Source organism: Heteronotia binoei, chromosome 21, assembly GCF_032191835.1.
Source record: "Heteronotia binoei isolate CCM8104 ecotype False Entrance Well chromosome 21, APGP_CSIRO_Hbin_v1, whole genome shotgun sequence".
Lineage (NCBI taxonomy): Eukaryota > Metazoa > Chordata > Lepidosauria > Squamata > Gekkonidae > Heteronotia > Heteronotia binoei.
Window position 1 is genome coordinate 77620089 of NC_083243.1, and position 144179 is coordinate 77764267.

At 43.5% G+C, this 144179-nt stretch overlaps 1 protein-coding gene across 1 annotated transcript; it reads left to right on the forward strand.

Annotated features, from left to right (window-relative positions):
• The first annotated feature begins 9650 nt into the window (after window positions 1–9650).
• Window positions 9651–108191, forward strand: BAHD1 (bromo adjacent homology domain containing 1). Its single transcript, XM_060263138.1, has 7 exons — window positions 9651–9980; window positions 71016–72662; window positions 93209–93570; window positions 98116–98275; window positions 100701–100777; window positions 103297–103388; window positions 104864–108191. The coding sequence occupies exons 2-7, from the start codon at window positions 71033–71035 to the stop codon at window positions 105051–105053; spliced, it is 2511 nt and encodes an 836-aa protein (XP_060119121.1). The 5' UTR covers window positions 9651–9980; window positions 71016–71032; the 3' UTR covers window positions 105054–108191.
• The last annotated feature ends 35988 nt before the right edge of the window (window positions 108192–144179 follow it).

Below are 144179 nucleotides of genomic sequence, written 5' to 3' on the forward strand. Positions count from 1 at the left end.
GTGATGAACTTTTCCTGTAAGTTAAATGGTCAAGCTGCCCCTGCAGGTTGCTTAGTCTAGTCCCTTCATAACCTAACAAAAATACTTCAAGGTTTCCCCAGGTCCCTCCTTCTGCATATGTCATCAAAATTATTTGATATGAGCATTTGCATGGGTGAAGTATTCACTGCCATTTTATATATATATAAAAAAAAGCGCAATGCAACAATCTGGAGAGAGGAAAGTCCATAATTCGCTCTGCCAGGATTTCCCAACCACATTTGATGCAGTAATGGAAGACCCCTGCCGTCTTCTAGTCCTTGTTTGGACCAATTCAGCCAGCTCTCCTGGGAAGATTTTAACTGTGAGGCCCACCACCTGCCTTTTTGACCCATGCCTGTCTTGGCTGGTCAAGGCCTGTGGGGATGGGGTTTGAGGCTCCCAGAAGAGATTGTCAACTTATCCCTTGTCAGGGGCTTTTCCAGTGGGACTGAAAGAGGCAGTGGTATGGCCGCTCATGAAGAAACCATCATTGAACCCTATGGTTCCATCCAACTACCGCCCAGTATTGAACTTACCATTCCTGGGTAAGGTAGTTGAGAGAGCAGTTGCCAAAGGTTTTCCTGAATGCAGCATCTGTCCTGGACCCATTCCAGTCCAGTTTCCAACCTGGCCATGGGAAGGAGATGGCATTGGCGCCCTCACAGATGACCTCCAGAAACTTATTTATTTATTTATTACTTTAAATTTCTATCCCGCCCTCTCCACAAGCGGACTCAGATCAAGGCAGATCAGTGTTGCTGTTATTAGATCTGAGAGCAGCATTCAATACAGTTGATTATGATCTTTTGACCTCCTGCCTCACTGACATAAGAGTGAAGGGGACTTCCTTGCAATGGTTTTTGTCCTCCCTCTGGGGTTGGAGACAGAGTGGCATTTGGTGACACTGTCTCCCAGTGATACCCATTAGAATGTGGAGTGCCACAGGGAGTGATTTCTTCACCAATGTTGTTTAACATCTATATGCATCCCCTCACCCAGTTAGTATGGAGATATAGGTTGGGTTGCCATCAATATGCTGATGACACCCAGCTCTATCTGTTGATGGACAGCCATCCAGACTCTGCCCTGGAAAATCTGGACTGTGCACTGGAGGCCATGGTGGAGTGGTTGCAACAGAGCTGGCTGAAACTAAATCCATCAAAAACAGAGGTCCTTTGTCTGGTCCAAGGTGGGATAGGTACAGAAATGAGTCTCCCAACCATTGGCGGGGCACCATTGTTGCTGGTGTCAAAGGTCCAGAGCCTTGGGGTGATCCTGGATGCTTCACTTTCCATGGAGATCCAAGTCACCACAATAGGCAGGTCTGCCTTTTAATATCTACAGCAGGCAAGACAGCTGGCTCCCTGTCTTTCCACCAGAGATCTGGCCACAGTGATCCATGCAATGGTCACTTCCAGACTGAATTACTGCAATTCGCTGTATACAGGCTTACCCTTGAATTTGACCCAGAAACTCCAGCTGGTGCAGAACATGGCAGCGTGCCTGCTTGCTGCAGTGCCTCTACAGGCATGCATGCAGCTGGTGCTCTGCCAGCTGCACTGGCTACCGAGTACTGGATCTGGGTCAAGGTTTTGACTTTTAAAGCCCTGAATGGCCTGGGACCGGCATATCTACGGGACCGCCTTTTCCCATGTACCACCCCCCCAAAGAACTTTATATTCCATGGATCAACATCTACTGGTGATCCTTGGCCCAAAAGAAGTCCACTTAGCCTCAACCCAGGCCAGGGCATTTTCTGTTCTGGCCCCTACCTGATGGAACAAAATCCCGTTGAAGATTAGGGCCTTGTGGGGACTATTGCAGATCTGCAGAGCGTGTAAGACAGAGCTGTTCCACTAGGCCTTCAACTGAGGAGGTGGACATTTGTCATTCTGTGTCCTCCCTGCTGCAGCAGCCTGCTGAAATCATTCTGTTGCATTGATCCACTAAAAACATAAGAACATAAGAGAAGCCATGTTGGATCAGGCCAATGGTCCATCCAGTCCAACACTCTGTGTCACACAGTGGCCAAATTTTTTTTTTTATACACACACACACATATATATACATATATATACACACTGTGGCTAATAGCCACTGATGGACCTCTGCTCCATATTTTTATCTAACCCCCTCTTGAAGCTGGCTATGCTTGTAGCCGCCACCACCTCCTGTGGCAGTGAATTCCACATGTTAATCACCCTTTGGGTGAAGAAGTACCTCCTTTTATCCGTTCTAACCCGACTGCTCAGCAACTTCATCGAATGCCCACGAGTTCTTGGATTGTGAGAAAGGGGGAAAAGTAATTCTTTCACTACATTAAGGCTATGTCATCTGTCTTATACCAGCTGGGGGATGTGTGGGAGGAGTGGATGCAATCTGATATTGCCATCTGCAGAATTTGACCTGCTTTAAAGATTGTCATATTGTTTTATTGTATGAATTAATTTAAACTCTGTATATTTATTAATTGTTGTTCCTCGCCCACAGCCTGTTGAGGGAAGGTGGGTTTTAAATCAAAAATATTAAAATAAAAATAATAAAATATTTATTATTAAACATTTCTTATCCCACCCTTCCCAAATAGACTCAGGGCGGGCCACATCAAGGATAAAACAGTTGCATACATTCTAAAACAACTATCTAAAACATAAAACCAGATGTTATCAATTTACTCAACTAAAGGCCTGACAGAACAGCTTTATAGCAGACTCTGCAGGGCCCGGATCTCCAGTGGGAGCTTGTTCCACCAGGCAAAGGCCAGCACAGAAAAAGCCCTAGCCTTAGTTGAGGCTACACTGACATCCTTTGGGCCAGGGACAACCAGAAGATGGCAAACACAAGAATCAATACTAGAATAATGAGGGATAAAAAGAAAGCAAGAAATAAAAGGGGGGGCAGTTATTCAGAACTATACAGAGAATGCAGATCCTTCCTTCACATCAAACACACCCCCCATGGCAGACAGGTTTGCTAACCAGACACAACAGGTGAAAAAGAGACCCATTCAACTGCAATGCCAATACACAATGCTAAGTTTATCACTATATACAATAGACACTGAGGTGGCCTATTTCTCTGTCTGTGATTGGAGCAACGGCTATTTCCTATGCTAATCTGCATACTTGGGAACCAATTGAAGCATACATGCAAACAGCATTATTTATGAATGGCAGACACTTGTATAAATTGCATCATTAAGGACTGTGCTGCTGCTGGCACGTTTTCCGGCAGCAAATGCTGCATTTTAAAACATGCATGTTAGCTACACATTATGTAATTTGTATGCATTGTGTAAGAATAGTATTTTTAAAGCTGCTAGAAGTAGTCCTGAAGTGAATGGAAAATGGTTAAAGCTGATAGATACAAGTAACATAAACGGGTGTACAGAGGAAGAATGAGATCCGCATCATCGATTCAGACAGTGGGAAAAGGGATCACTGCCTGACTCTCAGTGGAAGTGGAGCACTATGGGGGAAACTGCCATTGTTTGTTTCTCAATTTCAGCCTGCAAATCTGCTTCTTATCTGGCTCTCACTTCAGTTTCCTGGGAAAGCAATAGCCACTTTTCCAAGTATGGAATACCCTCTTATTTGCATACAATGAATGAGGGAAATAGTAAATTGCATATTAAAGGTAGCACTATTGTAATGCCCTGTTTCAGGTTCTATTTAAATTTTGGATAGAATGCATGGGTTTTCTGGCCTTGGACCCTGTACAGCCTCCTGGAAGTACAAAGATGTTATTTTGAACAAGAACCCATTCCTCCTCAGCCGGACTTCAGGAAGTAGTTTGAGGCTGCCCATCTTCACTACTTGAAAACAGTAATGTTACTACCACAATTTCTGTTCAAAGAGTTTGAGCCAATGGAGTCAATGTCATTTTTTCATTAATGTTCTGCTTTCTAGCCACAGCAACAAAAGCAAGAGCCTGATATTAGAGCAGAATCATAGACTGAATCACCCAATGTTTTCAGTAAGCCCCATACTGGTAAAGACCTGAGAATGCATGATTAGAGTAATCATGCAATCACCATTCGATATGTGAAAGCTCAATCCCATGTTCAACCCATCTTAAATTATATGATGTCAGCTGAACCACAGTGCTTCTGCAATCCCTTGTGTGGTATGGACTCTGCCAATGCAGTTTAGAGCAGGCAGGTGGTCACACACAGGTTCTTCTCTCTCACTCCCTTCTCTCCAGTGTGAAAATCTTATGACTGGAAGAGTTTTCAGACTTAGTCTACAATCAAGGAAGTTGATCTGGATTTGCATGGTAGGAATCCCTGGCTTCTGTGAACAACCCCTCAATGATATAGTGTTCCATACATACTTCTATCTAAAACATTTGAACACATAGCAATTTTGCAATGCTATTTTGGGAGACTGAGGGAGAGTGGGATGATATATCCATAAGAATACTGAAGCAAAGGATGCCCTCAGTTCACAAAATTATTCTTAAAGAATCCAACAGTGAAAGCTGCTTCATTCTAAGATGAGTCAGAGGCTGTACTATGATTTAAAAGCACTTTTTAAAAATGAAACAAAATCGTAAGAACATAAGAGAAGCCATGTTGGATCAGGCCAATGGCCCCTCCAGTCCAACACTCTGTGTCACACAGTGGCCAATATATGCGTGTGTGTATGCGTGTATATACATATATATACACACACACATATATATACTGTGGCTAATAGCCACTGATGGACCTCTGCTCCATTTTTATCTAACCCCCTCTTGAAGTTGTCTATGCTTGTAGCCGCCACCACCTCCTGTGGCAGTGAATTCCACATGTTAATCACCCTTTGGGTGAAGAAGTACTTCCTTTTATCTGTTTTAACCTGACTGCTCAGCAATTTCATCGAATGCCCACGAGTTCTTGTATTGTGAGAAAGGGAGAAAAGTACTTCTTCCTCTACTTTCTCCATCCCATGCATAATCTTGTAAACCTCTATCATGTCACCCCGCAGTCGACGTTTCTCCAAGCTAAAGAGTCCCAAGCGTTTCAACCTTTCTTCATAGGGAAAGTGTTCCAGCCCTTTAATCATTCTAGTTGCCCTTTTCTGGACTTTTTCCAGTGCTATAATATCCTTTTTGAGGTGCGGTGACCAGAATTGCACACAGTATTCCAAATGAGACCGCACCATTGATTTGTACAGGGGCATTATGATACTGGCTGATTTGTTTTCATGACCCCAGAGACTCTTGGTCAGTCTCTGCCAGTTCACAACCCATCAACCTGTATTTGTAGCTTGGATTGTTGGCCCCAATGTGCATTACTTTGCACGTGGCCACATTGAAACTCATCTGCCACGTTGATGCCCACTCACCCAGCCTCAACAGATCCCTTTGGAGTGCCTCAGAAACTTGGCCACTTCACTGCTTATTCCCAACTCCAAATCATTAATGAACAAGTTTAAAAGCATTGGACCCAGTACTGAGCCCTGCGGCACCCCACTGCTTACCAACCTCCACTGCGAAGACTGCCCATTTATACTCACTCTCTGCTTCCTATTAATTAGCCAGTTTTTGATCCACAAGAGGATCTGTCCTTTTATTCCATGACTCTCGAGCTTTGTAAGGAGCCTTTGATGAGGAACTTTATCAAAAGCTTTCTGGAGGTCAAGGTAAACAACATCTATTGGGTCCCTTTGTCCACATGTTTGTTCACCCCCTCAAAGAACTGTAACAGGTTAGTGAGGCAAGATCTTCCTTTACAGAACCCATGCTGAGTCTTCCTCAATAACTTGTGTTCATCAATGTGTCTACTCATTCTGTCCTTGATAATGGTTTCTACCAACTTTCTCGGTATTGAAGTCAGACTGACCGGCCTGTAATTTCCCGGATCTCCTCTGGAACCCTTTTTAATGATGGGGGTGACATTTGCTACCTTCCAGTCCTCAGGAACAGAGGCAGATTTCAATGAAAGATTACATATTTTTGTCAGGAGATCCACAAGTTCAACTTTGAGTTCTTTCAGAACTCTTGGATGTATGCCATCCGAACCTGGTGACTTAGCAAATCCAAACCACAAAGGAAAAAAAACTAGCATTAATGCTCCTCTAGACAACTGGAGCATTTGCCATATGAAGAGCTCTATTTTTATACACAGATCTCTGCCTAACAGGTGTTGCAAGGAAATGCTCTTTTCCCACTTTTGAGGATTGTAGCTTCAGGTGTTTTCCATACAGGGGCATGCTTGTGTGTTTTCCATGTTGTTGCTGCAGCTGCTGATGGCTTCACATGGCAGATTTCCCTGCTCCAGTCCCCTGGCAGCAGATATCCGCCCCACACACAAACCAAAGCTTTTTCATTTTTGGGGGGGGGAAGGAAAGACAATGAAACATCATCATAACTTTAGAAACATTTGTGTATAAAATTCTCTGAATTCCCAGCTTTTAAAAAGTAAATCTTTATCTCCATTCTTGCAGATATACGCTTTTCCAACCACCTTATTCAGGTGCATGCTCAAGATTAGTTACCTCTTAACACTCAGGGCTGTTCAGGCCTGTAGCCACAGGGGGTTTGTGGGGGCATTACCCCCTGACTTCCAGGGGGCCCTCCAGGGTGCAGCTTGCTTTTTTCCTTTTGCCATGGCTCAGCCAGCAAAGCAGCAGCAGCCAGAGCTGGGAGAGCTCAGCAGGGCACAGTACACTGCAGCAGCAAAAGCAGCAGGTGGAGAGGAGGGAGGCGGAACGTGAGGCAGAGGAAGCTGTGTGGGACAGGCCAGGGAGGAAGGGAGGGATGGAGCTGCTGGCTGCAAAATGCTGGGATGGGGGATAGAAAGGTGGAAGGAACCCCCCCTCCCCGATTGCACACACGAGGCAGTCCCTTCTTGACTCCAAAGTTTTATGGTTGGCTGCCTCAACTTGGCCACTTTAAGAGCCTCCAGCTTTTGCCCCTACTTCAGAAAGCTTCTGAGAAGTGGCAAGCCCCACAGTGGATAGGAAAGGGTGCCCCCTGACTTTTTTAAAAGCCCCCCCCCCCCAATTTTTAAAATCCTGGCTATGGCCCTGGGGCAGTTTAAGCATGGCAAATGTTTCCTAATTTTATATGGTATATTTTCAAGGACTTTTAAAGACAAGGGACTTGTTTCCAAAATAGTTGAAACACAGACCAAAATATGTGATCTTCCTAGGCTAATTCCATTAAACTACTGACTTTGATTTTCTTTTTTCATTATGTTGCACTTAAGAAATTAATCGACAGAATTTCCAAGCAACTAAAATTGTATGGACCTTGAATACTTCTGTATAAGGGAAGAAGTACATGTGGGCAGTCTACATAAAATACTTCTTGTATACTTACTGACAATTTTGTGCAGTGCATGTTTAGCTGGAAGTGAGTCTTACTGAGTATAATGGGGCATATCCCCAAGGATATATGTTCACAGGATCACACCCTTACAGGTAAGTTTTGTTAAAGTCTATTGGACCTTTGAGTAAATAAACTTGTGTAGTCTCAGTAAAACACCATGTGGCAATTTGCGGTCCACAAATCATTTCGAGAGAACTCCACAACTTTCAAGAGATCATTCTGCATTCAAGGTTCAGATAGGCTTGGCACCTCTATAGCACAGCCCAACCCCCCAGATGAATGTGTCTTAACCAGGTCAGATTAAAATTGCCTGCTAGATTTGGTTCTCAATCAGCAAAACTGAAAAAGTTTTTAAAAACTGGATACTTACGAAAAGGCAAAAATTAAGAATCTTGTCAGTGATGTCCACTGAATGTTGACTTAAGCTTTCTGGAAGACGAGAGAGATGTAAATGTCATAGTTAACTATTGCTCAGTTGTAATGTTGCAGCATCAAGTCTGCATTAAATAGGTGTCAGTCCTTGGTTCAGTAGTAATGCAATCAGGACTTGTATTTGCCCTGAGTTTGATGCTGTTGGGAAGCAGGTTCCCTCCCCTCCTCTCCCCGCCTGTTTCTCTACAGCACTGTGGTACATTTGTGCACCTCCTGGGCCACCCCCCCCCCCCATTTTATCTGAACTTACCCAAAGCTGTGTTGCTGCAATATCTAGAGAAATTGCAGGGAAGCCTGGATGGCCATGGGTGGAAAGTACAGAATCTCATAGTTGTGTCCACACAACTGCCATTTTTCCTGCCCCTGTAGCTGTCATTCTCTCCTCCCCCACGCACAGGGCTTTTATGGGTTTCTATCAGCAACTGAATATAAAGTTGTAGAAATATGTTTAAAGGTTCTCTGTGTTTCCAGCTTTTATTTTTAAGGAAAGTCTCTGGCTCATTTCATTGCAGGAGATCTGGCTTTCCCCCTTCTATCTCAGTGAAAGCGGATAGAGACTTCTTTTAAAAACGAAAGTTGGCAATTCAGTGAACCTGATCCACAGATTGTGAGGCTGTTAAGATGATACTCAGTTGCCTGTAAAAAGGCTGGGGAGTGCAGAAGGATGCTTGCTGCCACCATGCAACTGGGGCAAGAAAACTGCAAGTCCCCTTTGCCCCACTGGCAGCCACAGCAGCAACTGAGGAACCCAACAAGCCTGTCCCTGTGTGGCAAACACCTTTGTCCAGCATAAGCTATATAATGTATATTTGCCCTCGAGCTGGAGGTGAGGGACAGCAACTGTGGCCTCCCTCACAGGCTGGAGACTGCTAGCTTACCCCTCTCTGCCCGCCCCCCACGGGCACTTGAATGTACATTTTTAAATATTTGAATACGCTGCTCCGAGCCGCCGAGTGGGTTATCAATCAAACAGAAGGTGCTGCAAGTTTGACGGGATGATCTTGGTGTGACAACTCCCCACCCCCCTTTCTCCCCGGCTGAAGCCTCGATTGCGAAAGCCGGGCGTTTTCCAGGGGCGAGGTCCGGTGAGAGCCGAAGGGGGCCTCGTCTGTTGTGGGCAGGAACTGCTGGAGGGTGACTGACAAGTGGAGTCGGTGACCTGAATCTGGAAGCTCCAGCGGGAGCGGATACAACAAAGAAGACGACCCGACCGAGGCCGGCGAGAGCCGCCGCGGGACCATGCCGTCCCCTCCTCCCCCGGAGCCAGAGCTTCGACGACAGCAGCAGGCGCGAGAGAGCGGCTCGCGTGTGCGGCGGCTTCAAACTTCGCCGAGGTCTTTCTCCCGCCGCGATGGGAACGGAGAGGAGGATGCCGCCGCCAGGGGTGAGAGCCGGCGGGCGAGGAGGAAGGCGGGGGGGGGGCGGCTGAAGAACCCTCCTCCTCTTGCAAGGGAGAAGCAGGCGGCTGAGGCAGGTTGCGCTGAGGGGGGGCGGAGGAGGATGCTCGCGTGGGGCTGCCCCTCCCCCCCGCGCTGGGCGGCAGTGGCCATGCCGTGTCCGCTGGGAGCCGCCTGCCTGCCTTGCCTCTGCCTGCGCTGGGACTCGGCTGGGGCGGGTGGCTGGTTGCGGAGATTGGTTAGCGGGGGCGGGCTAGGGGCCGCACGATTGGCGGGCGCCGCGGAGCGGACGGAGCTGGAGAGGGCCCTGATTGGCTGCCGACGAGGAAGCAGGAAGGGAGGACGGACGGAGCGGAGCAGGGACTCGATGCTGCCTCTGTTGCCGCCGCCGCCGTCACCGCTTTTGGGGACTTAGAGCGCATCGGCGGCGGCGAAGCGGCGGAGGCGCAACCGGGAGCCCTTCCTTCTCCTCCCCCCCTTCCCTCCCCCTCCTCCTCGGCGGGAGCAGCAGCGCAGCGGCGGCAGCCACGACCGCCCCCCTCCGGCCTGTGCACGCGGGCCCCAGAAGGGGGCGCGCCTCCAGTCCCCATCCCGCAGCCGGGCGGCTACGCGGCGGGAGGCGGCAGCGGAGGAGGAGGAGGAGGCGGTGCTGACGCAGCAGCGTGGAGCCCGGGACTCGGGCGCCCCGGGGCGTTCCAGCCGCCGGATTCCAGCCCGGCCGGGGCCTCCGCCTGCTCCGGGTGGGCCCCGCCGAGCAGAGTGGCGACGACGGCTGCGGCGGAGCAAGAGGAGCAACGGCCCGCGAGCGCCCCGGTGAGCAAGCAGGCAAGCGCGGGAGGGAGCCCGTCCGTCGGTCTGCGCCGGCCGGCAGCGCGGTGGGGCTCCGCCCGCCCTGGAGCCCGCAAGGTGGTGGTGCTGCTGCTGCTGCTGCTGCAGGGGCGTCACGGGAGCTGGCGAGCTGGTCGGGGGCAGGCGGGTGATGGGAACAGGTGCCGTCGTCGCTGTTGCCGCCGAGGAGCCCAAGGGGTGGGGGGCGAAGGGGGCGCGGCTCTTGCCGGACGCCCCGGGAGGGAGTCCGCGCTCAGGCAGCCGGGGTGGGGGGGGGGGTCGTCAGGAACTTTCCTCCTGGATCCGGCTCAGGCTTGCGGGGAAGGGGGGGACTGGGCTTCCCGGGTGTAGCGTCCCCGGTGGCGGCGCCGCCTTCCTCGAATGTCTCGCTTGTCCGCCTTCCCTCGTGTCATGGTGGGTGGGTGGCTTGCCTGGCTGGCTGACTTGCGAGCTGCGGTTCCAGCTGCAGCCGCTTCCCTGCTCCCTCCACACCCGCACCCTCCGACGTCGGTTCCTGTGGGGCCCTGGCCTGGCTGCCGCGGGGTTGTGGTCGTTTTTTCCCGAAGGGCACCGTGGCCCTGGCGGGTCTTCCGTCCAAGCTGAAGGACACTCCGGGCTGCTCCCATCTCACCCCGCCCATCACCCGGCCGTCTGCGAGCCGGGAGAGGAAATGGCCTCTAGTGGCAGGTGGGCTGAGCCCGGGCTGCACGACTCCCCAGTGGCCCACTTGGATCCTGGCTGGGGGCTTGAGCTGCTCCTGCTCGGCTTCCTGGGATTAGCTTGAGGTCTGAAGTTACGTAATAAAACCATTAACTTTTATAACAACAGCAACAAAAAAGCCCTCATCCCAAACCTCCCTGGGAGACCACGTGAATGGCAGCGTTTGTAAGCCTTTGGTTGTCCTCTACCCCCCCCTCCTAATTTGCCCCCGCCTCTGAAATAGACGATGTCACGGAGCCCCATTTCCTAGTGCAGAGGGGGCTGCTCTGTCTGTACCAAACAGCCCTGGAGACAGATGTCCTGATTAAAACGGGCCGTAAAGGACAAAGGCACACAGAACACTCTCTATTCCTAGTTCAGTGGGCTGTTCTTGGAACCAGGCACCATATTAGAAGGGACCCACCCTTAAGGAAAGGGGGTTGAGACAGATGCTGGGAAATGAATAGTAAGAGATTTTCACTGGAAAAACCAAGGCATGTAAGAACTTCACACTGACTCAAGAGAAATGTTTAATGAAATAAGCTAAAGTTATACAATAGTTTTACTATTTGAAAGCATTTATAAAAGCAGAGAAGGCAGCATGTGGGGAGGTGATGGGTCTCCTAACAGGATAACCCCGCCCCCTGGTTCCCAAAGTAAACAGAAGCACCAGGCTCACACACACCCCTCTGATTTTGTAGGCATACAGTTAATGGGAGTTAGAAAATTCTGTCTAGTCTGGCTCTTTGTCACACTTGGCTTGCAGAGAAGTTATGGACATCCGCTTAAACAAAAATTATGTAGTCTTTTAAAAGCACTTCAATGATTTTCCAGGAATTTTCTCCCATTTCAGTTAGCGTGACTTAGCATTGTTATGCTTTTCCACTTGAAATGTCAATGCACTGCTTCCAAATGATTAAGGTGAAGATGCTTCCCTGCCTTTCCCGCATGCTAGTCCAGTCTGCTTTATGGCTAGACATGGATGTAGCACCACACAGATCCTTCTAGTCTGCCCTGCTACTTTCCCCTCCCCCAGCTCTGTTCTCCAGTGAAACTGTCAAAGTTGAGTGAACATCTTAGTAGCTTTTAAAAAATATTACTTTGCATGTTTGCATTGGTCCACCTGCATACATTTCTGAAGGGAGAGGGAGACTGAGACTGTCTTAGTCAGATTCACCAGAGTGCAAAGAAAGAGCAATCTGAAAGACATCTATGTCAGGAGCATTACCAGAAGGTAGGAGAGCTTAATATGTGCAAAAAGCTATTTGTAAATATGTGGAATTTACAAATGTGGTTCAAGGACTGAAGATGCAGTGTAGACAGAATGCATAAAAGATATAGGAAGGCTGAAATACAGATGAAAATTCACCTGCCTGTATTCAATTAAAAAAGCCTAACAGATATGCAGTTTAAACTGCAGTTCTTTCATGCCTGTATCTAGCTGGAGAAAGGAAACGGAAAACGTTGCAAGTCACGTGTGAAATTTGTTTTAGGGTCTTTATTAATATGTCACACATTTTCTAAAAGTATGAATATTTACATTACCAAATGGAAGTAAAATGCATGTTGAAGAGCTGCTATTTGAAAAGGATATGCAATAAGTTTCATTTCTCTAAAGTGTGTCACTCCTGTGTGGGATGATCCAGAAATGTAACTACTTTGTGGAACATCAGATGTTCTGTTTCATTGTATAGCCCACATGTTAACAGAACCCATCTCTGATGTGAGCTGGTATAATCTGAAAGTTGTTCGTGTAGCAATATTTTTCTAGGAAAGTACCTGTTGTATTTTAATTTGTATTTTTGCAGTGGAACAAAGCTAGGAGTCAATAAAGGTATGAATCTTGACCATCTATGTTATCTGCTTCCAGATTTTTATGTTTTCTTCAAATAGATTGCATTGTAGAGAGCAGCTGCTTGTGTTGCTTTCTGCAGTATGGAAGTAACTCCTAAAAAACTGGCTGCTTTTGTTTCTTCCTAGCTGTTGTTTGAAAGGAATGGATGCCACTAACTGTAAAATTCTAGCTGGATTGTTACTTTTTATACATGTAGATTGGACGCCTGACTATCCTTGGAGTGTAATGTTTCCTTATGTATATGATTTTGTGACAATTTGGTGAGAAGAGTCCCCATTCTGTTTTGTAACCTTTGGAACAAAGGCACACTATGGCTTGCCAGTGGTTGTTTGGTGAGGCCATGCCTTGTTATAGTTGCTGCTCACTTTCCCACCATCTGCACTTAATGCGTTTGTCTCCAGGCCATTGCAACAGTGCTAGAAGGTGTTCTGTGGCTGGATTGAGGGGACCAGGGTTCTGGTGAAAGTAGAGGGTACAGTGCCCACATTTCCTTGTGGTATTCCAAAAGCATCTGTTGAATTAAAGCTTCTGGAAGAATCTTTGGCATTGTAATCTAAATATATGTTGGTCTAGAACTGTATGGATTGTAACATAGTCTGATAGAAAGTATGCTTTGAGGATACAGGTAAACATTTGCTTAAGATGACTTCTGAATTTCAACCATCCAATTCTTGTGACAATTAGAATGTGAAATCTGTTGCCATACTTCTAACACATCAATCTTTTGTATGCAAGCCCTGTAATACTGAGTTAGCTTCTTGTTGAAAAGTGGCTAGCACATTTGTGATTTAATTGGAAAGAGATCTGGTTGCTTATTGAAGTAACTTTCTAATGCTGATAGTTGTTTTAGTATTAGAAGTTAATCGCTTCTGTTTGGAGTACTGAAGTGTCATTATTCGTACACTCTTACTGTTGACTAGATGAACAGGATGAGGCAAAGGAGAGAGGATGGGGGTTGGCAAGCAGTACTAAAAGAAGTTTAACTGTTGATCCTCAGAATGAAGAAAGTTTAATTGCTATCGGTACTGCCCCCGAGAATGGCCAAAAATGCAGGCTGGCTATGATGTTTGAATTCTTGATATTAAGTTTAATCAAGACATGTCATTGTTTGTATCAGGCAAGCAAGCAATGCTATACTTGTGATAATTATGCATCCATATTAGCTGTATTGTTTTAGGGTAGTTTTATTTTGTGTGAAACCAGGATAAGCATCCTTGATTCATATTTGGGAAGTACTTAACCCACTATTTATTTTATGAGACCCCCCCCCCCTTTATGTTTATCAAATTTCTGTCCTGTTAAGTAGGATGGAAGTGAACTTATGTATCTGTGGCACAGAGTGCTAAAGCTGCAGTATTGTAGTCCAAACTCTGCTCACGACCTGAGTTTGATCCCAGTGGAAGCTGGGTTTAGGTAGCCAGCTCAAGATTGACTCAGCCTTCCATCCTTACGAGGTCAGTAAAATGAGTACCCAGCTTGCTGGAGATAAAGTGTAGATGACTGGGGAATTCAATGGCAAACCACCCCGTAAAAAGTTTGCCATGAAAACATGGTGATGTGACATCACCCCAGAGTCGGAAACGACTGGTGCTTGCACCTTTACCTTTTTTATACTCTATATTCAAGACTCAGAACAGGGTACACAAACACAGGCAATCCAGAGTTCTCGCTAAAGATAGGTTACTTATACATATTGTGGGGGTTCATTAAAAGGATGCTGTTAATAATATCGTAGACACAACTAGTACAGATGTGGCTACGTGCCTGTGCAATAATCCCTTATATATTAAAAGCAATTATTCTTTGTGGTTGTATACCAGACTTTGAATGTTCAAGGTCCTTTGCATAATTATTGTGAAGGCAGTACAGTATTATTATTATTATACACAGTGGATGAGGCAGTTGATATAAGGGAATAGAGGCTTGCAGAAGTTCACCTTACTGAGTTTGTGTCTTGAGTAGAGCTTTGAATTGTGCTGTTCCCAGCTCACTCTCCTAAATGCTGCAACAGACAGTTGTCAGAGCAAAATTATAATATGCCACAAACAGATGGAGTGACATCTTGGGGGAGGGACAGTTTCAGAGACCTCATTGAATTCTAGGATGTTTTTGGATATGGTTTACCAACCTGACTCTTGCAAAATAGGAAACAGTGTTTTTTTTCCCTTGAGGATATGATTGCTGCATTTTGACTTCCATAAGAAACAGTAATGGGCATCTTACCAGTTCTCTTAATACTATAATCCAGGAACAGCCAAATTTAAGAACATAAGAACATAAGAGAAGCCATGTTGGATCAGGCCAACGGCCCATCAAGTCCAACACTCTGTGTCACACAGTGGCAAAAAATGTTATATACACACATACACTGTGGCTAATAGCCACTGATGGACCTGTGCTCCATATTTTTATCTAAACCCCTCTTGAAGGTGGCTATACTTGTGGCCGCCACCACCTCCTGTGGCAGTGAATTCCACATGTTAATCACCCTTTGGGTGAAGAAGTACTTCCTTTTATCCGTCTTAACCTGTCTGCTCAGCAATTTCATCGAATGCCCACGAGTTCTTGTATTGTGAAAAAGGGAGAAAAGTACTTCTTTCTCTACTTTCTCCATTCCATGCATTATCTTGTAAACCTCTATCATGTCACCCCGCAGTCGACGTTTCTCCAAGCTAAAGAGTCCCAAGCGTTTCAACCTTTCTTCATAGGGAAAGTGCTCCAGCCCTTTAATCATTCTAGTTGCCCTTCTCTGCACCTTCTCTAAAGCTATAATATCCTTTTTGAGGTGCGGCGACCAGAACTGCGCACAGTACTCCAAATGAGACTGCACCATCGATTTATACAGGGGCATTATGATACTGGCTGATTTGTTTTCAATTCCCTTCCTAATAATTCCCAGCATGGCATTGGCCTTTTTTATTGCAAACGCACACTGTCTTGACACTTTCAGTGAGTTATCTATCATGACCCCAAGATCTCTCTCTTGATCAGTCTCTGCCAGTTCACACCCCATCAACTTGTATTTGTAGCTGGGATTCTTAGCCCCAATGTGCATTACTTTGCACTTGGCCACATTGAACCGCATCTGCCACGTTGACGCCCACTCACCCAGCCTCAACAGATCCCTTTGGAGTTCCTCACAATCCTCTCTGGTTCTCACCACCCTGAACAATTTAGTGTCATCCGCAAACTTGGCCACTTCACTGCTCACTCCCAACTCTAAATCATTTATGAACAAGTTAAAGAGCATGGGACCCAGTACCGAGCCCTGCGGCACCCCACTGCTTACCGTCCTCCACTGCGAAGACTGCCCATTTATACTCACTCTCTGCTTCCTATTACTCAGCCAGTTTTTGATCCACAAGAGGACCTGTCCTTTTACTCCATGATTCTCAAGCTTTCTAAGGAGCCTTTGATGAGGAACTTTATCAAAAGCTTTATTTAATTTATTTATTAAATTTATTTAATGCAAGAGCCACATAGAATAAAAGTCAGATGTTGGAGAGCTGCAAAACAGGAACATCAGATGTTTGAGAGCCACAGGGGCGTGAGGAATGGAAAGAAAGCAACTTTCACTTTAAATGCATTCTCCATGCTGCTGGCTGGCTTGGCTTACAGAAGTGATTCAAGGAGACAGATGCCTTCTCCAAGCTGGCCTACAGGGTGGTGGGAGCTTCGAGAGCCACATAATAAATGAAAGAGCCACATGTGGCTCCCGAGCAATGTTCCCTCTAAACTGCAGTGTCTTGTGAGCAAAAATTCTACTTTGTGAGCTACTGGCATTAAAGTTGTGAGCTACTGCATAAATTAGTGTGCTCTGGGGTTATCCTTCCTGAGCTAAGTCAAAAATGTGTGAGCTGGAGGCTAAAAATCTATGAACTAAGTCACGCTAACTCAGCTTAAAGGGAACACTGCTCCCGAGCCACAGTTTGGCCATCCCTGCTATAATCCATTAGCAACATCCAAATTAATTTCCTTCTGTGAATTTCACCAAATCATTTGTGATTTTTCAAAGGAAGATGAAGTGTGATATCTTTAGGAACAAAACTTTGCTGTCTGAGGAGAGCTTCCCTTAGCTAGAACCTCTCACACATTTCTGTTGTGTGAGAGGCACTAATCTGCATGAACAATGTCTGCAATAATATTTCTTTTTGCCCTTTAAAAGATGCATTCTGTTGAGGTGATATATATATATTTTTTTTTGGCTTTGAGAGATCTAAAGAAAATTTCAGATGTTGATCTTACCTGTGCTTGCAAGCCATCAATGCTGTTTTAAAATCATAGTTAAAGTCTCTTGTAGTAAGGATTCTGTCTTGGTATAATAGTAAGCTTCATTGAATAATTTTTTCATAATACCTTATCTCATTCGTCATATTGACTTGACCAGGACTGTTGTGGCTTTTCATGCTCTTAAGACTTAAAATATGTTAGCTTTTATTTTCTCTTTCATATTTTACGTGGGGAAACTGTGACTCCATTGGATATTATCTGTGCTGCTTCTAGATGTTGTATGTGTAGAACGATCCCATCAAGACTTGTTTAGCCATTATTAGAAGAAACTGCTCCTTTTCTCATTTTCCTGCTTTTAGGTTTTCAAAGTGTTCTTGTGTTTATACCAACTTTATATTGTGTCTGATTTCTTTCTTGAAGTTTTGGAATGTTGAACATTAGTGATGCAAGTGCTTGCTAGGGAAGTATTTCCAGGTAGTGTGTGTTATTTATAAATGAGAAAGATCATCTGCAGTATCAGTTGAAGCAGTGACTACGTATAAAGTATTTTTCACATCAAGTGTGAGGGTCCCTGAAGAAGAAGCATACACATTTTCTCAATAAATAATAAACAGAACTGTGAAAAAAAGCTGTAGCTACTGGTTAAAATGGTGCAAACTGTGACATGGAGGGCATGTTAAAAAGGCCTTTCAACATGACATTTTATGGACGGTCCCTAATTTTCTCTTTGTTTCCCCAACATTTGTCCTTCTAGGAAACTCCGTACTATACATAACATCGATTCTATTTATAGCTCCTCACTCAGCTGATTTGAGGTTTTGGGGCTCAAATCTTTATTTAAATAAAGTTTTAACTTCTGTATGGTATCTCCCCTCTAACTAGAACTCATGAAGAAATGTATGTGTTCAGTAAAGAAGGTGGGACATAGATCTTTTACAACATTTTGTAATTCAGTATAAACCATGCTAATATAAGAGGTGTACTGTGCACCACACACAAAAAGTCAAACATAACCAGTTGCCAGTTTTTAAAGCTTTTTGCTACCTCTCTAAAAAGCAATTAATTGGAATAAAAAGTATTAAGAAGCCAATTTCAAAATGTAAATGCTCCTTCTAGACTTACCTATTCAGTAGCTGCTTAAGTATTTGAATTGTTTGGGTATTTCTGACATCCCTGTGCCTCCTGCATTCTTTTTGTGGTCACCCTGCTGTTGCAGTGAAGTTAGTTAATATGAGTTATGGATGAAACGAGGCGTGTTGATGTGGCCCATCCCAGCCTTGGGGTCCTTGATAATCTCTTTCACTCTTCATGTACAGACTTTGAAGTTTGTACTGAGACAGGAATAAATGACTAGGAATATTCAGTGTTGAAACATCGATCAAAAAGAACTAATGCATTACTGAAAGTCTGTCCTTAGCAATAAATATATGCTAAACAAATAGCTCAAGTAATTGGTGAGCCTAGATAGTCAAACACATACGTAATTAAGCTTTATCAGTGGTCCACAAGTTACATAGCTGCCTCAGTTAGTATCTGTTAATTAAAACCCCAAATGCTTGATTGTCAGACTCAGCACATGTGGATGCCTGTTTAGTTCTGTGCTATGTTACAGAGATTTTTTTCTTCCCTTACAAACTACAGAAGCATTGATAAAGGTTCAAAGAAATATAGTACAAAGATACTACCATGGGAGCAAATTCTAGTTTGTTGGTTGAACTAATTGGTAGAAATATTTGAAAGTCACAACCATATTCTTGTAATTCAGATACTCTGACTTGAACAGAATGCTATCCTACTTGTTTATGCTAAACATATCTTTATTAATGGGTTTCATCCTGCTCCAGTCGCCGTGAGTGTATGACGAATTGTTATTGTACTACACAGAACGGAAACTGTTTGCAACACTGGTTGTTTTCTGAAGTAGTTGGTTGAAGGAATTTGGGGAGCAGGTTGCTGCATTGTCTGCTCATAAAGGAGCAAGAGGGCATCATAGGGCAAAAGGATGACAGTAATATTCAGCCATACTCAAGGAAGATGTCAAAGTATGAAAAATTCCATTTAAAGATTTGGGTGACAGATTATTAAAATTAGCCTTTAAAATTCATGATTCCTTGGATCACGTCAAATGGCTGGAGCAGAGTAAACTAAGATAGCTAGTAAATTGCTTACCTTCCTACTTCTAGTTGCAGAGAGCCAAAATGAGTCAGTGACGGGAAGGGTGAAAGGCTTGTTTGTTTTGCTGTGAAGCATCTCCTGGAATAGCAAATGCATTACCACAGCATGTGCCGTGGAGGGCTTTGCTTACCTGAGCAAGTGCTTTTGTTTCTAAACTAGTTTAGCAGCAAGTAAGTAGATGCTGATTCCACTTTACGCTAAGTCAGAGAAACCAGAGATGTAAATGAATGGTCTCTGTGCATTTAATCCTTGGGGCAGGAAATGCCCTTTATATGTCAGCTGGCTTCAGAAGAGTAAGTTCAAATACCTACTGGAGAGCTGTCACTTGGTTTCATCAAACAAAGTCAAGGAAACAGGCTTAAGGTTTCACTTTTACTCGACATAGTGTCTAGATAATTTCACTTGCTCTGTAAAAGCTCTCTCCTTTATTGTGGTTAAAATACATACAACTTATACATTGCTGATTCTACAAATTGTGAGGCATATTGTAACATGGCAACATAAGAAAGATATTGTAGATGGGCCCTTCTATGTTACACTGGTATGGTATGAGTTTTTAAGGTTTCTAGAACCTTAAGAACATAAGAAAGCATAAGAGAAGCTATGTTGGATCAGACCAATGGCCCATCCAGTCCAACACTCTGTGTCACATAATGGCCAAAAAAACTCAAGTGCCATCAGGAGGTCCATCAGTGGGGCCAGGACACTAGAAACCCTCCCACTGTGCCCCCCTCCCCCCCAGGGAACCTTGCTTGGTGATAATTTTATTGTGCAGTTGGAACTGACTTAGGTTTCAGACATTGCTTTTCAAAGTAGTGCTTTTTCTGCCCCAGGAGAAGGGATGCTTCCCCACCACTCAAAAAGTAATGATTAACTACTGGGAATATGTGATACTTCCCATGAATGTCATGTGTGCAGTAGCATACATTTTGGTGGTGAATCTATAGACTCTGCCTTGTGCCTAAGATATTATTCAGGGCAAGGCAGTCTCTTCCTCCTCCCTCATGCCCAGCCCCCTTTCTGATGGTAAGACCACCTGCAGACAAGGTGTTCATACTTTGGCAACTTCTTTGGGTATGTAGAAAACTATAACTTTGTAAATTAATCTAAACAGGAGACATAGATGGTTGACCTTAGTGGCAAGTAATGAAAGAGGAAAACAGTGACAGGGAAGGGGGGAATGGCCTGCTTGAGCCTCTGAGGGCTTATAGAGTCTTGGAGATGAGATTTCCAAATTACCTCCCTCACACATACCTTCATGCGCACAATTGTTTGCATCAGTCTGTGTAATTCTAGTGCCTTGTAAAATAAATTGTATCACTTTTTACTGATTTAGAAGCTGAGTGTTCTCTTGCTGTATTCACAATGCCGTGGAAGGGGGAACATGCTCTGAGTCTTGGGTTTTAAATGTAGTTGCTGCCCCAGCTTTCCATGTGGAGATGAGCAAAAATGCCTCTAATGCACCTAGCAGATGGGGTGATGGTTTTGCTAACACTAGTCGTGCCCAGCCAATTTCTGTTTGTGCTGAATTTTAAAACAATCTGAATTGTGGTTCCACTTTCATAATTCTCAAGCAGTTGTCATAAGAAGGAAAAGAAATCAGGAAATGTTTCAGGGGCTGACTTAGTGGAAGAAGATACAAACAGAACCGGTTTTCCTCTGTGTTTTCCTCTAATTTTTTTCCTAGTGTATAAGGATAAAATTACATCTACTAGAAACTATTGACAAAATGCTGTATTGTTGCACTAGGAATGGACAAGAGTGTAAGTTTGGAACCTTTTCTTTGTAAAGAGCCAGTGTGGTGTAGTGGCTAAGAACAGTGGACTCTCATCTGGAGAACCAGATTTGATTTCCCAGTGCTCCACATGAAGGCAGCTGGATGATGTTGGGTCCATCATAGTTGTCTCAGAGCTCTCTCAGCCCCACCTACTTCACAGGGTTTTTGATGTGGGGAGAGGAAGGGAAGGCAGTTATAAGCCACTCTGAAACTCCTTCAGGTAGTGAAAAACTGGGTGTAAAAACCAACTCTTCTGTGCCCTCACCTGGGCACCTCCTTGGCAGGCTGGGCTTCACTGTGGCAGGAACTTGTTAGCACATGGGCTGCTGACTGTGTTCTTTGTCTGTGCCACACTCATTTGGCAGTCCCTAGTTCCATAGCCTCCTTCCAAAACAGTCCCCCGTTCACTTACAAAACCCTCATGCTCCACTGCCTCTAATTTTATCAGGCACTGGATCAGTTATTTCCAGATCTCATTTTCTCTATTTTGGAGGGAGTGTTCTGTGAGGATGGGGCATTACAGATTAATGAGAAGAAAGCATTAAATAAATAATAATGAGGAATCACAGTTATAACTCCACATAGCATAGAACATTAACTCCTCTGGAATTAACAAAGGGGTGTTCTCATGTAGTAATATTAGAGTTTTGGATGGTTGTCGCTGATGGTGGGGTCAAAGGCTGCAGTGGCCCCAGGGATGCAGTGGTGAGTAGAACAGGGAGGGAAATCCCGCCCCCCCCAGTATCACAGGTCCCAACAGGTAAAAATCTAAATAAGCAGAATAAGAAGGTACTGTACCAATTCCTTTTCAAAGTTCTGTGTATGGTGATTATGTGGTCTGATTAAATACATTCTATAGCTCTATTTTTCTAATGGCAGTGGTTTCCTGTAACAGAAGAAGACTTCTGCCAAGATAGGAGCTTCTTGTGCCAGAAGAAGGATCCTTGTGCCAGAGGAAAATACTGCCATTAGCAGGGTGGCATTGCAGGATCCCACCCATAATGATTGACTGGTGTTCATGCTGTGCTGGCAACTTGAATTGTAGCTATTGTTGTGTGGGGGCGACCCAGTTTTGCCTTTGGTCAAACAGATTTTTGTATTGCAAAACCTGTTTGACCAGAGGTGGTGGAACCAGAGTGTTCCTATAGGATGGTAACTAATGCATCTCACATATAGTTCTTAAAAATTATTTTCTTTGTAGAGTCAGTATAAAGAAAAGGCAGGTAACACTCTTATTTTTAAAGTGTAATTTGTACATGCTTAAGTCAAGATGTAAGGAACCCTGTGGTGCAGAGTGGTAAGCTGCAGTATTGCAGTCCAAGCTCTGCTCAAGACCTGAGTTCGATCCCGGTGGAAGTTGGGTTCAGGTAGCCAGCTCAAGGTTGACTCAGCCTTCCCTCCTTCTGAGGTCGGTAAAATGAGTACCCAGCTTGCTGGGGGTAAAGTGTAAATGATTGGGGAAGGCAATGGCAAACCACCCTGTAAAAAGTCTGCCATGAAAACGCAGTGATGCAACTTCACCCCAGAGTCGAAAACAACTGGTGTTTGCACAGGGAACTGCCTTTACCTCTAATTCAAAGTAAGTCCCAAAGTGTGGGATTCAGATCCATTTTCTGTGAGTGTACTTCAGCCAGCAAATGGGAGGTAATTTTGGTTGATTCCCATTTTTCACTGCAGATCTATGCACCTCTGTTCCTGAGGGATGTTGTCAGGGTCTCTATTTCTTTAACTAGAGCTATTCTGAGTAATGAAAAAATCCCAATTGGCTCGTCCTCCCATATAACAAAGGCGCACAGAGACATAAAAGTTGTTTTTAAAGCCTAGAGCAGATCTTTCCCAGGGTCTTCTAGGGGATGTCCAAGGTACTGTGCAGCAGCTGATAAGCTGCCTGTTGGAGATCCCTGCTTTAATCTTGGCGTGGGCCCACGTGGTGTAGTGGTTAAGAGTGGCAGGTTCTAATATAGAGAACTGGGCTTGATTTCCCGTCCCACACATGAAACTCGCTGAGTTAACTTGGGCAGAAAAACCAACTCTTCTTCTTGGGGCAGTGTTTCAGGAGGCATGATGGGGCTGCAGAGTGGTGGGAAAGTTCCTTTTGTAGTACTTTGGATCCAGCTCTCTGAGTTCAGTGGGTATGACTGTCATCTCATAGGTTGGATCCAACAAACCATTCCAGAAGGAAACAGCAGCTTCCACTGCTATGTGTTCACAGGGTACAGTGACAGTTTCTGTAGATGTCCTCGTCAAGCTTCAAATTGTGCAAGAGGTTGCACAAGCAAAAGAAGATCTGTAGATTTAGTCCGTTTTCTCATGATGTGTTAGCTTTAGTGTAAAATGTGAGACAACCTTTTCCTTGAGCTGAAGTTAAACTTAATAATGTACTTGGGGGGCACTTTTGGGTACACTTCTCTGTGTGTATAGGGCTACAGCCTAAGTAGTCTGAAAAAGTCGGTTATTCTTTGGATAAAATACCGTAATTGGATTAGGGCCATGTGTTTACTGTGAATCTGATATAGCTATGAAATAATTTTTGGATAGCAGCAGCTGTGGGTTGTATCTCACAAGCAGTGAGTGTAGGGGTGTGGCCCTTTCCCACCTCCTTCCCCTAGCAGCTTCCTGAGGCATCCAGAACATTGATGCTCAGAGTAACAGGACTCTTTGAACATAATGCACTGGGGCCGGGGGGGGGGGGCAGCAGGGAAAAGGAGGAATTGAGTGACATTGTTTCTTGTTTTTATACCCCTTGAGGTTCTGTGGGCCCCAAGGGTCTATGTGGAAGCAGGGCACCCAATCCCCTTCTTAAGAGCAGTCCCCAGTACTCTGTGGCATTTTCCCTTTCATGAGGGAGGAGGGCCATTTTGTTCCCATCTCTTATCTTGCTTCATCCCCTCAGCTTGTATGGCTGTTTATCCCTCTCAGTAATCAACTTGCAAGGGGTTATAAGGGAAGATGGTGAAAATCTGATCCAAAAGTGACAGAGGCCATAAAGGAACACAGCAAGAATCCTGCATCCAGCAGGACCTGCTGCCGACAGATTGCTGGATCCAACCTGTGGTGCTGGGTGTAAGTTGGGTTTCAAGTTGTGCTTGAACCTCCTGCAATTAAGATGCAGAAAGATGGAATGTCTCCTATTAAAATAATAATAGCCAGAACAGTCCCATTATGCATCTTCTTTTGACTGTAGAATCCTCTTCCCCCCTCTGTTAAATGCAGTATATTCCCAAATAGGTAATATTCTCAATAACTGATGCTTTGGAGAACTTTGTCTATTCTTTTTCTTTGAGCTTCTTGGAGGAAAGGCAAGCTCATTGTGTTGAATTTTGTACTACTATTAGAAGCCATTGGAGCATTCAAGGAATTAAGGTGATTAAATGTAGAATCATACTTTTCTTGGTGTAACCCCCAATCTTTGAAGTTCTGAATGAGGTTTCTAAAAAAGTATTCATTAAAATCTTTGTACATTGCCTTTCCTTGTGGTTCGAAGCTGCTTACAATAATAGTTTAAAATATTAAAAAAATAGCAAACCCCAGATCTCTCTCCCCTTTCTCCCTGGTTTCATTCTTTGTCTGGAACTAACAGAACGAATTTGGAATTGATGAGTCTTCATATCCAACAGCTGAAGGAGCAAGGTTGAAATGGTTTCTTATAGACTCTGATAAAAAAATTTGTGGTTTATACTAACTGTGGATTTATTTACAAATTACAGATAATAATCTGAGTGGTTTAAAGGGATCTGAATTATTGGATGAAACAATATAATGGATGGAGGAGGGCTTGCAGCTCTTAAAATTAATATTGCTAATCCCCCTCCCCCCCAATTTTTATTATCCTAATATGCCATCAACACACACTTAATACATGTCATAAGATTAAGTTCATTTCCCTGTGTTAAAAAAAGGTCCAGCATCACTTATCTGGCGATGCAGTAAAAGAAAGAAGTGGGCTTCTCTAGTGTAAAAAAATGAATTGCCTTTATATCATTAATTTTGTCTAATAAGTTTGAACACCATGTCATTTGTGTTCTTTTGCACCCCACCCCCATGATAGGCTAAGGGAGATATGGACCTGTTAAGATAGCTATGTCAAGGTTTTTGTGTGTGTGTGGGGGGGGTGTTGTTCATTTGAGGTAGTTATTTCCAGGTTGTCTTCAGTGCTTTGTGATAAGTGCTTTTATTGGTCAGAAGAGTGTCCCTTATTAGCATATAGTCCTGGTATGAACTCTGAAGAATTCTTCCTTTAAAAGGGTAAGAATAATGTAATATCTTACAGGTGATGGCTGAAAAGTATGTTATTTTTTCTCTAGTAAGTCATTATTATTAATATATGATGAATGGCAGTATTTGTGAATGATCAATTTTGAGGTATTATTAAAAGAAGCGTTGTTAAAGGTTTGTTTTATAAGAGGTTTTTGACAGTGTACAAGAAGCAACATTTTAAAAGGCCAAAGAAAATTAGAGTGTAATAATGAAAGTATATTCAGGTGAGTAACTGTGTTGACTTCAAGCAACAGAATAAAATGTCAGGATCCATGCCATGCCATGCAGTGTCTCCTGTCATCCTCCCTCCATGCTTAGTTTTCACATGTAACTGTTACTGTAGTTATCTTGTTTCTCACAGTGGAGATGATAGGGGTAGTACATAAACACCTAGTTTCTTTAAATGAAACCAAGAGCTCAGAGCCAGATGAACTGCATCCAAGATGAACTAAAAGATCTTGCAGATGTAATTTCTGGCCTTTATTTTTGAGAATTCTTGGAGAACAGGTGAGGTGCCAGAAGATTGGAGGCGGGCAAATGTTGTCCCCATCTTCAAGAAGGGGGAAAAGCAGGATCCTGGTAACTACCAACCGGTCAGCTTGGCATCTATACCTGGAAAAGTTTTAGAACAAATCATCACTCAGTCCTGGAACATCTAGAAAGGATGGCTGTGATTACTAAGAGCCAGTATGGGTTTCTCAAAAACAAGTCATGCCAGATCTCTTTTTTTGAGAAAGTGACTACCTTACTGGATCAGTGGAATGCTGTAGACATCGTTTATCTTGATTTTAGTAAGGCTTTTGATAAGATTCCACATACTGTTCTTGTTGACAAGTTGGTAAAATGTGGTTTGGATCCTGTTACCATTAGGTGGATGTGTAACTGGTTGACAGATCGCACCCAAAGAGTGCTTGTGAGCAGTTTCTCATCCTCTTGAAGAGGAGTGACAAGTGGAGTGCCTCAAGGATCTGTCCTGGGACCTGTTTTGTTCAACATCTTTATAAATGATTTGGATGAAGGAATAGAGGGAATGCTTACTAAATTTGCAGATGATACTAAATTGGGAGGGGTCATAAATACAGTAGAAGACTGAAACAGGATACAGGATGATCTTGACAGGCTGGAAACTGGGCTGAAACCAATAAAATGAATTTTAACAGGGATAAATATAAAGTTCTGCATTTAGGTAAGAAAAATCCCATGCATGGTTATAGGATAGGGGAGACTTGTTTTAGCAGTAATATGTATGAAAAGGATGTAGGGGTCTTAGTGGACCATACGCTGAGTCATGAGTCAACAGTGTGATGCGGTGGCTAAAAAGGCAAATGCAGTATTGGGCTATATTAACAGAAGTATAGTGTTCAGATCATGTGAAGTGATAGTATCACTTTACTCTGCTCTGGTAAGACCTCACCTGGAGCATTGTGTTCAGTTTTGGGCACCACATTTTATGAAGGATATAGACAAGCTGGAACAGGTCCAAAGGAGGGCAACAAAGATGTGAGTGGTCTGGAGACCAAGTCCTACAAAGAAAGGTTGAAGAAACTGAGGATGTCTAGCCTGGAGAGGAGGCGGCTGAGAGGTGATATGATCACCATCATCAAGTACGTGAAGGGCTGTCATATAGAGGATGATGCAGAATTGTTTTCTTTGACCCCAGGAGGTAGGACCAGAACCAGTGGGTTGAAAAGAAATCAAAAGAGTTTCTGGCTCAACATTAGGAAGAACTTCCTGTCCGTTAGAGCGGTTCCTCAGTGAAACAGGCTTCCTCAGGAAGTGGTGGGCTCTCCTTCCTTGGAGGTTTTTAAACAGAGGCTGGATGGCCATTTGACAGCAATATGGATCCTGTGAATTTTGGATGTGGGGGTGGTATTTGTGAGTTTCCTGCATTGTGCAGGGGGTTGGACTAGATGACCCTGGAGATCCCTTCCAGCTCTATGATTCTATGATGGTAGCTGCCTGGGAATGTTGGACCCCCCCGCTTTCCTCTCCATCTGGATGTTTCCCCTTTGAACTGCCATGTTAGAAGGGCTGGTGGGGGTAAGCCTGTGCTTCTCTGAACTACTTAATGATGTCTGTGATTCTCTCTCATTTCTGGCAAGGCCTCCATAAGAAGAAGGTCTGAACTTGTAACATGTCAATAAAACTTCACATATGTTTGCATAGCAGAAGTCTGTCTGAGTGTTACTTGGGAAAGCCTCACATATTGCCAAAAGTGCAGTTTTTCTTGCACCTGATACACTTGGAAAAACCAGGACCCGGGCCATGGCAGGCAATGTAGACTTGGGAGCTGGTGCATCAGAGCTTTGTGGAAGTCTCAGTGGGACCAGCGAACAAGCGCCTGTGGAACGGGCCCGATCCTGAGCCCCAGGGTGGGATGTTAGTTCATCAGATAGGTCCGAGAAGCCCCCATTGGCATGGGCACCTTGAGTGGCGTTGGCAAGGAGGGATGCAGCTCACTGGGAAAGGCGATGGAGTCAGATCTTCTGAGATGGCCTGTTCCCAGGAGGAGGTATCCTTGAGGGGGAGGAACAGCTGACTGAGGGAGAATTGACAGAGCAAGTGCTTTGGGTAGAGCTGGTGGGGTTGAGGGACGAAATGGCAAATTTAATGATGTTCATCCAAGATGTGCTGCACACAACTGTGCAATCTGCGCAACAACAAGGCCAGGCTCCCCAGCACGTGAGCCTGCCACTGCTGGCACCGGGTGCACTACTAGAGCCAGTGGGCTAGTGGAAGCTGGAAGCCAGGTTTGACAGGGATCCAGATGAGCTGGGTTACTTTGCAGTACAAGTGACCACACTTTCTCATCCGACATTAGCCGAGTGAGTTTCCTGGGTTCCAGACTCAGGAGGAGGAGGTGGCAGCGAAGTGATGTGTCACCCTGTATGAGGCCAGAGCTCTGGAGCTTTCATGTACATGTGAAAGCTTATACACAGAATTAAACTTTGTTGGTCTTAAAAGGTGCCACTGGACTCAAACTTTGTTCTAATGCAAGTGTAGGCTTACACTTTAGTAACCCCACAAATACAAGCCTGCTGGGAAAATCTCCGTATAAACTACTGATGGTATTTGACATTCATTTAATTAAACAAGATGTATAATTTTCCAGATAATATTTGGAACTGCAAGCTTACTAAAACTGATTTCAGGTGTTTTGGCACTCTTATAAGATAGTTTCTGAAATTCTGGATAGGAGGAATCTGGAGAATTCTGAAGGGATAGCTTTTACATGTGGATCCATTAAAAGTTTGTTTGTGTATGTTAGAGGATACTTGGATGGGAAGAAGAAAAAGATATGGCTGCTAATGTAATAGAAGCGAAAATAGATCAAAACTATGCAAGTTAATATTTAATTAATTAATTAATTACTTTAGTTTTCTATCCGACCCTCTCCGCAAGTGGACTCAGGGCAGCAAACAGTCATTAAAAAACAATTTAAAAACAATTAAATTTAACAATTAAAATACAATACATTCATGGTGCTACTCAGAGATTTTTGGTCTAGGCAGGATCACAACTTGCTTCAATCAGCAACAGATCTACTATAGCAGATTTCAACAGAAAATAGAATATGTTTGGGGGAAATTATTGGAATGTTTAAAGTAACAGTGAAATTGAAAGAAGTAGGACAAACAATTCCATTTATGAAACTGGCATATGTACTTTACTGGAATATAGTTTATGGATACCATATGTTGTTTATAATATTTACTAGAATTGGAACTATAATATAATCTTTCAGAATTTGCATGAAATTAGTTCATAATTGTTTATCATCTGAATCCATCAATATTTTTTTCTGTCAAAAAGAAAGCCAACAAACTTGTTAAGGTATGTAGGGGGGAGCAGATTATAATCTTCATTATTTGTGTGTTCTGTATATTCAGGTTTTCTTTAAATAATTTTCTGTGGAGAAAAATGCATGTAGATTTGAAAGTGTGGGAGGGGAGGTTTATGCTTATCTGGAACCAGTTTTATGATTTCTAGAAGTAAAGGTGGTTAGGTGAAGTAAGAACTGCTTTTACCTTCTTTCTAAGTGGACAGGAGAAGTGGGTGACAATGTTTGTGATAGGAAGGTGATAGAAGAGTTGATAAGACACCCGGGCAAAATATTTGAATGTGTGTCTTAATGTTTGACAGCTAGAGTCACAAAGGAGAGCAATATTGGCTTGGAAAGGGAAGTAACATCCTCCTGTTTGGCTAGAGGAAATTGAGCTCACTCATTTTATTGTAGTGAGCTCAATTGAAAGAGATTATGTTGATGGAAAAGATCAGGATTACCAGGGTTGTTAGTGAGGAATAGTAGTAGTATGGCAGTTGCAGGCACTTTCAGAGATAGGAGTGGTGTTTATATAAACAAAGTGTATAACTTTCTTATCAATCAAGAGTCCTTACCATGCAATATTTCTGCAGTAGCTAGAGGAAAACCTAAGGGCAAAACAGTGGTTATTTTTGTCACAGCAGGGAAGGTCTTAGGCTGCTACTAATACTGCAGGGCTAGCCAAGCAATCCTCTCTATAGTTTCTGAATTTTCTGCATCATCATCCACTGGAAATGTTAACGTGAGCAGAAGAGTTTTCAATCTTCCTCTGTTAAAGAGAAGTATGCTAATATAGATTCAAACTGGATGGTTCTGTAGTGTCTGCTTCATCAGCATCTCTGCACCACTGTTTCAGTTGACTTTTTTGAGACCTTAAAAAGCTGGCCTCATAGTGGTTGGAGGGGGCAGTTTTCTTTTATTAAGAATCCTCTCTCCAAACCCCTGCCCAATCTTTTGGGCACCTTTAAAAGATAGATATACTTTCAGTGTCTGAGTTACATGTAAAAGTCCACATTGCATATTAGCACATGGGTCAATCCAAGATGTTGGGTAATGTTGATAAAATGTCACTAGAAGGCAGTATCCTCTGCCTTCTCCAGTGATGTGTTGTTGCTGCTTGAGTAGGTTGGAACTTTTGGTTTGTTTTCTCAGTAAGTAGTGAGGGCTCTGGCATAGTACAAAGTAAGTACATTAATGAGTCTTCTCTGAATTTCTTGCAGTTGTCAAAAGTTTTGTCTGTTGCTCCATGTCTGTCTCTGCTTATTCCTCCAGTTTGTCTGAGTGTATCACAGAGAATTAATACCACACTGGCTAAAGAGGTGGCTCTTGTGGCATAAGCTTTTTTAAAATAGCAATTTATGTTTAATGACACTGATTTTTTGACCCATTCCATGGAAGTAAATGGTTTGGGAAGATCTATGCTCAGTCTTTGTGTTATGAGCTTCATCATTTTCCTCAGCATGTGTGTATATTTCATAAAATAAAATATTTTTCTCTCTCCTCCTTGAAAGTGAGACTTTTGCATATCATCTCTATTTCAGGTTTTTTTAAAAAAATTAACACAGAATTGACAAAAGTGAGAAGCAGAAGCAAGATCGCATTGGAGAGCATGTAATAGAACAACATATGGGTCAGTTTTAAGGGCATTAGTTGTCAATAACACAGTATATATACTATATAGGGAACTTTATTAAATTTGTTCATGAAATGTCCATGTATGCAAGCCTTTGGTGACATCAAACTTTTCATATTCCTCCCAGTGCTTGGTGAGTTGACAAAGGCATTGTGCTTGCATTTGAAGGGAGTGCCCATAGTGGTGATGGAACATGCAATCAGGTCACAGCTGATTCATGGCAACCCCATGGGGTTTTCATTGCAAGAGATATTCAGAGGTGGTTTTCCATTGCCTGCTTCCATATTATGGCCCTGACCTCATCCCTTGGTGGTCTCACATATAAATACTAACCAGGCCTGTCTCTGCTTAGCTTTGGAGACCTGGTGAGATTGGGCTAGCCTGGGCTATCCAAGGTCAGGATGTGCCCACAGTACAATACATGATATTCAGGAAGAGAGTGCTATTAGTATTAGTTTTGTTAAACCCACACAAAGGAGTTTAATCAGTTCTTCAAACAATGTTTGTTTGTGGTTACTCCATGAAGTTGCACTCTTACATAATGTATATTTACAGGTAAACTCAGATTGACTTCCATGGGACCTATCTGATCTGTCAGTGTTGGTGTAAGAAATATAGCCTAAATGTTTTCATCTAGAAGTGTGCAGTATACCCTTGGTGGCCATTGGTGCCTTATTTTTGCTTCATCTCCAGCTCAACTGACTTTTATGAAACATTTGTGTGGTACAGCATGCATATTTACTAACAGTGGGAAGGAAAAGCAAGCAAAGATGTGAGTTCTTATATAAATGTTGAGGGTACTGATGCTCTTACAGGTTACAGTACTTCATGCAACTCCAGAATCATTAATTTCTGTTATCATTAATCACTGAATATCAGAATAAGCAGATGTGGAATGAGAATACCTTTTGGTTATAGAAAATAGGTATTGTGGCACTCAGCAATAACCATAGAGATACAGTAACCTTGTGGTGTCCCACAGCTGTGCTACAACTAAAAAATAATGGTTGTGTATTTGAAACCTTATTCATTGTATTCTGCCTCTGGAATGTGACATAACTTGAATTGGTGCCTAAAGAGAGTACTGCCTCCATAAGTCACCAGAGTGTGGAGAGCAGAAATACTGTCTAAGTTGGGGGAAATGTAGACTGGAAGTAGCTTTGCTTTCCTGGCTTGGTTTGGTGAGGGTTGCTGTCATCAAAGAAACTTTTGTTTATTTAATTAATATTATCTATAGTCTGCCCTTCTCACATGGACTCACATGGACACACAATAAATCAATGCAATCAGTAAAATGGGATATTCAATAACTAATGCATTTGGATATTAGAAGAATGGAAACTATAGCATAAGTGTTAATATATTATATGGTACTGAAATTACAACTAGGATCCTATTTACGCTATTCTTGTATGTAGCAGAAAAGACTACAGGTCCTGATCATTTATCCAAGTAGGTTTGCGAAACCATTTTCTACCTTGCAGCCTTATTACCTGAGCAGAAAAGACCTCTTGAATAGTTCTGTTCTGCATAGCTTGTGGAAGGCCAGGAGAGTGGGAGCTTTCCTGACCTTGGGCAGGCCATATCATAAGGTGAGTGCCACAACAGAGAAAGCATGTGTATGGGCAGTTGTTGATTTTGCTCATTTGCAGGTCGGCACTTCCAAAAACCCTGCGGACATTAGCTGATTTTCCCCCACACATGCACATAGAGTTTCAATGGTGAGCTTAAAGCTTCTGTAACAATTCATAGGGAAATCCCTTTTGTGTTTGGTGGGACTTGCTTCTAAGTAAATATGCATAGGATTGGACTGCGAGTGTAGGTTACCTTCAGTGGGATCTGCTTAGCAAACAAGGAGCTGTTTTTCCTCTATGCAAAGCTCTGTAGCAAGCTTGAATGTAGCACTAGAACTTGGCCAGCCACATGCACTGCGGCTTATGTCCACCATGCCATTCTAAAGGCTTGGGGGGGAGGTCAGGGTGGTGACAGTATCTGCCAATTCCTCTCTCCCATTGTAGTTCCCTGCCTTGTTCTCTGTGCTGTTCCTGAGGGTCTCTCAGGAACAAAATTTCAAGAAACTCAGTAGCAAGAGTGGGGGAGTATATAGGAAGATTTGTCTCTGTAAGATCAACCCTGTGAGCTCATCTCACTGGATCCTAGTCTTTATTTGTTTGCTGCAGTATTGTATGAATTATGCTGGGTAATCAGATTTTCATGATTTTGCCCAACTTTGAAATGCTGCATGTGTTCATGTGAATGAAAAGTTGCAAGACCATCATAACTTATATGTATACAATGGTATGAAAATGTGCTCTCTTCTAGATAAGAATGTTACGAAGTTAGTATTTCAAAACAGTCTGTTCATGGCTTATGCTGTGCTGTAATTTGAACTTGAATGAAATGTTAATAGAAGACTAGATCATCTATTTTCTTCTGTCAAATGTTTGAGGGTGTAATGGGATTGGGGAGGGGGAAGACCACTGTGGGGCCCTTGTTGGCTACAGCAGCTATATTGGCAGTCATGGAGGTAATGTGATTGCCCTTTTCCCTGAAAAGTCAGGAGGTTTGACAGTGAGATGTTTGTCTTTTGCAGTTCTTGGCCGGTTGGCTTGTATATGCTGCCTCGGCAGAACTTGCTGCAGTGGAGTTGTCTGATCTTTCCTTCTGTGGGGATGTGATTAGTAATAAGGGCAAAGGGCACTTTTCCCTCATGCTGCGAAGGAGTGTATTCAGACAGGTCTCAGGGCATCAGCAGTAGCTCTTGTGAAAGTGAGGGGCTTCAAAGGAATTACACTGAGATTGGTTGGTAGTTACCATTAGCACTACAGTATGTGTATGTGTGTGGGTACAACTCATGATTCACTGCTTGAGAAATCTTCCTTTGGGAAACAGAAGTTGTTAAATTTTCTTTTCCTGTCAGTGCTGTGGAGAACTGCAGGTGGGGCTAGGAAAGAAAGGTTTCATTTTGTAGGATTTTTTTTTATTAAAGTGATTACCTATATTCTGTTGTGGTTTCGTCTACTAAGGTGATGCCTTTAGCTTTTTATTAGTTACCCTTTTCCACATGGTTTTGAGGCCATGTACTATGTTCAGTTTATAATCATTAACAGCCAAAGCATGTTAATGGGGCATTCAGCATCTGTATTGCACAGAACAATCACACCTGAAGCGTATTGGGTTTGTCTGCTTTTTAAATTCAAGAGTCATGAAAAGGAAATCTTATATATATAATAAACTAATGCAACCTTTGGATCAACACATGACTAGTTCTTCCTAGTAGTGTAAAATTGCCTTCCAAAAGACAGAATTTGTTTCGTAATAGCCAGGATGGATTTGATTTAAATCAAATTGATTTAAACTATGATTTAAATAGTGGTTTCCTGCATAAAGACTAATTCTTGCTGTCCTTAATATTTACAACCCAGATGAAGGTTTCATTTTTGCATGATAACTTTTAAGGTTAATTTTAGTTATATAGATAGTTCACCTTGCAGTGATTTCATAACTATTTGCAGTTTAATAGGTTAATCATTCATATTTGGACAATTTTTCTGCTGTACTTTATTGGAAAGGTAAAAATAAACTTTAACAATAACTATATAAATTGTTTTATTTAACAAAAACAATAATATTATCTATAGCATATCATGTATTTTTGTATTTGCTTACACTTCCATGAGGATATACTAATAAAGATCTCAAGATTTCTGGAGTATTCCACTCAAAAAGTTTTTCATTTGTACTGCTTGCCCCTCCCTCCTCACACTTAGCTGTTAACATCTTCTCCTTATTCAGATCTATTCCACTCAAACAATCTTATATTCATTGAACTTCTTGAAACTTAGCACCTAAGAAGGGATTGATTCTGTGTGCATAGATTTGCAGAGGACCGATAGGACTGAGGTTTCTTAACTCTGTATGTTTATTTTGTTACATTTTTGCTGTGAAGAAGAGGCATGTTGTCTCTGCAGACACAAATTCAGTTTTGAGAACTGCAAAACCAAGTATCTGTGATAATATTTTCTAGATGGAAAAACTGCCCAAAATAATCTTACAGAAACCTCTGGGAAAGTATGATATTGTGAATGGATTAACAGAATTCATTTACACCCCCCCCCCCCCCCCCCCCGCAATTAAACATTGCATGAATATACAGCCTCACAATGTAAAACTAAATCTGTATTTCATGATGAATAACCTTTGGACTATAATGTATCTTGAATAGAAAACTATCTTTAGATAGAAAAGGCATTTTTTAAAAACTGATTTAAAGTTAAAAATTCATTTAAATTTTTAAAGATATGATTTAAATTTTAAAAATTTGATTTTGGTAATAGTGCTTATATTTTTAATGTGGATGATACATATTCATAAGCATTGACAGATAACATGGTGATAATATATGCTTTGTGTATGTAATTTTTGTTTATGATTTTTAACAAGACGCTTGTTTGAGGGAAAATTCTGAAGTACAAGAGTCACCATAAAAAGCTCTTTTTAAATTTAAAAAAATAGAATCCCAGTCCAGAATTTTACAGCTTCTTTGGCTGCTCTGAGCCTCTTTCAAATTGCAACAGACCCAACACATGAAAGAGGACACAACTTGGACATTACTCTTTTTGCACTGAACCTTTGAGGAGAGATCTCGCTTCTCTGGTTGGAGGTTTGGCCTGAACCATGGCTGACTGCTATCTACTCAAGACACAGGTGAATATGAAGCCAACACCTTCACAAAACAGAGGGCCCAGTTAAAATGTTCAACCAGTAAAAGTTTATGAATCCTTCTGGATTCCAAAATGTTTTGGGGGATTTTAGGATGCAAAACACATGTTTGGAAGCTTGTAGGAACTAAAACACGAAGCTCCTTGAAATAGCTGACAAGAAAGCATCGCTGCCTTTAGGGAGGAAGCCAGATCCATAGTCTGCCATGGAGCCAGTTGACATAATGGTGGCCGGAAGATGTTGTGCTGAATGTGATGGAGCAGATTATATAGCCCATTGGAAGACCTATGCAGCAGTGATAATAGTGGCAAAGAAATGTTAATTTCCTTGCAACCATTGTATCAGCTAGCTCAGGATCACCCTCAAAGAATCTCAACATCTTTGAATTCTTAAATCTGAACCTTTATTGTCTCATGACCATACATGACCAGTCTTGACTTCAATACCAGGAAAGTTAGTGGAGACTGTTATTAAAGAGAGAATTAGTAGGCACATTGATGAACAAAAATTGTTGAGGAAGACTCAGCATAGGTTCTGTAAGGGAAGATCTTGTCTCACTAACCTGTTAAAAGTTTTTTGAGGGGGTGAACAAACATGTGGACAAAGGGGACCCAATAGATGTTGTTTGCCTTGACTTTCAGAAAGCTTTTGATAAAGTTCTTCATCAAAAGCTCCTAAGTAAGCTCAAGTCATGGGGTAAAAGGAGATGTCCTCTTATGGATCAAAAACTGGCTAATTAATAGGAAAGAGAGTGAGTATAAATGGGCAATTTTCTCAGTGGAGGGTGGTAAGCAGTGGGGTGCCGCAGGGCTCAATACTAGGTCTGATGCTTTTTAACTTGTTCTTTAATGATTTGGAGTTGAGAGTAAGCAGTGAAGTGGCTAAGTTTGTGGATGGCACTAAATTGTTCAGGGTGGTGAGAACCAGAGAAGATTGCGAGGCACTCCAAAGGGATCTGTCGAGGCTGGGAGTGGGCGTCGGTGTGGCAAATGAGGTTCAACGTGGCCAAGTGCAAGGTAATGCACATTGGGGCCAAAGATCCTAACTATAAATACAAGTTGATGGGATGTTAACTGGAGGAGACTGACCAAGAGAGAGATCTTGGAGTCGTGGTAGATAACTCACTGAAAATGTCGAGACAGTGTGCAACTGCAATAAAAAGGCCAATGTTATGCTGGGAATTATTAGGAATGGAATGTAAAACAAATCAGCCAGTATTATAATGCCTCTGTATCTGGGGAAAAAATGCAACAATATGATTAAAGGGCATTTTTCCTGTTTTAGAAATAAAAGATAGCTTTAAATCTCAGGAACTGAGTTTAAATAACCAAGATTATTGCACAGGTGTAAAATATACGATCAGGCTTGGGGAAGAAGTGAGAATCAAAAATAATCCAATGTATCAGTTCCAAAACTATTATGCTAGAGCAATGGGTGGGGTGAAGAGAACTGACAAAGAAAATTTTCTCCCTCTACCAAAAGAGTAGAACTCAAGGGAATCCAATTAAGCTGATGGGCAGTAGGTTTGGAATGGACAAAAGAAAATACTACTTTACACAGAAAGTAATTAAAATGTGGAATTCACTGCCAGAAGATGTAGTGATGGCCATGGGAATAAGGTGCTTTCTTTACATCTCTCCTGTGTGATCCAGGGAACTGAGATTCTTTCCCCAGGTGGCCAGGTGTTGGGGAACCTCAACCAATAGAAGGAAGAGAGGCTTGGCTTAGTAGTTCTCCTGTGTGATTGAGAGAGTATATGATTTTTGAACACTCTATGATTGTTTTAACTAATTTATTTATTTGATTTATATCCTGCCCGCCCCGCCGGGGCAGGCTCAGGGTGGCTCACAAATTTGAAGTCACACAGTTACATTGTGTGACCAAACAAAATAAAACAACAATAAAAACATAAAAACAATTGTTCCAGATATCTCCAGATATTCCTCAATTATAAACCAACAATGGTATCTCCCAAGTCATCAGAACACAGAATATCTAAGTTGGAGGCAGAAAGGTTGCTATCGGTTACTAGATTTAATAAACAATAACAAATTCATACACAAAAACTTATTAGAAAAGAAATTGGGACATAAGATTAATTGGCTTCAATACTTACAAATCAAAAATATGTTTTATTCCCCTTTGAGGTTTTTTTCCGTTTTAAAAGTTTATTATTCCAAACATAGCATACATAACAACATGATTCTTACATAATATACAACATACATCTTCTAACTCTTGCACCCACACCTACCACCCTTCTACCCTTCCACCCATCCATACAAGGAGCTTAAAGGGTATTACTGTTATACAATTTCTATTTTCTCATATCAATTCCCATGTTCCTGGCCCAAACATATATTGGTTCCCATGTCTTTCTACATTCTTGCAAGTTTCCATCTCGTAACCTTGTAGTCAATGTATCCATTTCAGCGGCTTCAAATAATTTCAGTAAAAAATCTTCTCTATCAGGTATTTTAACAACTTTCCAGTATTTTGCATATAAAATTCTAGCAACCGTGATTATATGAAGTAATAGCTTTTTCAACGTTTTGGGAATACTCTCTTTACAGATACTCAAATACAGTTCCAGTAAGTGTTGGAACCTTACTTTTAAATTTTTTTGGCTCCAGATATTAATCTGGGTCCAGTATTTTTTGGCATGTTCGCACTGCCACCATACGTGATATAGTGACCCCTTAATTTTCTTACATTTCCAGCATTTATTTGAGTAGTTCAGCTATATTTTAGCCAACCTTTCTGGGGTAAGATACCAGCGGTACATCATTTTATATAAATTTCCCTTAAAAACCAAAGGAAGTATTCTCCCGTCCTCAGACAGGTGTGGCTGCAACTGGACCACTGTTTCCATCCACTTTTGGAGTTCATCCTTCCTCAGGCAGCTCACCAAGGGATACAGTATTTCAATTGGCACTGTTCTGTATCTCCAATGGATCTAGCATGGCTCCACACTTCTGTTGTCCTAGGCTTCTCTTAAAAGGACTGATAGATGTTCCAACCACAAGTGGTCTGTTGGCCCAGACTATATGTGGCCAGTGTTTACACAGTGGGGCTACTCAATCGTGGATGTACTTGCCATGCACTGTAACACCAAAGACCCAATTTTCTGTTCCAGAGTTGGGAGCGATCATCTGTATGCTTCTGGTGATACATGAATTTTTGGGAAAAAATGTTTTTTTGATAAAATTTACCAAGGGTGCATACAAATATATTGAATGTCCATATAACTTATTGAAGTATTATGTTTTTTGTAAGCAGTATTAGTACATATAATTGTTTATGGATCTAAAGGCAGCATCTGAGTCTGTCACTAGAAGGCATCTTTGGGGGAAATTAGGGGCAGTGTCTATAGATAGATCATTGCCTTTTATGACTTATTAGTCTTCTTTGTATGAACACTTCCACCCATGTACTTTTGATGGACAGCTCTCCAAGAAGATCAGACAGTCAAGGGTGTGAGGCAAGGTTATTGGTTCCTTTGTTTTTAATTTATATTTAAAGGATCTACCAAGCACCCTCAAGGTGACACCAGTTTTGCCCTCCCATCTTAGTTAAGCAACCTATTTCAACTCTGTTATATGCAGATGATGCTCTTTTGCATTCTAGAGCTAGAGCTGGCCTTAGTAACATAACAAAAACTTTTTTGCTTTATTGTGATCGCCAGTCCTTAAAGGAAAATTATTCTTAATCCAAGGTCTTGGTCTTTAGAAAGACTCCATCTAATACCAACACACTCTGGATATTAAATAATTGTAAAACTGATCAGGTAAAAATCTACAACTGCCTGAGTATTTAGTTCCCCTTTAATCTGAATTGGAACAGAAATAGGCAAAAAGGCTTTTAAAAAAGTTTTAGGCACAATAAAAGTGATCGTTTGCTCAGTACTTTCCAGCAGTACTTGAACCTTCGCAATTTCTCTGTGGTGTTCCAGTATGGATCATGGCAGTTAATGAATCAGTGGATAATTTCTATTCCTTTTTAAAATGACGGATAGGGGGCCTCTCCTCATATATTGCTACCCTGGCAATTAGGCTAGAGCTAGGTATTTAATCAGTTCAAGCACTAGTGTGGCTCCGTATTTTAAATTTTAGAGCTAAAATCCTGTACACTGTTCTGACAGATGGACTCTGATATCTCTTGAGCCACACTTATAGCCCTTGGTTCACAATAGTAGATGATAAGGTTTTGCAACTTGGAGTCACTCATGAAGATATCATCTCAAATCCTTCAGACTTCAGGAAAAGACTAACACACCTAATAATTGAACTTGATTTTATTTCAATGTAGAGTAGAGGAAGGTGGGTTTGCTCCCAATTACTGCTTGGAGTTATTTCAATGGGAAACCCCGTCATTATTTATCTGCCATTACTGTTCCCTCAGAGGGTTGAGCATTTATGTTAGCATGTTTATATGCCTTTCTTTCTGAGTTTTAAGGGCAGGTATTTTTGTATTCCCTTTCCATATAGGTTTTGTCAAAATGATATTCAAGAATGAAATTCAAGAATAAGGGCCACTTCAACAGGCCCTGTCAGAAACAAAGCCAAGAAATATTCAAATTTCATAAGGTCAAAAGGAGCATTAACTGAGGTTGCTGTGTGAGAGAATTGTGTTAGTGCTTGTGCCTTCTGGAGAGCGGTTTCTGCTGGCTTCTTTGTGTCTTTTGTCTGGTTTGTTGCTGAGAAAGGAGGGCCTGTTTGCTTAGGGGTAGTTGCTGGCTCTGCCCTCTACTGTTGTTTTGGCTGTTGAGTCAGAGGTGGAACCTCTGAGCCTTTAAATTGCAAGGCTTCTCCTCACTCTGTGGCTCTTAGTCTTGAGTTCTGGCCTAGGGGCCCAGTAGGAAGGTGAGTAGCTATTCACAAGTAGTCTTGGGAGGCAGTGGAGTAATCAGGGAGATATAACATTAACAGGACTAATTTGGATTGGATTTGAAATTGATTTCATCAGCAAGGCTGGTGAAGGAGCAGACGCAGTGATATGCAAAGTCTGTGTCATTGTTGGTAGTCTTAACTAAGGGTAACAACAATTGCACTTGCAGCAAGTATAAGTTGGTAGCCCTACTGAAGGAGAAGATACAGGGACTTGAGGCACATTTGTCCATGTTCCAGTCTATAAGGAAAGGTGAAGACTTCATGGACAGAACCCATGAAATGCTCTTGAAAAGGCAACAGGAGCAGAAGGAAATGCTAACTCAGTGAATGAGGGAGCACCCAACAGAGGAGGTGGGCACGTGGGAAAAGCCACAGAAGCAGGCAATCAGGAGAAATTCTGAGCCTCTGTTGCTAAGCAGTTGGTTCCAGGATCTCCCCATAGATAGTCTGGACCTCTGGAACAAACGTGACTTCCCCAGCCTCCATAAAGCTTGAAGGAAATTTCTTAGGCCCCCATGGATGGGAGGACTCAAACTTCTGCTCTCCAATATAGCAGAAGGTGTATGCTGATAATTCCCTACTGACGGGGGTAGAGCACAAAGTGTGCCGACCAGACTGTCATCTCAAGAGGTATGCTGTCTACCAGGTGCGCACATCCAGGACGTAACTGAAATGGTAGGAAGACTCATCATTCCCTTAGCTCCAGAAGATATCAAGCTTCCTCCTCGCCTGTGGTTCATGGATTATTACCCTTTCTTGCTGATCCATGTGGGATCATTTGTTCCCTGGAATATATTAAAAGAGACTATGTGGCTCTGGGTAAGAAGGTGAAAGATCTGGGAGCGCAGGTGGTGTTTTCATTAGTTCTTCATGTCAAAGACTGTGGCTTAAGATGGGAAAGAAGAATACTGCAAATAAATGACTGGCTACATAGATGGTGTCGTCAGGAAAGTTTTGGGGGTTTGGACCATTTTTTACACTTTTGAGACGAAGCTCTTCTATTGGGAGATGGTTTACACCTCATGAAGGCAGGAAAAAATGTGTCATTCAGCAGTCCCAAGTGGAGTTGATGAACTTCGCAAGACTTCTAGGAATGATGGTTTCATGTTAGGATATTTTTCAGTGGGTTTAATTCCATGTTCATACTTTGCAAAGGTTACTTCTACCCTTCCAGGAGATTATAGACAACAAACAATTCAAGCTAATCCAGCTGCCGAACATCTTATTCAGGATCTACATGATGGACAGAACATTCCAGGTTTCTGGAGGCACCCCCCAAAGGATTAAAAAACAATGAAGATTATTACAGATGCCAGTCTCATTGGCTGCAGGACCCATGTGCAAGGGAGCATGACTCAAGGCACCTGGTTTTGGGAAGAGTCATCAGGAAGCATCAATCTTCTGGAGCTAACAGAATACAACACTGCTGCCATTCCAGGATCTCCTACCAGGACAGCACATCCTAGTTCACAAGGACAATAAATTTTATGTCATTCATCCGGGGGGTACCAAATTCAAGTCACTCCATGTGGAGATGAAGCTGATTATGCAATGGGCAGAGATTCATATGGTTTCACATGAAGTCTATAAAAGCAGTTCATGTGGCAGGACATGACAACATATTACCAAACTGGCTTAGTCTTTTAAACCAAGCAGAATGGATGCTAAAGAAGACAAACTTTTGATGATTTGTTGCTGATTTGTCAAGGTGGACCTCTTTGTGATGAAACAGAATCACCAAGTCCCAAGGATCATCTCAAGGACAAGATCTCAATAAGTGATAGGAGTAAATATGTTAAGCTGTGACTGGCCAAACCAATTTCTATATGCCTTTCCTACCATGCAGTTGATCCATCATGTAATAGAACCATCAGTTGCAAGGTGGAGGTAGTGCTAGTAGCTTCTTATTGGCCATGAAGGTCATGGTTCTGGGTCATGGTTCCATGAAACCTTGGTGGCCCCCAATCAGGAAGGATCTTCTTCAGTAAGGGTCTCTGTGTCAACCCCAGCTGGGTTGCTAAGCCTTACAGCTTGGAAATTGAATGGTTGCAACTCAAAGAAATGGGATACTCAGAACGAGTAATTGATAAGATGATAGCCTCTAGGAAGGGTTCCACTAACAGGGACTATAATAACTCATGGCAGGTCTTTCAGCCCTGGTGCTCTAGTTATGGGATGGACCCCATAGTAGCTAAAATGTGAGATATTCTATGTTTTCTGCAGGAAGATTTAGATAAAGGTCTTAGTACAAGTACATTAAAAAGACAGGTGGCAGCTACTTCAGCCATTTGAAATATTAAGAAAGGGAAATCTATATCTCAACACCCCCACATTAGAAGGTTTTTATGGGGTACATTAACCCTCCCCAGGTTCACCGTTGCCCTTTCCGGAGGCTGAATATAGTGCTGTGGGCCCTGTCACAGACTCCATTTGAACCCATGGACTCAATTGAACCCATAAACTCCATTTAACCCATTAACTCAAAAGGAGCTTATCTTTAAAATCATCCTTTTGATCGGTATCACCTAGGCCTGGAGGATATCAGGGCCCTCTCAGTGGACAAAGAGCTGTATATTTTCCATAATGACAGAGTTGTGCTGTGCCCAGATCCAGCATTTATGCCAAAAGTAAATTCTAGCTTTCATAGGTGTCGTAGTCTTAAACATCCTCATAAGGAGGAGTGGCACTGTTTGGATGTTAAGAGTGTCTTGAGTTTCTACATGGATAGACCTAAGTCCTTTCATAAAACGGACTCCATGCTTGTCTCTTTTAGGAAGGCTTCTCTAGGTCTCAAAGTCTCCATGTCTACAATTAGAGGCTGCATCCTGCTTGCTCTTGTCCAAGGAGCTAGATCCTTCTCCAGGTGTTAGAGCACACTTCCTTAGAGGAGTGACTACACCTGCAGCATACAGGTCCTTTCCTTCTCTAGAGACTATCTGTAATGCAGCCAGCTGGAGGTCTGTCCACTCCTTTATCAAGCATTACTGGGCAGGTCAGTAGCTTGGCTGAGATTGCCTTTGGGAGAAGGGTCCTACAGCATGCTCTCTTGGCCTAGGAACCAAGTTCTTCCCTCCCTGGGGCGCACTGCTTTTTTTATGTCCCAGAAGACTGTCCTGCCCTGGACCACTGCAGAACAGAAGATTTGTCTCACCATGAATCCATCCTTCTTGGTTGTACAGGGGTGTTGCAGTCTTCCCCACTCAAGGTACTCTTGGATCCAGCTCCAGAGGCTGAGGGGGTGTATTGTCTGGACTTAGGGCATTCACTACTGAACTTCATCCTTCCTGCCTTGGTGAGATTCTCTGGAAGTGTATTTCCTGTTCTCTGTCTGTTCTTCTGCACCTGTTGTTGTTTTCTCTTATTTGTTCGTTGGAAGCTCCTTTTGGTTGTTAATTTGTTTGAAGTCTTGTGAGAGGGAGTTCTGATGCTTTGGAACAGACTGGATTCCTAGGGAGAAGCTCCTCCCATTCAGAAATTACAAAAAGATTGGTGACTCTGCCTGCCAATACTGAAGTGAAGACTGCCCCATCCTTGGACCACCAAGGCCATAGTAAGTGAGACAGATCTTCCATTTTCAACTATCAGCATGGAATATAAAGTGCCGTATGATATTTTCAGGCAGTTGGACAGAAGGAATAGGGTGATCAGACAAGCCAATCAAAAAGTTCCATCTCTCTTGAAGCTGTTGCTAGAATTTTGCTGTGGTCAGCATTTATACAGCACTTTTTGGAATGTTCAAAGCTCTTCTCACAGCATTGCAGTGATAACTACCCCAAAGGTATCTTTACCATACATTTAGTCTGTAATTGATTTTTTAAAAATTATGAGCTGAACAATAATTTGAATCTGCAAATGCAATCAACTGAGGCTACAGTTAGATGCATGGGAATAAACACCAATAAATCCATTGGGGCACTTCCTAATCAAGATGGCTAAAATTGGGCTGTAAAAACTGAAGTCCTTCTAATGATGTATGTTTGTCGAGGTTGCTGTTTGTATTGGGCCTAGAGAGAGGAGAATGGATCCACTGGAGCTTTTCCACAGATGAAATTATTTTGGGCTGCAAAGAGTGACATTCGCCTCTCTTCCCTCCTGCTACTATGCAAAAGGCCTCCTGAAGTGTTTCTCCTTGTAGGCAAGGCCATGTTCTGAAAGCTGAAATTGTTCCATCTGTGGGGAGTGCTCTGGTTTACCTGTTATATGCTACGTAATGAGTCATGGCTGAAGAGAGAGCAGAGCAGGGGCTTTCTTGGTTCAGACCTTATCATCTGGGATGATTCACTTACAGGACCTCTTGAGGCTGGTTGGGTGGTCGAGTGAGACTGGCCATACCATGGCAGTCATTGGAGGCATCTCTCAAAAAGGGTGGAATACGTGTGTGTGTGTATTTCACACTGTGACAACTTTTTAAATGAATGGTGCTCATTGTTATTTATGTTTGGTTTTGTATGACAGAAAACAAAGAATTACCAGGGGAGGATTTTTCACTGGTTCCCTCCTCTCACTGCAGAGCCCTTATGTTGCACCTAGCGCTATCTGTGGGGTTTGTGTCTTGATTTTAGGACAGCATTTTGGTGGGTGCACTTGGAGAGGAGAGTGGGAAAGTTTTATTCCTCTTACTGAGTATATTAATTCTGCTGTGCATTAAGGCAGAATGCTGCTTTGTCATCAGTGCTTTTTATTTAATACCAGTTTCTTTTTTATGTGTGTTCTGGTTAAGGCCTAATGCCTGTAGAATCATGGAAGAGGAATGCCAAAGGTCATCTAATCCAAGCTCCTGTTGTCAACAGGTTCTTGTTTAGCCTTTGAAAAAATCACAATGAAGGATGTGCCTCACTGTGCTTATTTCATTGCTGAACTGCTATTATAGAACTGTAAGCAACTGTAAATTTAGCAAGGACACAGAGTCATTTCATGTAGAGCATGACTTGAGAACATGTAATGCTCTCCTGTGATAGCACAGTGCTGAAGTTATTGGGAGAACTGGGCATGTTGTTCTTCAGGAAGCTTGTCTGTCATCACTGGCCTTCTTAATGAATAATCAGTGTATGCTAGGGAGATAGCTCTATGTATGTTTTACATCCAGAATTTTGCAGGTTTGTTTTGTTTACAATATTTGTATGTTGCCTTATCAGGTTGGGCAAAGATGGCTTCAGGTTCTGTTCCTTAGGTAAAAGGATTTCATGTGGCAGGGCTGGGAAAGACCTGTGGCTGAGGCCATGCAGAACTGTTTCCAGGCCAAGTAGCTAGTAGTGAGCTACATGAAACAGTAGCCTCCCTGCAAAGAGAAAAAATGATCAGGTTCAGTCTTGAGCAAAAAGAATTTCCGGACTAGGAAAGGCCTATGACTGAGATTTTGCCTGAAGGCCTAAATAAATTTGTTGTAAACTGTCTCTGAAGGGTTCAGTGGTTAGAGCACATGCTTTACATGCATTGTGCTTCAGAAAGTGTCTGTGGAACCTTGGGGCTCTACAGCACACCAATGACTCAACCAATGGGAATGGGAAAACTTTGATCTCTCTCTGAACTCTTATACTGAAATAAAATTTGTGACTTCAGGGGGGAAAAGGGCGAGAGGTAGCACTGGCTTTAGTATTCAGCTGTCTGTCAATCTGTCTTTCCTTCCCTGCTTCATTCAGAGATGCTCAGTGGGTTGTATATGTTCCTTCCTTCCCACATTTTATCCCAGCAACAACCCCTTGAGATAGATTTTGCTCATGTCCATCAGTAAACTTCACGGCATGGGGGCCTCTGAACCTGGGTCTTCCATATCTTAGTTGGACACTGTCCGCTACATCATGCTGACTCAAGTGTTAATGTATCTTGCATATGTGGTACAAAGATTAATGATTCATAATAGTTGAATTGAAGCAAAGCTGCAAATGAACCTCTAGGTGGAGAAAAGGAATTGGTAATTTCTTCCAGGAAGTGGGGAGACTTAAATATGTTCATTAATATGTATGAATGTAAGACTTTGCTGATTGCATCTGTCTTTAGTTGTAACTTGTTGTTGCTATCTGTGTGGTCAGGAGCAGAGCAGGGGTCTCCATCAAATGTAACTTGTAGCCTTTACCTTTTAATGTTTTATCAAACCTATTCCTCCGTTGTTGAGCAGGACAGATGTCACTCGTTGCTTGGACAAGACAAGAACCATCACACTGTCTCTTAATGGCTTTCATAGTAGCAAAGTTAGTACCTTGCAGGTACAGTAGACATTGTCAGTATTAAAGCTGCTTAACAGTGTTTGCTATCAAACTAAAAGCAGTTTTCACATAGCCTGTTCAGTTTGTGTAGCATCATAGTTGTTTATATTCCTGTTAGGTTTCATAAGCTCTGTATTCAGACTTAAACAAGCAGAACTCATGTAGGTGAAAAATTAAGATTGTGTCTGCTGGCCCTGCCTCTGACATCCACATTGTAAGAAGCCAAGATGTACATATTCAAGCATTTTACATGCAATGGGGGACCCTGCTTTTTTGCAGAGGTCTTGATTGTGTAGTAGAAACTACTTATTTGTTTGCGTAGGGCTCTATTAAAGCTTCCTGTTGAACTGGTAGAGACAGGAATGGGCCCCTGTTACATGTTGAATTGTCACATGTGTAAGTCAAAATGCCTTCAAAACGAAGTTGGGGAATAGTCAGGTGGGCACCTGGCTCACTAGGGATCTTTTACCTATGTATACAAGATTAACTGTCCAGAAAGGTAATGCGTAAGAATATTGGGACTCTAATTAAGTAAAATCAGTTAAAATTTATTAAGAAAAATATAGGCTTCCATACAAGATAAAATACTCATCAAAACACACATTCAGTCCGAGGAAACATAGATAGATAGGGGAACACATGGGTAGACAAACAGGGCAATATTTACCTATCGTAGTCTTCAAGGAAGGCTCCAATGGTGACAAGCAAGGAAGTGGGAGAAGGGACCCGAAACTGATCAGGAATCGGGGATGGATCTATGCAGCGGAAGTTGGGATACTGATAGAAACACACCTGTGGGTAGCTAGTCCACAGATTATAAGTACTCCCTTGAGCCCTTAGGGGATGGTAGGTACAAGGGAGGAGAAAGGTGGAGGTTTTCGCAGTGACCATAAGGGCTGGACTACTGCGACAACCAATAGAAAGTGCATTGGTGACACCTAATTGGGTGCTTGCTCTTGACCAATGGACTTGCCTGGATCCTGGATACCTGAGGGAACTTTCAGATTGAAACGGACCAGGGGGTGGCTCCAAAGTGACAGTTGGAAAGAAGAATAGAAGTGACTACTGGGTGGGGAACACTCAGGATTAGGGAATTTATCTGAAAGGGTGACAATAGAGAGGCAAATTGTGGCCTCGGTAACACCCAGTTTGTACAAAGGACCTTGGCTCTGGCTGAAGATGGTCTTCCTCTTCTTCTTTCTTCTCCGGGGCACCAGTCTTTGTCTAGAGTTCTGTTAAACAAAGAACGTGGCGGTTGGACTATTAACCACTCCTGGGGTGGGTAGGTTGCTTGTAGGTCAAAGGTGACATCTGGTGTGTACGTGAGCTGTCCGCTTCGATGGAATGGAGTCAAGCCTGGTAGAAAGGTGGCTGCGTGGTGTTAGCCCTCCACGGTGGATTCCATGGTCAGAACTTCATAACCGTTCGCCTGGATAGCTCCTGGCGGCGCAGTTTCCTTCGCTCCAATGCTGGGATGGCTGTCATACGGAATGACAGGAAGCCTTCTATTCTCCTGGTGGGCACTCTTGTACCGGACTAGAGTGCTTTTGTGGCATTATGGCTGCTTGTACTGCATAAGTCCCTTTTGCCCCTGGATAGGTTTACCCACACTCTCTGGCCAGATGTGTGTGAGTCACTTCTCCAGGTGCTCTGGCAACCAGGCTGGTAATCACGATGTTCTGTAAGGGGGCTTTTCCTCACACATGTTTGAAGTGTTGAATTAGGCTATGTTCAAGTGGTTTTATTGACGACCTTTTATTCATTTGGGGGGCTTACTTTTTCATTAAATTTCCTGCCATCTTGGCTTGCCGTGTGACAATAAAATTGCATGGAGTCTTCCACATGTGTCAGAGATCTATCTGTAATCTGTGATGAGAAGTATGAGAGAACCCATGGACACAAGTAGTGATGTGCTCCTGACAGCTCAGAGTGGTGGTAAAAATCACAAGAGGCAATAAACTTCTAAAGCTGTAATCAAAACATGAAGCCATAGTTTGTCCATGCAGTACACTTGTGACATGCGGTAGGGGACATTTCTGCTGAAAATTGGTATAACTTGTGGAAACGCTTGTAGCTCTTGCTCATTTTTTGATGGCTTGATGATGCTTGTTGCTGGAAGCAAGCAAAATTCAGGATGTTGCAAATAAGTTGCTGCATGACACAGTTGCATTGTTCATAGTGAGAAGAGGGTTCTGTTGAAATATGCAAGATGATACCTTCTCCCTTAGGTGACAGAAAGCTGGTAGGGCTATTATGTGTGATAAGTTGCAAAGTTGATGATCATTTTCTAATTACAGTTTTGGGAGCCTCTGCACCCTAAATGTTACTGTTCATCAGAAGAACTCTAAATCAACCAGAGCTACTTTGCTACTTAGGAGCAGCTGGTGGGGGGGGTGCGTTTTGATGGTGGTTAATATGGGCAATTTAGCTGTGGGATCACGCCTCCATCCTGAGACTTGCATTATGAAGGAGTAACAAGATGCTCAGTATTAATATTCGTTTGTAATTAGTCCCTACAAAGATCCGTGGGTGTATGCAGGTGGAAACAAAGTACTTCCTGTAGCATTGTTCTGCAACTGACCCAGTTTGAATCTTGGACTGCTCTCACATCAGTCTTTTCTTTTATTTCTTTTAAGAAGATTTATACCCCACCTCTCCTTAGTTTGAGATGGATTCATTTATATAGGTCCAGCCAGCTTTTGTTGATAGTTTGTTATTATATTTCTGGTTTAGTCTTTCTATTTAGTTGGAATTAGAATATAGCTTGTGTGGGCTATAACATGATTTTAGGTGTTCTGAGCATCATCATTGAATTCTGTAGCTTCTTCCTTTATTCTACAAACCTACTTTTGCTGTTTTGTAACAGGAGTGTTGTCTCTGAGAGCATACTTGTTGGTACAGAGCTCAGGAAGAAGAAAACTGAATAGCTTTTAAACTGTAGATCTGCTAATTCTGTGGCTCTTTTCATCCCCACAAATCTGTGCTCAGACTTAGAAGCTTATTGCTGCCTTCCCAATTTAATATTTACAAAGGACTGATATTGTAAAGGCTTTGGAGTCCAGGAAAAAAGGGATAATTGTGCGGGTTGTGTCTAAAGCTAGTTGTGAATGATGGATATGGACCTCACTGTAATGCTGTCTCCACAGACTACCAGATTCATGCTTAGCCCCTTGGCTTGTTTTGAGAATAGTCCAATATCTATAATTCCTGCTCTTGGCTGCTCTGGAGGTCTCTGTGTATAGCATACCTTTGCGCATAGCCACTTGCTAAAACCTTAGCTTAGGCACACTGGTAGTATAGACTGACTTGCAGTTAATATGAACCTCGGACTCTGTCAGCTGGCACCTGCTAGTTCCTGTCATCTGTTCTGAGTTGGAGATCTGTCATTCCTTAGTTTTTATTGGGTTTGGGGGCATGTAGGAATGAAAGGCAATGCACTGACTTACTGGACTCCTTGAATGGCAATTTAATGAGCTGTTAACATGCAGCAGACTCATCTTATCCGTGGTTTCATTTTGTAATAGAAAGGTATTGTAATATTTTATCCTGCCCTTCCTTTATGGAGCTGAGGGTAGTATATAGAATATTCCCATGCTCTGTTCCATACACTTGCATTCAAATCCTAACTCAGTAACGGGAGTCAGTAGCTTGGGGCCAGTCTTTTCGTGAATATAGTTGCAAGAGCTATGGGAAAGCCAAAATGACAATAAACTCATGGTGTCTGTGTCTCAATGTATGTTATAGGAATCCAACAGGAAGTTGTCCTGGCACAGTTAATGGCTGAACATGGAGTCTGTTCCCACAGATACCTGCTAAGGAAGTTCTGCCAATTCTGTTGGTTAGAATGCTTTAAAGCAGGGTGTCAAACATGCAGCCTGGGGGCCAAATCAGACCCCTGAGCAAATGGCTGTCTTTTGCTTCCTTCTCCTTCTCCCTCTCTCTTTCTTCTTTCTGCATCACAGCTTGCTTTGCAAGGCTTGCTTAATAGCACAGGAGCCACAGAACAAAACCTCTGTTTACTCTATTGGCTGAAGCTCCTCCCTTTGGGATGAAAAAGGGGAAGGGAGAGCTTGCTTTGCCAGCCTCTTTCAATCGCACAGCAGAGCTACTGAGCTAAGCCTCTCTTCTTTCTGTTGGCTGAAGCTTCTCTCCCTCCTGGTCTTCTGGGGAAGGAAGAAAAGAGCCAGAGCTGCTTTTGCCCAGTTCCCTGTATCCCATGGGAGAGATAGAAAGAAAGCACCTTTAAGGCCAATGAGTGCAAATGTTTTAAACATTTTTTGTTTTAAGCTTTTTTTAAAAAAAATGTGTTTGTCTGTGTCCTTTATGAGGTTTATATCTTTGCTACCTGGCATTACATTTTATGACACACATGGCCTGGCCCAACAAGGTCTCATTTATGTCAGATCCGGCCCTCATAACAAATGAGTTTGACACCCATGCTTTAATGGACTTGAACGTTACTAGAGTCTGCTGGGTTCTACATAATTACCTTTAACTGAAAGAATAAACTGTTGTTGTGATTGATTACAACATGACCTAAAGCAGGGTGCAATATTTCCTATACCATGCTGTGCCAAGAATACACTGTTACTAGCAAGCCCATAAAGAGTTGTGTCCATCACCTCTTGGACACAAACATGGAGATGGCTAAAACACCATTCTCCCTCTGAGTGGAGGACATCTTGGTGGGTGATTCCCACCATCAATTCAAGGCAGAAACTACTTTTTTCTCTTTCCAGTCTGCTGTGGGTGTCACCCTTCTTTTAGTTTCTGTTCCTGCTTCATCCAGGAGAGCAGATTAGAGTAGGCTGTTCTGCTTTTACTCTTCTAATTTCTTCTAAAATACCACTAGCTTTATTTTTTTCAGTCTTCCTTAATTAGTTTACATCTATTCTCTTACCTTCCACATTTTCTGTTCTGTTCTCTTCCCAACTCTGAGCAGAAGCAAGCAAAGGCCAGAAGATGAAGAACAACCTCAGTGGTCATTCCATTCCTAACAGGCTCGCATAGCATGTCATTCACTTGCTCAAGCCATGGAGCAGAGAGAGGGTACTGATTGCTTCCTCTCTGAAGACAAATTGGAGGCTCCACTCATAGCAAGAGCTAGTGAAACCTCTCTCCAGGCAGGCAGGGCCCTTAGCAAGTTTGCCTTAGCCCAGACAGCTGAGCCTCCTGGCTAGGAGCAAAAAGATTCAAAGAAACACCACTTACAGAAGGCAGCTACTGAAATGGACCGTGCAAGTTAAGCAGCAGCCATTTTGAGGGTACAAACCCAGACTGCAGAGATCAGCCTTCTGACTCCAAAAGTCAACACATCGATGCGGGAATGTTGGACAGACTCCAGTTCAAGCACCTGCTGAGCCGGCACCCAGTGAAGTAGACACCTCATTAGAGTGACAGAGTGGTAATGTACCTAACTCTGGGCCCTTTAATCTCCTGCCGGAATTCTTCTCCCTCATTAGATAAACCATAAGGGAAGAGATTTGGCACCAAAAAAGCTATAAAGCACACAGAACCCTTTTTAGCCCTCCCTTCTCTTCTCCAAGGCATGATGAAGTCCCATCAGTTAGTAGAGGCTCTACTTGGCCAACTAAAGTGGCACAAAAGGAACCTATTAACAGAAAAAGAGGAAGAGAAAACACCTTGTGGGAAGACGGTCACTCACCTGAGAGCAATATAGATGAAAGAAAGGATGGAGAATTCCTCTCAGATGAGGAAGAGGAAGAAATTGAAGTCCCTGAACAGTCTAATAGGGGTGTCAAAGTCATTTGTTATGAGAGCTGGATCTGACGTAAATGACACCTTGTCAGGCCAGACCACATCTGTCATAAAATTTAATGCCAGGTAGCAGAGATGTAAACTTTATAAAGGACACAGACAAACACAATGAAAGATTTTTAAAAAAACTTTAAATAATTCATGCTTAAAAGATTAGCACTCCTGCAGTATTCTGTTTGTCTTTAATGTCACCTCTTGTTCTGAATTATTGCATCAAAATCTGAAGACAATGTATGTGCTGTAGCAGTCTTAGGTGTGCTGTTCAGGTATTGTTCAGGTGTGCAGCTCTATGTTGCAAACCTACTTTTGATTTACTGGCATGCATTACAGAAATCTCATAGTCAATGCTTTGAGCCTAAGACCCAGAAGAAAACATGAAATGGCTTGGTGTTGCAAGCTTTTGTACATAAGTTGCTTCTTGTGCTGGTCAAGAACATGTGAAGGCACTATGACTGAGGGCTATGTGTTTGTCTACAAAACTGTAGTCTTCTCCAGAGAAATAACTGCAGCTCCTATGAAGCAGTGCAAGAATATAGAGATAGCAATGTATAGTGGTCAGTATCAGTCTGCTTATCTGAGAAGCCTAGGTTAAAATTCCCAGTCTACAAAGGAAATGTGCTGGATGAACGTGGTCTGGACACAGATTCTCAGCTGAATCCACCTCATGAACTTCTTGTTATTCCTCAACTAAGTAGTTCACATTGCTTTCCTGCTGAGAAATACTGGATCATGAGAGCATGAATACAGTGAAAAGGCAAGCCCAGTTGCACCCTGGAGAGCCCTGGCATAGCAGCCCAACAGAACACACCAAACCTCTTTCTCTGTAGAAATGCAAAAAGCTCACACCTTGAATAAAAGTTTGTTGGCCTTAAAGGTGCTTTGTATCTCTCACGTGCGATCGAGGGAACTGGGCAAAAGAAACTCATTTTTCCCCCTCCTTCCCCAGGGGATGAGGAGGGGGATGAGTCTCTGAATAGAAAAAAGAGGGGCTTGGCTCAGTAGCTCTGCTATGCGATTCAGAGAGCCTGGCAAAGCAAGCTCTCCACCCCCCATTCCTCCCCAAGGGAGGAGCCTCAGCCTACAAAGGGAAGAGAGGTTTTGCTCTGTAGTTCCTGTGTGACTGAGCAAGCCTGGTAAAGCAAGCTGTGACACAGAAGGAAGCAAGGGCTAGAAAAAGGCCTTAGCACTAGTACACTGCGTAGGCAAGTGTCCGCCATAGCAGCGGTCAGAGGGTCTAGGAAGGGCAGGTCTATCTCCGCACACCCGCATATCAGGAGGTTCCTGAAGGGGGTGTCCTTGGTTAATCCACCACAGGTGCATAGGTTTCCTTCCTGGAATCTGAACACGGTACTAAAAGCGCTATGTGGCAAGCCTTTTGAACCCATGGCATCGTGTAGTCTCAAGTTACTGACCTTTAAGGTGGGGTTCTTAGTGGGCATCACCTCGGCACGCAGAGTGTCGGAGCTTCAGGCTCTTTCGATTTATAAGGATCTCTGTGTTTTCCATCAGGACAAAGTAGTGCTTCGCACTGACCTTGCATTCATCCCGAAGGTGAACTCACGCTTTCATAGGGGGCAGGACATCGTGCTGCCTTCCTTTTGCCCCAATCCAGTCCACAAGACAGAGAAGTTGTGGCATTGTCTAGATGTCCGTAGAGCCCTTAGTTTCTATCTGGACAGGACCAAGGGGTTTCGTCAGTCTGACTCTTTGTTTGTTTCCTTTAGGGTTTCAAACAACAGTCGCAAGGTGTCAGCCTCCACCATTAGTAGGTGGATTAGGGGGTGCATCTGTGAGGCTTACAAGGCAAGAGGTTTGGAGCCCCCGGTAGGGGTGACAGCTCATTCCCTCAGAGGAACAGCCACATCAGCAGCCTATAGGGCGTTTCCTTCTTTGGAGGTAGTGTTTAAGGCAGCAACCTGGAAGTCAGTTCACTCCTTTACTAAGCACTATAGGATCGATAAGGCGCCCTCTGCTGAGGCTGCGTTCGGTAGGAAGGTGCTCCAACACGTGGTCTCGGGACAAAGCTGATGTGCCCGCCCAGGGACTCGGCTTTTTTATGTCCCACAAGTGAGGACTGGCCCACTCCTGGGACCACTGGAGAACGGAAGATTCTATTCACTTACTGTGAAGTCTTCCTTCTCTGTGGTCCTGGAGTGGTCCAGTCCTACCCACCCAGTTGTGTAAGGGGGTATGGGCTTTGTCCTGAGACTTTGGAATTGGAGGTGGACACTGTGTTGGTTACTGAGTCCCTCGCTAGAGCCCCTCGTGGAAGGGTTCAGGATAAGCTCTGGAGGGAGGGGACGGTTTTGTTTTCCCCAGAGAGGTTCTCTCCTATTGTTCTTGGAGTTGTTATTAGGAAGGTAGGATAGCTGGCAGAAGAACTGACTGCTGAGGATTCAGCACCTCCCCTTCGGGTCAAGTTTGTTAAGCCCTGCAATGGAAGAGGAGGAGCTGAGATCCCACGAGTGAGGACTGGACCACTCCGGGACCACAGAGAAGGAAGACTTCACGGTAAGTGAATAGAATCTTCCGTTCGCTGGTGTAGGAGGAAGAAAGTCAGTGCTCTAAATCCACAACTCGAATTGGTACTAGAGTTCCTCTCGGAAGGCATAAATCAGAGGATTGAGAGATGCTATCCTTGGAAGACAAACTGCAGTGTATCCACAGTGCTACCAAAGATCCAAGGCAACAGTCTATCAAGACACCCTCAAATTCACTGTTTCATCAAGGGGAATATCTCTAAATGATCCTTCACAGATGCCTAATTGCCAATCTGGAAATTACATACAGTACTGTCAGCCCTTACCAAACCCCTATTCGAACCAATTAGGGAGATCCCATTCAAGTAGCTGTAGATGAAAACTCTGTTCCTGGTTGCCATCACATCGGCAAGAAGGGTGTCAGAGATGGAGCACATTCCATTAAAGGACAAAGACAAGATATTGTTGAGAAGAGACCCATTTCACAAAGACAAGGTATCGCTGAGAAGAGACCCAGCCTTCTAGTCAAAGGTAAACTCCAAGAAATTGATCTTCCATCCTTCCATCCAGACCCCAGTTACCAAAGGGAAAGGACATGACGCACTTTGCATGTCAGAAGAGCACTAAAGATGCTGATATTTAAGGCAGTACATGAGAAGAGCAGATGTCTTGTTTATTTCAATTTCCCCATAAAATTTTGGATGGTAAAATGTCAAAAACAGCCATCATCTGGTCTCTGAAGAGTCAAGACCTATATCACAGAAGCATCCAAGCTTCACAAGTTGAATGTACCAAATGGAATTATGGCTCATTTAATGAGAAGCACAACAACCAATAGAGCCTTTGCTAAATGAGACACAGTGTAAAAAGTATACAAGGCAGCAAAATGGTCATCCATCTTGACCTTCATTCAGCACTACGAGATTAATTCCCACAATGTGACCAATGCTAACTTTGGTGGAAGGATGCTTCAGCATATTTTAGATGTGTCAGGTTGAGCCATCCTTCCTTCCTTCCTCTCTTTCTCTCTTCCTTCCTTGTTAAGTTTTGTTTCTTTAGTGCTTACCTGTAACTACGCATTGTTAAATGGGTGCAGGAGGGAAGTAGAGGACAGAGACCTTGTGAGGGGGTGTACTCACTTCTGTGACGTACTGTGTGTGTATGTGTGCGTATATATACACACACACACACAATATGTCACAGAAGTGAGTACACCCCCTCACATTTTGTAAATATTTAAGTATATCTTTTCATGTGACAACACTGAAGAAATGACACTTGGCTGCAATGTAAAGTAGTGAGTCTATAGCTTGTATAACAGTATAAATGTGCTGTCCCCTCAAAATTATGCAACACACAGCCATTAATGTCTAAACTGCTGGCAACAAAAGTGAGTACACCCCTAAGTGATAATATCCAAATGGGGCCCAAAGTGTCAATATTTTGTGTGGCCACCTTTATTTTCCAGCACTGCCTTAACCCTCTTGGGCATAGAGTTCATCAGAACTTCACAGGTTGCCACTGGAGTCCTCTTCCACTCCTCCATGATGACGTCACGTAGCTGGTGGATGTTAGAGACCTTGTGCACTTCTGCCTTCCGTTTCAGGATGCCCCACAGATGCTTAATAGGGTTTAGGTCTGGAGACATGCTTGGCCAGTCCATCACCTTAACCCTCAGCTTCTTTAGCAAGGCAGTGGTGGTTTTGGAGGTGTGTTTGGGGTCGTTATCATGTTGGAATACTGCCCTATGGCCCAGTCTCTGAAGGGAGGGGATCATGCTCTGCTTCAGTACGTCACAGTACATGTTGGCAGTCATGGTTCCCTCAATGAATTGTAGCTCCCCAGTGCCGGCAGCACTCATGCAGCTCCAGACCATGACATTCCCACCACCATGCTTGACTGTAGGCAAGACATACTTGTCTTTGTACTCTTCACCTGGTTGCTGCCACACATGCTTGACACCATCTGAACCATCTTGGTCTCATCGGACCACAGGACATGGTTCCAGAAATCCATGTCCTTAGTCTCCTTGTCTGCAGCAAACCGTTTGCGGGCTTTCTTGTGCATCATCTTTAGATAAGGCTTCCATCTGGGACAACAGTCCTGCAGACCAGTTTGATGCGGCGTGCGGCGTATGATCTGAGCACTGACAGGCTGACCCCCCACCCCTTCAACCTCTGCAGCGATTCTGGCAGCACTCATACGTCTATTTCCCAAATCCAACCTCTGGATATGACGCTGAGCACGGGCACTCAACTTCTTTGGTCAACCATGGCAAGGCCTGTTCTGAGCGGAACCTGTCCTGTTAAACTGCTGTATGGTCTTGGCCACCTTGTTGCAGCTCAGTTTCAGGGTCTTGGCAATCTTCTTATAGCCTAGGCCAGTGTTTCCCATTTGCAGGGTCATGACCCGGTGCTGGGCCACAGAAGCTTTACTACCGGATCACAAGAAAAGCCAAAGCTAGCCCTGCCCCCAGCAAAGCTTGCCCCACCCTGTCTCTGTGTTGTGCAGAGAGGAGCTGGGCTGCCTCTCCTTCCTTCTTCCCCGCGCCCAATGTTTACGAGAAAAGCTGGCATCCATTGGCACTTTAGGCCCATGAAGTGTTCTTCAAGGTATGAGCTTTCATGTGCCTTGCAGTATGCTCTTTTGGGGAGATTTCCTCAGGAGGCCTGGGTGGCAAAGAAGGATGTGTGTGCTTTTTTCAGCTGGGAGGGGCGGGAAGTGGGCATTCCAATAGCTGGGGTTTTTTTTACCAAATGACCCCTGGGCAGAATATTTGCTGGTTGGGGTCATCTGATGGTGAGGGAGGCTTTTTTTCCCCCTTTGGCCACCACCTTCTTTCTTTCCCTGCAAGTGATGCTCTGTCTGTATTCTTGGTGTTGGGGGAGGGGAAGCAACAGTGGGAGGGCTTCTAGTGCCCTGGTCCCACTGGTGGACATTCTGATGCTTTTTGGGCATTGTATGAGGAAATTTTGGATTGGATAGTCCACTGGCCTGATCCAACATGGCTCCTCTTATGTATATGTTCTTTATTTCCATGTCTTTCTTTTATTTTCCTTCCCTTCTATTTCATTATTTCCCTTTCTCTTTCTTTCCTTCCTTCCATTTTTGCTGGATGAAACTTTTCTGTTCATCATACTGTTGTTGCAGACATAGGAGCTCTGCCAATGAAAAGTTGGCACCCCCAGTTGTAGCCAAGTGGCCTTCTATGAGATTTCTGTGTGAGTGAGAGTAAGAGGCGCGGGGCAGAAAGAGATTATTGGAGATTACTGCAGTATATCTCAACAGCACTGGAAGAGATGGTACTATGAACTTGGCACCATTTTACTGGTTCTGCTTTTTACAGCTGTCTGACACCAAAATTAAACTCCTCCTGTAGATATTAAAAAGGAGGAAAGTAGTTCACTGGCTAAGTATCTGCACAACAGGTTGCTTTTAAAGGCATTGGAAACACAGCCAGTAAAAAGCTGCAAGCCCCTCATAAATATCCTTTTTGGGGTAACTGCGGAAAAGCTTGTATGAACTTCATATAACTTGAAATTCATTAATTGCAGTACAATTCTCTGCTACCCTTCGCACCAATTTCCCAGTGTTTCAACCAAAGAAAAGTATGAAAAATAGCTGTCGAAAGATTTTCTTGAAACCAAGCAAGCTTGGTTGTAGCTTGAGGCAAGGTTCCAGTAGTAGCAGCTGAAGGAAGGGCCTACTAAATGTGTCAGCATATTTTGAGGCTGAGCAACTGCCAGGGCCCAGTGTGGGTGGTACACATTGCTGGCATTCCTGATGGCAATGGCAACAGCACTCCCAACTGCATACACTGGCCAGTGCTGTTGAGGAAGGGATGTGTAGGTGGTGCAGGCAATTGAACATGGGCATTAGGAGTGCTTGCAAGCTAGAGAAAAATACACAAACAGATAGGTGCATGTGGACGTGGGGGTGAAAAGAGAGGACTGCCCACTTTCCACCCCCATTTTGGCTCAGCATGAGTTTCGGAGAGATTTTTCTGAAAATGAATTTACTTCCGAAGAAGAGGCAGGTTTGGGGGAGTGCCCTGGAAGTGATATCACAGGAAAAGGAAGAGTTTTGGTTCAGTGTGCCCCGGAAGTGACATCACTTGGTCCTTGACACCACAGGAAATGACATAATTCCTGTCTCCCAGCTCCACCACCGAAGTCTCCTGACTCCACCCCCAAATTTTAGTGGGCCACGAAGGAAAAGTGTAAAAATAACCAGGCCATGGGAAAGAATAGTTTGGGAAACCCTGGCCTAGGCCATCTTTATGTAGAGCAACAGTTCGTTTTTTCAGATCCTCAGAGAGTTCATTGCCATGAGGTGCCATGTGGAACTTCCAGTGACCAGTATGAGGGAGTGAGAGCGATAACCTGCTCCCCCTTCACACCTGATACCTTGTACCACTAACAAGTCACATGACACTAGGGAGGGAAAATGGCTACTTGGGCCCCATTTGGACATTATCACTTAGGGGTGTACTAACTTCTTGCCAGCAATTTAGATATAAATAGCTGTGTGTTGCATAATTCTGAGGGGACAGCACATTTACACTGTTATATAAGCTGTAGACTTACTACTTTACATTGTAGCCAAGTGTCATTTCTTCATTGTTGTCACATGAAAAGATATACTTAAATATTTACAAAATGTGAGGGGACGTACTCACTTCTGTGACATACTGTGTGTGTGTGTGTATATATAAAATCTGTTGTAACGAGGTTGCTTATCTAATTGTTATAGTAATAGGCCAGTTCGGCCCGAGAATGCAACTGCAGCCTTGGCGGTTAGAAGCCTTGGGAGATGCTTCATGCCTTGCAGTATCCTGTGGCAACCAGGGGGTGGGGATACTGTTAGCCTGTGTTTTTTGATCTGTATAATTGTAGCCCCTTTGCCTATCCATGTCATTCTTATCAATGACTTTCTAGCAGAAGGTTATCTCTTTTATCTGACTCCTTTATAAATCCTAACCATATTCATGTGAACATGGATATGTGGAGTCAATAACTGGCAGAACCTAGTAAGATGCAAAAGATGGTGACCCATCCAAAAAGTGAGGACACTGCTGTTCCCACCAAGATGTCATCCTGCTCAGAAAACTGACTATTGGATACTTTCCATGAAGGGTTGTTCTCCTCTGAGGACAGGAGGACATCTTGTACCTCCCAAGTCATCATCAGTCAATCAAGTAGCAAGGCAAACAATCAGCTTTCTGTGGAATCCCTGCCTGCCTTAGCTGTCCTACACTTAACTGTTTTTTATTGATTGATAGAGAGAGAGAGAGAGAGAGAGAGAGAGAGAGAGAAGCCCCAAGGTGCAGAGTGGTAAGCTGCAGTACTGCAGTCTGAGCTCTGCTCACAACCTGAGTTTGATCCTGGTGGAAGCTGGATTCAGATAGCCGGCTCTAGGTCAACTCAGCCTTCCATCCTTCCGAGGTTGGTAAAATGAGTACCCAGCTTGCTGGGGGCAAAGTGTAGATGACAAACTACCCCATAAAAAAAAAGTCTGCCGTGAAAACGTTGTGATGTGACGTCACCCCAGAGTCGGTAACAACTGGTGCTTGCACAGGGGACTACTTTTACCTTTAATTATAGAAGTTTTAGAGTAGTTATCTGCTTTCAGACTTACCAAAACTGAAAGGAGGGTTACTCCCACAGCAGACAGGAAGGAGAAAAAGATATTTCCTGTCTCCCTGAATGAGTGGTGGGATTTACCTACTAAGATTCCTCCTGTCCTCAGAGGAGAAGGGACCCTTCATGGGAAATATCTAGTGGTCCATTCAACCAGTAGTACCATTGCAGGGATTGCCACAGAGGATCTTGAGGAAGTTCCCTGTTAGCAAGGCTGTTTTATGCTCCAGTCAGGAGGGTCATATTATAATGCCAGTGGTTCAAGAAGCTGCTTTAATAAAAGGAGATTGGAACTGTGGGCTACACTACTATGTAGAGTATATATTATCCATTTGCTATATGTATTGTCTTGCTGTCATCACATTGTTTTCTACCTTATGTAGACATTCTACTTTTTGGCTTTGTTAACATATCAAATCTAATACTTATGTTTTGCTTAAGATTTTCAGCCATATTACTTCATTTATCAGATGTCTTATTCTGTTGATCGGATTGATTTACATTGTGTAATCTGCCTTAAATCTCAACGAGGAAGGTGGACTATAAATAGTATAAATAAATAAATGCAGAGTTTGACTTGGGTGCAGAATTCAGCAATGTGATAATCTCAGTTATTGTCTGTTTCTGCCACACTTCCTTTTTTCAGTGATGGAGGGGGGAACGATATCAATGCCTGTTTTTCTTCTCCTTGACTAGCATAAATAGAATAAATTATGCACAGTTACTTTTACATAATTTACTCAAGGGATAAAATTTGGATTACATTGTCAGAGTGCAGAATCTGAACATCCCTAATCATTAGTCATCCACAGATTTGTATCTGATCACGATTTTGTCTGTGTTCCTGTTTTATAGAAGTTGCCACTTTTCTGTGTTCCCTTTTCTTCCCTCTTTTAAAAAAAGTCTTTTACTGAAACAGTTTTGTGACAAACATACGCAACTTGCTGAGCATCACGCTAGTAATCTGCTTATTTGCAATGCTTTTGAGTAGAATTTACATATTCTCATGAACATGGCAGATGTTGAAGTTTACTTGGTAGACATACGGCATTTATCCTAAAATATTATTCTGAAATTGTTATCCTCAACAGCATTGAGTCAGCTGTTATGTCTTTCTCCTTCAGGCAATTCAGAATACCTCTTGTCAAAAAGGCAGCATATAAAATCCACAAAATAAACTTCTCTCCACCTGTTCTACCAAGTCCCACCATAGTTAGTTCCCTTGTTTATCAGCCTGAAATGCTAGATCTTACATTTACAATATGGAAATCATATCTGTCACTTGTGTATTAAGTCAGGGGTAGCCAGACTTACTTAACATAAGAGCTGCATAGAATAAATTTCAGATGTTTGGGAGCTGAAAGACATGAACATCAGATGTTGGAAGGAAGGAAGGGAGGGAGGGAGGGAGGGAGAGATGGAAAGAAAGCAACTTTAATTTTAAATTCATTCTCCTCAGCCAGCTTGGTGAAATGATTTAAAGGGAGACATGCATTCTCTAAGCCGACCAATGGGGGTGGTGGGAGCTTCGAGATGCAGTTTGGCCACCCCTGTACTGTGTGGGGTTTTTTTTTTTCAGCACAAAGATTAGTTGCACTGGTTTTGTTAACATTTACTTCTGAAATTCAGAACAGTGCATAACTTAACCAGAAATTGAAGGAGAAGCAGAGTTGTACATTGAGCACTTCAACTGATTCCACTTTTGACACAAGGAAGCATTAAAAAAAAAAGTGCTGCAGAGCTTCAAACTGCACCTGCAGCATGAACAGGAATATTTTGCTTTTTAATCAAGATGTTTGAATGTAGTAATGAGAAGTGAAACTAATGGACTTAGACTGGAGTAGCTCTCTGCATAGGATTATACTTTAAGAGGAGTAGAACAAATTGTAGCTATGATTCAAAGGAAAGGTTGATCTCCCCCCCCCCCCCAAAAAAAAAATAAAGCAGTAAATTGAAGCTGTAAGTGGAACATTGTCATCTTGTTTGAGACAAATCAAAGTTTTCTGCAGTCCCTCTTTAATTTGGTTTGAGAGGAATAAAGATTGTATAGGGCTTTGGTGAAATCTTGGAAGGTATCATTTCATCTCTCTGGGACTTGCAAAAACCTCTTCATTTGTAGATGATGGTTTGAGTTTAATTTTTTTCCTAATTCAGTGTATTTCCAACGTTTCACTCTTGATGCATTATTAATGGGATGGTGTGAATTATAGGTCACTTCTGGTTACTACTTGTGCTTCTCAGATTTCCAGTGGAAACTCTTGTTGTAGTTTTGATAAACAGATTTGTATCACAGATTGAAATTTAGCTTGAAGTTGTATTGCCCAGAGTTTGCACAAGTCTTGGGGCACCTGCATGCTGAACTGGTTTTATATTACATGTTGTAGAATTTTTATTTTACATATTTACTTAAGTGACACTCTACCTTTCTCACAGAAAATTCGAGGCAGACAGGTTCAGTTCTGTTCCTAGGGGCTTCCATTATTAGCTAGAGTACAAGCTGGATGATTTTATAATAGCAGTAAAAATACATCAACATCCATGTGTATGGGCTCTGGCCAAGTAATTCATTGTGCCGCTGACTTGGCCAAAAATTAAGACTAGTGAGCAGTGGAGTACTCCAGAGGAGTTAAATACATGCAATTAAAGTGAGTTTCAAGGGAATCTGCCAGCCTACAAGCAGCAGGCTTCCATAAGTGGTGAGTTTGCAAGTGCTACCTACATTCTAATAGGCTTGTCTCATTGTCTTGAAATCAAATATTCAGGCAAAAACAAGCACTGGGTTTGATAACAGTGTAGCGTGTCCTGTAATTTACCATGGAGTGTGATTACTTAACAGCAGTTTAATTGCTAGGATGGGGTATGCACTCACTGAGAGTCAAGGTATCTGTGTTTTTATTGTTCCACATTTTCAACAAGAAATTAAAAAGCTGGTTACTCTGCCTATGCTTATGTTTTTGGTCTGAAAGAAATACTGTGCTGTATAGTAACTGTAGAGGTCTTCAGTTCCTCTTGGATTAATTTTCTAGAATGGGGCAGCTCTGCTTATGTTAGTGAAGTAAGTGCCAGTCTCCAAATGTCCCTAACCTGTGGTGCTGCTTTGGCAAAGCACCATATTCATAGTTCTGTGCCCTTAAAATGGGATTGTGTAGGGAAAGTTTCAAAGTGGATGCTGTGCTTCACTGATATTCAAGTAGTACTGCAACTAGGGTTAGAGAAGAGATATGATAGAGTTATTCTGTTCCAGGGACTTGGTGTAACTTGGATACATACACTTATTCAGTGCAAGGTAGATTTTGACAGGTGCTGGGAGGAGCTGCCCTCCATGCAATTTTTTTTCTTTCTCTAACCTATTAAAGTCCCATCTGAATTTAATCTGACAGTTTAACTCATTCTGCCCTTTTCCTCATGATCACCTCTCAGTTTATACATTTTAAAGTGGTTTTGAACTTACCTGCTGTGGCCATTAGAGATGTGGGCACAGTCTTGCTTCTCTTCTCACTCATGTTGAACTTGTGCACAAATGCATGATTGTGTAAATAGTACTCAACAGGACTTACATTCAGTATTGTTTGACTGTAATTGCCAAGCTATCAATTCTTTTTAGAATTCCCTCTCTGAATTACAGTTATAAAGGTCAGCTGAGAAGGTGATGGATAACATGGCATTTTTCGTAGTATAAGCATGTCCATTGAGTAAGATGCTTTTCTACAATACACTGCCCTTTCTTTTGACATTCTGCGGTATTACTTTGCATTACACAGAAATGGTTCAAATAAAATAACTGTTATATGCTTATGACCATGCCAGTAGTAAAGAACTTAGAATCAGAGAGTTGGAAGGGACCCCCAGGATCATCTAGGCTAACCCCTGCACAATGCATGGAATTCACAAATACCTCCCACTAAAATCACAGGACCAGCATTGCTGTCGGCCATCTAGCCTCTGTTTAAAACCTCCAAGGAAGGAGAGCCCACAGTATCTTCCTGGATCAGACAAATGGCCCAGACTCTTAACTGTGTTTATTCTACTTATTGTGCTTACCTTTTGCCTCCAGGGTAAAGATGAGCATGAACCAAACCACAAATTGTGATCATGCTAAAAATGGCCGATTTGTGGTTAGTTTTGAAGTGATTTGTCTGATCTCCTCTCATCCGAACAGGAAAATGAACCAGTCTTTTTTCTTGCTGAATAGTTTGGTTCATGTTTGTTTTGTTTTTCCAGACAGCTTGGCATGATTCCCTAGCCCTCTGCGCTTCTGGTCAGTTTCACTCCCCTCCAAGTTTCCTGAGGGTGAAATAGACAGGAAGCTGCAAGTGGCTTCCCTTTCTTTCCCCAGCTTGACATATTCCTAGGAGAGCAGTTTACTGGGGGTACCTACTTTGGGGGGCTGTAGCTCCGTCCCCGTAATCCAATTTGCAGCAAACTTGAAGAGCAGGTAGAGGAGAGTCTGCTGAAGAGTTTGCCACAAATTTGGTGTCTCTAGCCCACTTGAGGGCCATTCTACCCCTTTCGCGGACCAGATGAACCAATTAACCACCAATTGTTCAGGAAATTAAAAAACAAAACAGACTGAACCACCAATTTGGGGGACCAAATGAACCATGAAAAAAAAAATGAATCACCATTTTCCTGGTTCGTGCCCATCCCTACTCCAGAGATGTAAAAGTTACCATCCAGGTTATAAAATATTGCTGGTTTGTGTTTAATTGGAAATTTCAAAGAAGCTGCCATGAGAAATATATAGATTGTGGAGCTGTTCATAATCCCACAATTATTATATATCCTGAAGCAAGTTTGTTTTGTGTAAATTCTGTGGAACTGACTATGTTGATTTAATAAAAATTGTTTTGGGGGTTTTCACAAGACTTGTGTTCAAATACTGAAAAGCAGTGTAACATGTAAGTGTGCCACTTGGTGTACTGGGAACAGGGCTGTGTTGCTGTTATTGACAGAGCCTCAAAAGCATATGCAAAATGTACCAAATAGAGAGTATGACAATGCATAATTTTCATAGTAAAAATTGATTTAAGTATAATTTTTTGAGACTTGACCATCTTCTTTAAGTAATCAGGATGCATATATTTAAATTACTGATGAGGTGTTGAGATCATTACCTGCTGGGGAAATGGACCTACCTCAAACCAGAAAAGCTATGGGGAGAGGCGTCTTACACTCCCTTTTTATTTTTACTAAAATCGTTTTTTCACACTGAGCCCATTTTGGGAAGGGCGAGATGGAAATATGAATGAATAAATGTGGTGCAGTAACTCAACTGGTCATTCCCATGTGTGTGAAGTGGGATAAAAAAAATTGTTAGGGTCAGTGTAGCCACAATAACCAGCTGAGGTAACAGCTTCTTTGAGGCAGAGTCATGCTAATTGGTCAGTCATTTGGTAAATACATTTTTGGTGAGCGATTGAATGTACATTGCAAGATAACTTTCTTTTTATTATGCACCCTATTCTAATATTTTTAACTACTGGACAAGTCCACCATAGATGGAAGAAGGATTGTTTTACCTTTCTACGCTGCCAACAGATTTCAGTTACAAGATCAGACTTCTGCCAATCTTGTAGGAGTCAGATGCTCGCAATAAAGCATTTTCAAACAGATCTCTCTGATCCCAACATTTAATGACACCACAGACACCTTATAAAATGTTTTTCCCCATTCCTTCAGTGAAATGAGCACAGAAATGGAAGGACCAGTCAGTACCATGTTTGGGATTGTGGTTATACGAAGTGTGGTAAATATGAACAATGAATAAGACATCCTGATAAAGGCATATGTGGACTCAGTTAGTCTGTTGCTTCGTTTTGAGAGAGAGAGAGAGAATTGAAATGATCACAAACATTATCTGTTAAGAATGCTTCTTGCCATGAGAACATCCATTTTGATTTACCTGCTGTAACCATGATGATTTGCTTTCTTGCTTTGCTTAGAGGGCCTGCTGGTTTGCTAATCTACTGTGTTATATTTGTAACTCTGCATAAGTAACTTTTGACCCTGGGAATGAGTGGTACAAGTAGGCGCTGAAGGTCAGTTGCTTCTCAGGCCCAGAGACTTTCGCTTTTGAGAATAACCTGATAACGGGGGGATGCTCTTATTGGTAGAAAAAAGGCGCTTTGAGTTTAACTTTGTAATGGCTTGGAACCAAGGCTATCATTGTATGCCTGAGCCTGGGGGGCTCGGTTTTACCAAGATGCTGTTTTGGAACTGTAACATCTCCATTTAATAAATAAACCTTATTTGATTGCATCATAAAGGTGATCATTGATGGGGATTGTGCAGCACTTGACCATCAGGACATACAGTAACAGGTACTGGAATTTGTATGAGGGCCCAGTCTGCATTTAGAGACTGGTAAAGTATGAATAGTAGTCTAAAATATCAGCTTTGGTTTAGAATTTGGTGATGGTGTTATTGAAGTTAAGTAGAGGGCTGGAGATGGTGGTTTTTATTGTAACATATGTAAAGTAGGTTTTTAGGTATGCTATGATTAATACTCCCTCCAAGCTGTTGAGTCTTGTGACCAAAAATTCTACTTCATGAGCTACTGGCATTAAAGTTGTGAGCTACTGCATAAATTAGTTTGCTCTGGGACCTTTTTCCTGAGCTAAGACAAAAATCTGTGAGCTGGAGGCTAAAAAACTGAGCTAGCTCACAGTAACCCAGCTGAGAGGGAACACTGGTTATGATATGTATTATAATGAGCCTACAGTTGTTTTGTTTATCATATTAATAATAAAAATAAGCAGAACTGACTTCGATTCTTTAAAAAAAAATTGCATGTGCTCATTTTGTTAAAATTTAGCCTGTAATTGGTATTTGAATTTATGACACACAAAAAATACAGGTAGGGTAGGCTGGGCAGATTGAATTTTGTTTTGCCATAAGTATTATAGTGATGTCAGTTCTTATGAAATCTATTTTGATTTCTGTCAAATGCTTACGGTAGTGGGAATAAAAACATTAATGGCTTGTGCCAAAATCCAACTATTGGAATTATTAACCATTACAGATAGCATTAAGATAAGCCAAATATCCTTTACTTTGCAGTCACATGAGAGGGGCCCTACTGGATCAGACCAGCATGATGTTTTGTATGCTTACCAACCAGAGGCCACCCCCTCCCCCAAATCCTATGAACCGGACGCACAGCGACCAGAACCTCCTCATGTTGTTTATCCTGAGTACCTGGGTGTTCCCTTTAGCCGTAGGGCTGATTAATAGCTGTATTCCATTAAATAAAAATCATATTCATTAGTGATGATCACTGCATTGTGCAGTAGTAAGGTTGATAAGTTAATAATGTGTGAAGTAATACTGAAGCTACTGCCCACTGAGTTCCACAAGATCTGGTATTATATAGGGAGAGGTTCTCAGAGGGAAGGTGCCCGACCCCTTAGAGATTTTGCTTGACCCTTTCTCTACCTTTTCTGCCTGTATGATTGTTCCTTTTAGAGATGGGCACCAAAACGGTGCACAGGATTCAAAGTGGGCATGCACCAGAGATTTAAACAAGGGCACATCGTAATGCTATCCATTGTATTTTCAGTCTTTTGCCTAAAATTTCATACCCTTTTTCATCACTGTGTACAGGGAGTCAACATTTTCATCAAGCTTTCCACCATGACCTCAGAATCTCTTCTAGTCAGTTGCTGCCAGTTCAGATCTTGTTGGATAATATATAAATCTAGGGTTTGGTAGGGGGTTTGCTCCAGTTACACCATTTGACACAGTATACAGTACTAAAGGTCTTTGTTCTTCATGGGTACATCTTGGGCCAATCGACATAGTTTTAGATGTAGTCTTTGGTGAAAAAGAGGCTTGTCAGCAATCTAATCCTTCCAAGCCTAAACACAGAAAGACCTCTTGTCACTGGTCTCACCCCAGAGGTTATTTCAGACAGTTCTGCAAGGGGAAGGCTCAGATTATTTCTCTTGTTGCTGGCATCCACGGGGTATTTATTGTTTAGCTACAGTTCAAGGTGAGGGGGTTCCAGCTAGAGGCTTGTTCTTTTCTCAGGGACAAAAAGCTGGCAATCAATGGCCTCTGCGGTTTGAGGTTATCTGATCATTGAAAGGAGTAGAAGTTTGGCATTCCTAGTTCTTGCTATACCTGTGTGAGGAAGCAGAGGGCTCCCTTCTCTCACCCTTCAGTTGATCTGGTTGATGTTTCACTGGATGACTGGGGGTGATACAGCAGCTGCAACAGTGAACTTTTTGTACTTCAAAAACAAAACAAAATTAGCCTCTGGAAGCTGAGTGAAAGCAGCCTTCAGAGAATTTGGGTAACTCTGTATAACAAGAAATGGCTGGAAGGGAAAGAATTATCCCTACCACCAGTGTATGCACTGTTATTCTACAGAAACAAGCAGTAGCATTTGGAGGGTATTTTTGACTGTTGTGTGTGTGTGTGTGAGAGAGAGAGAATAAACATCAGAGAAAAGTGATCCATGTGATTGCATTTAACATGACCCTTTAGGCTGCTTTGTACTTCAGTACTGATACTCAAGTACAAAATGCAAGTATATTTCATTATACATGAAAAATGGTTGTGTGTATAATGGGTGCTTTTCCTTCAAAAGGTAGGACCAGACAGCCAGTCCTTTCCTGTTTGCAGACAGAAAACAGCAAGGCTCATACCCATGTGCTCCATCCTATTTGATGCAGTACCCATAGTTATTTGGCATTTTTGTATGGGAACTGGAGCACATCTGAGGAAGTGGCCCTGAAATTCTTCATTCAAGTGGAATCATCCTGTAGTGATTGCATGTTGCTGCCACAGCAAGTCTGCATTTCTGCAGTTGCTGTGGCTCAGAGTCTTGCTGCTTGTCCTTTGTAAAATTATATATTTCCATGAAACTCAGTGCATTATTCTGGGTGTTGCTCAAATGAGTCACAACTGTTCAGTGAGAGAGTGGAGATAAGTAAATGCACAGGTACCTTAAACTCCAGTGTTTTAAAAACTCTTTAGAGCTGTAAAGAAGTCTAATGTCTTATAATGCATTCTTGTCCATGGCCCTTATTAAGAATTATATCTTCATTTAGCCTTGCAAATATGTCTACCAATCAGTAGCCTGTGCAATATTTTACTATCCTTTGTGCCCATGTATAGCCGTGTAACATGTGGCCTACAAGGATGAGGGGCACAGCAAATCTTTGTAAAGCTTTCAGGTTTGGTTGCCTGGATCACAGGTGAGCCACATAACTGTATAGGTACAAACCTGCCTTCATTGTTCCTGCATGGTCTCTGTCTATGCTTGGGACTGCATCCATCTGTTTCTTTATTCAGTGTAGTCATTCATTCTTAGGTTGTCAGACTGTTGAGGTAATAGAATAAAGTTAGAGTCCAGTGACACCTTTAAGACCAACAAAGTGCCTTTCTAGGTATGAGCTTTTGTGTGCACACACGCGTCTTCAGATATAATTAAATCGAATAAAACCATTCAGACTTATAAATAGAGGCTGAACAGCAAATTAGCATATAACATGATGAAGATATTTTGAGACAAAACAGGAATAAACAAGTTAAGGGTCAACTGTTTAGATTTAATAAAGGAGGAACAAGAGTTGAAACAATAAATATGTCAAAATAGGAAATAAATGTGTAAGAGAATCCTTTCCAATTGTGGAAAGTAATTGGAAAGTTAACTGAGACTCCTTTATGACCCCCTGTTCCACTCCTCTCAAGCATTAGGCTAGCAAACAGCATTTTTTCCCCTTTTGTTGGGGTAGGGTGCAGTGTTATATATTGAAATATATTTAAAGATTTATTGCATTACATTACAATCACTATATGTTGTTCTAAATACTATGCCAATATATTGTTCTTTATAGGTATATTGTCGGGGGGGGAGAACTGAGGTGAGATATTAAGAAATTGGTTAAACATTGTAAACACTTTTTCCCTTCCTTTAATTTCTCATTTTGTTTTGATTTGCCCTTGGGATTTTTGTTTTATTTATGAGTATGTAGAGTTAGAAATAAAAAATTAAATGGCATGCAATTATTAACTAAAATATCTCATACTTTTGACTGTGGGTTGGTGCAGCCTGCTATATTCAAGGCTTTTGCTCAAGCCTGCCATTTTCCTAGCATTTTCCAGACTCATGACACCATTTCTCCATTCCTTCTTAATGCATTTTACACATATTAAAGCTCAGATATATCATGAACACACATTTTAGAGCTTTTTAGCAGCATTTATTAAACATGAAGTGGAATGACACACTCCAGAATACCAATTCCCAAATAACAAATTAAAATTTTAAAGACCATTGCCATGAAATAGCTGTTCCTACTTATGAGACATTTGATTATATGTTAATAATGACTCAGAAGGGGAAAACAAGGCAGATTAGTACTGTATATAATTTGTAATGCTATATATAAAAAGTCAATTAAAAATTCTTTCCTTCCTCCTCCCCACCACCAGCACACACACACACAAAATAGGAAGTTGTTTCTGGTTCTGTGGGGGAGACCTAGCAAATTACAGGTAAATAATCCCAGTAGTGCCTACTCTGGACATGTTTTTAATAAATTCACATTTTACATACTACTTACATAGCTTGCATTCATAGGATAGTGTGTATTTGAGTAAATGTTAGGAAGCTGAGACTTTGGCCTTCAGCCTTCTCTGATAATTATCATAGTCTGTGGTTTGAAATAAAACCACATCTCAAACTAGCTGGCATCTTAATTGGTTAAAAGGCTAACTCCCCCCACCCCAACTCCTATATTTTGTGCTGGGCGCAAGCTTACAAACTATTTCTGAGTGATCATCAGTTGGTGCATTGTGCAACAAAGCCTTTTTCTACTAGTGATATTAAGACATTTTCCTCTTTGTTCTCAGGGGTGGACACTGATCCTATGACGCATGCCCGGAAGAAACAGCTCTTACTTCTGAAACACTCAGTTGGTTCTGCGGGCCAAGCTTTGTCACCGATTGACGGTGAGAGAATGGATAGGACTGAGACGGAGGACAGCGAGCAAGGAAATGGCACCGAGGGGCAAAACTGCCAGAGTAGATTTGCAGGCGTGAATAAAAGCAGGAATTCACAAGAACTCCGAAAGACGTACCCATTGAGGAAACGTCTCAGCTCATCCGTGGATAAAAAGACATGCTCGGTTCTCCTCACGAGACTGGAGGATGTAGCCGGATCACTTTCAGAGGAGACTCAGAGTGGCATGAAAAGAGGTCTCTCCAATTGTATGGATGACTTCAGACCTGCCTGCTTTTCAGATCAAGTTCAAGTGGGGGGAGCGGGAATGACTGACTCTTCCTTAGGGAAATGCACAGTATCTTGTCCAGTAACTGAGCAGGAGGGACCTGATGCCTGCCTCTCAGTGCCCAGGAAGCGAAGGCTAGCCTCTCTGAATGCAGAAGCAGTGAACAACCTGCTTTTTGAACGGGACGATGGCCTGTTGTCTGGCAGACGTTTTCGAAAAGATTCCACTAAAGTCAGTGGAGTTTGTTGCACTAAGACCATATGTTGCAAAACTCAGGGCACTTGGCCCTTGCTGGAAAAGCAAAGCTCTAAATCAGTGAAGGGAAAGAACCAAAATGGATCAAATAGGAAGTGTGATCCTTATGACCAGTTATTGGATGATGTCTTTGATGGGAAGAGGCAGGAGGATAGTGGGATTTCCTATCATCCTGCCCCAAAGAGATTGGCCAGTCTCAATGCAGTAGCGTTTCTGAAACTGACCCATGAAAAAGACCACCCACTGAAGCCGAGGAGTAAATCGACTGGAGAGGGCAAGTCTGAAAACCACTGTTCCAAATCGAAGCTCAAGTGGGCCAAAGCCAACAGGAAAAATTGTGTTAAATCCAAAAAGGAAACCTCCACTATAAAAATAGAGGGTCAGCATGGCTGGGAAGGAGCCACCGAGGGTGCATTTAGAAAAGTAACCCATCAGGATTCTCCCAGAATCTATGGGAAAACAGAATCTATCAATTATGAACCATTATCTAACTCTTGTGAGGGCACAGAGGGTTTCTATCACAGGCTGCCTTTGCTTATGGGTGGGCAAGCTTCCATGAAGCCTGAATATGGAAGACCTGGAGAGAAATCTCCTACCCCCAAACAGGAATTTCATCAGCCTTCTTTCCCAGTACCTCAGTTCCATCCTTTGCCTGTGCCGGGAAATCATGCGGACTGTGGCTGTGTCTATGAATCATCAGGCTTGACTCCATTAAATGGGTTTTATGTTTATTATGGCCAAAGTGGATACAGTAGTTACACTCATTGTTCTGTTTACCCGAAGGATGAGTTGTCACAGGCAACAAGTTGTGAGGGCCTTTTGGTATCTCCAGGTTCCTTGCCATCAGATCCCTCGTTTCAGCCATTTCACTGGTGCAACTCTCCATATTGTTGTGGAGAAGGAACAGCAATTAATAGTTACAGCCTTTGTGGAGTTATGCATGTACCAGAAAGCAGAATCAGTGGTGTGCATACAGGGCGGAATGGCTACCCTTATAAGATGCCTTTCACAGCAGGTAAGCCTTACATTGTTGCGTGCGTGTGTGTGTTTTAAGTGGGATTGTTAATACCTGAAGCAAAGAAGGAGTTAGAGTGTAAAGTGATTTTATAGTTGCCAGAAAATATAGCCAGTTGAGTGAACATTACTTCTGTGTAAATAGTTGGATGCTGGGATGTTGCTGGCCTTATTGTAATACATTTTGTCCTCTGATTGTCCACAGCAAACTAGTGTTTTTATACTGAGGTCCTTATTACCTCTCTCGCTCTCTCTCTCTGTGAACTGATCACAAGATGCTTTTATCCTGTCAGGTACATGTTGGGATTATTTCTCTGAAGAGATTTGGCAAGTTAGTTGATATTTGCCATTTATGTTGAAATGCTTGCAACCTAGCCAGCTTCTCAATAGAGAATTTCCCTCAAAACCTATTTGAAAGAAAGTGAAATGTCTTTGGTTATCTAGAAGTGTTGGAAACATCTTCTGGTTGTTTAGGCCAGTGGTGACCCAAATCTGGTGTTGGCACTGTACTGACGTTTACCCAATTTGAAATGTGATTATCTCATTGGAAGCTGATATGAGGGATATGGAGAGAAGTTGCAGCAGCTTGGAATTCCTGTGGCTTCATATGTTTAGCTGAAAGTTTGTGCTGGAAACTACTGCTGATCTACATTTGGAAATAGGGGCTACCCAAAAGATGATGGTTGGATGAGGTGTGTGTGTGTGTTTCCAGAGGTGGGACTTTATGCTCTGGATAAAAGGGAGAAAAAAGTTGTAAACTGTTTTATGGAGTGTCAAGGAGAGCTTCAGGGTCTTTACATAGATTAAAAATCATCCCAATTGAAATATTTCTCACAGTGTACATTGTATCAAACTGACATGCCCACTCTAGACCTTTAGAAGGATGATTGATGACTCTCATCCTTAGATGATTTGGCATTAGGCAGAAGTGTCAAGCTGTCCTTAAAAGGATTCTGCTTCCTTTCCACACATCTGTGTTGCCCTTTCAACCTGTCATCTGCAAGCCGACTTTAGGGAATGGATAGTTCTGTTCATATCAGGGAGATGGCCACCTGGCAAGCACCTGAAAGCCCAGAAATTGGTGCTGTACTCAGATATCTGTGCAAGTTACTGGCATGGGTGGTGTATGATAATTGGAAAAGCTTGAGTAATTGACAAAAGGAAGAGATCCCCTTTCCCTAGGAGCCTGTGGATTCTGGATCAGGTTTCCAGTCAGACACCTTTAGCTGGCAAGCATTTTGCCTTCTTTTGCCAGAAAGGAAACATCATTAAATGCATAGAAGTGACATAATCTGGATTCTGGTGATTTTCTTTCTGCTGCACTGCTGTTCTTTGCTTTGTAATCTTGCTAACCAAAATTGTACAAAAGCAACACAAATTTATGCAAGGGATTGTCTTCTTGGGGAAAAAGTAGAACTGTTGTTATCAAAGATTTCAGGTTTTCACGGCTGGTAACATCATTAGGGTTTGTAGAATCTTTCGGGCTCAAGTGCCGTGTTCTACTGGAGAAAGTTTTCCTTCCAGACATTTCGTTCTCAGCTGCGGAGAACATCCTCAGTGGTGTTGCAGCCGGAGCAGGCGCTCGGGTACCAAGAGCGCCTGCTCCGGCTGCAACACCACTGAGGATGTTCTCCGCAGCTGAGAACGAAATGTCTGGAAGGAAAACTTTCTCCAGTAGAACACGGCACTTGAGCCCGAAAGATTCTACAAACCCTAAAGAACCGTTGTTGTTCAGTCACACAGTCGAGTCTGACTCTTTGCGACCCCTTGGACAAAGTCACGCCAGGCCCTCCTGTCTTCCACCATCCTCCAAAGTATGCTCAAATTCGTGTTTGTTACATCAGTAACACTGTCCAGCCATCTCATCTTTTGCTGTCCCCTTCTTCTTTTGCCTTCTGTCTTTCCTAGCATCAGGATCTTCTCCAGTGAGTGCTCCCTTCTCATTTGGTGGCCAAAGTATTTGAGCTTCAGCTTCAGCATCTGACCTTCCAGTGAACAGTCTGGGTTGATTTCCTTTAGGACTGACTGATTTGTTCTTCTTGCAGTCCAAGAGACTCAAGAGTCTTCTCCAGCACCACATCTCAAAAGCATCTATTCTTCTGCGCTCAGCCTTCCTTATGGTCCAGCTCTCACAGCCAAACAAGAAAAAGATAACCACTACTATCTGAGAAATTTAGTTCCCATGGTCTCTGCCCAGGTGCCAAAAAATCTGCTTCAAACACTTAGGGATTTGAAATGTTTTTATAAGGATCAAACTAGATATGTTTGTTCCCTTACATATAAAGCAAGGAGGGCTTCCTGGGTTTTTTACATGAAAAAGAGTATGCCCCTGAAAAGTGCCAAAGTGAATCCCATGTATAGTCTGTTTTGAAGTCCAGCTCTGGTAGTAGAAGTGAGTCATGCTGGGATGTATGCTTGCAGCAATCAGGGACGGTGAGGTAAAGTCAGTGAAGAGGATGTGTTTCATTCACCTTACCTGTGCCATGTTGTTCAGTGTAAAAAACAGATCCATCTATTCACACTGTCTAAAAGGGCAGATATTTGAATAAGTACTTGTGATTACCTCCATGTCTAGTAGCAAAGCCTTCCATTGCTCCACTCACTGGTGATGGTTTTGTGACAAATATGGCATGTTTTGTAAATGAAATTCCTGCCCAATCTAGGGAAGCTGAGTAGCATAATGGCTACAGCAAGAAAGCCAGGCAGGACACCATCAAATTTTGTGGCTGCAGGCTCCTGTATAGTGGGGGGTAAGCCAACTGCAAACAGTCTTGATGGAGGATCGCACACTGCTGTGCCACTCCTGTGCACCAAAGTGCTCCACTTTTTGCTTCTGCTTCCTGGTCCATGAAGCAAACAAGAAAAGGATAACAACACTAATACAGATCAATAAATGCATTTGGCTATTAGCAGTAAAATGATAATGACAAGATGTATGCAAATGTATCTAGCCCAACTGTTTGGATATTGTAGTTTAAAATTGAGGAGGCCAGGATTCTTTTGCAAAGCTGCCCTGGCTATTTCTTAGAAGAGGTTCATAGCCTCATAACAGAAAAGACCATTACAATATCTTCTCAGGTTTTTTTTTTTTAAAGGGCTATTGCAGTGGTAGTTTGCCCTGATCAGGGCCATAGTGCTTCCAGGAATGCGAAGGGAGAGAGGACTTTCACATCTGTATGTTTTGCTAATTGGAGCCAATATTTATTATTTATTAAGTTAGATTTTTAAACCACCCTTCCCTGCAGGACAGGACTCAGGGCTGTTACAGCAGCAACACACACACACACACACACTCTTTAAAATACATTAGCATAAAATACACCAGCACATGGGGAGGAGGGTTAGTTTCAAATAAAGATTTATGTATGTATGTATGTATGTATTTTTGTGGGTGGAGAGTTTAAATCCCTTCAGTTTCTGTGCTTGAGCCCCAGTTCACATAGGTGCTTAGACTGTTTGCCCTTTTAGAATTGCTGGGAAGATCTTATTACAGATCCCCCATCGTTTCATATATTTTGCACTTTCTTTCTTCACAGGCAAATGGCTAGTTGCAAGCCTATCTTAAAGACTGTGTCTGAGATGCAAATATTCTGACATTCTCCATTCAGTACTGAGAAGCTCCAGAATTCTGCCATGTTTTCCAAATATAGCTTCCTTTGGTGAATCAGATGTCACCCCAACAGCTGTCCTAAAAAAGAGCCAGGTTGCAGTTCCCTGACTCTAGAAATCAGCTTTCGTAGTGAACATAAGAAGAGCCCTGCTGAATCACACTAGTGGGCTGTCTAGTCCAGCATTCACCCAGTGGCCAACCCATTGCCCCGACAATCAGAGCATAGGGGCTACAGCCTGTCCTTGATGTTGTCTTCTAGCTTTGGTATAACCTCTCCCTCCTCCCCATTTATCTTTCAAAATAACCAATAACTTTCACTGCATGGCTTCTGGTTTTATTCTGTTTGGAGTTTCTGATATAGATACAAATGTCCTCCCTTGTATTGGGCCTGTCTTAAGAGCCTGTGAGTTGTCATAACATCCTTTGTGTGCACTCCAGGCTCAGTCAGTGGCATCTCCAGTTAAAGGATTTTAGATTAACAGGTAGGGAAAGACCTCTGCCTCAGTCAGCATAGAAGAACCTGGGCTCAGTGGACCAGTCATCTTATTCAATATGGCAGCTTCATGTGTAGTGCATTTTAAGTGGGTCTACTGGTGTCTGCACAGTTGTGCTTCAGTTGTTATATATTCTGGTTCTTTTGCCTACGGGACATAAAAAGTTGATCCCCAACTATTAAAATTGCTTCTTATGTTTGTGGCACTAGGAAATTTCACACCAGTATGCCAAGTATAAAAGCTGCAGGGCTATAAAACTCTATTTCTAATAACTGTTATTTACACAATTAGTCGATAAAAGAGGAATAATTTCCTCTACCTGAGATGTCAATTGCCTCTGTGGACATTGCTTTCTGACTGTGTGCAGCCATGCTGTGCAGACTGTTTTAAGATTCTTAGGAAAGGATAACTAATCCAATTAAACCGCTGGGTGATTTTAGGTAGATGGATGGAATGCTTAAGCTGGAACTATGGAAAAAGATGGCCTTTATACTTTCCTTCTGTTCCAGGAAGATACAGCTGTTCAGAAGTAAAACCAAAATTATTTCCAGTTACAAGGGACCAAAATCCCAAAACATACTCTGGATAATACCTTTATTAGAACCACCCACAATACAGCATGCAAGCTTTTGAGTTCACCAGAACACATCACCAACCTAGGCATAAAGTAAACATGTGAACAAAGGTCTTGGCATGTATCCAGTCATGCAGTTCCTAAGAGTTAAGGGCACCTTGTCTTCAGAAGATAGGGCAGTAGTTTTCAATGATTTCTCCCTCCCGCTACAGATGCCTGCTTTGCTCCCTGTGCTACTCTTGCTTCCCTCTCATCTTGCAAACTACTGAGCTCCCAAGGAACATAATTTGGGGGGCTCAGTAAGCTGCAACTGGCAGAGGTATCAGGAAAGTCCTGTGCCAAAGGTCCACAGAACATTGGATTTTTATTTTAGAAGTAAGTATTCAGTAAGAGCCCTGTGGTAAAGCTGCAGTACTGTACTCCAAACTCTCTGCTCTGAGTTCGATCCCGGCGGAAGCTGGGTTCAGGAGCTGGCTCAAGGTTGACTCAGCCTTCCATCCTTCCGAGGTCGATCAGATGAGTACCCAGCTTGCTGGGGGAAAGTGTAGATGACTGGGGTAAATGCTATAACTTCTTGAGGTTGGCCTTTCTGGGGAACTTTTAAGGTGTTAATTGGAAACTTTGTTGTTTGGGTTCTATTTTGTTTTGTAATGGCCGATGGCTATACACAATAAATTTTTGACTAACTGACTGGTAAAGGCAATGGCAAACCACTCTGTAAAAAGTCTGCTGTGAAAACGTCGTGATGCGATGTCACCCCAGAGTCGGAAACGACTGGTGCTTGCACAGGGGACTACCTTTGCCCTTTTTAAAATATTCAGTAGCCACCTAAGCGCAACGTTTCCTGTCCTGTTAAATTTGTGTGTTTTGTATCTTGGCTGCATTAAGATGACCACATAAAGCACTCAGAAAAGCAGGAAAGAGTACTGCCCAGTGTAGCTTCCATACAAAGGGGTGATACCTCCGGTGCCAGACTACATATCATTTCAAGGACTCTCTTGGTGGTGATGTGTAGTATGCAGAATTGTCAAGGTGTATATGTGATACTTTGAATCACAGAAAAACATAACCTTATAATGGATCATTGTAATGAATGGTGTTATAAACAGTTTGAGTGAAGTACCGGTGGAAGTCTTTGGTTCATGTATAGTTTAGGAGTGGAATCATAGAGTTGGAAGGGACCTCCAGGGTCATATAGTCCAATCATCTGCACAATGCAGGAAACGCACAAATACCTCCCCCTAAATTCACAGGATTGTTGTAAGATGGCCATCTAGCCTCTGTTTAAAGTAGTTCCCAGTCAGTGTGCCAACCAGTGATGCTTGGCCCTTTGCTGTCTGATTTCCCTTTGACAGCCTCTCCTGTCACTGTCGAGCAGTCACAAGACCTCCACAAGGGAGGCAGGAATGACTGGGGGAAACCATGTAGTGATGATTGCTGAGGGAACCTTCCCTACAGCATCCATAACTTCTCAGTCGGATTAACAAGTGTGAATGCAGGTTTGATCGCTAGCTGACCTCACTCTCCCTTTCTTGAATCCACGTTGCTAGCATGGAGCTAACAATGAGGCCATGGCATGTATCTGTGCGTCTGGGAAAGAAGAGGAATCCCTAATGAATGCCCAAGGGGCTGGCAGTAAGGAGAGGTGAAGGACCTGTGGCAAGTCAGAGGCTGACCTTAACACTAGACTTGCTTACCAAGCCAACTGCATTACTTGTCACACAAATACAGGGAGACTGACAAAAATCTAATTACATGAATTTTCTTATCGGAAGATACAGCAATAGTGTGAATCTCTTAAATCTGATGTTTGCATTATGCTTGCTTCAAAGATATGAAGAGAGCTTAGCACATCTTGTCTGCTTATTAATTTGCATTTAAAATTAAAGAAGATCTGTTGTAATGTTTTCCCCTGCTTTCTGAGAGACAAGTAGAGAGGAAGCCTTCCATTGCTCAGAAAAGCCATCCATGTGATGGTTCTGCATGACATCTGTAGAGGAAAATCTGAATCGCCTTTAGTTAAATCAGTAATGGTTTTTTTAAGCTTTTCTTTTTTAAATGAGCTTCTAAATTGTACAGAGAAGAATAGAGACTCTAAATTGTACAGAGAAGAGCTGGTGGATAGTTTTTTTTAAAACATGAACATCATTAGGCTGGTTCTGTTCACTTACGTGAGTGTTCAGTTTCAGATGCCCTGAAGAAGCAGAGGTAGTGCTTGCTGGTCCTTAGTTTTTCACAGCTTTAGATTTCCTTTCTCAAAATGGGCTCCTGGTTATCTTGGCAATAAGCCAGAAGTTTCTTTTGTTCCTCTCAAACTTTCTACCACTTTCAACTGCTCAAATGTCTTTCTCGCTGCCACCAAACTTCTCCTGTCCCCCTCCCCACCCGAAGTTAAATGCTTGAAGTACTTACAGCTAGTTCATGTGAGTAGTGCAACATCCTCCATTTTGGTTACTCTTTATAAACGAGCCTGAGAAAATTAGAATATTCATATCAAAAGTGGAAGAGCGGGGGAAGCTTTCTGAATTTCATAGAGCTGTCACTTCAACAGCAGAATAATGGACTAACTCCTAACCATGTTTTAGTCTTTTACTAGTCTGTAGAGGAGGGAGGGCAGGAATGTTTTTGCAACTGCTGTAGCATGATCTAGGGATCTTCTGCCAAAGGAGATGAAAACAGGGAGCTTTAACAGAATGAGGATTATGTAGTTTTCTCAGTTTATTACTGTAATGCTTAATACAGTGTTATTACAGGGAGGAGAAAAGCAATCCACACATTTGTCCTTTTATCACTAGTCTGTGGGATAGTGTATCTTGTTGGTTTTACCTCTAGAATGTTTGGGGGTTGCAAGCTGGATTGAACAGGACTGTTTAGACAGGAACAGGTGTACTGCCTTGGGTACATAGTGAAGGAGGATGCAGAGAGGTATTTTGCATCTTTCCTTCCCCCTGTTAAAAGTGAGTGTCAGGATCTAGCTATGGCTTGACTTTATGTCAAATGTATGCACTGAATTTCATTGTGATTCCCGTGCTCTGAAAGGCACGCTTTGTGGTGTGTGTGTGGAGGGGCGGGGAGAGAGAGGAGAGAGTGAATGAACTACAGAAATCTCCCCCCCCCCCCCCCGGGAACCTCAGAACTACAGTTGTGGGTTATGACACAGAAGTCTTTTTTTAATATAATATAGACATTAATATGCCCTTTCCATAGCCTGATCTACTCATGCATCATCCCCTTCCTCCCAAGAAACAGAAAATCTGAAATGCTTTTGTTCTTTGTGAGAAAAGTGAGTTATAAATGAATTAATAGGTGAAATAAGTGCCTAGGAATTGGTGCTAAATATGCCCCAATGACAGCAAAATAAATGTCAGTTCCTTTAAAAAAAAAACTTATCTGCCATCAGCCATTAATGCCTGCTCAGAGTGCTAACTTCAAAGCTGGTTTTTACATTGGCTGGCTTGAGTCTGCGAGTGATAGCCCAACCAATCCCCCTGACCCTGCTGGTTTACAAAGGGGAAATCAACCTGCAACTCTAGCCTTTTGAAGCAAGCTCCTGATAGAGGAAATTTTCAGTATTTATATGTCTGTTCACAGTCAGATTCCTCATTGCACCTGGGGGAAAATTTCTGTTCCTGGTGGGAGCATGTTTAGAGAGTAATTTAGTAAGTCTTTAGGCCTGGCTTCTAATAACATCCATGAATTCTTCATCATGCTTTATAATTTCTTTTCTACAGGTATTTCTAATAATTTGTTTTCCTCTCTGTGTATATGATTAGGGATATGTACCTGTTTTTTAAAAAGGTTTTGGATTCAGATTTTGGGAAGGTCATAAATTCAGTGGTGTTTGGGTCCCCTGAAACTGTTTTGGGATTCAGGTTTGGTTTTTTGGGGGGGGATTCTGGAATTATTTGGATACCATTCCCTATAGGGGGGACTTCCTCCAATTAGTTGGAGTGGCTGTTTTTCAACCACATGACACCAGAATTGCAGGAGACCTAATGCTGTTTGTCCACTAAAGCCCCCCAGGTTTCGGAAGAATTGAACCATGAGTTAGGTCCTTGAGCAAGATGCTTCCATGTTTTTTCTAGGACAACACCAGTAGCCAAACATACAAAAACAAACAACCATGGACAAAAAGCCTCCGAATGTAAACAACAAGTAAGCTCAACAGAATCGATGTCAAACCAGAGAATCCCAGCCAAACCAACCTGGCAAGCCAGTACCAAGGCAGACCTGGCTGGACATTTACAGGTGGTCAGCTGTGTTGGTCTGAAGCAGTAGAGCAAAGTAGGAGTCCAGTGGCACCTTTAAGACCAACAAACTTCTATTCAAAATGTGAGCTTTTGTGTGCATGCGCACTTCCTCAGACATAGTGAAATGAAACTTACCAGTCCACACGTATGAGACAGAGGTTGAACAGCAAATTAGCATACAAATACACAATATAATGAAGTGCTTTAACAGATGCAAACTGGAATAACAAGCTGAGTTTATAAGGTCATCATTGTTTAGATTCAATTCCAGGGGAAAACAGTGCATCAAATAAATATGTCACAATTGGTGATAGATTGGTAAATATATCCTTAATTATGAAGTGCTAAGAGCAGTCAGCTGACCCTGCTGTCACACTCCATCTGTCTCCTCTTCAGGGTGGAGGTAAATGATGGTATCTTTTTCTTTGAGGTGAGGTGATTTGTAATACCAGGTTATGTCTCCTCTTGTTACCAGACCAGAGGAATGCATTCCAATATACCATTCTAATCATTGCATTACATTACAATCACTACTCTTAAGTTACTATTCCAAATAGGAAGTACACCAAAACAAAGAGGATTCTTGGTGATAATACAGATGTTACAAGTTATTACAAAACTTGGAACAAACTCCTCTCCAGTACTCAACAGGGATATTGGTTTCTTATCTCATTACATATGCTAAATTCATTCAGCATTCATCTGTATTCTCACCAAGAAGTGCTGTATATCCTCTTTATTTTTATTTGAATAAAGGTTTGTTGATCTTAAAGGTGCCAGTGGACTCCCACTTTGTTCTTTGGCTAGACACTTACACAGATCTACACAAGCTCTAATGTCACTTTCCCAAGGAAGGCATCAGAAATCAATAGGGGGAGGGTTTAGGGGCACCCAAGTTCTCCCCTCTCAACAGTCTTCAGCCTGTACCATTACTGGCTTAATGGAGCCTGTTGAAATAGCTTCAAGTGAATTGGTGGTGCTCTTGTTTCCTCCCCTCTAAAGAAGAAACCCCTTGTAAAGAAGCAGCACAACAACAATACAGCACGCATGAGCTTCATTTTAGGTGTTTCTGTGGGTTTTGCTTGTTTTAACTGACGTTTTCCCTAACATCTCCTCTTGTTTCAATGATAGTTTTGGGCTTTCTTTTTGTGACAAGAACACAATTTTTGGCACTGTATTTATTTTCTGCACAGAATTGTGCCAAGAGGTGTTGGGGTTCAGTTGAGGGTTGTTTGTTTTTAGAACACAATTTGCAATGTGGATTTTATATAGTGTCAATCAAATTGGATAACTTTTCTGTTATCTCTTTCTACTTCTGAGTTTAAAATTTTAACTTGTGGAACGAGCATTTCCTCCTGACTCCCCAACACAACTGAGAGGATGCGGGCACAGGCATGAGTACAGTCCAGGCCTGAGTGAAGTTGAAGAGCAGCAAGTTGACCTTCTAGAAGACCCATTGCTCAACACTTCAGTGGAGCAGAAAGAAGCAGTGCAATCTGACAGCATTGCAAGTCTGGGGAAAAACAGGTTCACTCTGTTTTGTCATCAGAGAGCACAAGAGAAGCATCTGAGCCAGAAGAGAGATGTTGTGCCTGAATGTCTCTTTCCTGGCCCAGTGGCTCAGTTGATTGGGGGAATGCAGCTCAAAGGTCTTAACTAGGTAGTCACTCATGGTTGCATCTGCTGAAGTCTGGCTCATGTGCCTCATATTCCCAGATGAGCCAACTGCCTTCTCAGTGGTCTCTTTCTCCATGGATATCTCAGGAGTGGCTGTGGGGGAGCCCTGCCCAGAAAGGAAGATTGGAGGAGCAGCAGAGCTGTTTTTCCCCTTCTCCTCTGCTGAAGGCACTGTGACTCCCTTGGCTTCCAAATGCTGTACCCACCCAGAGAGTTTGTTTCTCCAGGCTGCCTTTGATATTCAGGTCACACATGGTTATCAACATGTAGACTGTCTGTTGGGTGAGACATTCCAGGCAGGACTTGATGCCCTCTTGCAGCCTCTTCACAGGCATGCAAACTACTGGAAGAATGCATATCCTGTGCCTGGGTCCAGAAAGGCAGCCTTCTCCCGCTGAAACATTTGAATTAAGAGAATGATGAGACCTAGACTTGCTGTGTCAGTCAAACATGCCTTGGTGAACTGCTTAAAAGGTTTAAGGATCTCTAGTGTCTGGGAGAGATTCAGCTACTCCTTATTGCTAAACGCTCTCTCCATGAGCACAACATCAACCTCTGAGATCAAATTGCTCAGGGTGCTGTTCTGCTCTACCAGATGTTCAAGCATTGTTTAGGTGGAGTTCCAGCAAGTACTGATGCCACTGGTCTGGCAGTGCTCTGGCAATCTCATCAGCACCTGCTTCGGATACAGCAGATGAGTAGTCTGGAAGTATTGGAGCAGATGCTGGAAATTGCAGGTTGCAACATTCAGTTTCCAGAAAACAAATGCAAGGCATCCTTCACCACCAGGTGAAAGAAATGGGGGTCATGCTGTAAGTGCATCTCAGACCCAGAGCCTGTGCTATCTTCCTAATATTTGTAAAAATAAGAACATAAGAGAAGCCATGTTGGATCAGGCCAGTGGCCCAACCAGTCCAACATCCTGTCACACTGTGGCCAAAAAATCAGGTGCCATCAGGAGGTCCACTACTAGGCTATAATGTGTGCCTGTTCCAATGCTTTTGCATGGAGCAAAATCTGCCAATAGCCAGCCCAGTGGCCCCTCTCACCATGCCTAGGGCTGGTCACCCTATGTCCGCCCAGAAAATCCTTGGGTTACCACCAGTGTACAATCAACAGGAGGTGTGCCTGAGGAGGTGTGACAGGTCTAAATGTCAGATGTGACGTGCATAGCTCTCCTACAGGTGCAGGACAACAGTGTATTTGCATGGCTCCTGGTATCCATAAAGAGATAGAGTGCTATTGTTCAATGTTGTGTACCAGAGATACTCATCTTAGACCAGCCCATTCTCGGCCCTCTCCTGCTTCGAAGCAGGAGAGGGCCAGGCACCTCCCTCCCCAACCTCGCCAAGGGTTGCAGAGCCTCAGCAAGGGTGAGAAGACAGTGGGCGCGCTCAGAGCCACTGGCTCTGAGTGCGCTCGCTCCTCACCCCCTGAGCCTTGGTGATCTCAAAGACAGTGGGCACACTCAGCCACTGGCTCTGAGTGTGTTTGCTGCCATGCTGCTTCCCCCTGACCTTGCCAATGCTGGGGGGAGGGAGTGTGGCAGGGGCGGGGAGCTTCAGTGAAGGCAGGGGACGGGGAGCTTCACCAGGGTTGGGGGGGCGAGTGCTCTCAGAGCTAGCAGCTCTGGAAGTTAGTGGCGCTGGATGCATCGGGAAAGGGGGCGCCTCTAGGTGGCCACCTAGTTGGCATATTCCCACGTGCCGACCCTGGCCTCAGGCATCCCTGCAGGTTGCACTCTAGTGGGGGCTTCAATTAAGAGAGCTTTGCAAGGCCTCTTCATTGTACCACCTTGACCAGACCAGTGGACGGTGGAAGGGTGCTGAGGAGCATGTGGGGGGGAGCCATAGCCCTACCCCTTTTCCTCCTCTCCCTCTGCTCCATCCTATTACTCTTCTGCCTTGGCTTTCCACCAGGAAGGTCCTGCTACGCTTTCCTATTATAATTCATTTGTTCACCCTGGACTACTTTGCCAAAGTATGCTGGTTTACTATGCTACCCTGCATTGAGCTGTACTCTTGAGTCTGAGCATTAACTAACCTGATACTGAGCCTTCCTCATTGACCTGCTGTCCTTTCTGTCTCCCTGCCCCCCACTGAGCTTCAGTTGTCTCTTTCCCCATAACTGCAGCCTGAGATGGAAGTATGGAATTCATTTTTTTTAAAAAAACCTCAGATTATTTTTTTTATTAATTTTTTTAGACCTACAAGTAAAGCCATATAAAAAAAGACTAAAAGGTCAGCCTAACTCAGCGCAGTAGCCAGGATTTCATGTTTGTGGGGCCTTCAGCAGTAGTTTTTGGTTGGGGGGGGGCAAGGGGCAGCCTGGTTTGGCCCTAAATATTTTCTCTGCTTCTCAAGTGAAGCTACAGCCCCTCCCACAATTTGTCTAACTCATTAAACCTTCCATCTGGCTACAAGTAGACTTCTCCCCCCGCCATGCCAATCTGAAGCCCCTACAGTACCAATGCTGCACTTGTTCAGAGTGGTGGCAAGTGACAGTGAGCAAAGGGGGCAGATTGGAGGCCCTCCAATGGAGGGGCCATATAGATGGAATGGAGTGGCCCAGCCCCCACCCTGGGCCCCACTGTAGCTACGGGCCTGGCCTAACTCGTATTTTTTTAAACTCATGTCATGCTAATTTGCTTTTTAAAATAAACCTTATGCCCCAATCATTTTTTTTTAAATCCGACTTTTGTTTTTGGAAGCCTAGCCAAAACATATTTATTTATTTGTGAATACCCTGGCTATCCTGATCTCATCAGATCTCAGAAGCCTAGTAGGGTTGGCCCTGGATGTGAGACCTCTAAGGAATACCAGGATCATTACACAGAGGCAGGCAATGGCAAACCACCTCCAAATGTCCCTTGCCTCAAAAAAAAACCCCTACAGGGTCACCATAAGTCAGCGGCAACTTGACAGCAAAGAACAGACAAACAAACCTGAAATAATTTTGGTGGGTTTAAAAAAAACCCCCAACACCTGTACCTACCATTAACTATTACTAAAATGTAAGCAGAAATTTTCTTCACAACCTAACCGATAAACCTTTAAAAATCAACAGGAACACTTCAAAACTCCATGAAACCACTTCCTACAAAAGACAAATAGAAAGATCATTACAGTAGTAAAACAGAAAATGCAAAAAGATGAACTCTTAAAAACAAATTGTTTAACACTTCTCCCCTGTTAAATTCTAAAACAAGCTTAACTCAACATGTCACATGCCTTTTAAATACTTCTGAAACCTGTGCAGTACAAAACTAAGGAAAACTGTTTTTTAAAGAATCAGAAAAGGCCCTCTATCCACTCCCCAGTAAAAACAAAAGAAAAAAGAAAAACCCCAGAAAAACATGAAACAGCATTTTGCAGTAATTTCCAGAAGTCCTGAAGATAGTTCAGTCAGCAGGCAGATAAGAAGAGCTTCCCAAGCAGGCAAATCCAGAGGAGCAGCAACACTGAGAGCACTCAAAAAAAAGGTAGTTCTGAAATGGAGTCAAGTTATAGGCAGGCCTGCTTATTAGCCTCTTCCCCCCATGCTCAGAGCTGTTGAGGGATGCAAAAATCATCACGATTGAACAGACAGTTTTAAGTATTGCCCCGTGTTGCCTGGAACAGGTTCCCCCCACCATGGCAAGGAACCCTGAGAAAAGCAGATCTGTGAATGTTCAAGCAGTTGCAAACATTCCTGAATATTTTAGGGATTTTTTGTGAATCCCTAACTAGATCAGAATTGTTGGACTCATTTGTTAACAGGGCCAGATCTGACATAAATGTGACTTTGTCAGCCCAGGCCATGTGTGCCATAAAATATAATGCCAAGTACTGGAAATAGGAACTTAATGAAGAAGAGTAGCTGGTAAGCTCTGAGTTGGTGTGTCCTCACTGCAAGGTCCCAGGGGCTGTGGGGAGTGCAGAGGAAAACCTGCATGGGTGGACTTGAGAGCCAGTGGTGCAGCGCTGGGCAGAAGCTTCTGCACTGCCTGGAGGGGAGGCAGACCCCTTCCCCAACACAGTCCCACAGGCAATGCTGTGAGCCTGGGCCTCAGAGTAAAAACATGAAGTGATTGGGTGTTGCAAGCTCTCCCCTGCTCCACCATGGAATAGGAGTGGGAAGGCAGGTTGAACTAACCCTCCCACCTGGGGAAACGGTGGCAGTAGTCCCCAGGTAAGGCCATATACATGGTAGCACCCAGGCCCAGCAAAACCTGATAAGCCTGAAACGCCCATGTGGCAACTGCTGTCTCTGGCCAAGACCCACCAGGCATGGCAGGACAATGTGGGGGTTCAAGCCAGAGATCGTCAGCAAGCTGCATCACTGCCATGCTGCTGTAGCTGCCTCAGGCCAATGAATCATCTGATGGGGGAGTAGGCATTGTGCTCACCAGGCCTCACATGTGGCAGAGGCCCCAGGCCAGCCAGTAGCCATATAACCAGAGATTGCTGACACTGCATCTCCCCAAAAAACTAGGCAGCACCTTCTTACAGTTGAAGGTCCACTGGGTGGTTCATAGGGGAGGGAGTCCCACCCACTGAGCTGTGTGCTCAATGGCAGGACTAGGCCCCCAATTTGTGCAAAAAAAAACTGCCAAAGAATGCCTCATGGGCATGAGGTTGGCCTCATCATCTGAACCCCCCTACATGCAAACACCAATCCCTGTGGCCATCTGGGACATCATCCCTGGAGCTGCAGGCTGAACAGAGGGATATACAATCTTGTCTTGGAAACCTGTGCCAGCATGAGTGGACCTGTGGGTGGCTCCCAACTTCCCAGTGAGGCTGCCACTGAAACAAAGGGTTTCTGTTTGACTGCTGCAGACAAGGTTGTTCCACCTTGCTGAAACCACAGAGTGGTTCTACCCCCTCCCCCTCCAAGTAGCCTCCTGTTCCCTCCCTCGCACCATTTGCTCACATGCTGGATAAGAGCCCTGGATGGGCCGGTTGCATTTTTTGGGCTTTTTGTTTGACACCCCTGAGCAAAAACCCAAATGTTGTTTCAGCTCACCAGGATGTACCTGAAAAATACTGTAAGGTATATTTTCAGCCTGGAAATATCCAGGTGCCGATCCCTATTTGTGTTCAGTAAAAAAATCCTGTGTTCAAATTTTCTGAATCTGCCAAGTTTCCAAGAACAACTTGTGTGCTTAACCATTTTGGTAACTGCTGATCCTAAGCCAGAAAGACTGAACGCCCACAACAAAATGACTTGCTCCTACAACCTACCCTCTTTCTCTGCAAAGGTACCTTCGGGGGAATAGAAACCATGTAAGAAAGACCTACAGTAAAAGGAACCCCTGAAGTGGGATAGTTCTTTGGGAGCCTGGGAAAATCACAAAGTCCTGGACAAGAGAGAGAACTCAGATCTCTGTGAGCCTTTTCCCCCATGATGCTTTGTGTGTCGGGAGAGACAAGATAGATCTTGAAATGTTAAATTATGTCTCCAGCTTGCCTACAAAATTTTATTCTGAGATCTCAGTATTCGAGAGAGATACCGTGTGGTATGCAGTCAGAATGCCAATGTGAATTGAACCCAAGGCCTCCTTTTGCTTGGCCAATAACCAAGAAATTGCTTAAATCAAGTTAAATTGGGCTATGCAGTGCAGTGCTCATAGTGCAGCAAATGGAGATTAATTTCTTCTGTCTAGTACAGTGTTTCCCATTTGCAGGGTCGTGACCCAGTACTGGGCCACAGAAGCCTCACTACCGGGTCACAAGAAAAGCCAAAGCTAGTCCCGCCCTCAGCAAAGCTAGCCCCGCCCCCCATCTCTTTTCTGCAGAGAGGAGCTTAGCTGCCTCTCCTTCCTTCTCCCCTGCTCCCAGTGTTTGAGAGAAAAGCTGGCATCCATTGGCACTTTAGACCCATGAAGTGTTCTTCAAGGTATGAGCTTTCATGTGCCTTGCACTATGTTCTTTTGGGGAGATTTCCTCGGGAGGCCTGGGCAGCAGCTGGGAGGGGTGGGAAGTGGGCATTCCAATAGCTGGGGTTTTTTTACCAAATGACCCCTGGGCAGAATATTTGCTGCTTGGGGTCATCTGATCGATAGGGAGGCTTTTTTTCCCCCCTTTGGCCGCCCCCTTCTTTCTTTCCCTGCAAGTGATGCTCTGTCTGTATTCTTGGTGCTGGGGGGTGGGGGGTGGGAAAGCAACAGTGGGAGGGCTTCTAGTGCCCTGGCTCCACTGATGGACATTCTGGTGCTTTTGGGACATTGTATGAGGAAATTTTGGACTGGATAATCCACTGGCATGATCCAACATGGCTCCTCTTATGTTTATGTTCTTTATTTCCATGTCTTTCTTTTCTTTTCTTTTCTTTTCTTTTCTTTTCTTTTCTTTTCTTTTCTTTTCTTTTCTTTTCTTTTCTTTTCTTTTCTTTTCCTTTCCTTTCCTTTCCTTCCATTTCATTCTTTCCCTTTCTTTCCTTCCTTCCATTTTTGCTGGATAAAACTTTTCTGTTCATCATACTGTTGTTGCAGACATAGGAGCTCTGCCAATGAAAAGCTGGCACCCCCAGTTGTAGCCAGGTGGCCTTCTATGAAATTTCTGTGTGAGTGAGTGAGAGTAAAAGGTGTGGGGTAGAAAGAGATTATTGGAGATTACTGCGGTACATCTCAACAGCACTGGCAGAGATGGTACTATGAACTTGGCACCATTTTACTGGTCCTGCTTTTAACAGCTGTCTGACACCAAAATTAAACTCCTCCTGTAGATATTGAAAAGGATGAAAGTAGTTCACTGCCTAAGTATCTGCACAACAGGTTGCTTTTAAAGGCATGGGAAACACAGCCAGTAAAAAGCTGCAAGCCCTCATAAATATCCTTTTTGGGATAACTGCAGAAAAGCCTGTGTGAACTTCATATAACTTGAAATTAATTCATTAATTGCACTACAATTCTCTGCTACCTTTCATAACAATTTCCCAGTGTTTCAACCAAAGAAAAGTATGAAAAATAGCTGTCAAAAGATTTTCTTGAAACCAAACAAGCTTGGTTGTAGCTTGAGGCAGGGTTCCGGTAGTAGCAGCTGATAGAAGGGCCTACTAAATGTGTCAGCATATTTTGAGGTCGAGCAGCTGCCAGGGCCCAGTGTGGGTGGTACACAGTGCTGGCATTCCTGATGGCAATGGCAACAGCACTCCCAACTGCATACACTGGCTAGTGCTGTTGAGGAAGGGATGTGTAGGTGGTGCAGGCAATTGAACATGGGCATTAGGAGTGCTTGCAAGCTGGAGAAGAATACACAAACAGATAGGTGCATGTGGGTGTGGGGGTGAAAAGAAAGGACCGCCCACTTTCCACCCCCATTTTGGCTCAGCATAAGTTTCGGAGTGATTTTTCTGAAAACGAATTTACTTCTGAAAAAAAGGCAGGTTTGGGGGAGTGCCCTGGAAGTGACATCACAGGAAAAGGTAGAGTTTTGGTTCAGTGTGCCCCGGAAGTGACATCACTTGGTCCTTGACACCACAAGAAATGACATAATTCCTGTCTCCCGGCTCCACCCCCAAAATCTCCTGGCTCCACCCCCAAATTTTAGTGGGCCACGAAGGAAAAGTGTAAAAATAACTGGGCCACGGGAAAGAAAAGTTTAGGAAACTCTGGTCTAGAAGATATGTATGACACACTGCTTAGGAGCTCCTGGTCCATGTGGAATGATAGGAGTCAACCACAGTCTGTCAGTTTTCACTGAGATTGCACACTCCAGTGTAGAAGGAACTCCTTGTTTGGGGAAGCCCCCAGCTTTGGATTTCCCCCTTCTGGCCTGCATGCTACACCCAAGGTTCTGCTTCCCTGGGAGAGGAGGCAACATGTCTTGTTGGCTTATCTCAAACCCTTCTGCCTAGTTTCTGGAAACTTGATGCTGTTTATGTTGGCAGTATCAGCATTAGCAAGGGACTAGGGCTTTGCATTTCAGGGAGCTGTGGAAAGGTGATTGCACCCTAATGATTGTCATTAGAAGAACTTGTCATATTTATTAGTTGCACTTGTTTTTACAGCTGTGGACCCTCATAGGTCAGGAGTATTGCTTTCTTTAATGCTTCTGTCTGGAAGGAGGGAAGACTGTTTCATAGGTTTTTTTTAAAAAGGAAACAGCTTGCAGTGTGGAAGGCAGAGGGCAGCAGTTTCCCACTGCAAAAAGCCTCAGCCATTCTTTGCTCTTTAGAATGAAATCTGCTGTGGCATTCATACTACTACTCTGCAATGATTTCAGAGGCACTTCTGGGTGTATGTGCACACGGACCCGCTTCGCTCACACCTTCCATTTATGTGAATTTTCACAGTTTACAGAGGCTACCTGAAGCTCCTTTGCGGACTCTTATGTGAGCCCCGGGGAAACATGCTTTCAAAAGAAGCAATGTCAGAATTTATGACCTCTCAGTATATACCTTTTCCATTTAAAGTCTGCCTCCCCCCCTCCCCAAAAAACCCCCAGCCTTCTGTAAGACTGTTGTGTTGCATGTTTTCTGGAAGTACATCAGTGATGGTGGTTTCTGCAGTGCCTCTGTTCCATAATACAGAGGCAGCCTGGGAACATATATAGAAACTCAGTGCAGCAGACCAGGCAGAGGCTGAGTGTTTTAAGCACTTGCTATAGGTGGTGTTACAGGAAAAGACTTGTCTTTCAGTTACCTGGATCCAGGTCAGGAAGGGCTTGAAAAGTAGGTGCCAGAGAGCTTTGACTCTGAAAAGCTCACATCAGCATCATTGCTGTTTTACTGGAGTCAGATGCAACTTGTTACCTTTCAAACACTTGAGCACAGCTTTCTGAGACATTGGTTTTTAAGATCGATGCAGCTGCTTCTGGAGGCTTATGTATATGCACGTATATGTATATAGCTATTGTATGTGTAGCTATTGATTTAGTGGCTTGATATAAATGTTGAAAAACATTGGCAAGAATATTGAGCCTTGGAGAACTCCATATTTCAATATACACACAGATTACTCAGTCTTCTGATATGGTATGTTTGTGTATTCTTGGACAGAAATGACCAAAACTCTTGGAAAACCCTGAGCACTTGAGCAAAATTGAGAAACTATAGACAGTTCAAGAAGCATCAGTAACGAGGATCAATGTCTGTCCATTTGAAATTGTAGATCATCCACCAGAGTAGCCAAAGATGTCTCGTTTCCAAAACCAGGCCAGTTGAAATGGGTCAAAGATAGATATTTCAGTCATGGAAACCTGAAGTTGTTCTGCAAGAAATACAGCTGTAGCTGTGCCAGGTGTGTGGCATCCACTAAGACCTGGAGTTGTTTTAGGTGCTTGAACTTGGGTCACGAATTCAGAAAAGCATTCTTTGGTGAAAATCTATAGATTATCTTTGAATTTACCTGTAGCTCTAGAATTTGCACTCTCTCTGGAATTCTCAGAATGTGGACAGTAATGGCATAAAGGCAGTGTTGAAACAGCATCTGTTAGCACAGATAGGTACAGCAATCCTGTTACTGGAAGCATGTGGTCTTTCAAAGGAAACAAAAAAACGCCTTCATGAATTTCTTTTATCCCACTCACTGATCAGAAGATCTAAAAAGTTGCTTCAAGGGTGGTAAGGAAAAGAGGAAGATAAATGAAGGTGTCATGTTTCAAATTATTCTGGAGGATTTTGCACTCTGGAAATTGAAATTGCTTTGTAAATTGTAGTAGAGAAAGAAGAAGAGAAGAACTGGCAACAAGGCAAAAAAAAATCTTAAGGCCAAAATACCATTCCTAATGACTAAGAATGACATAATAAAACAACTATTCTGAGGTATGATACGTAGTTTTGGATCTTGATATTTGTGCTTAGTCATTGTTACACAGGACTTTACAATCCTCCTCTCATGAAACAGCACAATAATCCTGGGAGATTGAGTCTTTATCCCTGAGCAGCAACATTTCATACTGTATTCTGCTTTTTTCTCTCTCCTTCCCTTTCTCCTGTCCCTCTCAAATCTCCTTGCAGACAGCTGCAAGTCCCTGGACCAGCTGAGCCTCACAATCCCTGTGGCAGGGCACCCTGTTTCACCTGCCCACCCACTCTCAGGATGTCCGGTACCCAGTGTGCCACCAGCTGCAGAACCTGTTCCTCACTTGCAGACGCCCAACTCAGAGCCCCAGACTATGGCCCGTGAATGCCCGCAGAGCTCCAAGCCCCCCAGCGGTTCTAAATCTGGTCTCCGGAATACTACCAGCTGTTTACATGTGTCTGACAGCAAAACGGCTGGGGCTCACTCTCATCCAAAGCAGCAGCGCATTAACCGGAGGAGAGCCACGAATGGCTGGGTACCTGTTGGAGCAGCTTCTGAAAAGGCGGTCTATGTTGTGGTAAGCCTTCTGTGACCTACTGTTTTGTTTTCATTGTGCAGTGCCAAGAATGCTGGTTAACCAAGCAAAATCAGCTCTTCTTCCCAAACTAACTTATTCTGTGCTAAATTTTCAGCAGCCTTGTTTGTGATACTTTGTGGCTTTATACCAGAAAGCCCCCATGCTTGTGTGTTGGGGAAGATCCTGTGGCTCAGTAGTTGCTGGTCAGCCTTAGCTATGCCAAGGCCTTGTGAACAAGAACAGCTGTGTACATTGTGAGAGTCCTGAAGTTAGGACAGTGACGCAAGGGGGCCAGTCCTCACTTGCCTTTGGAAATGTATGTACACCATTACTGTGAGAATTCAGTATGATAGATGTAGAAAATGGAAACTTACAAGAATATTTAGAATGAGAAAAAGAGGATAAAACTGAGAGAGAGAAATCTTGGCACATATTTCTGTAGGACAAGTATTTGGGTGGGGGAATGTTGGAGTATTGTGCCTCCCCTGCCCCAACAGGTAATGGCAGTACCAAAAAATTCTGTTCCAACTTATTCTGCAGGACAAGCAATTACCAGAAAAAACACCCAAGATGTTTTGATTTTGTCTTTTCCTTACAGTCATCAGTAACCAAGAGGGGCAATTTAGATGTAATAAACAATGATGAACACAAACCTGGATAATTGCCAGCATCATAAGCTCCTTCTACACTTTTGTTGCACAGCATGCTGTGATTGTAGATAGAAATCTTCCCTTTCAGTGATTTGTGACATGCAAATGTAGGGGCCTTCACTTGCTGAGGATTGGTTCTATTCCAGTAACTTACAGTGCAGTCTGAAACGGAGTTACTCCTCTATGCCAGGGGTGGCCAATGGTAGTTCTCCAGATGTTTTTTGCCTACAACTCCCATCAGCCCCAGCCATTGGCCATGCTGGCTGGGGCTGATGGGAGTTGTAGGCAAAAACATCTGGAGAGCTACTGTTGGCCACCCCTGCTCTATGCCCATGGAAGTTTAGAAAGGTGTAACTGTGCTTAGGGTTGCACTATTAGATTCTTAACCAGAATTAAAGTTAGGTTAAGAATTATGTTAGGGTGCCTTCATTTAGACCAGGGGTGGCCAAACTGTGGCTTGGGAGCCACATGTGGCTCTTTCACACATATTGCGTGGCTCTTGAAGCCCCCACTGTCCCATTGCCACCTAGGAGAAGGCATTTCTTTCTTTAAATCACTTCGCCAAGCCAGCCATTGACTTGGAGAATGCATTTAAAGTTAAAGCTGCTTTCCTTCCACCTCTTCTTCCCTCCTTCTCCTCATCTATTTTCTCCTCATCTATTCCTCTTTAACAATGGAGGCCCAAGTAGCTGCCACTGCCAAGTCAGCTTTTTACCATCTGCGGATGGCAAGGCAGTTGGTCCCCTTTCTCGAATGCGACGACTTGGCAACAGTGATCCATGCTATGGTCACCTCAAGACTGGATTACTGTAATGCCCTCTACATGGGGCTGCCCTTGTCCCAAATCCGGCGACTCCAGCTAGTGCAGAATGCTGCAGCCAGGCTGTTAATGGGAGTTCCTCTGCGGGAGTACATTCAGCCTGTGCTGAAAGCACTGCACTGGCTACCGATAATGTACCTTAGGGACTGCCTTTCCCTGTATATGCCGCAGTGAGCACTTCGGTCCGGGTCTCAAAACCTGACAGTCCCCAACATCAGAGAAGTGAGGCTCAAATCAACGAGAGCCAGGACCTTTTCTGTTGCTGCCCCTAGCTGGTGGAATGAGCTGTCGGGAGGGATCAGGGCCCTGCCAGAGCTTTCACAGTTTTGCAGGGCCTGCAAAATGGTACTCTTCCGCCATGCATTTTCATAATGACAACATCTGCAGCAGCGGGATTGGCCCATAGAAACATCACCGATGGTCTACCTCTTCATGTTATTGCGATCCTAGGAGCTCTTAGAATGGCTAACCACAATTCAGATTGCTGTCTGAAACCTTGATACCAGTAGATGTTTTTAGAAATTGTTTTTATGTTTTATGTTTTTATTATTGTTTTATGTTATTTGGTCACACAATGTAACTGTGTGACCTCAGATTTGTGAGCCACCCTGAGCCTGCCTCAGCGGGGAGGGTAGGATATAAATCAAATAAATAAATTCATTTTCTTTCCTTCCTTCCTTCCTTCCTTCCTTCCTTCCTTCCTTCCTTCCTTCCTTCCTTCCTTCCTTCCTTCCTTCCTTCCTTCCTTCCTTCCTTCCTTCCTTCCTCCCCTCCCTCCCTCCCAGCTCCCATACATCAGATGTTTATTCTATGTATTTCTTATGTTAAGGAAATTTGGCCACTCCTGAGTTAGGCATTGGTGCACTAACTGAAGTTTGAAGACTTCCATCTTCAGTCTTGGCATGTTGTGCAAGGGGTGCAGGGACGGGAGCAAACATGCATATCTGGAAATTAACCAGGTTCAATACTGATCTGAAACAAACTAGAGATTTGTTCATGACAACTGATTTGAAACTGAGCAGAAAGATGAGTTTACATTTTGGTATTTTGAGGCAGAAAATTCAAACTGTGCTTCTAACATAGTTTGCTGCTCTATAATAGTACACCAAAAATACATTGCCTGAGCCAAATACTTTGTTGTGATGTAATGAATAGGGTTGGCCTGGCACTGTAGTCTTTTTCATTATGTTTCCACTACAAGAACATAGCCCCCCCCTCCACGCCTTGTTATCACAATCTCAAAACAAGCTTGAATTTTCATGGTATATTACTGTCATATTGTGATAGATGCGTAACTTTCTGGCTTGGTCTGAACGGAACAATGGACCATGGTTTGCCGTTACATGAATAGATCTGAGGGAATTGCTGTCCTCTTCTTGTTTGTTCAGCACTTTCCTTTTTGTGGCAGACCACAGTTTACTTCCAAACTGACAAACGATGGTTTGTGTTTCCCCTGCAAACCAGGATTCAAAACTTCAGGTTATTTGCCTGGCTTTTATGGAGAGCACAGACCATAGATGTGTTTCAGATATAACATTCATTAACTTACAAGGGAAAAAAAATATGGCTGTGAATAAATACAAGAAATACCTTCTATGTCAGTGTAGATATATACACTTCACATACAGTTCTGCAAATACATTCTCTGGGGATGTTTTGGTCTGTGATGCTGTTAGAATATGACACACATCCCAACATCACCCAAAGTAATCTTTGACAAAATTATGGAAGCAGTATTCAGAGTATGCTCCCACCAGTTTGATAGAGGGGTGGATCTAACCGAACTCCAAGGAGGCTTCCATTGACCAAAGAGGTCTTCTTCCAACTTAAGTGGCTCTTTCTCCAAAGGAATGTGAGCCACAAAGAATAGTGGGGTATGAATATTTTAAATAAATAAGTAAATAAACTTAGTAGAATGGATGGATTAGGGGTAAAATGTACCCCACTGAATTTCTCTCAGGATCTGACCATTAATCTTGAGCGTCTTTCACTGCTGTTTGCCAAGTCTATAATTTTGAGCCAGTGTCCAGTGAGCTAGTTACTAAGAGTGGTTTTTTTTTTTAAGTTTGCAAATAAGGATACTTTGTACAAACTTCCTTCTCCTGGATAGTCCTTTTGGCTTCTGTGGATCTTCCAGATTCAGTTGATTGAATCCTGAGTGTAGTAAATAATATATATTTTAATTCAAAAGAGCTTCTAAGGAATGTGCAGCAACGTAAAATATGTTTGGTTCATAAAGCATCACAATATTGGGAATGAATAGCAGCAATGAAACAGACTGCTGTATCATTCTGCAACATAGCACAATCTATCAAGCACATCAGAGGGCTGTTAATTAAAATGCTTCATATATAGCACTGAAGCTGGTATCAGCTTGCCATATTCCAGCTCCTAAACCCAATGCTAACATAATGTTGCTTTACAGGAATCCACACTTCAAGCTTATTTATTCTGAAGTAGATTCAGGGGTTTGCTGTTTAGTGCATACACTGGAACTTGGTAATTCAGTAGTGCTTTGATTCTTGTGTTTGGAAGCACATGCATTCCATAAACAAGTTGCAGACTTACAAGTTGTATATTTACAAAAACATTAAGTGGCTTTTGGTTCTTACCTGCAACACTTTTGTAGCAAAACACCTTGGTATGAGTGGACTGAACTGTGTTCCTTTATTCAGGAGAGTTTAAAGCTAATCCTTCTAGTAGGGGCACTAATATTGTCTTGTCTCAAGCTGAATGATAAAACAGCATGCCTGTTACAGAGCCTTCTAGCTAACAACTGGTGCAAGCAAGCTAAAGTAACTTGAATGTGTGTTTGTGTGTCTTTCTCGGCTTAATAATCTTTGCCTCTCATCTGAGCAGTATGTTTTACTTCTGAAATTTAACCTGCTGGGAGAGGAGATGCATCGTGTGGTTTTTGGTGCAGCACAGCCTTTCTCTAGCAGCAAAGGCACACCCTTTTTGGCAGAAAGCTTTTGACTCTGTGTAGGTGGATTAGAGGAAGCCGGTGTCTATTTCTTAGCATTGTTTCCCAGCCTCACTTCTTTTCTTGGCACTCTTCCTTGTCAATATTTGTAGAACGAACCCGAGCCAGCTGTTCGCAAGAGCTACCAAGCTGTGGAGAGAGACGGAGAAATCATCCGGGTCCGAGACACAGTGCTCCTGAAATCAGGTCCACGAAAGAAGTCTATGCCTTATGTGGCTAAGATATCTGCTTTATGGGAAGATCCTAAAACAGGTACTAGAGGAACAAGTTTAACCTCAGAAGATTTTCCTGTCTGGGCATCAGAGGAAAAATAGCAAGGAATGTAATTTGTGACAGATGGCTTGTAGAATTAGCTAATATTGAATTTGTTTATAAGAGATCTGTAGAACTGGAAGGGAACTGAAGGTCATTCTGTCCAGCTTTCTCTTTGCACTTTCAACCTTACACTTAATGTATTTGTGATTGTACTCAAATTATAAGCAAACTGAAGGGATTCCAGTATTACTGTATTGGAGCAAAGAATGGGTTTGGTAAAAACACTCCTGGGTGACTTAAGCAAATATATGGTTCCGACGACATTGATGATAACCCCAAGATCAGGCCTAGAAACCATGAGTAAACTAGCAGTGCACAGGTTGTGTGTGCCCTTCTCCATCCCAATATAAAATGAGGGTGCTGCCAAGGTATGTGCATTTCTGGGGTGACTCCTCATTTGGTGCACCTTGCATGATGCAGTGGTGTAAGAGGTGCCCCTTGTGGCCCAGCATGTGTTGACAGAGTGGCTCCCAAGCTGCTGTGGTAATACAGAGACTTTTGGGGCCAAGGTGCAGTACTTCTGTCTCAGCACAAAACGACGACGCCCTAGATGTCTTCTGTCATGATGGGGAAGTCTGTTGAGTGTCAAGAAGATACTTTGGCAGCATTTACTAGACCCTCTTCAACCAAGGTACTCAAGGGCAGGGCAGAGGGGAAAAGAATTAATGTATTTTTATGGTGATCTCTGAACTCATGGTTCACAGTATTGGCCTTAGGAATGGCAACTTCTCATTGTTGGCTCAGGCCCAGTATTTGGAGATGTTTGCCCTGGAAACACTTATAGTGATCTGATGACTCTTAACATCTTAGCAACAGCTGCTCCCATGTGATTTTGTAACAGCCAGAATGTCATGAACCTCTAATTAAGCTAATGTTCTTTACAGCTTGCAGTCTGGGAAATAGTATAAAGCTCTGATTTTTCTACCTAGTTGATTGTCTTGCTTCTAGCAGCTGTTTGGATTGTAATTTATTATGTTGATGAATTTTTAGAATTTTAATAAATTAATGTACATGTTTTTATGCTATTACTCACCCTGAGCCTGCCTCGGCGGGATATAAATCCCAATAATAAAATACATAAATAAATAAACATCATGCTGCATTGCAGGTGAGAGCAAAGAAGTAAAACTATTGGGGGGGGAGGGGGTGGAGTTCTCTGGTGATGCAGCAATCCATTTTAATACAACTTCTGTACTTGCTGAAGATGGTCCAGGCTTTCAAAGTAATTTTTTTAAAAAACAGAAACTTTATTCTGTAAAGTTATATGATGAACATCTGAAATGATGGGTGCCAGAGGAAGAATATCATTTAGCTGTCCCCTTGGTTCCTAAAATGGAGTCCTGTGTTGTTAAAAGGGCAGTTTGGCATCCTAGAGTTCTCTAATGCATCTGAACCCATAGCTAAGCAGCACCTCTCTATGTAATTATTATTATTGTAATGTGCAGATGAACACCTTGAAGGAAGCATAAACAGCCAAGAATGTCATTTTAACAACTGACCTGAGCCATTCTCAGTCCTAGCAAAATTAATGCAGTTCTCGATGGTATATAATGTTGAAGGGTGAAAAGATGACAGTTTCCGAGCAGTGGTGCTGTTCTGAAAGCACTTGCTATGATCAACCCAATTGCATCTCTCCGGGCCCAGCTATTGGGGGGGGGGGGGTGTAACTTTGAAATAGAAACTGGCTGTAGCCCCTCTGATGTCATTAGCAAGCTTCCTTCTCCCATCTCATCCCAATATCCTGAAGAGCGGTTTCACAGTTTAGAAGTTTTAAAAAGGGGGGAGAGAGATAAATGCATGAATGTTCATAGGGCATTTTTAAAAAAGAAAATGCTCAGGAGTGTAAAATTAAGAACATATAAAAATAAGTTTTATGAAAAAAGCAAGTCCTAATTGACTGTTGTAATGAATTAGACTACTATAGTATGTAGTTAATGTAGCATTATAATTATGTATGATTTAGATATCATAGATGAAGCAGTTGTAGTAGAAATGATTGTTTATGCTTTTGTTTATATCCATGTAAGATGATTGTCCATGTATTAGGTATTATTGTAGTTGTGTTTGGTATTCTTATGGAATATGTTATCATTTACAAAAATGAGAGAAAATGCTCAGAAAGCACATAGGTGCATGGGTGATGGCTAAGCTGCATGTAGTTCACAGGTATGCACATCCGTCATTTTTATCTTATTTTACATCTGTTTTACATCTGTTGTTTTTATCTTATTTTATTTCCTGTTTTACATCTGTCATTTTTGTCTTACTTTACTTCTGTTTTTATCATGAATGGCGTAATCTTATTACTGTGCTTCCTTCTGCTGCTCAGATTTTCTTAACATCTGCCTTTCTCTCCTTCCAGGGGAGCTGATGATGAGCCTCCTGTGGTATTACAGACCGGAGCACACTCAGGGAGGCCGCAATCCTAGCATGCATCAAGTGAGTTGTTGAGTTCCACAGGATGTTTAGGATTCTTAGGCAAGGATCACAGTGCAGCCATTTTCGTGCCGGAAGTGGAAATGGCACACCTGCCTTATGTGAATTTTGAACATTTCAAAACATGTGGTGCATGTTAAACCACCTCTTTATATGTTACCCACTTTGTTTGATTAGGTAAAATTTGTGACATGCCAGTAGCTCCAAGAAAGATGTGTTGGAATGTTGTTGTAGAGCACATCTCTAAAATCAGAGCTGTCAAGGGTCACCACAGGTGCCCCCTGACAAAAATCACATTGTCCAAACCTCATATGACAACAGATCACATGACTTGCTTGTTCCATGGGCTCTTGGAGTAATATGGATCCCTGGAATTTTAACCACTACCCTCAGTTTCACACCTCAGTGACCTTTCCTAGAATTACAAGGTATAAAAATATGTAGAATATACAGGTGACTTTTTTTTCTTTTTTGGTCCAGATCTCTTTTTGTTGTGTTATGTGCGTTTGCTATTATGGAAGATCTAAATGTCTCTTATCCAGTTAATAGGTCCCTTGTAGGGAAATTGTGTTTTACCAATAGTTTTGTTGTTGTTGATGATGGATGGGCAACAGTGCTTCCTCTTCTCTCCTCTTACAACTCCCCTGTCAATTTCTTTTATTAAACTTATTCTAAATAAGATGGCTAGCTGGAGATGAATCAGCCACTCTTGACTGACCCAGAGGAAAGAGAGCATTTTTCTTCAGATTAAAACTGTACTGTGACAAAGTAAAAGGGAGTTTGTGAGGAAAGGGGATCTAACCAAAGCAGAGATAGAAAGGGACGGTGGCTCAGTGGTAGAGCATCTGCTTGGGAAGCAGAAGGTCCCAGGTTCAATCCCTGGCATCTCCAAAAAAGGGTCCAGGCAAATAGGTGTGAAAAACCTCAGCTTGAGACCCTGGAGAGCCACTGCTAGTCTGAGAAGACAATACTGACTTTGATGGACCAAGGGTCTGATTCAATATAAGGCAGCTTCATATGTAAAGATACAGGCTAAATAAGGCAGCATTTGAAGCTGTCATATTCTGAGTTGACAGCTGGTATTTGAATGTTACAAGTCTTATGTTGAGCTCAGTCCTACTAGCATTCATTTTTTAAAATTGAAAGTGTTGAGTATAGAACCTGGGACATTACACAGAGGAAGTATATATTCCTCTACTGAGCTGTGGCCTTTTTTCTTTGTCACTTCACTCTTTGCGGGGAAAAAGTAAAGAGGGGTTCTGAACTGCACTCATGATCTTGGCAGTTGCTCTGTTTTAGCTGTTTTCATAAATATAGACATGGATAGCCAGGCCCGGGGATCTGGGAAAGTAAAAATACAGTAAAAAAATATTATCACATTAGATTCCAGTTAAGTTTACTTTAGTAGTCTTGACGTCAGTAAAGCAGTAAGAACCAGAGGTCAGCATGGATAGGACCAAAATTCCAAAAGCGATATACCTATGAAATTTAAAAAATATTAATATCTAATACTTATCTGTGGGAAATGTGTTAATAAGCAGTGCTAAACATAGCTATGTGGACATCATCACTCTTAAATGTATATGCTCAGGTTTATAGAATTGTGGTATCATGCTAAAAATATTTTAAAACAAAGATGTCTATGCATACAAAGTAGTATTAAAAACTACGCTTGCTGTGAGAAATGCCTCCTTTTCTCCACCATGTTGCTCTCTACCTGTCTCTTCTTACTTTTCTTTTATTCCATCCTTCTTCCACAGGGTTCAGGGTGTGGGTACACAGTTCCTCCCTCTTCCATTTTATCTTCCCAGCAACTTGATGGAGTGGAAATTTGAGCCCAGCCTTTCCCAGTCTTTAGTCCAGCACTTTTACCAACACCCCCTAAAAGCCCTTCAGAGGCTCTGCTTCTGCCTTGCTTACTGTATTGTATATCTTTACCATTATATGAAATGTCAATTATAGTGTGTCCAGAAAAATCTAATGGATGCTGAACTTAGATTAAAGATATACCTCCTGTTTCCACTTAGTAGGGAACTAGCCTCTTTGACCTGATTGGGATTTAGTTCCAAGAACTTTGCATTGATCAGTCTGTTAGGCTTGCTGGTTAGAGTAGGCCTCATTCCACATAACTTATCTCACTAAATAGATTCCAATTGAAGCAAGTTCATGGGTTCTCCCCTTAAAGTTTTTCCTTATGATTACACCTAATAAGAACACAAATTGTTGGCCCAGGCTAGTCAAATCTCAGAAGCTAAAGCAGGGTTGTCCCTGCTTAGTGTTTGGATGGGAGACCATCAAGGAATTCCAGGGTTGCTACACAGAGGCAGGCAGTGTCTCTTGGCTTGAAAACCCTACAGGATAGCTGTAAATCAGCTGTAACTTGATGGCACTTTCTACCACCATTCCTTGGACAAACTGCATCCAAAGCTGTAAGCATTAATATGCATGTCATGACAGCATCAGCAAGAGTGTGGATATGTTTCATCTAACGCTAAGGTGATCTTCATTGTGTTTTCTTATAGAATGAGATATTTGCATCCCGACACCAGGATGAAAACAGTGTTGCCTGTATTGAGGAAAAGTGCTACGTTCTGACCTTTGCAGAGTACTGCAGGTAGGTGGTGCTCTTAACTTGCTTTTCTTTCAGTGATCTGTAGAAGAATGGTGTGTGCTTTACATACCCACCACCTTGCTTATAGTCTGTGCTACTATTTTTGGTGTGATGGGTCTACTCTGCCTGTCTCTTAGTAGGTGTCATGGTTCTCTGAGACTTTTCTGCTATTTTTATTAGATTGTTCTTGGGAGCTCCAAGAGAAAGCACATCAATAGAAATACTATTTTTTTTGTTTACTCTTGTATTATCCTTTTTCCTCCCAACTATTCACTCACTGTTCCTCTGTCTGCCCATCTTCCTTCAGTGAATCTGCAGAGACTGAGAAGTGGTGACTTCTTAAAACGTTTGTATCATGCAAATTACAGCCAACTAACAACCTGTAATCAAAATCCCACATTCCCTGAAACTACATAATCCAGAATTTTCTCCTACTTGAATATTGCAAAATTTACAATATTATTTCATGAAGGAGTGATAATGAAATATGTTTTTAAGTGTGACTGAAATCTTGTGCATTATCAAAAGTTTCCTTATTCTGGCTATGAGGAGCAGTCTGTAAAATTACCCATTCAGAAGATGTCAGATTTTTGTTTTGTGACATATTCATTGGTTTAGATCAGGGGTGGCCAATGGTAGCTCTCCAGATGTTTTTTGCCTACAACTCCCATCAGCCCCAGCCATTGGCCATGCTGGCTGGGGCTGATGGGAGTTGTAGGCAAAAACATCTGGAGAGCTACCGTTGGCCACCTCTGGTTTAGATAAGTCTATAGCCAGTAGGAGAGGGGATATCTCAGTATTAAACAACACTGTCCAATACTCTGTCTTAGTTCTTGTTTAAAAAATTCCTACAGAAATCAGATCTGCTATGAGGCTTGTGCACTGTTCTTTGGAAAGGCAGTGTAAAAATCAAAGAGCAGCAGATGTTGTGTTACATGCCACCAAAGGCCTGGGGAAATTAAACAGCTTAATAGAGTATGCATCAGGTGAACAGAAGAGAGGAGGGAGTTTGTAGATGAAGCACCACTGCAGAAATTGCCCTTTCTCTGGTAGCTGTGCATCCACTTTTAAAGGAGTTTTTTTGGGGGGGCGGGGCATGGAGCAGAACTGCTGCTGACAGTCTCAACAATCAAAGTAGTTAGATGGTTTGTATGGAAACAGAAACATACATGGTAATAAAACCTGGGAGTTCCTGATTCAATAAATTGCTGTGGCAGACAGCAATATCTGGCCATGGTTTAGAGAGAGATTGTGTGCATGCAAAACATCCCAGATTCAGCTCCTAACACCTCCAAGGTAAAAGAACTCAGGTAGCAGATTCTCTGTCTGAGGCCCTGGGAAGCAGTTGCCAGTCAAAGCAGACAGTACTGACCTTCATGGACCTGGGGGTCTGGCTCATTATAAGGCAGCTTCATTTGGATTACATGTTTATCTGAGCATTTCTGCTTTTTAGTCATGGTTATTTAATTGTTTGACAGATTTTGTGCCTTGGCAAAGCGTCGAGTTGAGGGGATCCCAGGCAAGAAAACTGTGATGGTACCTCCATCAGAAGAGTATTCGACCCCTGCGCATCGCAAGGTTCCAGAGGACACGGACCCAGAGCTGGTTTTCCTCTGCCGCCACGTCTACGACTTCAGACATGGACGCATATTGAAGAATCCCCAGTAACAGAGCTCTCTGTGACTGTGGGGTTGACAAGCAGCAAGAGAAAGACAAGGGCAGGCTGACCTCATTGCTCATTTGCAGTCCTACTCTTCGGAGCACTGCCCACAGGCACAGGACAGGATGCCTAAGCACTCTATCCTCTGTATTTGGAAGCAGGTTTTCTGTTAAGGCAGATGTTCAAAGCACAGCACTTCATCTAAAGAGCATAAATCGAAATATATATCTATAGAGAAAAGTGTGTGTGTATATAGATATAGGTACCTGCTTCTGTAAATCTATATCTATATGTACAATGAGCTTCATATATTGAGGGGGGAAGGGAGGATGGTCCAGGGGATAAAAGCCAGTAAACTGAATCCAGAGCCAATCTTGGTGGGAGATGGTTAGAACATAAAGAAGGGAAACTTCAGCACAGGAATGAATCAAACTGTGATAGGTCCTTGATCTCAAGTCCTTACGTGAAGGATAAGGATGGAGACTCATGAAAAGTCTCTTTTGAAGACATTAGTGAAGCAGATATCCTTCTTGTATGTGGAATATGTTTCTCTCCGTAAAGGGAGAAGGACCACACTTGGGGTAGCTTTTATGTTCTATAATGATCCAGTAAGGTTGGAGATTTTCCAGCTGGCTCTGAGCTTCATCTCCAAAGCAGGAAGTGGGAACGATGTAATAGGATTACCTCACGCCATTATGAAAAAGCTGCATATCTTTCTTAGGCTGTGGTCCTAAGCCATTGACAAAAAGTCAGTTCCATTGAAACAGTGGGACTTCCAAGTAAATGTGATTAAGATCAGGATGTAATAAAACTTTAAGCATCATGCCTGTTTGGGAGGGAAGGGCAGTATCTTTACTTCTAAAAAGCTTCCAGAGTATGGAGTCTAGGTAACAGCTGCTATGATATTGATATCTTTCCCATAGAAGTCTTGAGGCATCTCTTCCTTTGGTAGAAATAGTTCATACTCCTTCCCATCCTATTTCCATTTTCTTTGCTCTCAGTCCTTGTAGAATCTGGATTTGCGCACTCCATTGTACTTGGGAGGGGCTAGAAGCAGGGTTAAGAAATGACAGTGTGTTACTTTGGGTTGTATTCTTTACAGAAAAGCATCTTAACCCTGATCAGTTTAATCTGTACTTTTGCTTGCCTACCTCTCTTCTCTTCCGACACCCCCCCCCCAAAAAAAATCTCTTAACACTGACATCTGAGCATGCCCAAGAAGGTGAGATTCTTTGGCTCCCAAAATGAACTGACCAATGAGAGGTTTGCATTGTTAAAAAAAACTGCTACCTGATTCCTATGGATACTTCTGCCTCTTGCCTTACATGTATAGCTCTTAGAAATACTTTAGTTTAGCTTTTCACACAAAGCTATTTCAGTTAATTCTAAAGCAAACCAAAGGACAGCATAAGAAGAGTCCACTGAATCAGTCACACAAATGTGCTGGGATTCCATTTGTCGATTGCACTAATTCTGAAGAACGAGAATCAACACTGTATCAGTCCACGTACCTGCTGACAGTCAGAGTCGCTCACCTGAACTGGGGAATTGCATTTTTCGGGGAGTTCTGACCCTAGTGTTAAATGATCTAGAAGTGTTCCTATGGCTTTAAAGTTGTTGTCTTTTCAAGTAGAAGTAGCACTACCTGGACTTGCCCATGAGCTGAAATCAAGAGTATTGGCAGCTGTGCTCTGTGCTTGCCTGGCCTGGAGAAAGTGGCCCTGCCATGTTCAGTTCCTAGTGTGATAACAAAGCGATATCTACAGATTTTTGCTCTACATACCAAAGAGGGGAGAAGTCATGAAAAGAACCTTTTGAAACATTGGGAAAGACTAAAGGTGGTGGTGGTCATTGCCACCTGATCACAGAGGGATGATTCCTACTATATTCTAGTGGGAAAAGGATTATTCCTGCTATTAAGGGGGAATGTCCCATCCTACAACTGAACCCAACAGTCCATGGTTGATGCAAGTTTGCTAGTGTCCAGAGTAATGAGTTTATTTTTCATTAACCATTGCTTGGGCATGTAGGGGAGCTCTTGGAGTGACTAGTGCTGCAAAGCACATCTGCTTTACAAGAACGCAAATGGCACAAGAGTTTCCATGCAAGGTTTCACTCAGGCCAGTGATAACATGACTGAAAGGAGGCTTTGGTTTTTATCTATGGAAGGTAGAAACAGCATGACTCTTGTTAGTCTAGTGGTAAGCAGGAGTGGTTTGGGAGCAATACTATGGGTTCTGTAGCTACTGCCTGTTCTTCCATTTGCCTGGCTCAGGAGGGAATTGTAGAGGAAATGGAGCAACTGGAATAGGGAATGTTCCCAGAGTGGTGTGGATAGAGTGTGTGTTAGAATATGGGACAGTCTGATCTATGCAGAATCAGATTTGAGATTCCTTTTTTGCTGTGATGGGGAGGATATTGCTAGGTATCCTCTCTTGGAAAAGGGGGAAGTGTGATGGTCATAGTGTAGATAACAGGAATCCTCAAAACATTTAATTCAGACTCAAATTCAGGGTACAAAGCTCTGTTGAGAGGTTTTGAAACTTAGCTTCAGAAACTAGAGTAGTTTCTGAAAACCTGGTTTGTGTTGCTTCCTCATCCATTGTTGTCCTGCCTCGTTTCCAGGTAGAAAACACAAACAAAAATAATTATCTGTCAGAACGAAACTATAAATGCCCAGATTCTGGGAAAGGCTTAGGAGCCCCCTTTCTGAACAGGGGAGGAGGTCCCCCTTCCCCTTTCTTGCTTCTGATATTGTCAGAATTCTACTTCAGGCCAAGAATATTGTTTAAAGACTTGTGTGGTGGTTTTATGCTGTATTGCGGACAGCATGTAAATGATTTGAAATGTCTTATCTGAAATGAGAATATTTCATGCTTTTTTAATCTATTAGATATGGAAATATTTTTGAAACTGAAAATGCAGTCAGTAGAATTAAAATTGAAATGTAATACATGTAAAATATATTTTAGTTGATAATTTTGTAAAATGCACTTTTTGTGTCTTTTCCCTTGTTTCCCAGATCTGTATTTCAGTGTTTACAGATGGAATGAGAACATTCCCTATACCCTCCTTCTGTGAAAAAGATATATTAGAAGTAATTCTTAAAAATAAATTTGAGAAATTGTATTGATTTAGAAAATGAAGGTGAGACTGTTTTGTTTTTATTCCCAGTGTTTCCTGTGTTGGTGGGGAGTACTTGATAAATGGATGTTAAAAGGATATCCTATATTCTCTGCAAAGTAGTTCACAAAGGTGAATAAAATCACAATATAAAATATAATACATGTTGCTTTTTAAAGGCTCTGAGGCATCCTCTGTTTATAATCTCTGCTGCTTTCTGTATAAATCTCAAGAGCTGTATAAATCTCAAGAGCTGTATCTCTGGGAGACTGCAGCCAAGAAATCAGAAGGACTAGGTGAGTATCCTTGAGGACAGGGCCTTCCATTAAAGGAGATTGCCACAGGCTCTGCTCCTTTTGGCCCCAAACTGACTTTGGAATGCAAAAGAATCTCTCCGATGGCTTGAGTTAACAAGGTGGGATGGTTTGAGGGTTAGAGTATCTGTCTTAATGATTAGTCGACAATATGAGATAGGCAGATGACACCACATTACTGGGAGAAAATAGTGAAGACCTGAAACTACAGATTAAGGTTAAAGCAAGAGGTGCCAAAGCAGGATTACAGTTGAACATCAAGAAGACAAAACAAGTAATGACTACTGGGAAATTCCACAACTTTGAGGTTGACAATGAAGAAACTGAAATTGTTCAAGATCTTCCTTCGCTGCTTCATCAACCCAAATGGAGACTGAAACCAAGAAATGAGGAGGAGATTAGAAAAGATCCTTAAATGTAAGGATGTGTCACTGGCAATCAAGATTAAGGTAATTCATACTATAGTGTTCCCCATTACTGTGTATAGGTGTGAACAGTGGACAGTGAAGAAAGCTGACAGGAAGAAAGCTGATTCATTTGAAATGTGTTGAAGGAGGTTTTTACAGATACCATAGACCAACAAAAGACAAATAAGTGGGTTCTAGATCAAATCAAGCCTGAACTTTTCCAAGAAGCAAAAATGACTAAACTGAGGCTATCATACTTTGGTCACATTATGAGAAGGCAAGATTCACTGGAAAAGACAAGAATGCTAGGAAAAGCTTGAAGGCAGCAGGAAAAGAGGAAGGCCCAACATGAGATGGATTGACTCCAAATCAAGAAAGCCCCAGCCCTGTTTCAAGACCTGAGCAAGGCTGTTAGGACATTTTGGAGGTCATTTGTTCATAGGGTTGCCATAAGTCAAAAGCAACTCGATGGCACTTAACCCACACACAATTTGGAGAGATTAACTCTTAGGAAAGGGATGAGATTGCACATGGACATCCACTTATACCTAAAGTTGGGTGGAAGGAATTATGATTAAGAACTGGTTGGAATGACACAAGCAGCACTCCCCAAACTGGCAGAGGATGACAGCTATGTGAGGACTTTGCACAAGTACAAGCCCTCAGTGCTCAGTGACTCAGAGAGGAGAGCTGAAGGGACACAACAAAATACCTTACTGCCCCTCATGGCCAAAGGGGAAAGTGGTTAGGATCAAACTAAAGCTGCTTTTTAATAATACTGAATCCAGACCCAACTCAGTTTCCACTTTGTGGGAGACTAATTTTTAAAGCACTGCATGGGCCCAGTTCAGATCAGGAATGCAATACAGGGAGTCTCTTCCTCTCTTAAACTGAAACCCAATTTGCTTAAAAATGTCACAACTCATGGTTATGTTTCATTTGGGTACACTCTCTCTCTGCCTCTTTTCCCTTCCCAGAAGATCCTTTCAGCTGCCCCTTCACATCTTAAAGGATTGCAGAGTGGAAAGAAAAGGAGGGCTTGGAGGGAGTGCTTCCATTTTGTGGATCCCAATTTATTGCATGTCATTTCAAACTAAAGCTGTTTAGCAAACTGAGGTCAAAATTTACATTCTGATAAGGTTGTTGAAATGTGCTGAATTAAAACAGTGTACTGGGCTAAAAGCCCAGTGAGGGTGGCATGGCCTTAGGCAAGTCCCCCAGCCAGTTGGTCAGACAGCAATGTTAATGGGCTCTCTCCCAGAGCAGCAGGCTGTGAAGACTAATGAGATGGGGATGGTGCAGCACTTTGGGCAATTAAGAGCAATTAAAGGGGTGGAAGAAATGGGTAGTTCTGTATTTCCTCTCCAACCCTCCCCTTTTGCTTTACTAACACTGCTGCTGTTCATGGTCCTTGGCTTGGCTGCTTTTATTTCTCTAGCGATTTCTTGTCAATTTCTTAATGGAAAATGTAGTGACCATGTAGCTGCCTTTGTCTTTTCACTGTCCAGTCAAGGAATTGCACACAAGGGCAAATGTTTCCAGTTGTGCATCCTTTGCCCCTCAGAGATTGCTGATGCTGCTTTTTGTGCAAAGATTGGGGGGGGGGATGCTTTGAGAGGAAAAGAGGGTATTTTCTGGAGCTTTGGGGGTTCCTGAGTCCAGGATTATCATTAATTGGTGAATGAGTGCCATCTGGTGGTAGATTTATAATTAGCTATGCATGGTCCGAGGTGTTCAAGAACCAGTCAAGTGCTGTGCATATTTATCCTTTGAACTTTAGAGGAGCTGCACCTCAATCTGTTGTGTGTAATGATTCAACGCAACAAAAGTTACCAGGTAGGGTCAAACTTCCCATGATATGTTAAATTAATGATTATATCTTCTAATGCATTTTTAATGTTGAAAAGCAGACCTGGAGAGAGGAAATATGGCTTGGGTAGTGTTTATTAACCCTTTTTTGTCCTGGGCTCTTTACTAGTAGGCTCTACCAAGATACTAGCTTGGGAGAGGGGAAGTGGGAGAGAGACATGGGTTCCCATATCTCCCCTCGCCCCCAGCCAGTTACTGGGGATAATAGCAACTTGAGCCAGCCAATTTCTATTGGGAAAACAGCTCCGGGCGAAAGGATTAAATTTCCCCTCTTCTGGAGATCCAGTTTGGTGTAGTGATTAAGGGCAATGGACTCTAATCTGGAGAACTGGGTTTGATTTCCCACTCCTCTACATGCAGCTGCTGGGTAACCTTGAGTCAGTCACAGTTCTCTCAGAGCTGTTCTCTCAAGACCGGTTCTCTCAGAGCTTTCTCAGCCCCACCTACCTCACAGGGTGTCTGTTGTGAGGAGAGAAAGGGAAAGGAGATTGTAAGCCACTCTGGGACTTGAAGCGAATCCAATATGGTCTTCTTCCTTTGTGCTTTGGCCCCATCTAGAATTTCCCCTCTGGTTGAACAGTGGAAGTGGGCTGGGGAGAACTGTGTTCCAACTCTCCATTCATGCATGAAGTTCACCTTGACCCCAGCCTTTGTATCTAACATACCTCAAAGTCATTGTAACAATTATGTGAATAACCCCACATATTCCTCCCTGGACCTTGAGGTGGCTACAAATGCAACAAATAATGGTAGGCTACATTTGACTTTGGAGAGGACCATGGCTTAATGTCAAGCATCTGCTTTGCATAGAGAAGATCCTGTGTTCAGTGTCCAGTATCTTTAGTTAACAGAGAATAAGTGATATGAATGCCCTCTGCCTGACACCCTGTCAGAACTTGTAACTATTGCTGATGCTTCATTGCAATGTAACCAGTACTTGTATTGTGATCTCAGTCTCGCTCATGCAGGGATTGTAACTGAACCAAACTGACTCCATGTTGTAACCTCCCAATAACCCCAAGTGCCTATGTAGCAATTAACCTTGCCCTACTGGTATCCAAAATATTTAGGGCTGTAGCCTGAGTTATGATGTGTCTCTGCACATTCTCACACTGGTGCCCTTTGAAGCCGAGCCGTGTGGCCTTCGGAGCGAGGGGGTAACCTCCTCGCTGATAGTGGATGGTGGGAAGACAGATGTGCTTGTAACGGTGTGAATTGTGGCTTTGTAATGTGTTTGCTTTAGTGTATAAAACTGCGCTGGTGCTGGCCCTCGCCATCACTGTTATCTCGTCTCTTCCAGTGCTTAGTTCTCTCTAATAAAATCCTAGCTTTGTAACCAAGTATGGGATCTGTTTGAAGTTCTTAAGTTCTGACATTATAACAGTGATCCCATTGTCTTGTGGCTTATCTGAACTGGAAACCTGGTCCGATGGCGGCAAAAGTTCCAGACAGCGGAGAGCCCACCACCCCTACAGACGATCCGCCGCTCGACCCGAAGGTGACGGGGGTTAGGCGCAAAATTAAGGTCCCAGCGCCTTTCTCGGTCGACGCGTTCCCCGCCCCACGACCCTGGAGCCCGCGGAAGTCCACGGCAGCGATCGACGCCGCGGAGCAACGGTACCGAAGCATGTTGGGCGAAGGAGGAACCGGAGACGACGACGAGGACCAAGGAGAAGGTCCGGGGGCGCGAAGTGGGGACGACCCGATCCGGACCCTCCGCAACGACTTGTTCGACTGGGTGCGGGAAATTCACGACGACGTGCACAGGGCCCGCGTGTCGATGGCGGAGGACATGCAGCAGAATCTGGGTGCGATCTACGACCAACTTCGAACCCTGCAAACTGCGGTCCTGGGGATCCCGGGTTTAGGAGGAGGGCTGCCGCTGGGGCCGCCGCCCGCAGCTCCACCGGCCCCGCCGGCCCCAGCACCGCCGGTGGCACCCGCCCCGGCTCCACCAGCACCGCCTGCCCCGGCGCCACCGGCACCACCCGTTCCGGTGCAACCGGCGCCCCCCGCCCCGATGCTGCCGGCCCCGCCGGGCCCGGTGCCGCCGCCGGCGGTACCCCAGGCTCCGCTCCCAGGGGGACCCCCGGCGATCCCTGGCCCCGCCGCTCCGGGGGGGGGGGCGACGGCAGGGGCAGAGAGCTGAAGATTACATTCGACGGGAATGCAGAGGACGTGGAGTACTTCACGATACAATGCGGCACGTTCTTCACCCACTGGGGTGCCGACTACCCGACAGAGGCCAGCCGAGTAAACCACATCGCGTCCCGACTGAGGGGCCCGGCCCGCAAGTGGTACGTGGGGCTCTACACGGGAAGGAAGCCCGAACTAGCAACAGTCGCGGGGTTCTTGCACGCGATGCTCCGCCAGTATGGCGACCCTCTTCGAGAGGAGAAAGCCATCGCTGCCCTCCAGCGCATAGAGCAAGGCAACCGCACTACTCGCGAGTATGCCACGGAGTTCCTAGGATACTGCGCGGCGGCCCGGGGGTGGAACGAAGTCATGAAGTACACCGCGTTCCGCAATGGCTTGAACCCGAACATCCTCGACCGCTGCTACAGCCAAGGGAGACCCGATACACTGGTCGGATGGATCCAACTGGCCGGGGAGGTAGAGACCAACCTCCAGCATGTGGGGATGCGCCGGCAGCAGTTGGGGAAGAAGAGGGCCAAACACACTCCGACTAAAGCGGAAGGGAGGAAGACCCCAGCGACCTCGACCCCCTCCGCCGCACGCAAATGCTTCAGATGTGGAGACCCGGATCATCTCGCCGCCAACTGCCCCGTTAAAACAGGAGCAACGCCACCCTCGGCGAAACCTACCGCCTCGGGGCCGAAGAAGAAAAAGGGTAGCCGCTCGAAGGAGCCCAGTCGGGGCTCCGTCGCCACTTCCTTGGCGACTGACGAGGATTTTACCACCGACCTGACAGCCGTGGAGGAATCAACCGAAGAGTCGGATGACACCGAGTCGGCGGGAAACGACAGCGACCTGCTTTAATGGGTGCCGCAAAGCAGGTCCAAGAACAGCCGGCACTCCTCACGGTGAGAGCCTCTGGGGGTTTATTGTTTATGGCCGTTACCCTCCTTAATCCAAACTTAAAGCGGTTCATGCACGCCCGAGCGCTAATCGACTCAGGGTGTAACAGAGACCTGATTACCCCCCGCTTGGTAGAGGCACTAGGATTAGCCACCTCGCCTCTACCGCAACCGATACAATTTCAACAGATGGACGGGGGACCCATGAGGGGGGAACCATGCACTCTTGAGACCCAGGCGGTCCCGGTAGGAACCGAGGAGCACTGGGGGATTGAAACTTTCGTAATCGCCCCCTCTTGCTCTTTCGACGTGGTGGTAGGCTCGGCTTGGCTCGCCCGCCACCAACCGGACATAAGGTGGGCGGAACAGATCGTCCGGTTCCCCGATTGGAGGTGCGAACACCACCACTGGCGCCCCGAATGGGGGCCGCACGCTCCCCCCCAAAACGAACGGGCTTGCCTCACACTTGAGGAAGTCGCTTCGATTCCCAAGGAGTATCGGGACCTAAGGCTAGCTTTTAGCGAAAAAGAAGCAGATGAGTTACCACCCCACCGCCCCACGGATTGCGCCATTGAATTGATCCCAGGGCAACAACTTCCCAAGGCGAAACTATACTCCATGGGTTGGGCGGAGAATGCGGAACTCCGAAAGTTTTTGGACAAAAACCTTAAGCGTGGGTTCATACGACCGGCCACAGCCCCCCACGCCGCCCCCGTCCTCTTCCGAAAGAAGAAGGACGGGACGCTTAGACTTTGCACAGATTTTCGTGCGATAAACGGGATTTCAATGTCCAACGCCTACCCGATCCCGTTGATAAAAGACTTATTGAACACTGTAGCGAAAGGGAAGATATTCACCAAACTTGACCTTCGAGACGCGTACTTCCGCGTCCGCATCAAGGAGGGGGACGAGTGGAAAACGGCTTTCAACACCCCTCTAGGACAATTCGAGTACCTAGTCATGCCATTCGGACTACAGGGGGCCCCCGGGGTATTCATGAACTTTATCAATGAGGTGCTACGAGACTTCCTCTATAAGGGGGTGGTGGTGTACCTTGATGACATCATTATCTATTCGCAAGATCTCAAATCTCATGTGCCACTGGTCAGGAAAGTGTTAAGCACCCTCTGTAAACACAAATTGTACGCCAAGTTGGCAAAATGTGAATTTCACAAAACAGAGCTTGACTATCTGGGCTTCCGGGTGTCGGGGGAGGGACTGTCAATGGACCCCGCAAAGGTCCAAGCAGTACTGGATTGGGAACCCCCCCGGACCCGCAAACAGCTCCAAAGTTTTATCGGGTTCGCAAATTTCTACCGCGAATTCATCAAAGGGTTCGCCACAGTCATGCTTCCCCTAACTGAACTCCTAAAAACCAAGGGCAAAAGTGAGGAGGCGAAAAAGCCAGGCGCACGCCTAACGTGGACGCCTGACTGCCAAAAAGCTTTCACCGAACTAAAACGCCTCTTCACCTCAGAACCCGTGTTAGCACATCCTGACGAGTTGAAACCCTTCGTGGTCCAATGCGACGCCTCCGACGCCGCAATCGGAGCCATATTGATGCAAAAAGGGGAATCCGGAGTGCTCCGTCCATGTGCCTACATTTCTAGAAAATTTTCTATTGAGCAAAGAAATTGGTCAGTCTGGGACAAGGAAGCTTTTGCAGTCATGTTTGCCCTCAAAACCTGGCGCTCCTGGCTCGAAGGAGCGAGGGTCCCTTTTGAAATTTGGACCGATCACAAAAATCTCGAAGCCCTCACCGGGCGCCGCAAAATGACTGCAAAACAAATCCGGTGGGCAGGCTTCTTTGCAAAATTTGACTTCGTGTTAAAACACATCCCAGGCTCAAAAAAATTTTTGGCAGACGCCCTCTCCCGCATGCCTCAGCACGACAATCTCCGAAAAGAAGTGGTGGACTCACTCATTCCCCCCTCCGCCATATCGGGCGGGGTCACCACCCGCTCAGGAAAACGAACCTGCCCTCCGGACGCAGACCTTCTGCCCCGGTTCCTCACGGAATCAAACCTTGAAACTAACCTCCCGCCTAACTTAACTAAGGGCGAAAACGGTCTCTGGTTGCACAATGGCAAAATCTATGTGCCCAGCCCCCTCCGTAAAGAAGTCCTCGAACGCTGCCACTCTAGTCGCCTAGCAGGCCATTTCGGCTATGTCAAAACGCTCAACCTACTCGCCCGACAATTTTGGTGGCCAAAAATCAAAAAAGACGTCTCCGAATTTGTTCTCGCCTGTCCCACTTGTCTCATGGCAAAACGAAGAGGGGGTAAGCCCCCCGGCCACCTTGTTCCCCTCCCCACGGCTAACCGGCCTTGGTCGGTGGTCTCCATGGATTTCATTGTCGAACTCCCCCCCTCACATGGCAAGACAGTCATTCTAGTGGTGGTCGACACTTTTTCAAAGCAAGCCCACTTCATCCCTTGTAAACAACTCCCCACAGCAAAAAAGCTCGCTCAACTCTTTTTTACTCACATCGTACGACTACACTCATTCCCAGACAAGGTCATTAGTGACCGCGGAACACAGTTCGTTGCCAACTTCTGGCGGGAGTTCTGCAAACTCGCAGGCATTGAGCAAGGACTCAGCTCTGCCTACCACCCCCAGTCAGACGGACAGACGGAGAGGGTCAATGGCCTTCTTGAGCAATATCTCCGCTGTTTCATTAATTTCCAACAATCCAACTGGGTGGACCTCCTCCCCTTTGCGGAATATGGCTATAACAACAGCCTCCACAGTTCTACCAAAACTTCTCCCTTCCAAATCATTAACGGCTACGAGGGCAAGCCGTTCCCCACGCTCGCCCTCCCCGCCAGCCCCTCCGAACCCACGTCTTGCCAACAATGGTGGGAGGGCCTTCGGGAAGGCTGGAAGGGTATTCAGGAAAATCTGGAGGAAGCGAAAAAGGCATACAAAAAGCAGTTTGACAAAAAACATTCCCCCGAGTGGGAATTGAGGGTGGGAGATACAGTTTTCTTATCTACAAAGAACCTCCCCCTCCCGCAAACATGCCGCAAGCTTGCACTGAAGTTCCTGGGGCCCTTTAAAATCAAAAGAGTCATAAATAAGGTAACCGTAGAACTCGACCTGCCCAAGTCTCTAAGTAAGATCCATCCTGTTTTTCATTGCAGCCTCCTTCGGAAAGACCCTGGTGCTACGTCGTTCCATCCCAGGGCCCCGCCGCCCCCTCCGACGACAGTGAGGGGTCAGATTCACCATGAGGTCCAGGAGATTCTGGATTCCAAAATAAAAAGGGGCCAGTTGTATTACTTGATCAGATGGAAACACTTCCCCCCGAGCTGTGACGAATGGGTCAAGTCACAGGATGTATCCGCACCGCAACTGCTGAAAAAATTTCACCTACTGTACCCGCACAAGCCCAAATTGGCTCCCCGCGGGGGGGGCGCTTAGGGGGGGCAGTATGTCAGAACTTGTAACTATTGCTGATGCTTCATTGCAATGTAACCAGTACTTGTATTGTGATCTCAGTCTCGCTCATGCAGGGATTGTAACTGAACCAAACTGACTCCATGTTGTAACCTCCCAATAACCCCAAGTGCCTATGTAGCAATTAACCTTGCCCTACTGGTATCCAAAATATTTAGGGCTGTAGCCTGAGTTATGATGTGTCTCTGCACATTCTCACACTGGTGCCCTTTGAAGCCGAGCCGTGTGGCCTTCGGAGCGAGGGGGTAACCTCCTCGCTGATAGTGGATGGTGGGAAGACAGATGTGCTTGTAACGGTGTGAATTGTGGCTTTGTAATGTGTTTGCTTTAGTGTATAAAACTGCGCTGGTGCTGGCCCTCGCCATCACTGTTATCTCGTCTCTTCCAGTGCTTAGTTCTCTCTAATAAAATCCTAGCTTTGTAACCAAGTATGGGATCTGTTTGAAGTTCTTAAGTTCTGACACACCCTGGAGAACTGCCAGTCAGAGCAGACTACTGATTTCAATGAACCAAGGCATAAGACAACTTCATGTAAATATGGAGGAAAGTTCTGTAGTTCAGGTAACCATGAGATTCTTAGAACTGGCATTGAGAGGGAGAACTAATCCTTTATGCTGGTGTTTTGTTTTAAAGTTATGGAAAAGATGAGATCAGAGTGTTTTTGACTTAGGTGACTCAGCCTTCTAAGGTTGTAATTTGAAAATTTAGTCAGATGCTGTTTTATTTTTCCCTGCAGCAGACAATAATGTGTTATATTTCAAATTTCTGTTTCTGCACCTCATGATGACACATCAGGCAAATGTGTTTGTCACTTGAAAACTATTGGAAGTGCCTTTACTTCTGCCAGGGTCAGGTAAAGCACTATGAGATGCACAGAATATTTTAGGGAAGTTCTCTGAGACATCCCATGGCCTTCTTATGCAATGTTTTCCTGGGTTTGCTTACAAGCCCTTTATTGGGTACCTTTCTACCAGTACGTGGAGGCAACTGACAAAGAGTTTCTTTCTAGAGAAAGCCATTTCCTTTCTATTGGCCAGAAGTCTGTGGAAAGGGCATCAGAAGTGTCTTGATGATATCACAAGCAGTTTCCTCCTCTCTCAGTATACAGAATAAAGCTTTTGCATAGCCTATGTGGTCTCACAGGGGACCAGGGAGAGAAAAGCATGAGTGAAATTGTAGATGTTCAAACAGCCAAGAATTTATATTAGTAGCTAATTTTGGACAAGGCATTCCTTGAATATAAAATGAAAAGCAATAAAACTTGGATGAGATGTTCCTAGAACAGATTACAAAGTTCTCAAAAAGATGGGACACAGTGGTGGTGGGAGATTTTGATTACCCAGATATCTGTTGGAAGTCTAGCTTTGCTAAAAATGAAAGATCAAATAAATTCCTGTCTTGTCTTGCTGACAACTTCATTTCCCAGAAAGTGGAGGGGGAAATAAGGGGATCTGCTATCTTGGTCTTGATTCTCACCAACAGGGAAGGACTGGTTGACAAGGTGAAAGTAGTAGGCACCCTGGGTAGTAGTGACCATGTGATTTTGGAATTTATAGTCTTGGGGAAGGGAAAAGCTGTACATAGTCAGATGTATAGGTTGGACTTCAGGAAAGCAAATTTAGACAAGTGTAAAATTATGCTGTGTAGAATCACATGGCCAGAAATAATTAAGGAGAAGGGAGTTCAAAAGGGGTGGGGTTTCTTAAAAGTGAAATATTGAAGCACAAACAATTCCTATGAGAAGGAAAAATGGGAGGAGCCTAAAAAAGCCAAGGTGACTCCATAAACATCTCTCTAAAGATTTGAGAAATAAAAAAGACTCGTTTAGAAAATGGAAGGAAGGTCTTATAACCAAGGATTAATATAAACAAATAACCGGTGCTTGTAGAGAACGAGTTAGGAAAGCTAAAGTTCAAAATGATGCTAAAAACAACAATAAAGGGTTCCTTTCTTATGTTCAAAGTAAGAAAAAGAGCAAAGACATGGTAGGTCCATTGTGGGGACGAGAAAGTGAAATTGTAACAGGTGATGGAGAAGGGGCAGAACTGCTCAATTCCTACTTTTCCTCAGTCTTCACTTTTGAGGGAAAAGATGCTTAACATGGCAAAATCAGAACACATGATGAGGGAAGAGAGTTGCAGCATAGGATTCACATGGGAGGTAGGACATAAACACCTAGTAGTTTCTTTAAATGAAACAAAGTCCTCGGGGCCAGATGAACTGCACCCAAGGGTACTAAAATAATTTGTGGACATAATTTCTGAGCCTCTATCCATTATTTTTGAGAATTCTTGGAGATCAGGTGAAGTGCCTGAAGATTGGAGGCAGGCAAATGTTGTCCCCATCTTCAAGAAGGAAAAAAGATCCGGGTAACTATCAACTTGTCAGCTTGACGTCCATACCTGGAAAAGTTTTAGAATAAATTATCAGACATTCCTGGAACATTTAGAAAGGATGGCTTTGATTACTAAGAGCCAGCATGGGTTTCTCAAGAACAAGTCATGTCAGAATAACCTGATCTCTTTTTTTGAGAAAATTACTACCTTGCTGGATCAGGGGAATGCTGTAGACATAGTTTATCTTTATTTCAGTAACACTTTTGTTAAGGTTTCACATACTGTTCTTGTTGACAGGTTATTAAAATGTGGTTTGGATCTTGTTACTGTTAGGTGGAACTGTAACTGGTTGACAGATTGCACCCAAAGAGTGCTTGTGAATGGTTCCTCATCCTCTTGGAGAGGAGTGACAAGTGGAATGCCTCAAGGATCCGTTTTGTTCAACATCTTTATAAATGATTTGGATGAAGGAGTAGAAGGAATGCTTATTAAATTTGCAGATGATACTAAATTGGGAGGGGTCACAAAAACAATAGAAGGCAGAAACAGGATACAGAATGATTTTGGCAAGCTGGAAAACTGGGCGAAAACAAATAAAATGAATTTTAACAGGGATAAATGTAAAATTCTGCATTTAGGAAGGAAAAATCAAATGAATAATTATAGGAGACTTGTCTTGGCAATAGTCTGTGCAAAAAGAATCTAGGGGTCTTACAGCACAATCCAGGGCGGCGGGCGGAAAGTCTTTTGGGAGCAAACGAGCCGCTACGTGGGTGCTGGAAGGGTTTGCACTGACGTATGACCGGAGTCGCCACAGCAGGGGGGGAGTTACGTGGGCAGGGGGCCGCCTGAGCGCCACTCTGCCTGAGGGCAGCAGCACCTAAGGACTGTGCCCGAGCGTGGGCGAAAGTGAGGTGGAGCGTGGCGTTCAGGCGGAGGAGGGAGTGGAGTTGGGGGTGTGGCCAGGCTTAGGCAGCTTCCTGAGCAATTTAGCCCATGATACGCCCCCCCCCCCGAGAGGTGCAACTTTACGATGGCAAAAATAGCGGCGTGTCCCATAGGCACTCGAAACCAAAAACAAAGGTCGCCTCTGCCGCTACGGAAGCTCGCAAACCCCTTAGGGAGCGGTGTGATTGCCTCGCCAATCCCCTCACGCCTCGGACTGACAAGCCCCCTCCCCAGCACCCAATCACGGTCTCCCCCCTCCTAGAAATATTTCTGCTCTGGCCTCGCACAACTCAGTTGTTAGGGAGAGGAGTGCATGGCGGGAAGCTCTACCGGCGAGCTCCTGGCCATACAAACTTAGAGGGACAGGCAGGCACGCTGGCGACGGGTTTTGCACCACGCGGTTGCTTTGACAGTATCTTTGATTTGCGAGGGGGAGAGAGAGGTCTCTCCCTTGGGGCTAACTGCTCTTGTTTCCAGGTCTCCACAGGTTCCGGGCTCCCGGAGGCTCTGCATGCGAGGACTGTCGCCCATGGCTGGGTAAGTTCCACTGCCCCCCCAGCTTCCCCCTCCCCTCGCTCTCGACCACTTGGTGTGCAAGCATCTCTGGCTCTTGAACCAGGTAGTGGGCTCCAGCAGGGGGCATTTGCTGATCCCACTCCCCTGTGCTGCCAGCTGCTCCCTTCCCTTGGTCTGCCCTCTGCCGCGTTCCCAACCCCTGGTAGGGCACAGTGTGTGTGTGTGTGTGTGTGTGGCAGCTGCCCCGTTGTGGGGAGGTGAGTCAGAGACTGTCCCTTTAAGACAGCCTGCTCTTCCAGCCACCGCACCTGCAGGTGCTCTTGATCTCTATCTCCGTTTTGCAGGTGGGACTTCTACACAAAGGCTTCCGCATGTGTTGCTCCACTGCCCCCCACTCCCTCAGCTGTTTCTGCCCACCACTCAGAATGGAGCCCCACCCACGGCGAGACTGCCAAGCACGCACCAGGGAGACTATTGCACTCTGTTCCGGAAAAATAAAGTCTGAGCTGTGCCCTCTGTTGTCTCTCCCGCTTGGCATCTGCTGCACGTTCCCTGGGCAACCCGCCCCCCCTCTGTCAGTGGCCTCTCCGAGGGAATGCCTGGGAGGGTGGGCAGACTTGGTTTTGCGGGGGGGACGGTCTATGAGCCGCCACGCTGCCCTTCGCATGGCTGGACAGAGGAGGGGAGTGCCGCCCCTAAGCCTGACCAGGCTGACAGCCTACCCGACCCCACAGGGCTGTTGTGCGCAGGGCACTAAGGAGGGGCTAATGAAGTGGACTCAGAATTCTGCGGCTGATGCACTTGCACTCTGAGTTCCACAGCCGCTAGGGGAGGTGTTCTGTGCACATGGCAGGGGGTGTCAGGGCAACACAGGGGGTCTGTTGGGGGGGGGTGTCTGCTGCTGGGCTGCTCCCAGACACACATTTCAGCCGCTGTCTATGACAGTGAACTCCTGCACTTGGTACTTCCTGCTTGTCTGCCTGCCATTGGCAGAGTCTCTGACAGTGGGAGGGTGTGAGGGGATTAACGGCTTCTCCATGGTCCCATGCGGCCCTGTCTCGCCCCCACCCCCGCCTCGCCACCAAGCCAGGCTTCTCGTGCACACATGCCCAGCCTCACTCCTGTTCCCTCCCCGTGTTGTTGGGATGTCTCTCCTTTACCTGCGATGGTCTGCCCATCATTGGCTCTGTTCTCTGCTTGGGGGTGGGTTGGGGATGGCTATCAGCCTCTCTGGGGCCACCTCTCCCCATCCCAGACTGTCATGACTTGTGGCGCATGCACCAAGTCTGGCCAATGGGATGGGTGGGCTGGTCCTCCCCTCCGGCTGCCTCCACCTCCTATGCCAGCGGTGTTGCCATGGCGACCGTCTTCCTCACTGCAAGCTACGTCTCTCCCCTCCCCACGCTCCAGCATGCTGAAGTCCTCAGGAAGTCTACTAGCGGCGTGGCAGCTATGCGCGGCCAGCTGCCACTTATGTCTGCATTGGGCTGTTAGTGGAGCATCTGCTGAACATGAGTCATCAGTGTGATGCGGTAGCTAAAAAGTCAAATGTGATTTTGGAAGTATAGTGGCCTGGTGGAAGTATAGTGTCCTGGTCACACAAATGGGGAAGTATAGTGTCCTAGTACTCTGCTCTAGTTAGACCTCACCTAGAGTATTGTATTCAGTTTTGGGCACCATAATTTAAGAAGGATATAAACAAGCTGGAAAATGTCCAGAGGAGGGCAACGAAGATGGTGAGGAATCTGGAGACCAAGTCCTATGAGGAAAGGCTGAAAGTGCTGGGTATGTTTAGCCTGGAGAGAAAACAACTGAGAGGTGGTATGATCACCATCTTCAAGTACTTGAAGGGCTGTCATATAGAGGATAGTGTGGTTTTCTGTGGCCCCAGAAAGCCAGACCAGAACCAACGGGTTGAAATTAAATTAGAAGAGTTTTCAACTAAATATTAGGAAGAACTTCCTGACCGTTAGAGCAATTCCTCAGTGGAACAGGCTTCCTTGGGTGGTGGTGGGCTCTTCTTCTTTGGAGGTTTTTAAACAGAGGCTAGATGGCCATCAAACAGAAATGCTGATTCTGTGAACTTAGACAGATCATGAGAAGAAGGGCGGGAAGGGTTGCAACAACAGTGCTTAGCTCTGGTGGCCCTTTCTTGTGCCCAGGGAAATGCTATTTGCCATTTGTGGGGGAGGTCAGGCAGCATTTTTTCTCCAGGCCAGTTTTGTCAGGGATTCTGGAGGCTTGTTTGTTTGTATTGCCATCTTCTAGGCATGGAACAGGTGTCACTGGGGGTGTGGGGGTTTCCTGCATTGTGCATGGGGTTGGACTAGATGATCATGGAGGTTCCTTTGAACTCTATGATTCTATGGGACGTCTCCATGCCCTCGTGGATTTGATCTATAGTCATTGACTAAGCCTTAAAATGACTTGGGTGTATTCATGGCTGGATCTACCCACTACAGTAACCTAACCTAATAACCATGATGTTGTTGTTTTATTTCTAAACCGGCTTCCCCCCAGCTTAGGGCTCAAGGCATACAACGTTCAAAATTACAATAGTGATCAAATTTAAAACAGAACAATTACAATAAGCATTTCAGATTGTGTCTAAAATAAAATTCATTTACCCCCATGAGGGAATGAACAGAAAAGAGGCCAGGCTGATTAAAATAACTATTTAAAAAATTGTCCCTGTGTTGCATGGCATCCTGTCATGCATTGCAGCAACAACTTTGCTCCCATAATCTGTTTACATCAGAGGGTGTGACTGCCAGTCAGGCTTCGGGGATAACTAATGATAAATCAAAACATAAATAACACTGAAGATTGCATAGCTGCTACATTGTGTTACAGGCTTTATCAGTTTTATATCTATAGCTTGATCTTGATTTATGTTATGAACAGAAATACACAGAGGAATGATGATAATCCAGAGCATAAATGCTCTTGAGACTGACCCAAAGTGTCAGTCAGCATATATCTGGTCCCAATATATACCACAAAAATGACATTATTTGGGGGGTATTCAGACACTGTTTGGGATTTTTTTGGATGCCAGTTAAAAATCCAGAAATATATTTAGGGCAACCATTTTAAGGCAACCAGGGTTGCTGCTGTTATGCTTTCTTTGTGTGTGGGGGGGGAGGAGTTTACAGGACTCCTAAAAAACAGGAGGTCTTCCAGACCACAGGATCAGAACTTGGGGGAACATGAACTGTCTGCCCAATCATGACAATTCTCTCACAGTTTCCTGAGTATGGGCACAGAGTATAAAAGGCCTGTAGCTGGGCTTCATTTCATGACTAGGTCTTTTGGAGGGCTGCACTGTTTCTGTTCTGGACTCTAAGTGATGCCTATCGGGGAAAACCTTTTTCTGTGCCTGCCTGCTGGTCATCTTCGGGACTGTTTTAAAGTAGAATTTCAAGGTTTCCTGTGCTTTTTTCCTGAGGAGTTGTGGTTGGGGAGGGGACTTTTTTCCTTTTCTGGATTTTTTCCTTGTTTCTCTTTTGCATTGGTTTTGTGCTGTTTTCTTGGCTTGTTTTAGAATTGTGTTGCATTTTCTCTGTTTCTGAAAAGCTGTCAATTGTTGAAGGATTTGTGCTTTGGGAGGCAGGAGATTTTTCCAAATTGTTTCTGTGTTGTGTTTTTGCAGAAGTGGTTTTGTGGTGTCTTGGGGTGTTCCAGTTAGTTTTTTTAAAAAATCTGATTGTTAGAGCAGACTCTGAAGAAAATTTCTGGCTTGTCTTTATTAACAGAACTGTAGGTGAGGGCTTAGGGTTTTGGGTTTTTTTAAACCCTCAAGGTTGAGTTGGCTTGGATTCTCTGGTTTGACTTTGGTTCTGTTTGGTTTGTTGGTTCTGTTTGCAATGGGAGACTTTTGACATGTGGTTGCTCTTGTGTGTTTAGCTATTGGCTTCTTTGAATCCCTCCCCCCACCAGGAAACAATGGCAGCAAGGAGGATGACCAAACACCTTGTTCAGGGCCCATATAATTGGACTCCTTGATCCAATTTGGTTGAAGCTTGGTGGGTTTTTAGTGGACAGGCAGCACTAGGTTTTCTGCAAAATCGGTGTAATTTGGTGGAAAAACAGCCACCCCCACCCCCAGTGCCCCATTGGAAATAATGGAACCTGAATAATTCCAAAATCCTGAGAGGGAGGCACCTCAAACCTGAATCTCAAAACAGTATCAAGGGACTGATTCCCCTGAATATCAGCACTTATACCCCTCTCCAAATTTGAAAAAAAATACCATTTTTAAAAAAGTGCACATCTCTACTTGATATTACTATGGCAGTAATGCACTATCCTGTACCTCTTGGATGACATGATAAGCCCCAGTCTGTGGGAGGATCCTACAATGAAAGTTACACACACACACACACACACACCAGCTTCAGTCCTTGATTGAATGGGTTGAGGTGGGAATGAGAAGGAGCCTCCTCATGGACTATTCCATTGTGATCCCAAGTTGTTCATATTACCTGGCATTGTGAGAAGGAATGAGAAACTGTTCAGTAAGCACTAAAAAGCAGAATGAGTCAGTGTTCCCTGACCCACAAAGCCATAATGAACAAAAGGCATGAAATCTTTGGCTGCGTTGTACTGCCAGTTTTAATACAGCTAATTGTAACTGACAGTAATTGTACCAGAAATTATCCCAATTGAGTGTTGAGGGTAATTGTGGTTGTCATATTAAAGTGATAGGATACCTATCCAATTAAATGATTTTCCTGTAGCTTTGGGCCCATTAAAATGATTGTGCTGATAAATGAGACATGGGCAAAGTGGTGGTCTATCAATATAAATTCTTTGATTAAGGGTCATAGAAGGATGCGTTAAAAGATGAAGTTTTAAAGAGGATTTTTTAATGCTTCTGGAGAAAATGGTAATCCATTAAAAGCCAATATTGTCCAGTAAATAATGCGCTGGATTCAAAATCCTGTTCAAACACCATGAACTGATGGTGTGGACTTGGATAATATGCTCAGTTTTAATCCCCTCTTGAGGTCAAACTACATTTGATTTTGGGGATCTGTGATGGAAGTCCCCCAATAAGTAAATGAACTGCAAAAAGCAGAAGCGTTGGAGAAAGATGGGTTGGGGACCATAGTGCTCCTTCACTATTTCTCCAATTACTTAAAGCCCTTGTAGAAGAATGAATACAGCCATGGTTACTTGTCTTTTTCTCTATGTGGTGGTGGAAAGTGCCATCAAGTCACAGCTGAGTTATAGTGGCCCTGCAAGAGACGTTCAGAGGTGGTTTGCCATTACTTGCTTCTGCACCAGACCCTGGGATTATTATTATTTTTTATTATTATTATTATTATTATTATTATTATTATTATTATTATTATTATTATTATTATTTATTAATTTATATCCTGCCCTTCCCAACAAGTGGCTCAGGGCGGCTCACAGCATAGAATTCCACATAATAACATTTAAACATAAAACAGTTAAAATTAGTTGATACATTTAAATTATAAAATATTTAACATTATAAGACATTTAAACCATTTAAAACATTAGGGACAGCAACCTCTAATATAACTACACCTGGATTTCCTGTTCCAGCTAGTCATAGGCCAGCCGGAAGAGGGTTGTCTTACAGGCCCTGCGGAACTGGGCAAGGTCCCGCAGGGCCCTCACCTCCTCCGGCAACTGGTTCCACCAGGAGGGGGCCGCCACAGAAAAGGCCCGGTCCTTGGTGGATTTTAAGTGGGCTTCTTTTGGCCCGGGGATAACTAGGAGATTTCGAATTCCCGATCTCAGTACTCTCTGGGGCACATGTGGGGAGAGACGGTCCTTCAGGTAGGCAGGTCCTAGGCCATATAGGGCTTTAAAGGTAATAACCAGCACCTTGTACCGGACTCGGTAAGCTATTGGCAGCCAGTGCAGATCCCAGAGCCCTGGCCGGATGTGCTCCCTTCTTGGGAGTCCTAACAGCAGCCGGGCCGCGGCATTCTGCACTAGCTGTAGCTTTCGGGTTTGGCACAAAGGCAGCCCCATGTAGAGAGCATTGCAGTAGTCCAACCTCGAGGTGACCGTGGCATGGATCACTGTTGCTAGATCGTCGTGCTCCAGGAAGGGGGCCAACTGCCTTGCCCGCCTAAGATGAAAAAAAGCAGACTTGGCAGTGGCTGCTATCTGAGCCTCCATCGTTCACCCCCAATCGCGACCCTTTGTCCCCGACCTTCGAGGAAAGAGGAAAGCCACAGTAAAGCTAACCCCTGAATCCCCGCGTCGGCGAGGCGGCGGGTCAGTAAATGATGGTCGACTGTGTCAAACGCAGCCGACAGATCCAACAACATCAGCACCGCCGAGCCGCCCCGATCCAGATTCCTTGGAGGTCTCTCATTCAAGTACTAAGAAGGGCCAACCCTGTTTAACTTCTGAGATTTTACAAAAACATGCTAGCCTGGGCTATCCAGATATACTGGTGGTTAAAGAAAATGGGAGGCATTTTTAATCAGCAAAATGGCTTGGACAGAAGCATAAGTTGAACTACTTTCACAGCACTGCAGCCCCAATCCATATCCTTCTAACCTCAGCAGCTACTTTTCTCAAGTAAATCACATACACACACACAAAGTAAATTACACATTGGCGGATCCAGTTATAGATATCGCCTATCTAGTTGAAGTTTCGACCCCTGTTTCAAACAAGAAGACTACTAAGTGCAGGAGTTTTCTTTCAAAGATTATATTACTGTAAAACTACTTATGTGCTAAAGGTGCTACAGAGAAAAATGCTCCATCTCTGAATTGGGTGCAGTCAAATCAACTAAACATACTTAACCATGTGCTTATATTCAAGTGATTTTGAAGGGAAGATACTGGTACATTGTTTAGAACATACTTGAAGGAGCCAGTGGCTTTCTCCTTTTGCAATGGCATTGATTAAAGGGATTTTTTCCTCTCTGCTCTTTGATATGAAATTAACGATTAAGTGAACACTTCAAAGTCTCCTTTACAAACCCAATCACTAGGTTTCAGGGAAACATAATCGAAAGTGAAAACCTTTCCATTTGTTCCTTTCATATGCAACATGAAAGGCCAAATCTTCTGCTTAGCATAAGCATCCTCAAATGTTAAAGGAAAAGCAACTTCCAAGTACCATGCATTTTTCCATACCCCCCACACATTGCCAAAACAGAAACTGCCAGATTTGTTACCTCAAAACTTTAGAAGAGCAGGGTTGGATCCTTTCTGTGTTATGGAAGATCTTGAAGATACTCCAAGGATCCTTACAGTTTCCAGGAAAAGAAATTGGTATCTTGACTGCCTGAAAAGAACTTTGAAGTAAAAATACATTTTAAGCAGAATTTTTGCATTGACTGGCAATGGTTTTTAGAAGACTTTGAGCCTGAGGCTGCAGTCCTAAACAGCCATACCTGTAAGTAAATTTCACATTACATAACATTATTTGCCCCACTGAAAGAGGGAGCAAATGGGTAGTGGGAGAAAAAGCAGGGGCCTGTAGAAACACTGAAGCTGAGGGGGAAGGAAGCCAGGAAGTAAGGCTGGAAGAAAAGAAGATACAGGAGTTTGAGAAGGAGGGAAGAAGTGGGGAAAGTGCTTGTAGGAAGAAAGTGAGGAAAGGAAGAGGTAGGATTACAGGAGAGACAATGTTCTGTTGGATTCCTTTGGGAGCACAATATTGGCTGGCAGAGGGGGGAATGCCGGTGTTCCCCACATTACCAGAAACAGCCTGGATTTTTATTTTATGACTAAAAAGTTGTGGAAAGTTTAAAACTCTCAGACTTAGATGAGAGGCTATGTTTGAGAGGCTTAGATGAGAGGCTAAACTCTCAGACTTAGATGAGAGGCTAACTTTGGCTAATACAGATTTGTTGTGGTAGTGAATGTGTTTAAAGTTGGGGCTGGTGACCTATGGAACTGAAAAAAATAAGTCAGCTAGGATTGGCCTACTAATGGTCTGAGCCAGTGAGACAAAGTTGCTGCCTGCTCTCTGAGGTGGTTTCCTTCCTCCAGTGCCATCTTGGAAGCAGATGCACCCAAGAATTGCCATTCTGTGATCTATTTACATTGTTTCGGAATTAACATAGGCATCTTATTGTCATGATTCATGAGACTGGGATGAGACTGTGTATGTGTTTTGGGAGGGGGGGATTTACAAGTCTGTACTGAGAAATTGTTTGACCCTGCCTGAGGACACTTCCCCACCTTTTCTATTGCTACATTTACCAATTGCATTGTTGTATGGGCTGGGCGGGGCGGGGCGGGGGATAAAATCAGCAGTCAAATGATGCCCCAAACTTCCTTGTCTTTGTTCTCAGTGTAACTGAGAATCAATTGCCTTTTCATTCTGCCCAGTTAAAAGTTCTTGGTAATGATTTAAACTGACTTGGAGTGATTCCGCACTCACACTGGTCCGGGGCGGGCTTCCGTTTTGGGGCTGAGCAAGCTGGCGATTTCGCACCAGTTGCTCTGCGGTGGCGTTTTGCGCGGGGAAAACCCGCGATTTGCCCCGCACAAAATGCTGGCGCGGAGCAACTGGTGCAAAATCGCCAGCTTTCTCCACCCCAAAACGGAAGCCTGCCCCAGACCAAGATGAGTGCAGAATCACCCTAGATGTAAAGAAGATAAGTATTGGGAGTACTTGGGAGCAGCTTGGTATACTGTATTGAGCGATGTTAAATGGTGCTGTGGAGTGAGCAAGCCTGCATTAGCTTGCATATCATGTTGCTATAGCAGTGAAGCAGCTTATTCCTTTTTGACCTCTAGTGAAAGTGTTAATCCATTTTAAAGAGGAAAGATATTTAATAAAGGAAATAAAAATCATGCCCGATGAAGAACAATTTATTCCTTGGTACTGTGTTTTTAATACCAGTGGGGGGAAAACTCTCCTTGCTGGAGAGAAAGGGGGCAATTTAAACAGTCACTCTAAAAGCAGCACTACAAAATAGCCCAGACAAGTCTGGATTTGTTTCCAATTAATTATCTCATGCAAAGTAGTATACTAATCTTGCAATTTTTCTTGAAAGAGTCAAATTCTGTCATACAAAAACACTGGTTTCTGTTCTGATCAAGCTTCATCAAATTTTAAAGTTAGCAGAGCTCTAGCTTTCCAGAGCTATACTCATAATTTCTGACAGAAATGAAAGCACTCCCATTGTGTTTGTGTTCTTCAGCCTTAGTTGACTTAGTTGCAGGAATGACCAACAGTGTGGCACTTTAAAGACTAGCAAATTATGGTGGCCCTTCCTATTTCCCTCTCTCAGAGGCAGATTTTCCCTCCAAAATTTTGTTCTTTTCTGTGACTAAGCTGCCCCAAGTAACATGGTTTTCTTCCTTGTCTTTAAAAGACTTTGTCCCACCCTGTCACAGAGATATAATTTGGCTTTTAGTCCTGGAACCTGAGGAAAAAATAAGGAGCCCTCTTGGGTTGAACCCTTTTAAAAGTCAAACAGAACAAAATATTTCATTTAAAAGACGGGAAAGTCAGGTGTACTCAGGAGCTGTTAACTTTGAGGCAAAATCTGTGGTTGTACAGATTGTAATTCTTCCTACAGGCAAATTAGAGTTATTGAAAATTATTTTCATAGTTATTGAGAGGCCTCTTCCCTTTGTTTTCCAAACACCTCAATGAGTTTCCTATTTCCAAACACCACAAAGAGTTTCCTGTTTCTCCTCTTATTTACTTAAGGCTGGTACCTTCTTTCAGTACCTCTCATCCTTTCAGTCCCTAATTTCTATCTGGTTCTTGAGGTATCTCAAAGCAGCTTCCTTTCACCAACAGACCAGGGATCTCCTCCACCCAGAGATCACTCTCCCTGTTTAACTGGGCAGGGATTATTCTTATTTCCCTAGAAGATATATCCCCTTTCCTTTGGTCTGAATGGGAGTTTCATCTCAATACCCAACAACCTTGCCAAATCTCAGTCCCAGTTCTGGTGGCTGTGTAAAACTGCTTTCAGCACAGGCTAAGCCTCAGATACTGCGATCAACACACACTAAATAATGTACTTTCAATGCACTTTCCAACTGGACTTTACTGTATGAACTGACAAGATCCAGCTGGAAAGTGCACTGAAAGTGGATTGCAAGTGCATTATTTAGTGTGTGTGATTGCAGCCAGACTTTCAGTTCTTCAACTGAATTCTTCCTCAGAGCAGATTTTCAACTGTTAAGGTACAGAATTGTCTCTTTTCAAATCAGGAATCTGTCAGAATCCCCCTTCTCCCTCAGCACCCAGCTAATAAAATTTCTGCTTGCAGGTGGAGTTGCCCAGTCAAAGTGTTTGCAGTAGCCTGTGACTCAGAGTTCTCCCATTCTTGAGGAGATTTAACTCTCCACTTCCAGGCACTCTGCTGGTGCAGCATTTTGAAGCCTGTTTTAAGGACTGTCCATCACATGTCCTACCCTTTAAGTTCATTGCTTAAGGTGAGGTTCTCAAAAAGCCTTTCCTGAGAAAATGGGTGAAACGTGGTACATATTGCAACACCAAAAGTTCCACATCTTCATTTACATTTATTTCAGTTAACATTCAAAATTTTATAAACACCCTGTGTTTGTATAAACCTCCAGTTTTAGGTGGTTCAGCTATGACATTCTTCTTACCTTATGTGAACAATATTAAAGTTGTAATCCTGGAACTGTAGACACCATCATATCAGCTTGCTGTTGGTGCTTTTACGTAGTTTAACCAGAACAACAATGAATAGTCAGTGCACAAAGTAAATTTTCTTTCCCATAGGTATGGTTTAATTTACGTGTGGCCCACACAACTGCCAAACATTCTCTCTCAATCACAGAGGTATTGTTTCCTTTCCACCAACTTTCTACTCAGGGATGTTGTCTATCCTCCCCAAACTGACTATCATGACCCTGGCTCTGTGGTTAAAATAGCTTCCAGGCGGTCAAATGCAGTTTGGCATTTAGCCCTGGAACCTGAAGAAAAAATAAGGAGCCCTCTTGGGGGGTCCAAATCACCTTGCCTGGGTATGATTTCTTTGTGCATTCACAAAAAGGAGCAGTGATGATGCATTCACAAAAAGAAGCAGTGAGCCTTCTATAATATCCAATATCTCCTAGAATTGCTCTTATTTGCTTTTGGGTGGTGGGTCTAGGCCACTCTTGTATTACCTACAACATGCTTTAGTATAGTTTTATCACTCCACTTCCAAATACATCCCCATGGTATTTCACCTGGTTCATGGCTAACTGATATTGTGATGTTTTTACCATCAGTCCCACCTTTTATTCTCTGGAACACTATTGCCAGATGTTGGAGTGTTTGCTAAATATAGCAATGTCATCATAGCTGTCCCCAGTTTCTCCCCAATTCAGGCAGATTTTTCCTACCAAAACTTCAGTTCCCCTCAGTGACTGAATTGCCCTACAGTAGCATATATATCTTCTATATTGAAATAGACTTAAACTGTCCCACCCTTTCATTTAGTTATTGATTTAGGCTTTTACTGAGCACAGGAAGTTTAGGAAGTCTTGTCATGTTTAAACTCTTATTGAAACAGCACTTGAGGCAGTTTGATTTTCAAAAACAGAATAAAGATTTTATTAAACAGGCAGGGGATATGTATACAAATTGGAGGAGTCAAGGTTTAGAAATTGCTGAGGTAAAAACTTTTTTCTATATACAGATTTAAATTTTTAAAACATTCAAGAGTGTGTAATTGTAGTTTAATTCAGCTCTAATACAGTTCTTAATAATGCTTCTTCTGGAGAACAGTGTTTGTTTATAGTTCCTAGATTTCTCTCCTCAGAAATCTGGTTTCTCCCTTCAGATGTTACAACTTCCAAGTAATTCATGAGGTTGTCCAAAGCTCAATCTATTTCTACTCCAGATCCAGGTTCTCCTCAGAGCAACCCCTATTCACTGGCAGGAATTATTCTTCTTTTCCCTGAGAAGCAATAAGCCTTCTTATTTGACTTGATTGGGAGTTTCCGCCTAACTGCCCAGCCAACTCTTGCCAAATCTATTTCCAGTAATATTGTCTGAGGAAAGCCATTTAGTAGCTTTCTTGACTGAGGACCTGAATGCTCCCTTAGAGTAGTTAAAATATAGCAAAGACAAAAGGAGTCACTCTTCTTCTCTGTGTTGAAGAACCTTTCTGACTATCCACCATCAGAAAACAATGACTCCAAATATCTCCTCCCTCAGAAACCAACTATTTGGCTACTGAGCCAGACAAAAACCTTTTCCTTCCAGAACAGCTGTTTTTATTTCTCTTAACACAGGGCTTTTTTGTAGAAAAACCCCAGAAGGAACTTATTTGTATATTAGGCCACACCCCCTGACAGCACCATTGTTTCATACAGGAACTAATTTGCCTATTAGGCCATACCCCCTGATGCCAAGCCAGCTAAAACTGTGTTCCTGTGCATTACAGCTCAGAAAAAGTCCTGCTCTGACAGCTGATGCTGGCCAATCAGAGAGTGTGTAGAGCAGCTAATCACACAAGCTCTCCGCTCCAGGGAGTATTATCTCCCAAACTGTCTGAACTAGCAGCATTTTAAAACCTGCTTTTCATGTGCAATCCATCACAGATGCCATCTCCCCAAGGGAGCCTGCCATCTCCCCACAGAGCTTCATGTGTAGCTGCATTTTCTCATAACTGTCAGCTGCCTTCCTCTTTTCTCCTTTTCCTGTTCTCTACTTCAAACTGTTAAAATGTCAGCTGTAAGCTTATTGGAACGGAGGCCCATTTTGCCTGTGTTAAATTGCATGACTGTAAAGTACCATGTACTTTAATGGTGCTATATTGTTATTTATTTACTGTTGTTTGCTATAGCAGACATTTCATGAACATTCCTAATTTTAAAGTTCATTTTCAGCAAGGTACATCACAGAGGCTGCAATCCTAAGAGCACTTTCCTGGGAATAAGCCCCACTGAATAGCATGGAACTTAAGTAGACCTGCTGAAATGCAGATCCCCAGTGCCTAATAGGGGCCTAGAAGTGAGTCACCCTCATCAACAGAGCATTGTATTTGCTTTAAAAAGTAGTTGCTGCTATTTATTTTGGAATACTACCGTCTAGATAAAGGTAGAAACAGAGATCAGAAGCCAGAAAGAGAAAAGTAGTTGTTGTAAACATATCTTCATTGTTTGCACATTATAGAACATTTCAATTTTCCTTCAAGGAAAGGGGGACAGTGTCTCCTTGTGACTCTGAACAAACAGGGCTATGTATACTTTCTACAGGGCAGGAAAAGCAGCAGGGTTCTGCTGCTAATAGGAACCTTCACTGTATTTTCATATTTGAGGCAAATTACATTCAATGCAAAAGTAATTGCCGCAGGATGAGAGCAATTTAGCAATTAAAGCACTATATTTAGCTACTGGGATGTTAGAGGGAGTGCCTCATTTTTCCTAGTGGAAAGGATGCCGAGAGGTGAAAATTTCCCTTTAATGAAGGGTGACCCCCTAAATTCCCTTCCTTTTTGTGTGTATACAGAATGAAGGCTTTAAAAACTGGGCTCTATTAATAACACATGCAATTAAAGACTGTGAAAGAAGGATTATGTGGTGCAATAGTGCCACCCATGTTACTGCATTATCCATTTCTATGCACTCAAATGAAAATGCTGGGAACTTTTGTTTTTTTCTTGCTTAAGAGAATAAAATGGCCAGTAAACAATTTGATTAAATTTCCTCTTCCATCAATGTTATTTCAAAGGGCGGCTAGCTTTTTCTTTTGTCAATTATATTATTGTGACAGAAATTTTACCCAGTATCTACAATTTATAACATTTGGGAAGGAAAAAAAATTCTTGTTTCTAATAAAGTGCAAATGCATTGCTTGTGAATAATTATGATGTTCCACTAAAGTAACATTTACAGTTAAATTCTGTGATTGTGGTATTAATATTCTGGCTTGTTTAAAATTATGCAAGGCTTTGGAAACTATTTTGCTTAATTTGTGCTTTTGTGTACTGCAAACGGTCAAGGAAAGTTCTAGTGTTCATGACTCAGCAACACTCTAAAGATGACTAAAGGAAGTAGAATAGTGCATGAAAATATTCTCTGTGTGCTGAATACATTGCACTATCACTAGGTAACCTTAATTGGTTTCCATGCATCTAGGACTGGGCACAAGGCATACTTAAACCCTGTCAACTGCTTTTTCCAAAATTAACATTTGCTCACAGTTTATGCAGTCTTCTCTCATGCTCCCACTCCCTGTTTCTTTTTCTGACTTCTGATTCCCTTCTTTGAACCCCATACTATGTTGCCTCCTATGCCTGCAAACAATTGTACCTTTTAACCATCACCTTCTTCCTTTTTGGATTTATACTACTCCCCAAAGTTTGATTCTTCTGCAAAACTATTCTGGAATAGCTATACCTTGAGAATTTCAGCCTTTGTACTTCTTGTATCGGCGCGTGTGTGTGCAGAGGGAGGAATAGAGAACTGTACAAGAGTATACTCCAGAAAGAAAACGAGCCACACACCAGCACCTAGTATCAAAACAGTGTATTTACAATATATATACAGTGTAACTAGTGCGGTGATAATCATAGATCTGAGCGACAAAGTGCTCCGCCAGCATCCAACTCTCGAGTGAGAGAACTACAGGTTGGCATTGCTATCCTTATATATACAAGTCAGCCAATCACGGCAGTCCATATACTTGCTGACTTCAGCAGGTACTTTCCCTTAGTCATAGTCCAGCCAGAACCGGCTTGCTGACAAGGTTACTCTGACCTGACCTGTCAGATAGATCCACCTGCTTCTTTGTTGCTCCTGTCATGCTGTGGAAGGAGGACTCAATACACCGACACACCTCCTAGTCCGACGTACATAGCATACCTAGGAATCTTACAACTTTACAATGTTCATTCACATTCAGACATTTTGTAAACACGTCAGCAGCATTTTCATCTGATTTGCACTTTGCCAATTTTACCAGATTGTTGGTCATTGCCTCCTTTACACTCTGGTATCTAATGAGTATGTGCTTACTCCTCCCTTTGGCAGCCTGGTTTTCTGCCAGCTCTTTAGCTGCAGAATTATCACTATACACTGTGACCGGCTGACAGGTACATTAAGATCTTTCATTAGTTGCACTACCCATTCTATGTTCAGCACACAATCATTTAGTGCCCCGTACTCTGCTTCGCAAGTGCTGCATGCCACCAATGTTTGCTTTGTGGCTTTCTTTTTCCATTGCTGTAAACCAAGCCTGCCTTTCTTTGCTCTCCAGCTTCATCACCTCCTGATATGACTCAAGCTCAGGCACACTAACCAGATTTATTTCTGGAAACCCATATCGTGCTGCAGCAATGCGTTCCCTAGGAATACTCCTATTCCAGTGGTTGACCTTGCTTTGGGCCGATCGCCCCAGCTTGCATCGGCATAGGCATAAACTTCTGGTCTCTCCCCCACCCTGAGGGACAGCTTTTGCTCTGCTGTTCCGCTGAGATAGCGAAGCACCCTCTTGGCTGCCACCCAGTCTTTGTGGTGGGGCTCTGCATTTTTCTGGCATAGCAGGTGTAAAGCATAACTGATATCTGGCCTGGGCCAGCACGCTAGATGTAACAAAGATCCGATTAAAGATTGATACAGCTGTACGTTTGGGAATAACTCATTCTCGGGCTCTTTGCTGTACCCCGTTGCCATAGGGGTTTGTACACTTTTAGCCCCTTCCATGCCATGCCGGACCAGCAATGATTTCACCTTATTGCTCTGGCATAGTTCAAAGTACCCGTCTGCATCTCTCGTTATCTCTACCCCCAGATAGTAGCTTACTGGGCCGAGATGTTTTATGGTGAAGAGTTTGCTAGCCGTCTCTAGGAACCACTGCAATTGCTGATCAGTGTCCACTAGTACGATCAAGTCATCCACGAAGACAAGGACGACTATCCTAGACTCTCCTACCACTCTGCTAAACATGCAGGGGTCGGCTAGATGCTGTTTAAAGCCCTCTTTCACCAGTGCTGCATGTAAGCATTTGTACCAGGCGTGCCCAGCCTGCTTTAAGCCGTACAAAGCTTTATTCAGCTTCAATACTTCATTCCCTTCCCGAAACCCAGGGATTTGTTCCATGAATAGGTCTTGGTCCAATGGGGAGTTTAAATAAGCTGTTTCAAAATCAATAAGATGAGCTTGTTGTCCCGAGCACCCAGCCTTACACAATGCTGCTCTCAAAGTTTCTGCTTTCAGTGTTGGGGCATAAACTTGCTCATAGTCAAACCCTTTCCTTTGGGAAAAACCCCTGGCCACCAGCCTAGCCTTCCGCTGCACAGCTCCGTCAGCATTCCTCTTGACACTATAGGTCCATCGGCAAGATATGACATTCCTGTCGGCTGGCCTTGGCACCTTTGAGAATACTTGGTTTTTCAACAAAGAGTTATATTCTTTTTCCATTGCTGTAAACCAAGCCTGCCTTTCTTTGCTCTCCAGCTTCATCACCTCCTGATATGACTCAAGCTCAGGCACACTAACCAGATTTATTTCTGGAAACCCATATCGTGCTGGAGGGATGCCTTTCGTTGCTCTGGAGGACACCCGTGGCCCCTCACTTGTACTGGGCTCACTCGTTACCACCTCCTGAGCTGGAGATTCTGGCTCAAATTTGCTGTCTGAGCACGGCAGCAAAACAGTTTCATTTTCAGAGCGGTGCAGCTTTGCCCAGCTGCTCTGTTCATTAAAATTTGCTGAACGGCTGTAGGTAATTTTCGCCCTCTTATCACAAAACCGATAAGATTTTGTTCCTGGCTTGTAGCCCAGGAAAGTCAGGCAATTCGCCCAGTCACCTCCCTTTCTTCTGTGCTTTAAAGGAATATTAACCCATGCCCGGGTACCAAACACCTTTAGAAATTTCAAATTAGGCAGTTTTCCATACAACCTTTGATATGGTATGTCATTTGTAGCCCTAGTCCATACCCTGTTACATGTATAAGCTGCAGATTGCATAGCTTCAGCCCAATACGTAAATGGTAGACTAGCATCGTCCAACATGGCATACATATACCCCTGAAGGATGGCACCATGCCTCTCTGCCAGACCGTTCTCTTCGGGAGTAGCAGGGTTAGCTAGCCTCTGAGCAATCCCTCTGCTTTCTAGCCAGTTTTTAAAGTTATTTGAGGTGAACTCTCCCCCACGGTCTGACTGAACAGCCTTGATTTTTGAGTCTAGCTGTCTTTCCACAGCCTTTGCCCACTGTGTAAAGCATTTAAACACATCAGACTTATGTTGCATCGAGAACACCCATGAGAACCTTGAGTGGTCGTCGGTCACAACTAAGCAAAACCGGTTCCCCGAATGGCTCCTGGGAAAAGGCCCCAGGACATCTAGGTGAAGCAGTTCTAGAGCCTGCTTTGTCACCCTAGAGCTTTGCTTTGCAACAGCACAAGCCATGCTTTTTGTCTTCTTACAGACCTGGCAGTCTAAAAAGCATTTACATGGCTTGACTTTTAGGACTGGCACCATTTGCAGGGTTTTCTTTAGGGCATGAAAGCCACAGTGCCCCAGCCTGCGGTGAATTAAATGAATACACCTGTCATGCTCTGGCACGTTTGTGACCTGAGCGGCATTGACAGACGCACTTCCCAGCACATATACATTTTCAACCCTGATGCCAGTAGCCAGCAACTTCCCCCCACCTCCAAGAATTTTACAACACTTCTTAGTGAACAGTACCTCAAAGCCTTCGTCATTTAAAGCACTGACACTGAGTAAGTTCGATCTCAGAGTGGGAACACACAGTACATTTTTCAGCTTACAGCTTAATGAGGGAAAGTCAACACCTCCCACACACTGCACAGCAGCCGACAACCCATCAGCTAGCCGCACGTGGGAGAGATTGGAGCTTTTAATGTCTCGCAGCAGACTCCTCTCATTGCAGAGATGACTCGTCGCTCCGGAGTCTAATATCCACTGCGACCCGGCACACGCTGCTGATGACGTAACCAGCCGTGCCTGCTCTTCACTGCTGCTCATGGCAACCTGGCTCCTCCACCCCTGACGACGTCGCCTCCCAGCTTCAGGACAGGCATGCAAGAGGTGAGATGCAGATCCACATCTATGGCAGCACCTCACAGCCAACGCTCTCGGCTCTATCTCAGGCTTTGGCTGCTTGCCAGCAGCACGAACCGGCTCCTCTCTGGACGCTTTCCCAGACGCTCCTGCAGATACACGCTCACCAGCCGACGCTCCTGGATGGATAACAGCTGCCACTTGCTCCTGGTAGTCGTAAAGATGGGCACACACATACTCCATCGTTAGTGCAGCCATGGCCACCGTCTCCAATGAGGTAATGAGTGGAGAGAACTCCGGCGGGAGGGATGATAACAGTGTATAGACCCCGTCATCATCAGCAATCACCTTCCCCTGGGTCTCTAGCTCAACAAAGCAGTCAGTCAAGTTCTTAATGTGCTGCCTTACGCCGGCATCAGCGTACGGAATATCTTACGCGTCAAGGCCATTAGGGAGCCTGCAGTAGTTCTAACATACACACCACTGAGCGTATCCCACACAGCCTTCGCAGAGTCCTTGCCTCTCACATAGATAAGCTGGTCATCCCCGACAGCCAGCACTGTTTGCAAGTGCTTTTTCAACCAACACAGTCTCAGCTGGGGATAATACAGCAGGGGGGTTACTCACGAATAGCCATTGACCCTCACGCTTCAGGAAATGCTCCATTCTCAAGCTCCATACAGCGTAGTTGGCAGACGTAAGTTTCTCCATGGCAAGCTGTTGTTGAGCCATCTCACCGACTCCTCCAGACAGCTGGCTGCCGTCCTCCCCCTCGCTCTCAGATAGAGATAGCTGGAAATCCTCGTCTTTGTCCTCCACGGCTTCTCTTGCCTCCGGCTCCACCACAACGTCCGGACAGCTCTCAACACTCCTCTGTGCAGCGGAACCACGCTGGGCCCATAACCCTATCGGCGCGTGTGTGTGCAGAGGGAGGAATAGAGAACTGTACAAGAGTATATTCCGGAAAGAAGGTGAGCCACACACCAGCACCTAGTATCAAAACAGTGTATTTACAATATATACAGTGTAACTAGTGCAGTGATAATCATAGATCTGAGCGACAAAGTGCTCCGCCAGCATCCAACTCTCGAGTGAGAGAACTACAGGTTGGCATTGCTATCCTTATATATACAAGTCAGCCAATCACGGCAGTCCATATACTTGCTGACTTCAGCAGGTACTTTCCCTTAGTCATAGTCCAGCCAGAACCGGCTTGCTGACAAGGTTACTCTGACCTAACCTGTCAGATAGATCCACCTGCTTCTTTGTTGCTCCTATCATGCTGTGGAAGGAGGACTCAATACACTGACAGATAGGCCTCTGTCATCTTGTTTTAAGTGCTATAGAAATAAGTAATGTATCTCATGGTGAAATGGGGGATGGGACCCACTTCCTATCTAAAAGGCATTCTAATCACTACCACACAGTGGGTTAGATCCTTAGAACTGGAAGAGGAGCTCTGTTCATAGAGCAGGGCTTTCCTAACTCCTTCCTGCAACCCATGAAGAGCCACTCCTGGGTGTGAAACAACCATCCAGAATACTGTGGGATGGGTCATGGAGATGTATATGTCTGCAATTTGAAATCAGTCTCATAGTCCCTTGTACAGATTATTGTATCTTCTGTATATGCATGAAACTCCATGGCCAAATCATCTATGGGTGACTGCAGGTGATCATTTACTAAACGATCATGTACTACTAGGTAAGTCCTCTATCCTTCTGATTAATATGTTCCCTCTCCACTGTTTCCCTAGACTTTTGTTCAGATGCAGAAGTGTGGTAAAATTCTCCTTGCCAGGGGTAGAATTCTAGCAGGAGCTCCTTTGCATATTAGTCCATACACCCCTGATGTAGCCAATCCCCCAAGAGCTTACAAGGCTTTTTTCACAATTCACAATCACCAGAGTCCCAGCCCACAATATTAATTTGAATCCCAGTGGCTTTGGTTAGAACTATCTGCCATTTGTCTGGCTAGGCTTTCAGCTGTAGTTTCTGGGGAAAAAAATTAATGGGATTTTTCTGGAATACATAATGCAGTAAATTGCAAGAATGAATGAGCCCTGCAGTTTCTTAGGCCTGTGTAGCAGTAGCAACTTCCTTAAACTTATTCACAGCAAGTGAAAGTGCAAAAAACAAACATTTGAAGTACCTTTGGGGAGAAAAGCATGATATAAATAATTTTTAAAAATTCTGTACAACAGTAGTGCAGTTTTAGAAAAGATGTTTGGAATCCCCCCCCCCCTTAACAAGTATTCACTTTTATGCAGAAGCTGGGACTTCTTTTGTTTTTAGAATTATGAACATTTTTAGCCCTCCCTTCCTACTTTATAAAATATTAGGACAGCAACGTAGCTCAGTGAATGTCCAGAATTTTGTTCCTCTTTACCGATATCCTGACTAAGTGTCTATGATCCATCCATGCATTTTAATGTATACTTTATAGCTTTGAGCATCAAAAGCAGTTATTGAAGGAGTTTCCTCCCCACCACAGCCTTTCATTTTTCCCCCTCAGGTTTCCAGTTGCACTTCTCATGATGCTCCTTGCTTCAGCTGGGTGCTCAGTTAAATTACTCTTTGTCTATTCATGTACTGAGCTAATAATAATAGGCTACTTTAATTCCAGACAAATTGTATTTATTTAAAGGCTTTTCTGTTAATAGAAAAAGAAAGCAACTCCTCAGCTTGTGTTTTTGTTGTTTAACTTAAACAGTTTAAAACTTCGATGAGTTTTTAATTTTTAGCAAGAGTTTCCCTTTCACAAAAATTGATTTCAACAAACTTCTGTAAAGTACAGGGACAAAACAGAAAGAGGGTAGAATCTTTTCCCAGCCCCCCCCTTCCCCCCCTCCCCCAAATCTGTCTATGCAATGAATTTTAGAGGAAGTGGCACTCCAAAAAAAATCATTATTCTTGGAAACAATATCAGTTTAATAGCGGAAAATAGTGTTTGACATATATGGTTTAAAACAGGGGCAGTGAAATTAAGGATGAACTGAACAGATGAGCAAATAGGCAAGAGGGATGTTACCAGATTTCAACAATACATTGTTTTAGTTTGACAGCTGTAGTCATCTTTCCCCCACCCTAAGCATATTAATGAAATTGGATTGAAATACTTTACTGACACCTGATCTTGTGTCAACTGTGTATAAATAGCACATAACTTAGGCATAAAAGGTAAAAACAAATAAGGAACCCAACCCAGGCAATGGGAAATGAAAATATATTGATAACATGCAAAGTTTAAAATAGGAAAAATGTAAGATTCATTCATCCCTAGGAGGCAAATGCATCCCCATTTTTAGAACCCGCTTTATATTAAATGTAGCAAAGGGAATACTAGATTGCCCCTCCCCTTTCATTCCACCCCTTACCTAACACAGTTGTTCCTAGAGTCATTCATGTAGCATCTGATTAAGCCAACAGAGGCCTTGGAAGGCTATACAGGGAAGCCTCCTTATGCAGCAGCACTGTGTGTCCTTCAAAGTGTGCCTTAACTTCTCACCCAGTTTACATTTCTGTATGCTCTATGTTTTGGCTGTATTAATTTTTATAGAATCAGAACTGAATCCAGTTTACTAAGTGAGGGCAGCATTCCTGACCTATACCTGTGATAATACTTCACAAATTTCTAGGTGTCTTGTTCAAATGCTAATGTCCCCTAACAGGACATTTTTCACTTGGCCCAGACATATCTTCCAAGCACTGCAAACACCACCTGAGGCTGCTGCTCAACTTCAAAATACGTGAGGAGCTGTGCTGGATTGGGCTAATCTAGTCCAGCATCCTTGAAAGAGGTGCGGTAGAGGCCAAAGTCACCTCCTGCTCTTTTATTTCCAGGGACACATGGTGACTGCATTCAGCCATCCTGGCTAATAGCCATTCTGCATCGCTATAGTTTCTGCATTTAAAGACCAATTTGTTTGGAAATAAAGACTTGGTTAACATCTACTGACTGTCATTCAACTCAAAAATGATACTCAGGTAGCCCTGACTTGGATAGCCCAAGCAAGGCTAATCTCAGAAACTAAGCAGGGTCAACTCTGGCAAGTGTGTGGATGAATATCCTCCATGCCCCCAGTAGGGGTCATTCACCAGAAGTCACCATGACTTCCAGGTGCTGATACACGGAAGGAAGGAAGGAAGGAAGGAAGGAAGGAAGGAAGGAAGGAAGGAAGGAAGGCAGGCTACCACGTGTACATGTAGCCATTGTGGTGTAGCAGTCTGACTAGGGACTGCGAGACTTCGGTTCAAATCCTTCTCTGCCCCAGAAATTTGCTGGGTGACTTTGGGCTAGTCACACACACTTAACATAACCTCACAAATGGTGGAGAGGAGAATGCTGTAAGTCATTTTGGGTCCCCCATGGGGAGATAGGCAGAGTATAATTTAAGTAAATTACTTGAGCCACATCTTAGTCCCAGAATCTGCTTTTAGCATCTATGCTTAGCCCCATCATATGAGAATAGTAATTGGAAGTGCAGAGTGAATTTTCACTGTTACTGATTAAGTAAAGCAATTCACAGATCTGGAATTATGATTCTCAGATGTTCCTAACAAGATGTGAATTCTATGCAGGCATAGAAAGAAAAGCTGGAAGGGTTCACCCATTTTAGTTCCACTGCCCTGAGGCAAATTCTCTGGTTCTCATTGTCTCACAGCATTCAAAAAACTTTATAAGAAAACAAAATGTTTGGAATTCTCATTCAGATACAGCCCCCGTTTTCTGTGAAGTCATCCTCCCAGCAAGCAGAATACTATCATAAACAAGGACGGGAGGATACAGCCAAACAATACTGCTGTATTAGCTTGTTCTCTTTATATATATAGGCCTTTATAGTGTAGGCAAACCATTCAATATCATGGTAATCCAAGTCTATGCCCCAACCACTGATGCAGAAGAGGCTGAAGTGGACCAGTTCTATGAAGATCTACAACATCTTCTAGAATTAACCCCCAAAAAAGATGTCCTCCTCATCATAGGGGACTGGAATGCCAAAGGAGGAAGTCAAAAGGTAACCGGAACAACTGACAAGTTTGGCCTTGGAGAACAAAATGAAGCCTGGCAAAGGCTAATAGAGTTTTGTCAAGAGAACAAACTGGTCATAGCGAACACCTTCTTCCAACAACCTAAAAGGCAACTCTACACATGGACA

Excerpts from the sequence above, each read along its gene's own strand:
- BAHD1 (XM_060263138.1), top strand. The coding sequence starts at position 71,033 with ATGACGCATGCCCGGAAGAAACAGCTCTTACTTCTGAAACACTCAGTT. Across the intron at positions 98,276-100,700 it reads ATGGGAAGATCCTAAAACAG|GGGAGCTGATGATGAGCCTC; the intron begins GTACTAGAGGAA and ends CTCTCCTTCCAG. Across the intron at positions 103,389-104,863 it reads ACCTTTGCAGAGTACTGCAG|ATTTTGTGCCTTGGCAAAGC; the intron begins GTAGGTGGTGCT and ends ATTGTTTGACAG.